General features: G+C 36.1%; 8 protein-coding genes across 15 annotated transcripts in view; 5 read left to right on the top strand and 3 right to left on the bottom strand.

Moving 5' to 3' along the window:
• LOC144444607 (ras-related protein Rab-32-like) overlaps nucleotides 1–7972 on the top strand; it is a 21378-nt gene extending 13406 nt beyond the window's left edge. For both annotated transcript variants that reach the window (XM_078134092.1, XM_078134091.1), the window contains exons 5-6: nucleotides 1025–1168; nucleotides 3052–7972. In XM_078134092.1, coding sequence (XP_077990218.1) covers nucleotides 1025–1168; nucleotides 3052–3165 — 258 coding nt within the window. In that variant the 3' untranslated portion in view covers nucleotides 3166–7972. The remainder of the gene's footprint in view (nucleotides 1–1024; nucleotides 1169–3051) is intronic.
• Nucleotides 7973–12878: 4906 nt separating this feature from the next.
• LOC144444745 (survival of motor neuron-related-splicing factor 30-like) lies at nucleotides 12879–23622 on the bottom strand. The gene is made up of 7 exons (XM_078134270.1): nucleotides 23563–23622; nucleotides 22355–22420; nucleotides 21605–21741; nucleotides 21371–21458; nucleotides 18500–18591; nucleotides 13796–13922; nucleotides 12879–13031 (listed from the first exon to the last, which is right to left on the bottom strand). Exons 1-7 carry the CDS (start codon nucleotides 23614–23616, stop codon nucleotides 12879–12881), a joined length of 717 nt encoding a protein of 238 aa, XP_077990396.1. The 5' UTR covers nucleotides 23617–23622.
• Nucleotides 23623–23677: 55 nt separating this feature from the next.
• On the top strand, nucleotides 23678–28232 carry LOC144444751 (MICOS complex subunit MIC27-like). The gene is made up of 5 exons (XM_078134276.1): nucleotides 23678–23695; nucleotides 24889–25122; nucleotides 25317–25371; nucleotides 25824–26119; nucleotides 27041–28232. The coding sequence occupies exons 1-5, from the start codon at nucleotides 23684–23686 to the stop codon at nucleotides 27152–27154; spliced, it is 711 nt and encodes a 236-aa protein (XP_077990402.1). The 5' UTR covers nucleotides 23678–23683; the 3' UTR covers nucleotides 27155–28232.
• A 6967-nt stretch (nucleotides 28233–35199) lies between these two features.
• On the bottom strand, nucleotides 35200–82002 carry LOC144444700 (protein argonaute-2-like). 7 transcript variants are annotated; one of them, XM_078134214.1, is made up of 22 exons: nucleotides 81891–82002; nucleotides 69974–70259; nucleotides 69173–69293; nucleotides 68277–68458; nucleotides 66435–66571; nucleotides 65407–65629; nucleotides 62846–62929; nucleotides 62279–62342; nucleotides 59725–59805; nucleotides 58828–58875; nucleotides 57045–57176; nucleotides 55315–55448; nucleotides 53822–54006; nucleotides 53084–53243; nucleotides 52561–52651; nucleotides 51670–51864; nucleotides 51028–51162; nucleotides 50392–50493; nucleotides 49779–49978; nucleotides 44596–44622; nucleotides 44282–44311; nucleotides 35200–41081 (listed from the first exon to the last, which is right to left on the bottom strand). In XM_078134214.1, exons 1-22 carry the CDS (start codon nucleotides 81922–81924, stop codon nucleotides 40967–40969), a joined length of 2766 nt encoding a protein of 921 aa, XP_077990340.1. In that variant the 5' UTR covers nucleotides 81925–82002; the 3' UTR covers nucleotides 35200–40966. The 7 variants fall into 7 exon arrangements, with proteins under 7 accessions (XP_077990340.1, XP_077990341.1, XP_077990342.1 ...); XM_078134215.1 differs by having other exon boundaries at nucleotides 44282–44308; XM_078134216.1 differs by having other exon boundaries at nucleotides 59734–59805.
• A 2617-nt stretch (nucleotides 82003–84619) lies between these two features.
• LOC144444425 (NADH dehydrogenase [ubiquinone] flavoprotein 1, mitochondrial-like) lies at nucleotides 84620–96267 on the top strand. Its single transcript, XM_078133836.1, has 13 exons — nucleotides 84620–84700; nucleotides 86147–86211; nucleotides 86890–86979; nucleotides 87291–87439; nucleotides 88121–88254; nucleotides 90896–90960; nucleotides 91774–91878; nucleotides 92438–92563; nucleotides 93315–93547; nucleotides 94207–94360; nucleotides 94894–94948; nucleotides 95191–95300; nucleotides 95803–96267. The coding sequence occupies exons 1-13, from the start codon at nucleotides 84655–84657 to the stop codon at nucleotides 95872–95874; spliced, it is 1404 nt and encodes a 467-aa protein (XP_077989962.1). The 5' UTR covers nucleotides 84620–84654; the 3' UTR covers nucleotides 95875–96267.
• A 1202-nt stretch (nucleotides 96268–97469) lies between these two features.
• Nucleotides 97470–113608, top strand: LOC144444634 (small ribosomal subunit protein eS25-like). The gene is made up of 5 exons (XM_078134129.1): nucleotides 97470–97485; nucleotides 110617–110697; nucleotides 111274–111357; nucleotides 112503–112686; nucleotides 113455–113608. Exons 2-5 carry the CDS (start codon nucleotides 110695–110697, stop codon nucleotides 113529–113531), a joined length of 348 nt encoding a protein of 115 aa, XP_077990255.1. The 5' UTR covers nucleotides 97470–97485; nucleotides 110617–110694; the 3' UTR covers nucleotides 113532–113608.
• Nucleotides 108330–110404, bottom strand: LOC144444258 (uncharacterized). The gene is made up of 2 exons (XM_078133671.1): nucleotides 110330–110404; nucleotides 108330–109557 (listed from the first exon to the last, which is right to left on the bottom strand). Exon 2 carries the CDS (start codon nucleotides 109536–109538, stop codon nucleotides 108330–108332), a length of 1209 nt encoding a protein of 402 aa, XP_077989797.1. The 5' UTR covers nucleotides 109539–109557; nucleotides 110330–110404.
• A 1807-nt stretch (nucleotides 113609–115415) lies between the features above and the next one.
• Nucleotides 115416–118416, top strand: LOC144444792 (uncharacterized). Its single transcript, XM_078134330.1, has 3 exons — nucleotides 115416–115651; nucleotides 116245–116402; nucleotides 117130–118416. The coding sequence occupies exons 1-3, from the start codon at nucleotides 115500–115502 to the stop codon at nucleotides 117264–117266; spliced, it is 447 nt and encodes a 148-aa protein (XP_077990456.1). The 5' UTR covers nucleotides 115416–115499; the 3' UTR covers nucleotides 117267–118416.
• Nucleotides 118417–144179: the final 25763 nt, after the last annotated feature.

Below are 144179 nucleotides of genomic sequence, written 5' to 3'. Positions count from 1 at the left end.
ATGTATGTATGTATGTATATATGTATGTATGTATGTATGTATGTATGTATGTATGTATTGTGTGTGTATTTATGTATGTATGTATGTATTGTGTGTACGTATTGTATGTATGTATGTATGTATGTCAAGGCAGATGCTAAGAATCGGCAACATCTCTGAGATATCCATTTTGGCTGATGTTATAATGCAGCAATGCTGTTAAGATTTTTGTCAAGCCAGACTAAGTTTTGTTTCAGGTTTTGTGATTTTTCATTACATGACCTGTCATACATTTAGGTTGTCCCCTTCACATAAATCAGAATTATGTGAAAGGGTGCTAGATTCTAAAGAATTTTAACAGTATATCATATCATATACAAGGGGTTGTAAGTGGTCTGGTGATCGGCTTATTTACTTCATGCATCTAGAGGTCAGAGGTCAATCCTTTTTGTTGACGAATGTGTTTGATTACATTTATCATGCCTTCAATCACTACATGACCATTTCCCTCCCTTTCATTGTTCAAACTCAAAGATTGAACCGATTTCCACATAGGGTGCACACCCCCACTGGGCAATGGATTACTCTATTCCTGCAACTTATTGGCCAATCACAGTGTTCCTTATATAAATCCATAAAACCATGACCAGTAAAACCCTTACCATTTTGGGAAAGCCATGGATTTGCTTATTTTTAATTATTGACATGCAATTATGACATATATATAAATGAATTTATTCCAAAAGTATGCATTAGAAAGATGTTGTTTCAATAGCATGGCTGACATTTAACTTCCTCTCAGCGCAAGATTCCGAATGGTGTTTGAATTGCTACAGTCTTAGATGGAGATGAGACAGAGGCATAAATATATACAAAGGATTGATTGGTAATCATTGATCTAATGAGATGAAATTTTATCTGAATTTAAGTAAATTTCCATCAGATTGGGATCCGAAGCTCTACATGTACATGTATAATAAAGATAAGAGTAATCATGGTCTTTTTCTGATGTCTCTAAACGATGAACTTTGTTTATTGTTGACAGTGTGATCAAGCCAAGGAAGGTTTAGTAAACAATGCAACTCAAATGGACGAATACTGTAAAGAGAAGGGTTTCATTGGTTGGTTTGAAACGTCAGCGAAAGAAAACATCAATATTGATGAAGCAGCCAGGTTTCTTGTTACAACGGTAAGTTCTCTTAAAATATTCTGATACAAACTGACAAGCATACAGCTCAAAATAGCCCAGAGACTTGGCCATCTAGCTGGAAAACATCATATACTATCAAGCCAGTACGTCAAGTCAGATAACCAAGTCTCTGGGTTATACTGGCAAGCCAGTATGTCAAGTCAGATAGCCGAGTTTCTGGGCTGTCAAGTCAGTATGTCAAGTCAGATAGCCAAGTCTCTGGGCTATACTGTCAAGCCAGTGTGTCAAGTCAGATAGCCAAGTCTCTAGGCTATACTGTCAAGCCAGTATGTCAAGTCAGATAGTCAAGTCTCTGGGCTATACTGTCAAGCCAGTATGTCAAGTCAGATAGCCAAGTCTCTGGGCTATACTGTCAAGCCAGTATGTCAAGTCAGATAGCCAAGTCTCTGGGCTATGCTGTCAAACCAGTATATCAAGTCAGATAGCCAAGTCTCTGGGCTATACTGTCAAGCCAGTATGTCAAGTCAGATAGCCAAGTCTGTGGGCTATACTGTCAAGTCAGTATGTCAAGTCAGATAGCCAAGTCTCTGGGCTAAACTGTCAAGCCAGTATGTCAAGTCAGATAACCAAGTCTCTGGGTTATACTGTCAAACCAGTATGTCAAGTCAGATAGCCAAGTCTCTGGGCTAAACTGTCAAGCCAGTATGTCAAGTCAGATAACCAAGTCTCTGGGTTATACTGTCAAACCAGTATGTCAAGTCAGATAGCCAAGTCTCTGGGCTAAACTGTCAAGTCAGTATGTCAAGTCAGATAGCCAAGTCTCTGGGCTATACTGTCAAGCCAGTGTGTCAAGTCAGATAACCAAGTCTCTGGGTTATACTGTCAAGTCAGTATGTCAAGTCAGATAGCCGAGTTTCTGGGCTGTCAAGCCAGTATGTCAAGTCAGATAGCCAAGTCTCTGGGCTATACTGTCAAGCCAGTATGTCAAGTCAGATAACCAAGTCTCTGGGTTATACTGTCAAGCCAGTATGTCAAGTCAGATAGCCGAGTTTCTGTACTGTCAAGCCAGTATGTCAAGTCAGATAGCCAAGTCTCTGGGCTGTACTGTCAAGCCAGTATGTCAAGTCAGATAGCCAAGTCTCTAGGCTATACTGTCAAGCCAGTATGCCAAATCAGATAGCCAAGTCAAGGCTAGGCACAACTTTCTGATTTGCTAGCCTAGAGTAAATGTTAATGCAGTGCTAGTCTGACATAGGTACATGTATTAGACCTTTCAGTTGCTACCAGCTGAAGTAGCTCTGTTGCAATGCAAGCTTGTGGTAGAAAATGATACTAGAGCTGTGCTGTACTACTGTAAATGTAATATGTAACTTCTTTACATGTATTGATGTACATTGAAATGTACCAGTATATCCAACTGTACTGTGCTGACTTTCCAAACTCTTCTTAATTTTACTGTTGAAGAAAAAATACGGAAAATGTTGGAGTCAGAGTATGATATTGCATGGGCTTATTATGATGACTTACTTCAGCTACCAAAAGAGTAAATTTTAAATTACAGATTTTATCCAATTACAATTGTTTATATGATCAATTCCAGCCAATCACATCTACTTCTGAATGGTACTGATAGCTTTTAGCCAATCACAGATGGTATTTTTAATGATCTGTTATAGCCAATCGCAATACGTCTTGTTTCTATTGACACATTTTAGCCAATCACAGATGTTGTTTTCAATGAAGGATTATAGCCAATCACATTCCTTGTTTCTATTATCAGATTTTAAGCCAATCACAGATGTTGTTTGAATTAAGGAATTACAGCCAATCACAATATTTTATATTGTCACATTTAAGCCAATCACAGACATTGTTTTTAATGACAGATTATAACCAATCACAACCTTTGTTTCTATTGACAGATTTTAGCCAACGATAGAGCAATGAACCACGATGAACCACAAGACAAAGATAAATTTGCACTTGATGGATCAGGCGTTAATGAAGAAACTGATGGCAAAGGGTCCTGTTGTTGAGTTCTGTACATGATATTGAAATCATTCACTAATTTTAAAATGCAGGCTAACGAAACACAGTCAAATTATGACTCAAAATTATTGTTACTTTCTTACTTACCACTGTTTGTCGAATCCAAGGGATGTTTCATACCACAAAATTTATAGATATATATATATTCTGTATCACCTTCACCAGTACTTTTATAGAACTGATAAGATTATCTAGTTCATCCTCTAGTATTTCCACACAAGGCATATATCTTTTGAAATATTTTTGTCACAGCAAAAATGCACCTTTCTGTTTCATTTTCATGGTATTTTCACAAAATTGCAAACACTTATCTTAGCTCGTGTTAGCTTGAAACAAGTCCTATGACACTTCAAGTCATGTGACTAGTCTAACAAATCACAAGACATCTCTTTAAATCATGTGATCTGCAAAGAAAATCATGTGACAGTTTAAGTCATGAAAACCATGTGACTCTTCAACTCATGTGATCCTCAATAAAACATAGGAAACATGTGATCATTGAAGTCACGTGACCAAGTAAAAAAAAAGCTTGAACCTATTGAATCATGTGACCTAATCTTCCAAACAAGTCATGTGACAGTTCTAGTAATGTGACCTATACTGTAAATCATGTGACTTTTGAAACTTTTATGCACACTAGTACTTCTATCACTTGTCCAAATCTAAGAAATTTTTAATCTCATGTGATGAACTTGTTTGAAGATTTCAAAAGATTTGGAAATCTCACAAAATATTACAGATTCTCTCTGTTTTTTGGTATTTTATAAGTATTACTTGTCGTACACACTTTCCTCTTGGAATTAGACAAGATATTATTCAGAATGTAATATTAATAATAATATTGAGATAATGTACGCCAAGAACGTGACTTAAGATGATAATTTGTAATTAGAGGTGAATAAATTATTATCGTTATTATTATTATTATTATATTTCAGAATATCTTATCCAGAAATTTAGTAATAACAACATTTGAAATTAATTTCACTATTTTACACTTTTCGTATATTCATCAAAGTTATGTAATGACAATCTGTACCTAACGATATTTACATGTGAAGCAATACATGTACTTGAAAATTATGTGAACCATGCCATACATGTATGTATAAACCTGATTTAGACAGAAACCTGAACAGGTACATAATCATTGTCGATGGAAAAAAACAGTAAAGTTTGTCTCACAGTACACTCTTTTCTTACTGTACGACACCATAGATTACTCCAGAAAGGCTGTGTACATTTCAAGCATCCTATTCAAGCACACTAAATATCAGCAAACCTTTTCTCACTGTATTCCTGTTGAATCTAGAAAGTCTGTGTGAAGATAGGAAGTCCAATTCAGAACCCTTCTCAGTAAGATTTTCTCTCAGGTTTAACAACATCTTTTCAACTCATCATGTTGAGTAAGTTATTGAAAGAGTTTAAGGTTATTGAAAATCAAATAAACATGAGGCCCCATTGCTTAATCTTTACCAGACACATAATATGTTCACCGTAGACAGGCAACTCTTGAAATTCCTGGCTTGGTCAAGTTTTATCATCTTGCACTATTGTAGCAACTCAATGATATATATATTTCAAGAATAATATGATCTAAATAGTCATATTATCAGACACAAATAGCCGACACACTTCCTAGCATGTTCTCAAATTGTACAAAACAGCCACAAGACCCCTTATATCCCCTTCACAATGACAACTACAGAGGGTTTCACTGCTTTCTTGTAAAAAAAAATAATATCAGAATGCTGAATGTTACAAATTTTTCCAGACATTTGTGACTCTTTGCATCAGATCTTGAAATAGCTACACACAATACAAGTATGACACAGAAACTCTTATCAAATTTGACTTTTTTTTATCATATTTGATATTTGCAAACTGTGGAAATGTCAGCTTTGAATATACATGCAATACATTATAGGACTGGCAATTAAATTCATATTTGAAAACATGCTTGTAATTGGTTGAAAATAATGACATCGTTACAGAATAATGAAGTATACTTCTAGTTGTATAATATAACTTCAAGTTGACTCTACCTCTCAACCTTAGTGTAAGTTACAATGTGGTGAGATAGAAGCAGAAAGACATTGCATGGCTTGCTTAACAGAACAATTATTTTGTGAAAAACAAAACAATTACACTTGTCTAAGTACAAATCACACGTCAGAAAGTGATCCTGGGATTGAAATATCTGTTTACTACATGTGAAAGTGAAACAACATTTGATGTTGAAGTGGTGAAAATCAACTTTAGGAACACTGCAACAGAATGTCTTGTAATGCTAATCATATGCTAATTTATGCAACATGAAAGAATGATTTGCACAGATTAGTGTGTTTACTTGCAAAAAATTAAATGTAGCATTTGGTATGCATAATATGTCATTACAATAATTGCAGATAAATCAATCACAGGTAAATCAGGGTTTCTGTTATATGCAGAACAATACATTTCTTTATGTAAATGAAATTCTAATGTATGCAAATTACCATATTAATCTACATAAACAGGTCAGTAAAAATGCATAAATTAGAACTTTATTTGCATAATATTTCAACTTTGTAGCAAACCCTACAGAAGACAATGTTGCTTACACTATAACCTATCTAGATGGGGACATTGAAAGGGTTTGTTGTGAAATACTTAGTGGTTTTGGTAGCTTGAAATCTATGTTTGTTATGAAGAAGTTACAGTTTCATAAAAAATTGTCTGGATGTGGTGTTTTCCATTGTATATTGAGTAGAATTTATCAGTTGTTATCAAGTAGACTTGTTTGTACAAGTGTGTTGTAGCCAGACTTTACCGAAAAGTGTGAATTTTTGTAATATTCTTGCATGTATAACAAAGGGCAGCTTAATCACGTAAAGTAACAATCCAACTATAATGTAGAAATATAACTGCTATACTCTTATCAACTGTTTAACTTACCGAGTTTTATTTATGCAAAATCACGAAATCTATTTGACTTACAAACACTATAAAATACAACTATTCTCTACGATTAAATGCTTATGTATTTAACAGAAACAAGTGTTTATGGAACACAGAAATTTGAAATGTGCTGTTTTGTATTTGAAAACTGACTGTAGAATTTTTTTTTTTAAATGAGTATTTGAAACTTTGCAACTTATTGTTATAGTGATTCAGAAGGAGAGGTATCATTCTACTGTAATTATGATATTCATGTAGGGTTGAATTTTGATGTGAATAGTTCTGGACTGTATTGTTGTAAATTAGTTAAGTATTGACCTCGAGAGGGCAGTATTTAGGGGTAACATTCTGATAAGATTCTCGGACTACCAGAAGAGGGTGATGTCCACTTTGAACACCATCGTCGCAAACCACGACTGTTTTATGGTACCGTTCTTAATGATCCGGCCCCCACTGGACCCTAATATTTCGAAGAAATAATAGTGCTGGTTTGCGAGAATGTTTGAACACATTCTGGGTGTGTTTGGGTGCACTGTTTTTAAGACGAGAACAGCCACTGAGGGCAGTCTTTTGATTTCTCATCTTTATCATTTGCATATATATCACCCAAATTCAGAAAAGCATTTCTTCATAATGAATTGGATCAGTCCAGAACATCTCAGTTGGTACATGTAATGTTTCTATGTTTCATGGTTGCTGACAAAGTCTTCCATTGTTCATATGAAAACCTACTAGCGCAAAGTATTAGGTCACAGAAGTGTGGTAATACTATAGTTTTGAAGTTGATACATCATCAGTTCTCTGTCCACCATCTTGCTCTCATCTACTTCTGGTGGGATGGCGAGTGTTGTGAGAAGAGGTATCAATATTCTCCAAAAGTACGGCCGAAGCATACACAAGGTTCATCAGTCTTCTTGAAGTTTGTTTTCATGTATAGAACAGAACACCCAAAAGCACCTGCTGTAATTCAAATTGAGTATACCACTAGAATCGTCCTTTGGTATAAATACTCTGATGTAGTATTGTTTACCTCCAGAGGACGATGTTCATTGGTATACTTCCATGATTGGGTATACCGCACTTCTTATCGGAATGTTCACCTGTAGAGGATGATATCTGCTGGGACCAAAGCATAAGAACATAAGATTATTTTTTGTACCTTTTGAAAATAGCAAGCTGTAAAGCATTACCACCAGACAAAAGGGGGTAAAGTCCCGCCCTCTCATCCAACTAATATTCAGTCATGTAGGAGTAAAGATCCCCTGAAGAAAATGTTTTCAAAAGTGACAGCATAGTGTTCTGTGCTTGTAATTTCTTTTCTTATGTATGTAATTACTTTGATATTAAATCTAAAGGAGAAGTAAATACACTGTACAACTTATAATTTTCAGAAAATTTGCAATGTACGTGTATTCCGTGGTTTTCAACTAATGAAAAAGACCAAATTGTAATTTATACTACAAATAAAATTTGTACCTTTTTTCCTCTCCTCAGTAAATCTTTCATATCCTGGCACACTGACCTCCTCTGTGGTTTCATGAAGCTTCATCCGCTTCGAATCCAAATTTTTAAAAAATCAGTGTTGTCATGGAAACGAGATAATCTGACAGGACTGAAGATCATATAAATTAAACTATAATAACTTAAAACTTTAAAAAAAAAAACGGTATGTTTATTATTGTTGCTATAGCAATCATGTATATGTAGAAAAGATGTGTACAAACTTGGTGTGATAATTCTATTTGCATGTGGTCTAAATAAATGGAATGAAAGACTATTGGTTGATATTTTAGTTTGTATAAACAGACTGTGTATAACTTTACAGCTAAGCATAGTACTTGATATTAAATAAATAAAAAGTGAACTATTATTATTTGGTGCTTGCGTAGTTATTTATTTGTTTATTTAGTCTAGTTCATATACAGTATCGCTCCGACCATGCATGGATGTATGTATACTTCCATGCTATGACTCACAGTATAGTCAAGGTCCTGATGAAAGGTGTTAATTATGGTTCAACCTCATAGAGAGCGAAGCACATGTCACTAGTAATGACGGGCTGTCGTCACCATTCATTAAATATTCATTTGGTACAGCTGTTTTTAAAGATGTCCAATGTCCAACCAGGACTCCACAGCCAGTCCTTTTAAACTAAATCACATGGGGACGCAACAACATAATTATGTTTATGTGAACGCTGTAGGAGGAGCACAGGAATGTGTGCTGATTGAGGACCATGATTTATTTAAACATTGCACTAGCGGTAACTGAAGCATTATTGTGTTTACAAAGAGACATTGACTAACAGTGACGCAATACTTAGACACCATACATATTAGGTACTGGTCTGTTTTAAACATAACAGTAACAGGTCAAAATCATGATTGCATTGGGTGGCTGATTTTTTGGGTGCGGACCCAAAAATAAATTTGATCGGATATATTGCACCATATTATGTGTACTGCTACACACCTTTACCCACTGGTGATTCCATACTATCCAGAGTGTACAATATTACAAGTAAGTCATTTTAACTAACAAAACAGTTTAGTTGCAGCCATAAGGACTTAATTTTGTGTTATTTTTGTTTGCATTTTTGATGAATCTATGTTGTGGTACTTACTCTAACCTGTAGGATTGATAATCTAGAGATTACACTATCGACAAATCTCACAATTCTATACTTTGTAGAGATAATGTGCACCTGATTCAAAACTGTTTTTGTACAGATATAAAACTTGCAAGGAATGATCAGTGGTGTGTAAATTGGTATTGCAGCCAATAGGGATCAAACCAATGCCCTGTAATGGTTTGGTTTATTTCTCAACAGGCTAAAACTTCAAGAAAAAGACCCTTAGGAGCAGTTGAGGTGTGAAAATCAACAGACTCCAAGCTGTTGATCATACTAGGTTATTCTCAGCATAAGCTGATACAGGCAGCAAAATATCTGCTGGTCAGATAAATTATTTTAGGTGATGAATTGTCAGCATAACGGTTTCCATTCTGCAGCTCCCTCTATCGTTAAACAGCGCCCTCATGTTCAAATAATGTCAAACCAACTATAACTATACCCATCCCCAGACTGTAAAATATGTCACAGGGGTTCATCCTTATCATCCCTTCCCCTAACTTGGAAATGCATGATAACATACATACATACATACATACATACATACCGGTACACACACACACACACACATACATACATACTTCCCCTAACTTGGAAATGCATAACATCCCAGTACATACATACATACACACACACACACACACACACACATACATATATACATACTTCCCCTAACTTGGAAATGCATGATAACATCCCAGTACATACATACATACATACATACATACATACATACATACATACATACATACATACATACATACATAAACACCAAAGTCTGAGAGCTTTTTTTAAACAGATTCAAAATTGTTTATTATTCATTGGAATCAATCATACAAGAAATACAATAAAAGAAATCAAGAAATCTACCCCATAGTAGTTTTCTTTTGTGTTGTAATTATCTCCAACGTAAGACATCTTTAAATGTACAAAATCTGGGGAAAATATCCTTTAACTTCACAAATAATGGAATAAAAATGACAAAGGCCACCTGAGATTGATAACATTTATTGATTGCGTCAATGAAAAGTATAAACATAAAGATAAAAGATACTTTTCAGATTTAGTTGTCAGTTAGTCTGTGGGGTACTACGCCATGATGAGGTGCCCTCACATATTGATATTGATCAACCCCATTGAGGAATTGAGTAGACCGGTGGGGCAGAGCAACACTGCATATCTTACAGTCTAGTTGTCAGTTAGTCAGGTATGCCGTGATGGGCACCCTTCCACATCAGTCAGCCAATTTCAGGATAGAGTAGACCAGTGGGCCAGAGCAACACCACATATCTTACAGTCTAGTTGTCAGTTAGTCAGGTATGCCGTGATGGGCACCCTTCCACATCAGTCAGCTAATTTCAGGATAGAGTAGACCAGTGGGGCAGAGCAACACCGCATATCTTACAGTCTAGTTGTCAGTTAGTCTGTGAGGTATGCCATGATGGGCACCCTTCCACATCAGTCAGCCAATTTCAGGATAGAGTAGACTGGTGGGGCAGAGCAACACCGCATATCTTACAGTCTAGTTGTCAGTTAGTCTGTGAGGTATGCCATGATGGGCACCCTTCCACATCAGTCAGCTAATTTCAGGATAGAGCAGACCAGTGGGGCAGAGCAACACCGCATATCTTACAGTCTAGTTGTCAGTTAGTCTGTGAGGTATGCCATGATGGGCACCCTTCCACATCAGTCAGCTAATTTCAGGATAGAGTAGACCGGTGGGGCAGAGCAACACCGCATATCTTACAGTCTAGTTGTCAGTTAGTCTGTGAGGTATGCCATGATGGGCACCCTTCCACATCAGTCAGCTAATTTCAGGATAGAGTAGACCAGTGGGGCAGAGCAACACCGCATATCTTACAGTCTAGTTGTCAGTTAGTCTGTGAGGTATGCCGTGATGGGCACCCTTCCACATCAGTCAGCCAATTTCAGGATAGAGTAGACCGGTGGGGCAGAGCAACACCACATATCTTACAGTCTAGTTGTCAGTTAGTCTGTGAGGTATGCCATGATGGGCACCCTTCCACATCAGTCAGCCAATTTCAGGATAGAGTAGACCGGTGAGGGCAGAGCAACACCGTGTATCTTATAGTCTAGTTGTCAGTTAGTCTGTGAGGTACGCTGTGATGGGCAACCTTCCACATCAGTCAGCTAATTTCAGGATAGAGTAGACCAGTGGGGCAGAGCAACACCGCATATCTTACAGTCTAGTTGTCAGTTAGTCTGTGAGGTACGCCGTGATGGGCACCCTTCCACATCAGTCAGCCAATTTCAGGGTAGAGTAGGCCGGTGGGGCAGAGCAACACCTCATATCTTTCAGTCTAGTTGTCAGTTAGTCTGTGAGGTACGCCGTGATGGGCACCCTTACACATCAGTCAGCCAATTTCAGGATAGAGTAGGCCGGTGGGGCAGAGCAACACCTCATATCTTTCAGTCTAGTTGTCAGTTAGTCTGTCAGGTACCCTGGGCACCCTTACACATCAGTCAACCCCTTTCAGGATAGAGTAGACTGGTGAGGGTGGAGCAACACCGTGTATCTTATAGTCTAGTTGTCAGTTAGTCAAAGTAGCTGTTTACATTGTCTAGTAGCAATGTTGTCGGTCAAGTAAATCTTGTTTCTTAGCGTTGCTGTTAACATCTACTTTTACTCAAACAGTAGAATGATGCATTTACAACAAGTTTTATCAGACATTGCTAGTATTTGTATACAAGTATATTTTATCAAGATTCCGTTCTTAAAACTGAGCATCCAGAAACAAATCTCATTGGCATACTCATATTTGCATTTGATGAAATTGACATATTTGGTGAATGAAGCAATGGCAGTGATGATAATGGTTGTCATAGTGACAGTGATTCAGGTAATTACTGCCAAACTTAAAGATAGAAGAATGAAAGTTTGTTTGTTCACTAGGGCGTACAAAAAGCTTATTAATTTACAAAGATAATGCAGCTGTAAGTGTCAATCAATACATCATAAGTTTATAGATTGGATATTTGCAGGAGATTTTCAGCCGAAAGTTTGGGAAAGAATTGTGAAGTACTGAAGTGCACTTTGAAAACTACCGTTTACTAATGTTTCATGGCAAATGTTGATGGCTTTCTTGGTTAATTCAAACACTTATGATTTTTTTTTTCATTTTTAAGATGTCAATTTTAGGAACTAATGAAGTAATTTTTGTTGAATGTTTCTCATATTGCCATACTACTGGCTGCAGTGGCATGCCGACAAAGAATTTCAATCTCCCCATGCTCATTCATCTGTGATCTGACAAAGAGCAATGCTTCTTTCAAAATTGGCTACAAAGTGGGAAACAAGACAGACATTCCTCATCACTTACTCGGTGTTGTGAGTGAGTGAGTGAGCGAGCGAGGGAGGGAGGGAGTGAGCAAGTCAGCTAGCCAGCTAGTGAGTGAGTGAGTGAGTTGGTGAGTGAGTGGGTCAGTTAGTGAGTGAGTGAGTGAGTGAGTCAAGTCAGTGAGTCCATAAAACACAATTTTTTTCTGGATAATTGAATTTAAGTGTCATAAAAAATTCTCTTACTTGTTGATGTTGCAAAATAAATTGCTGTGAAGTCTGAAAAATGTGTCTCTCTACTAAAATTTTTGTTTGGAAAATATAATATATATGTTCATGTTAATACAAATTCGTATTTGCTATATTTGAATGTTATATCTTGCTAACCATAACATATGTCATTGTATGTGTTGTACTGTATGAAATCATTGTGTACACATAATGAATTCAAAGGAGAGGGTAAAAGAAAGAAAGTGACAATAAATTAGGTTGTCCACCCCACCCCACCCTCCCCTCCCCTGGGTAGTGTCATTTCATACATGGTATAAAGCCACATATAGAAATCACAACAAATGTCTTTTCTCTTCCTCTTGTAAGATATGTAAACTTGTATATTGTTTCTGAATAGATAGTATTACCAGAGTATGTTGACTTAAAAAGGAAAAAATACACAAATGGTTACAAATCCTGCTCCTCTACATTTTCAGGAAATAGCATTACGGCGTACTTTTGACAAGGAAACAACACAAAAATTTAACACAAATAACCACCATTTCCCCTCCTCCTCCCCTTCCCTCCCCGATAAACATTTTGCTGTTGATTAGCAGCTTTCATCACTTCCTGACGACGACATGTTTAGGTTGTTCAAACTGTGTCATAGGTCTACCACCAGTACCACAAGTTCCAACACCAACCCGACCTGACACTGACTCAGGTGATGCAAAAATACTCTTCTTGACTATGCCTCTTTTAGTTTTATTAGATGCCTGGTAAAAGAAGAAAAAAAATGATGGTAAGCAAGTGTCACCTTTCTCAGAGTCTGAGCCTTACTTTTTAAAGTAAACCCTTACTTTTGAAAACAATGGTGTAGAAGTGCAGAGATAGAACTCACAATACATACCTATCAGCATTTGCTCAAAAAAATTGTGAGGTTATGCAAATGGACACTAATGTTTGATGGCCAATGACCAACATGGTCATAGAGTAGTTATTGGAATTTGGAGGTATGGTTGTCTTTTTACTTTTCACTGCTGATAGATACTTCAAATTTTCTGACCCAGTTGGGGGCTATGTCTTAATAAAAGGCTTGTTTACCATGTTGGTAATCAAATAACCATTTCATATTGTCTAGCTTCCATGTTTTCATGTCCACTTGTTGTATTTGGATATGCTTTGATTGGTCAATCATTCTAATTATTCATAGTTACCTTGGCAACTCTATCACAAATGTGCAAATCAGAGCAGAGCTCATCAATATGATTGCTTTGATTGGTAATCGCTCTAATTATTCAATTACCTTGGCAACTCTATCATGAATGTGAAAAATCAGAGCAGAGCTCATCAATATGATTGCTTTGATTGGTAAATTGCTCTAATCATTCAGTTACCATGGCAACTCTATGAAAAAAGTACAAAATCAGAGCTCGTATATCTAAATGATGATTACTTCATTACCATTGAATTCTCTGTCTCTAACTTCTAATATCGAAGTTAACCTGCAAACATCTGAAAACGTGTGAATGTTACTTACTTTACTGTTGAAGTCTTGCCACTTTGACTTTTCTTCTTCTCGTTGAGTTTCTAATTCTTTAACTCTTTGTGCTTTTTTAGCTGCTTTTTTCCTTTTATATTCTCTCTGTGCTGCTATAAGCTCTTTTCTGAAAAAAATATATGTTAGAAAAAGTTGAGAATGCATGTGAATTGAAAGCCATCAACTCACAATGAGTAGCAGTCAACCAATTTACACACATATACAACTTGTGGTACCACACTACGAAGACCTAGCCAGTAACTAGAGATGCTCAGACAAATCTCAGTCTCAAGGCAGAAATTTACATTACTTTTACTCAAAGTTAACTCTGACACCATGCAGAAAGCTACATGGCTGTCAAAATTCAGGATGAGTATAAATGACATAAAGATCATAACAGGACACATCGTATTTGTTAACAAGCAAAATACACTTAACCAGAACATGTGTATCTGAGGACTTCATGTACTTACCACTTTGATTTGGGGTGATCTGTGTTTGCCAGATGGCTATGTACTTACTTTGATTTGGGATGATTTCTGTGTTTGCCAGATGGCTATGTGCTTACTTTGATTTGGGGTGATCTGTGTTTGGTAGATGGCTATGTACTTACTTTGATTTGGGATAATCTATGTTTGGTGGATGGCTATGTACTTACTTTGATTTGGGGTGATCTGTGTTTGGTAGATGGCTATGTACTTACTTTGATTTGGGGTGATCTATGTTTGGTAGATGGCTATGTACTTACTTTGATTTGGGGTGATCTGTGTTTGGTAGATGGCTATGTACTTACTTTGATTTGGGGTGATCTGTGTTTGGTAGATGGCTATGTACTTACTTTGATTTGGGGTGATCTGTGTTTGGTAGATGGCTATGTACTTACTTTGATTTGGGGTGATCTGTGTTTGGTGGATGGCTATGTACTTACTTTGATTTGGGGTGATCTGTGTTTGGTGGATGGCTATGTACTTACTTTGATTTGGGGTGATCTGTGTCTGGTAGATGGCTATGTACTTACTTTGATTTGGGGTGATCTATGTTTGGTAGATGGCTATGTACTTACTTTGATTTGGGATGATCTGTGTTTGGTAGATGGCTATGTACTTACTTTGATTTGTGTTTGGTAGATGGCTATGTACTTACTTTGATATTGTTTGGTAGATGGCTATGTACTTACTTTGATTTGTGTTTGGTAGCTGGCTATGTACTTACTTTGATCTGTGTTTGGTAGATGGTTATGTACTTACTTTGATTTGGGGTGATCTGTGTTTGGTAGATGGCTATGTGCTCACTTTGATTTGGGGTGATCTGTGTTTGGTAGATGGCTATGTGCTTACTTTGATTTGGGATGATCTGTGTTTGGTAGATGGATATGTACTTACTTTGATCTGTGTTTGGTGGATGGCTATGTACTTACTTTGATTTGGGGTGATCTGTGTTTGGTGGATGGCTATGTACTTACTTTGATTTGGGGTGATCTGTGTTTGGTAGATGGCTAAGTACTTACATTGATTTGGGATGATCTGTGTTTGGTGGATGGCTATGTACTTACTTTGATTTGGGGTGATCTGTGTTTGGTAGATGGCTAAGTACTTACATTGATTTGGGATGATCTGTGTTTGGTAGATGGCTAAGTACTTACATTGATTTGGGATAATCTGTGTTTGGTGGATGGTTATGTACTTACTTTGATTTGGGATGATCTGTGTTTGGTAGATGGCTATGTGCTTACTTTGATTTGGGGTGATCTGTGTTTGGTAGATGGCTAAGTACTTACATTGATTTGGGATGATCTGTGTTTGGTAGATGGCTAAGTACTTACATTGATTTGGGATAATCTGTGTTTGGTGGATGGTTATGTACTTACTTTGATTTGGGATGATATGTGTTTGGTAGATGGCTATGTACTTACTTTGATTTGGGATGATCTATGTTTGGTAGATGGCTATGTGCTTACTTTGATTTGGGATGATCTGTGTTTGGTAGATGGCTATGTACTTACATTGATTTGGGGTGATCTGTGTTTGGTAGATGGCTATGTACTTACTTTGATTTGGGGTGATCTATGTTTGGTAGATGGCTATGTACTTACTTTGATTTGGGATGATCTGTGTTTGGTAGATGGCTATGTACTTACTTTGATTTGGGGTGATCTGTGTTTGGTAGATGGCTATGTACTAACATTGATTTGGGGTGATCTGTGTTTGGTAGATGGCTATGTACTTACTTTGATTTGGGATGATCTGTGTTTGGTAGATGGCTATGTACTTACATTGATTTGGGGTGATCTGTGTTTGGTAGATGGCTATGTACTTACTTTGATTTGGGATGATCTGTGTTTGGTAGATGGCTATGTACTTACATTGATTTGGGGTGATCTGTGTTTGGTAGATGGCTATGTACTTACACTGATTTGGGGTGATCTGTGTTTGGTAGATGGCTATGTACTTACTTTGATTTTGGGTGATCTATGTTTGGTAGATGGCTATGTACTTACTTTGATTTGGGGTGATCTGTGTTTGGTGGATGGCTAAGTACTTACTTTGATTTGGGATAATCTGTGTTTGGTAGATGGCTATGTGCTTACTTTGATTTGGGGTGATCTATGTTTGGTAGATGGCTATGTACTTACTTTGATTTGGGGTGATCTGTGTTTGGTAGATGGCTATGTACTTACATTGATTTGGGGTGATCTGTGTTTGGTAGATGGCTATGTACTTACTTTGATTTGGGATAATCTGTGTTTGGTGGATGGCTATGTACTTACTTTGATTTGGGATGATCTGTGTTTGGTAGATGGCTATGTACTTACTTTGATTTGGGATAATCTGTGTTTGGTGGATGGCTATGTACTTACTTTGATTTGGGATAATCTGTGTTTGGTAGATGGCTATGTACTTACTTTGATTTGGGGTGATCTGTGTTTGGTGGATGGCTATGTACTTACTTTGATTTGGGATGATCTGTGTTTGGTAGATGGCTATGTACTTACATTGATTTGGGGTGATTTGTGTTTGGTAGATGGCTATGTACTTACTTTGATTTGGGGTGATCTGTGTTTGGTAGATGGCTATGTACTTACTTTGATTTGGGATGATCTATGTTTGGTAGATGGCTATGTACTTACTTTGATTTGGGATAATCTGTGTTTGGTAGATGGCTATGTACTTACTTTGATTTGGGGTGATCTGTGTTTGGTAGCTGGCTATGTACTTACTTTGATTTGGGATGATCTGTGTTTGGTAGATGGCTATGTACTTACTTTGATTTGGGGTGATCTGTGTTTGGTAGATGGCTATGTACTTACTTTGATTTGGGATGATCTGTGTTTGGTAGATGGCTAAGTACTTACTTTGATTTGGGGTGATCTGTGTTTGGTAGATGGCTATGTACTTACTTTGATTTGGGGTGATCTGTGTTTGGTAGATGGCTATGTACTTACTTTGATTTGGGATGATCTGTGTTTGGTAGATGGCTAAGTACTTACTTTGATTTGGGGTGATCTGTGTTTGGTAGATGGCTAAGTACTTACTTTGATTTGGGGTGATCTGTGTTTGGTAGATGGCTATGTACTTACTTTGATTTGGGGTGATCTGTGTTTGGTAGATGGCTATGTACTTACTTTGATTTGGGATGATCTGTGTTTGGTAGATGGCTATGTACTTACTTTGATTTGGGGTGATCTATGTTTGGTAGATGGCTATGTACTTACTTTGATTTGTGTTTGGTAGATGGTTATGTACTTACTTTGATTTGGGGTGATCTGTGTTTGGTAGATGGCTATGTACTTACTTTGATTTGGGGTGATCTGTGTTTGGTAGATGGCTATGTACTTACTTTGATTTGGGGTGATCTGTGTTTGGTAGATGGCTATGTACTTACTTTGATTTGGGGTGATCTATGTTTGGTAGATGGCTATGTACTTACTTTGATTTGGGGTGATCTGTGTTTGGTAGATGGCTATGTACTTACTTTGATTTGGGATAATCTGTGTTTGGTAGATGGCTATGTACTTACTTTGATTTGTGTTTGGTAGATGGTTATGTACTTACTTTGATTTGGGGTGATCTGTGTTTGGTAGATGGCTATGTACTTACTTTGATTTGGGATAATCTGTGTTTGGTAGATGGGTATTGTACTTACTTTGATTTGGGGTGATCTGTGTTTGGTAGATGGCTATGTACTTACTTTGATCTGTGTTTGGTAGATGGCTATGTACTTACTTTGATTTCGGATAATCTGTGTTTGGTAGATGGCTATGTACTTACTTTGATTTGGGATGATCTGTGTTTGTTAGATGGCTATGTACTTACTTTGATTTGGGATAATCTGTGTTTGGTAGATGGCTATGTACTTACTTTGATTTGTGTTTGGTAGATGGTTATGTACTTACTTTGATTTGGGATAATCTGTGTTTGGTAGATGGCTATGTACTTACTTTGATTTGTGTTTGGTAGATGGTTATGTACTTACTTTGATTTGGGGTGATCTGTGTTTGGTAGATGGCTAAGTACTTACATTGATTTGGGATGATCTGTGTTTGGTAGATGGCTATGTACTTACTTTGATTTGGGGTGATCTGTGTTTGTTAGATGGCTATGTACTTACTTTGATTTGGGGTGATCTATGTTTGGTAGATGGTTATGTACTTACTTTGATTTGGGATGATCTGTGTTTGGTAGATGGCTATGTACCGGTACTTACTTTGATTTGGGGTGATCTGTGTCTGGTAGATGGGCCTCTGATGCTGTTCTTTTAGTACCATGACTACTATCTTCTGCTTTTAGTGTTGATATCTATAAACAAATCAAACAACACACAACACAAACAAACTGTATTTTTTATTTTCTAACAGACATTTGCCTATACTATAGGGGCAATGCAATATCTTGTGTGATAAACAACACAGCACTAGTTTTCAGTTTGAGTAACAAATCACTGATTCAAATTGCAAACTTATGCAGGAAGTGTTTTTTTCTTATTCATCAAGTTTCTTCAGTCTTTCTTTCTTGTTCTATTTAAGTTGCTATGCAAAATATAGTTCTGTGACATAAATATCATGAAATTAATCTTATCAAAAGAACTTTACATTGCCATCATCTGACTGCTTCTTTCAACAGTAAATCTGTTGCCCATACTCTCTCAAAATCCTAGCTATTTCTACAATTGTACAATGGATAAAAACTTATCCTGTGCATGCTGTGTGTAATGCACGATAAAATACTGCAACAGCATTCCATTTCATACATACAAATCTACTTTGTTAAAATATCTTAAGAGACATGATTCTTTATCGACTTGTATGCACACATAGGTTAACTGCACACAAGGCTAGCTAGTAACCACTCAATGTACATTGTATTATAGAAATGGTACAATTAGCAAGATTGTTCTTTTAATCTTACAATCAGCCCTTAAAATTTAAGATGCATGTATCATAGCAGTTGATGTATACCAATTTGTTCTCCTCTGTCTCCATGTAAATATTCATGATTTCAAGTATATCAATAGGGGAATGGATTTTACTAACTTTTAATTCAGGGAATGATAGGAATCTTGATTGCACATATTGTTCAATTTGTAATTTTTTAAATAAATTTTTAACTCAAAACGGTATCATTTTTCATACATTTTGTAAAACTTTATCTAAGTCTTTTCACTGACTCACGACCTGAGTAGCCTGTTAACGACGCTCTTATGTTATTGCACTGTCTCTTGTCTACACATGCTTAGCCCCTGTATTGCTTTCCCAGGCAATTCATTATTACGGTTGAAAATCACTCGCCCAATACGCATAGTCACAGTTAGGGAATGATTACCTACATTGTCAGAGTAAGATTTTTTAAATGAGCGATTATGTAAATGAACATGCACAAAGGTGATGCACACAGTCCAGAGTTAAAATTAGTAAAAAGTGTGATGACTTATATGTAATTTACATGTAATTACATAAATTGAACAAACTTATGCTCAGCTGGTAATGACTTTTGAAGTATGGCTGACTGCATCAGTATTTTCAAACCATATTGACTTGACGCAGATACAATCACAAGCTTCATATAAGCCTAGAATTATCAGTCATTTAGCATTCTAAAACTGGTTAATACATGTTGCCTATAACAATCATTCAATTTCACAGGGTCATTGTAATATTCGGAAAAGGAGGAGACAATGTTGTATTAAAAAAGGTGGATTGGAGACAGAAAAGAACATAGACTGGTATATGTACTACTAATATCTGGGGTGAGTGCGTTTCTGACTTTGTAATTAAGTGTTCAAGTCACTTACATTGAAAGTGATTGGTCACACATCATTCATAGGCCCTGAGTCAATGCAAGCTGACAAGGAAACAGTCAACAAAACACAAAATAAAGTCTGCTCATCATGTATACCCTGATTTCAATCACCAAATTTGGCTCAAAATAATACTCAGTATCATAATTTGAAATAAGTTGTATCAAATTTTTGAATATTTACAAAATTACCACTGAAAACATTGTCCGGTTTTGTGTGTATTGTATACTCAAAATGGTCTTTATCATATTTGAAATAAATTGTTTTACATGTATCAAATATTGGAATGGTCACAAAATTTACAACTGAAATAATTGTTCGAAATTGTCTGTATTGTATGCTTCAAATACCCTTATTATAATTTGAAATTGTTTTATCAAATTTTGGAATGTTTACAAAATTTACAACTGAAAATATTATCAGGCATTGTCTGTAATGTGTACTTGAACTTGAAGTAGTCATATCACAAGTTGAAGTTCTTCAAATAAAACTTGGGAATGTCTACAAAAAATACAACTGAACCAATGTATTTAGAAAATTAGTTTGGGTAAATATTCTCACTTTCGACTTTCGATATCGTGATTTGAAATTGTTCCCCAACCCATAACATCAAACTTGGGGATCTTTTGCAAAATATAAAATTGAACTTGAACTTGAAATTTGTTTGGAAAGTTTTTGTTTTGGTAAATATTGTTTGTTTGTGTATTGTGTGCTTGAAATACTGCATCATAATGAGAAACACACAAAATATATATTGCTGAACAAAACTGACTGAGATGTTTGAATAAATAATCTCTATCAAAAATCTTGGATGTCAATATCCAATGATGCAAAGTAGGTAGGATGGTAAGACAAGGTGCATAAGCATTAAGTATGGATCGACCCTTTCAGCAAAGTTTTGTAGTTTTGTCATTCTTTCTGGTTGCTAAATATAAACTAAAACATCAAGAAAACCAAGTAAAGGCAATTTGTACACAAACTTGTAAGATTTGTGTTATAATAATGCACTTCACTTGGGCTTTAAAAAATCAACAAAGTTGACCAAGAATTTTTAAGTTTCATTTACACCTAGACAACTTCAGTAAAAGAGTACAAACTAAACCGAAATCTTTGACTGGTTTAGCACCACTTATTTGAAAACTTCATGGACAGTATATGGTTACTTTATATATTATATAGCTACATCTATCTAACAGGACAACTAAACTATTTCCTTGAATCTTGAAATGTTCCTATAGCCCTTTATGAGGTACACACAGTATGTCATAGAAAAGACCTTACCTGAACAGTCTCTGTATTTCCATAGCTATCAAATGTTACTGTCACCGTTCCATCACTGTGAATCTCATCAATAACGGCGTGGTAATATCTGCCAAACATAAAAAAAATATCCACAATATTTTATCTGAAAGTTCATATAAAGAGTTAACTTGACAACACTTGACTCTCGTTTAATTAACTTTACTCCCTACATGCCATATATGTATATTTATACAACTTTTGTTTTATACTTACAGTCCATCTTCACTGTATACAGCCTGACACGTACTTCCTACATGCCATACAGGTCTATTTATACTGCTTTCCTCTTCAGCACTGTCTACTGTACTTGGTTTAGCTTCTAGTAAATCTTCTGTTAACTGGAGTACTTCCTGTAAAAACAATGCTCATCATGAGTCATTTTTTTCTGCTAAAAGGCATACAATACATGTACTTCAACTTCTGTCAGTCCACCAGTGGTACTGTACTAAAACTTCTAAAAAAAAGTCACAACTTTGGAAAAGTGGGCGAGGGTTAAAATTTGGTCATAGTCATTGATCGTATGGCAATGCATGAAGCTATAAACAAAATGTGTGTAAAATAACGTATAAGTTATAAATCATTTAAAAAGCACTGCAGTAGCAGTTAGACAAGTTTTAACTACTGGAAGTTGCTACTAAAACAGTACATTGAGTACAACACAGAAATGTGTGATAACGTCATATACATGTAGCTGCTGTCTTTACACTGCAATACTCAACTAATCTGGCCCTCATTTCTTGCTCCAAAATAGCTTTTGAACAGCACTCCTTGTGGCCAAACCATGAAATCTTTTATCTCAGATAACCAGAATATGGTGCATTGCATTATTATGGTCTCTAAATGCTATGTAATAAAATATATGAAATTTACAAAAATGTAAAAATGTTGCTTTGCTTGTTTTAACACCTTTACTATAATAGTTACATACACATTTTGACAGATCATACATGTACATGTACAAACCTTCAAGTCTGTTTTAAGTTTTAATAATTCTTCATTGTCAGGATCATTTGTCAAGGCAGCTTCCACCTGTAGAAAAGAGAAAGATAAAAATTTGATATTTACTTTTAACTACTTCTAATACTGTGCTAGATGTATCGTTATACTGTACTTCAATAGCAATATACAGACCATGGAAGTATATATGGGTTATACTGCCATATACAGACTGTGTCTTTGTACTTCCATGGCACAATCAAACAGAATGTCACATGTCATACCCCAGTATAGTCTTGCTGCTAGACGTTCAGGCTTTCTTCCAATACGATAAGCAAACAAAGTTCGCAGTGAGGGCTTGCCCGAAAGACCTCAGATAGCGATGTTCGGTCCGTGTATTGTAAATTGTATTGGAAGAACATCCAAGGTCTAGCAGATAGACTAACCCCAGTAGTAACTATGGACCCCACTGGAAGCAAGTCTTTGACTTTGTGGGTTATCCAAGTAATTCAACAATTTATACCACTGACTTTTTATTTGTATACCTGTACTGTTGATCTCGTTGTTTTACTGAAATAAACAATCCATATTACAGAAGCATGCAGGTAGGAAGGACCCTAACTCCATTGATAAAAAGAACAGTTTTGCTGTTCCTGGTACATTGCACACTAGTAATGCAGAAGTCCCTCTATCACTAGACTAGAGTTTAGAGGGACTGTGAGTGATCCAATGGTAAAACGTCAACTCCAGTCCAACACTCAATGTCTTACATTGGCCGGCATCCACGGCCCAGTTTTTAGTGTGTACAATTTCTAAGTGATCTACATTTGTAGGCTTGCTAATGTGAATTGTGATTATAATACTATATTACTAATACTATTAAATAGGTAAACTGTAAAGTTACACTGCACTTGTGTTAGTCCTGCTTGCATACGGAGTAAGTCGTCCCTTACGCATGCACCGTCTTCAAGCAGGACTACACTTGTGTACACACATGTACATCAACATGATCAATACTACACCGATTTGTGAGAGTTAGACGAAGAGGTAGCGTACTGAAGAATCGATGTACGTCGCGCGTTGGCCGTCGTGGAATCATTGATTCTTCAGAAGGCTAATTTTTCGTCTAACTCTCACAAATCTGATCAACCTTTTCAAACTATATCAAACCCAGTCGGGGCTTTAGAATAAAATTCTGCTCCGGCCACGACTTCAGAATGATTGTCAGTACATACCTGTTGTAATTGTGCTGCGTACGTTTGGATATTTGACGACAAGTCTTCCGCCATTTTGTCTTTTTTCCTACGTGACAAAGCTGAGACTGCGCAATGACCTTTGACTCCAATTTCCACAATCATGGCTGCCAAGGTAAGTCCGTCGGTTATATTATTTGTAAAACCCTAACAGTTCGTACAATTAAGTCGTGTCTGTCAGACATTATGTAATTTTACAAAATCTCAGACTTAAGCAGTGAGAAAGTAATTATGATTTTGTCCGTTCAAATATAGAAAGGACTTGAAATCGAATGTCCTTTACTAAACACTGTCACTGAACACAGTGCACTTGTGTATGATGAGTTTTACTTGTTGGCGGTCGTCTGCCACCTAGATGCAGTACTTTAGCGGTTTCGCTACGTAGCTCTCGGTAATAAGCTTTGTTTGGTTTGCAAAGAAAAGCAAGAGAAAAAATACAACGAAAAATGGTGAGGCACAACAACATAAAATATGAAATAGAATAAAAAGCATTGTAAACAAAAACAAAGCTATTATAAAAATATTGCAGCTACATGTATCTGCCACCCGCCAATGTGTTACATGTTAGTCAAGTTATTACGATGTATACATGAACATTGGCAAGTGAGACACATAGGGAGGATAGATGGATACATACATACATACATACATACATACATACATACATACATACATACATACATACATACACACACACACACACACACACGTACGTACGTACGTACGTACGTACGTACATACATACATACATACATACATACATACACACACACACACACTACGTACGTACGTACGTACGTACATACATACATACATACATACATACATACACACACACACACACTACGTACGTACGTACGTACGTACATACATACATACATACATACATACATACATACATACATACATACATACATACATACATACATGTAGATAGATAGATCAAAAGATGGATGGATGGATAGATATAGATAGAGAGATAGATAGATAGATAGATAGATCAAAAGATGGATAGATTGAATTATTTGTAAAGCTAGATCAAACACAGAAAGTATAGATTCTAGGGTTTTCTGCTGGTCTTTCACTCACTTCACTTGTGAATGTATGGCAGTAGAAAACACTGATAACATGCATGTAAATACTGTGTATGGGTATACCATACAAAAAAGTCATATATCATTACACTGACTTATTTTGAATATGAATCAATATGTGACTTCTATGCTTTATAATAACTAATGCTACAAAATAATCTAATAAGGCACACTATGCAATAATTATTAATATTTTTGTAATTTTCGTCACCAGATAACAAGGATTGCAAGGTACACAATACCTTCAGCAGCTGTCTTCTTGCCTGTAGTAAAAGCAAATAGTGGAGAAAGTGAATTGAGTCAATTGATGAAACCAAGACAGTTACCCATCTATGTCCAACCTACACCTAAAGTGGAGTATGAATTTGTTGTTGAAAAACCAAACGCTGTTCAGGAGACTATTACACAGGCAAGGAAACATGTATGGAAATGTACAGAGTCAATGCAGGTAAATGAATATAAAACACTCATGGTTAAACTATTGATGGTCGTAATAATTTTTTGATATTGAAATATATTGCATTCAGACAACTAAAATATAGTATAAATTTATATACGATATAAATGACCCATAGATTTATTTTGTCCAAATGTAACATATATACATGATATATCATCAAAACACATGTTTATATTTTATAGGGCACCATAGACAAGGTGAAAGAAGTCTGGCATAAAGCAGAAACTACAACAAATAGTATGTATTGTGTATCTTGTTCTGTATTATGTTTTATTTATTGTACTGAGCCACATCAGCACCCTGGACTTGCCACATTTGCTCTCATAATGGCGAGGATTGAACTAGGGTGTTTAACAGAAATGTTTCAAAAATACAATGTTTGTTAATTAAAACAAATGAAGTGGGCCCTTACTCTTGTGAGGGCACTAACACAGCTCAGTATGATAATGTTACCTTTTGTCTTATCTTGCCACTGAAATTTAGAAGCCCTTGCTATATTCCAGAAACAAATTTGAATAAGAGAAGTTCAAACGTCAGCAACTGGTAAACTGTTGTCTAGCAAACACTCAATAACTTCTGCAATGGTTGTAGTTAATTGCAGTGTTTTTGACTGTCAAATTGAGATGTTAAATCACATGAGAATTTGACCAATGGATTTAAATATCTATGTTTTATATGTTTTCCTACAGCTGTTATCAAATACACACAAACAGAAGAAGGGTTTTATCCTCGTCTGGTGGCAATCTCGATGGCAGGAATGATTGGTGTTGTTTTAGGTGCAAGAGGTGGTGTCACCAAGAAATTGATTTATTCTGGTGGCCTTATGACTGCTGCCACATCACTCTGTTACCCACATCAAGCAGTAGACATTGCACAAAATACCTACGACAAAGCAAAAGATAAAATTACTCAAGTTTATGAAGGGAGGTCGAAGAAAACTGAAACAAAACCTCAAAAAGAAACAAAAACTCCTGTTGAACCAAAGGTAAGTGTTATGTTTACATTTAAATATTCTCCTGTTGTTGATCTGTCTCAAAACATTTTACTAGGGTATTAACAGAAACTTATGTTTACCAACTATGTACACTATTATTCTGTTCAGCCACTATGTAGACATTTTCAAAGGAACCATCACAGGAGGACGATGCACATGTAAGCAATGAAGCAATTAAAAAGCCCATGATTCAATCCCAGATTCTAACATTGGTGATATCTTATCAGTGGAGTGCCATAAGGATACATATGGTCATTCTTCTTTTATTGTAGACAAACTTTTTCTATAGCGTTGCCAGATTACTCTTTTGCACCTGAATTTTAATCCTAAACCAAACAGAGCATGTAATATGCACTATTAAATGTCATTACAGTGTCTGAAGTAGTCAACAAAATTCATCTCACATAACTCTGATTGATCCTAAAATATTACATCATCAAAAAATGAAGTAACCAGAACCTTATGGAGTGGCTGAGAAAATAGTGTCCACTTCAGCTGTAAAACACATGGAAAAGACAATTTTCAGAAGACATTACAGTAATCATACAAGTAATCATACCCTCACTGTCAGTTGAAAAGCTGCTTTCAAAATATACACCTTGTGGTTAACTATCTTATATTTTTCTAAATAACCAGAATACTACGAGAGAGACACTTCCATGTATTTGTTTGTTATTGTAGCACCCTAAATATGATAGGGTGGGTAGGTCAGTTGCAAGAAAAGTACAAGTAAAAGGTCAAGTAAGGATATGGTGATGCATGGGACTTTCAATTCATAATGATACCTTTAAGACTTCAAATGCTAAGGATTAATTCAAGAAACGTTAGCAGTGGTTAAAACTTAAAAGAATACTGTGTACATGTATGTCACTTATTAAAGAAGTATGTTTATTTCTTCTCTGCTATTTTCAGACTGCAGCACCAGTAAAGCAAGAATCAGTGAAACCAAGTACTAAACCTGTACCAAAGGAAGATTTAGGACAATCTACACCTGAAGACAAAGACATGTACACAACAAGGAGCTAACTAGAAATAATTAATATTGAAAATTCTCAACCACTCATTTAGACTTTGATTTTATGTGTTGCATTTTAAATTGAAACTGTCATGCCTGGATAAAATCAGATGTATGCACTAGGACTAACAAATCTACAAAAGAATTCACAAAGAACCATACAATATAGAGCATTGGTTTGAAAAGTTATTGAACTTTTTGGGATTATGCTTGCCTCCTTTAAATTTACCATCCTACTTAGAGGAAACATTGATGCAATGGAGAAGTATTTGGTCTTTGCACATTTGGCATGGAAATAAGATTAGATTACAGTCTAATATGATGAAAATGAGTCCCTTACTGTGTGAAATACAGGAATTAACGTTAGTATTCTGAATGTTGAAAACATCTAGTTGCAAGAAGTGTTCTTTGAAGCACTGATCTCGTAAGTCCATGAGATATGATGTGTTGTGCCATACTATTGGCCAACACTCATCAATAAGATATCAGATGTGTTTTGCCATACTATTGGCCAACACTTGTTAATAAGATATGATATGTTGTTCCATACTATTGACCAACACTTGTCTGTAAGATATGTGTATTGGCCAAAACTCATCCATTAGATGTGTTGTGCCATGCTATTGGCCAAAACATATCCATCAGATATGTGTTGTGCCATACTACTATCAAACTCTTCGCCATAAGATGTGATGTGTTATGCCATACTATTGGCCAAAACTCATTCGTTAGATGTGTTGTGCCATACTATTGGCCAAAACTCATCCGTTTGATATGTATTGTGCCACTATATGGGCATACATGTCGTATCTTACAGATTATAATCATGTCATTGATATACTAACAATAAGACATAATGTATCCAGCATGTTAAAGAACACATTAATATTAGCCTAAAGTGTGAACATCTCATCATTTTGAGTCGGTCTTTTGGCCATTGATCATGTTTGCTTTCATAACTTAGTCAATAGACAGAAACGTGTTGTTCTGTGGCATGTAGTCAATTTCATTATGCAAAGACTTTCTTCATGAAATTGCATGGTATTGATCAATTCCCCTGACTTTTTGACTGACTGAAACCAAGATTAGCAAAGAATAAATGTTTAAGGAAAACAGGTATGTATGTGTGTGTGGTAGTCTTATTCAAACAAGCATGCAATGAGTGAGTGTCAGTTGTGATGTGAGAAGACGAGTGGGTCTCACAGGAGTAAGCAGAGAACAGATGGGTAAGATATTAGGGATAATATGGAATGGAGATGTTGATTTTGGTCCCAACAATCTGGGGAATGTGCCCATCTAATCTTAGGGAGTTCTGGCTTTAGCTCAGTCAAAAACACAAAGTGACATGCATGTGACTTGCATAGTTTAATACCTTTGGTTTTGTTAAAAAATCTGTCAATGCATACCAGAGATATGAGGGTGAATGCATTGATGAATGCACATATGGTTGTAGGTGTCTTTTACCTGCCACAGTATCTGTTTCACACTGGTGGCTCTTTTCCTTCCTATCCTTTACCTCACCACAGTGTCTGTTTCATACTGATGGCCTAACTATTTTCGTGGATTGTTTTACTTCACCACTGCATATGTTTCACACTGGTGGCCTCTTTCTTTCATGTCATTTACCACACCACAGTGTCTGTTTCACACTTATGGCCTATTTTCTTCATGTATGTTTTACTTCATTACTGCATAAATATCAAACTTGTGGCCCTTTTCTTTTCTGTCCTTAACCTCTCCACAGTGTATGTTTCAAACTGGGGCCTCATATTTTTTGTGCCCTCGACATTGCTACTGTGTCTGTTTCACACAGGTGGCCTCTTTTCCTTCATGTCCTTTATATCACCACTGTGTACATTTCACACTAATAGTCTTTTTTCTGCCATGTCCTTTACTTTGCCATAGTGTCTGTTTCACACTAGTGGCTCTTTTCATTTGTGTCCTTTACTTCATCATTGTCTGTTTCACACTGATGGCCTAATCATTTTTGTGTACATTTTACTTCACAACTACATACATTTCACAGTAATGGCCTCATTTCTTTCATGTCCTTTACCTTGCCACAGTGTCTGTGTCTCACTGGCGGCCTAGTACATTTTTCATGTCCCTTGTTGTACATTTGCACTGCATATGTTTCACACAAGTGGCCCATTTCATTCGTATCTTAACCACAGACAATCCGTGCCTTAACCTCACTACAATCTCTGTTTCACATTGGTGGTACATTTTTAATTTTCCTTTTACTTCACCACTGTGTACATTTCACACTGATGGCCTCTTATCTCTAATGTCCTTTACATATATAGCCACTCTGTTTCACACCAGTGGACTATTTTTTTTCATATAACTTTTACTTCACCACTGCATACCTTTCACGCTCCTGGCCTTTCTTTCATGCCCTTTACCTTGCAGCAGTGTTTGTTTTACACTTGGTGCCTTATATTTTTGTTTCCTTTACCTCACCATAGTGTCTGTTTCACACAAGTGGTCTTTTGGGTCTTTTGTGTCCTTTACCTTGCCACTCTGTCTGTTTCACACTGGTGGTCTCTTTTCCTCCATGTCCTTTATCTCTCCACAGTGTATGTTTCACACTGGGGGCCTCATATTTTCCCTGTCCTTTACCTCTCTAGTGTCTGTTCACATGGTTGGCCTCTTTTCTTTTTTGTCCTTTACCTCACCAGTGTCTGTCTCACACTGTGGCCTCATATTATTCATGCCCTTTACATTGCCACTGTGTATGTTTCACACTGGTAACCTATTTTTTTCCATATAACTTTTACTTCACTACTCCATACACTTCACACTGGTGGCCTCATGTCCTTAAACTCACCACTCTGTTTTCACACTGGTGGCCTTTTTCTGTACTTAACCTAGCCACTTTGTTTGTTTCACACTGATGGCCTACTTTTTCATGTACTGTTTACTTTGCTACTGCATACGTTGCATACCGGTGACCTCTTTTTTTGTCTCCTTTACCTCGCCACATTGTCTGTTTAACACTAGTGGCCTATCTTTTCCATGTATGTTTACTTCACAACTGCATATGGTTCACACAAACAGCCTCTTTCTTTTGTGTCCTTTACCTTGCTACAGTATCTGTTTCACACTTGTGGCCCATTCCCCCCCCCCTACTTCGCCACTGCATACATTTCACACAGGCGGCCTCTTTTCTTGTGTGTTCTTTACATCACCACTGTGTAAGTTTCACACTAGTTGTCTCTTTTCTATCATAACCTTTACCTCGCCATTGTGTCTGTTTCACACTGGTGGCCTCTTTTCTTTCATGTCCTTTACATCACCACTGTCTGGTTCACACAGGTAGCCTATATTTATGTGTGACCCCTCCTGCATGTGGGGGGGGGGGGGGCTGGTGAAGTTTGGATTGCAAGATGTGGGAGCACTACCAACAACTGCCAGTTCCCCATGTGGGTTTCTACCTGCCCTTTGTGTTGTCATATTTCTTACTCTGTATATCGGCTCACATGACTGTACGATTTTTGGTTGAGTTTGTTCTTGTGGTATGGAGGTAACTGTACCTGAGCAGGATCTCACCAGTGTTAGTCAGTCCCTAGGTATATTGTACGACCATGATACCTTGGATTGTTCTGGTGGTGATTGCCTCATTGGGCTTTAACTTCTTCTTTTACTGGTTGTAATAAACCAGCTTTACTAAGACTACATTATTAATTATTTATGAGTTAGTTCTACCGAGTACACTGTGATCCATCCTGATCGTCCCACTCACCATGAGAAAAGTCAAGGAGGGAAATTGGAGCTGATCAACACTAGATGTGTCCCGTATAATCCCTGGTTACTTATATATGCCGAATGAATATTCATATATTTACATGGGTGTGTGTTCACTGACCAGTGATTACATACAATGACACCATGTCTGCGTGTACATGTGTGTGATAGAAACCCACCGTGCACCACTTCGAAACGCATTTTAACAACATGTAAAACCATAGCATGACTAACATAATTGGTAACAGTGTGTGTTAAAATCGTATTGAGGATTTTTTTAAAACATGGAATCGTCACAGGACGATACTGTTTTTTTCTTGTCTTGAAGAAGTGACGAACAGAAACTTTACCGACATACACAGAAATGAAAATAACAAAATATGAATGGCTAGACGAAATGTCACTTTTAACTCCTGGATAACTATCTATAAAGTTTAACATGTATATATGTATTTGTCAGTGCAAAGTGCAGGTACAGGCCACATGCTGGCCAGGTTAGGTCAGCACCTGACCTGTAGCTGTGTTTTGTACTGACTGATTCCGGACTAATATACGATTCCGGTGTATTGTTCAGTACACTATGGTACGAACTTATCCCTGGGGTTATGACCAAGGTGATGAATGCATATACCTTTCCCTGATAGACTCTCAACAACAATGGTGTATCTTAACAGTTAATGGTGTTGTTTCCCCAAATGCAACAATATGGTTCGTGAATTCAAACCTCCAATGTTCTAATTCAAACAAGTCTACATACAGACAGACACAACACCCTTCCTCCATCTCCCAATATTTTATTTGCGTGACAAAAAGATGAAATGCATATATGAACTAAAAGATAAAGGTCAAAATCAAAGGGACTTGCAGAACCATCACATCTGATGAGAAAGGAAATGTCTATCAGATGTCTTATTACTCCCAAGCCAGTCCCATATAAAGAAAAGACTACAGAAATAGTGGATTTTACAACAAATCTTGCCCTTATACGATATGGAGGTAGACACTGTACCAGTCTTTATTAGTCCCCGCCGGACAAAGTCCGGGACGGGGACTTATGGATTGGGTTCCGTCTGTCCATGCGTCCGCAGCCGTTTCTTGGAGATGCCTGGACCGATTTTTTTCAAACTTGGTACAGGGGCAACATACAATGGCATACATATGCACATCAATTTGTTTCATGATACGATCCAATATGGCCGCCTAGCAGCCATTTTGTTTGCAAATTTTCCCTGTCTAAAGCCTTAACTCATACATACTTGAACAGATCTCATTCAAAGTTGGTATTAGGACAGTGTTCTATGACATACATGTGCATATCCATTTTCATCGTGATACGATCCAATATGGCCGCCTGGCAGCCATTTTGTTTGCGATTTTTCTATGTCCAAAGCCATAACTCAGACATGCTTAAACAGATCTCATTCGAAGTTGGTATTAGGACAGTGTTCTATGACATACATGTGCATATTCATTGTTGTTGTGATACGATCCAATATGGCCGCCTGGCAGCCATTTTGTTTGCGATTTTTCTATGTCCAAAGCCACAACTCAGACATGCTTGAACAGATCTCATTCAAAGTTGGTATTAGGACAGTGTTCTATGACATACATGTGCATATCCATTTTCGTCGTGATACGATCCCCCATACCCGACCCATCCTTTATCATTGTAGGCATGTTCCATGTCCAACAAGCATTTAGGTTCACAAGTGTTGTTGCGTGATCAGAGTAGTGATAATTCCTTAAAACCCAATCATAGTGGGGAATATGTCATTCTCAATGACTTGTCTCTAATAGTTCTTGAGTTATGATGTAAATCTTGATTTGTAATGGAGGTACTAAAAATACCGCCAATGGCGTTGTAGCACAACTGTAGTTTTTTAAAATGTTTATCCATATGCTAGTCTGTGCTAACAATAGGTGTTTATTTGCTGAATAACTATCCAGTTGCCTATCCAACCATGTTGCTATCTTTACGATAAATGCTATCATTTGGCTGTTGCAATGGGCGTGGTCATGTTGTTAGATATATTTGCATACATTTGTGTATGTTTTTGTTCACTTGTGTATGAATTCCTGATATTGTCTTTGCAATATACGTGATCATTTGGCTGTTGCTATGGGCGTGGTCTTGTTGCTAGGAAAATTTACATACATTTTTTGAATGTTTATTCAATTGTCTATTAAACCCTGTTGTTATCTTTGTGAAATACACCACCGTTTGGCTGTTGCTATGGGAGTGGTCATGGTTACTAGGGTATTTGCATACATTTTTTGAATGTTTATTCATCTGTCTTTCTATTCCTGTTGTTATCTTTGCAATATACGTGATTATTTGGCTGTTGTTATGGGCGTGGTCTTGTTGCTATGCAAATTTACATACATTTTTTGGATGTTTATTCAATTATCTATTAAACCCTGTTGTTATCTTTGTGAAATACACCACCGTTTGGCTGTTGCTATGGGCGTGGTCATGGTTGCTAGGGTATTTGCATACATTTTTTGAATGTCTACTCACTTGCTTACCAGATGATGTTGTTATTTGACCAAAATATACTGCCATTTGGTTGTTGCTAAAGGGCGTGGTCATGGTCGCTAGGGCCAATTTTGTCAAAATGTTTTTAAGAAAATCTGCAGAATAACAGTTTCAGAAACATCTCGCCAAGTTTCAGACTAATTGACCAAGTACTTTTTGAGATATAAGTTTTTGACCAAAAATGAACATTTTTACACCTAATTTGCATATCACTCATGGAATCATGGTATGCTTAATATTTCTTCGTCCATACATCCCTAGATACATTCCCATTAAATTTCAGCCCAATCTGCTCAGTAGTTTTAGAATTATAGATTTTTAACCAAAAAGACACATTTTTAGCCCTAATTTGCATATCACTGATGGAATCATCCCGTCATGAACAAATCTTATTTTACACCCCCTTAAGAATGTTCCCACCAAATTTCGCACCGATCTGCCCAGTAATTTCTGAGTTTAAGTTTTTTGACCAAAAATCACATTTTTTGACCCAAATCACACACCTGTGATGTGATCATTTTGATTTGAACAATTTCCCAACTAGACACCCAAAGTAATGGACCCACCAAATATCGTGGCAATCGGTTCAGCGGTTTTTGACTTTAAGTTGTTTACACACACACACACACACACACATCCACACACACAGACAGACAGACGCCGGGCGATCCCTATAGCACTACTGAACAAGTTCAGTTGTGCTAAAAATCACCCATACACTTGGGGATGACATAAAGCCATTGGAAGGTTCCCACTGATAGATTCACATTAAATGATACTTTATAGTAATTATAATCAAACAACACTTTCTGGTTTCTCATGAATCAGACCAAACTTTTCGGCTCTAGGTTATAATATATTCTCGCTTCCACATATAACATTGAAGTGTTTTACAAGGCTTATTCTGATTGGTCCGTAATCCAACACAGCATGGCATCAACTGTCTTTGTTAATAATTACAGTAGGCTTTCTAATCAGTGGGACCAATCCAACAGTTTCATTTTGACCCCTCATTTTAGCCACTCACACGTCTAGCAGGCAGGATTAGGTGTTAATATTGTAGATGTTGGTTTGGATTTGGCAGTTAACTTTTTTATACACAAGACTTGTAATTGCAGCTTGCAATCCTTGGTCGTAATGACAATCTAAGAAAGCATTTAGGTTTGATTAACCTGACTCATAATCAGGGGATGCTTTCCTTCTGCCCATAATATGGCATGTGTATTTTCCAATCATTTTCTCTGTAAATATTGCCAATGAAAATTCTGGTGAATGCAGACCACTCAAATTTGTGTAAATTTACATGCCATGTGTATTGAAAAATCATCTTCTATGTAAGTTTTCCCTATGAATGCAGCCTAATCCAAATCTATTTATATTTATGTGAGGTCTTATGTGCATTGACCAATCAGCTTCAATGGAAGTGTTCCTTACGAATAACTAATGATGCAAACCAGTTCAAATCTGTTTAGATTTACATAACACCCCCCCCCCCCATAATGTGATGTGATAAGTGCATTGGCCAATCATCTTTTATATGAGTTCCCTATGACTGCATACCATTTCAAATGTTTTAAATTATTTCATAATGCAATGTCATAAGTGCATTGACCAATCATCTTCTATGTAGGCACACCCTATGAATACCTAATGAATAACAAGGATTTTGCACTCTGGTTACAAGCTTGGTATAAAAGAGATGATTACAAATTCCACACCAATGCCTGTAGACTAGTCGGGGGGCAGGGGAATAATAACGACAAGAGACAAGTATTCGATATAGCTACTATTATTGCTAACATTGTTATTGCAATCCAACACCACAACTGACACGTCATATGGACACAAAATATCAACTACCAGTGAAAGGTGAAGGGTCTATATATTGCAGTTCAATAAGTAAATAAGATGGGGAAAAAAGTAATTACATCAGCATTATAGGACTCAAAACAGTTAACAACTTCTTTTCTCTAAAATGTATTGAATATATAAATGACATCATTTGACCTGTCAAGTTAAAGTCTTCCAGGCTGTCTCTGAATTCACTGACAAAATATTAAGAAACACCTGGCTAGCCTCGCAATAAACATTGAAATGAGTTTCTAGTTCATCAAATAAACATTAATGTTTGCTTTCTGTCACTTTTGTTATTACGATATTAAAAATCAAAATTTGCTTTCCTTGCTACTTCACTGTCCTGATACGACTGTTTAAAATTTCCCGGCACTTTCACCACTTCAAAAATACATTCAGTGGAGAGGTCACTGTTACTTGTAAAGATATATAAATGCTTTCTCGGTTCCCCTATGCATATTTCCATTTTTATAATAAAAACAGAGTAATGAATGTGTAGGAATTTTCACTAATTTTGTTTGGTCGATTTAAGACTTGCAGGCAGACATGTTTTGTCCATGTTTTGTATTTTCAGAGGTCAAATTGACAAAAGTAAATGTACTGACTTTTTTTTTCATTTTTTGTCGTATGGTGTATATACAATTTCGAACAAAATACACAACTTACAACTTTTGCCATTCTCATGCCAGAAGCAATACTAACATCTGTTATGATACATACTGTGAAACCGAGAAAATACTAACTTTTTATGAGAAAACAGCATCTGGACACGTCAGGACATTTTTTTTTTCCCAAAAAGAAGACAATTAAAAGATTATCTCTGAAACATGTATAGAGGATGTATATATTTGCATATTTTACATTCACATAACGGTGGTAAGAGCAAAGCGATAACACCGAGTTTAGAAGCATTTTTTCAAAAATTACAACAAATTTAGCCAAGTCCAAAGATTTGAATACAATTCAGAATGGAAGAAGGAAGAATACTTTATCCAAGAGATCAGGTTTGTTATTTATTGATTATTCCAAAAAAAAGAAGTCAAACTCAATAAAAATAAGGTGACTGTAGGAGAGACATCTATGCTATAAATAACACTGATAGCTTTATATAAAATATACATACTTGTTATCCAAAGAAGACACAAAATACAAACAAAAGAGACTTAATGGCAGAGGAAATAGGCTATTTTAAAACGTTGAGAAACCATGGAAACTGCCTTAATACATTATTACGATGATTTATAAATTCAAACAATCTTTCTAAAATACTACTATAATTCTGATAGTTCAACTCAGAAAGTTGATTCACAAGTACAAATACTGAATTCACAAATCAAGAAAATAAACTGAGAAAATCCCATATGTGTCTAGAAGATAAAAACGATGTAATATCACTCGAGTTTGTCTCTTTTAAGTCTGGTAATATGGTTTTTCCTTTATATAAGTGAGTCTTTGATCAAAGTGTTATATTTGCAAGTATTCCTGATAAATATAGTCTCCCCTGTTCAATATTGACCATGGGTTAGTAAGTTTAGAAGGAGTCTAAGTGCTAAATCATCTCTTTCATTCTCTTGTTGAAGATAATTTCTTATCAGCAAGTGAAATTATCTACTTTGATCATGTATTCTTGCTGGAGGAAATTAGTATATCCAATACACCAAATCTAGCGTTGCTATGTCCTGTATTATTTGTAACACTAATAGCTACGTAATACAGCGTATTTGCATGAGAATTTGTTATTTTAAATATCATAGCAATCCTTTTACACTTTCCACAAATCCAGTTACGATCCCCCCCCCAAAAAAAAAACAAACAAACAAAAAAAACCAACAAACCTAATTTATTGTCTTGTACTTTCCACCAATAAAAAAACCTTCTAATTTATTGTTTTGTTATTATTATGAAGTATTGCCAAGTACAAACTGGTCCCTTCTAATCTTATTTCGTGATATACATTATATGAAAGTCATCTGTATGTAAGCTGCCTTATGCCAATAGTAAAAGCAAACAAAACATTGAAGGGGTGCACACAAGCCGAGTTTATATGTTTTTGGGGGTGAAATTTTATCCTGTATATTTTATAAAAGGTACTCGCAGTATTCCAAAACATACTTCACCACTTGTCATTGGCTGAACTCTGACCTGTTAATAAGATATCAATCGGATGACATAATTTCTTAAAGGGTCGTGGAACTCGTTCCTTTGCAGTCAACTGTGCAAGAACAATGCAAGAAAACAATTGTAATATCATAGAAGACATACATTAACATTAACCTTATACTAGTATAGTTTAATTGCAGGTTTATGTATTATTTTCGCTTCAAAAAACCGTACAAACTCAGCTTGTGCCACTTTCAAGTTTAAAAAATGAATCTGAACAAGTACTGCATGTATGTTGATAAGTGTTTACAGGTTAGCAGAGAACTACCACTCTGCTTCAAAACTGTACACAATTCACTAACTTGCAAAAAAATAGGTATGACTCTCAAAATTACCATATTTGAGATGATGACAAGTTTATCCGTTTCATAAACAGATAATATCAAAGAGTAAAGCTTCGGATTAATTTCAGATGTTAATTTTTTCTTTAGGTAAAGCATCAATTTATTTATAATATTGCACAGATCATAAAGAAATGTAACAACATGAACTTGAACTGGGATTTTTTATCATAGTAAACGCAGGGGTGAGAGTGACTTCAGACAAAAGACTTGACTACTAGAATGCCATTTAAATTGTATAGTCACCCCCTTTAAACATCCCTGTAAATTGTTAAAACATGGTACGTTCCATTTGTGATAAACTGTGGATCAGTCTATTTCATAGATGAGTGGGAGGGTGTCACTGTCAGTTGATCAATAAGAATTTTCTGCCAAACGTTTGGAATGAGGTACGTAGATACCATTACAAAGAAACTCAAAGTCAAATGAAAACAAAAGTCCTGTAAATGTGCAGGTGATCATAAAAATCTGATTTGTCGACTGTTGGTAAGCGCATTAAGCAGGTACAAAAACTCAGAACCATTAAAGTATTTCTCCGGGGAGTAATAAAATCACTTACTTTCAAAAAATGAGCAAATAATTTCGGCACTTTAAAATAATCCTCAGAAATTTAAAATAAGTCTTTTTCATTGCTACATACATAGGTACTTTGGAGTGTAATCACAATATATGAAATGGATTTTTTGTATCTGTTTTTTTTCTTCGAGGGCACTTACAACTAATAATACTTCCACAGTAGCTGAGTTGAAACAAATACGGTTTGCATATACACGGATAATTCTCCAATATTGCATAAACATTACACAAGTTACGTGAAATTACAAGATACAAGTTTTCCAATTTGATAAGTAAACAGCTGGTCAAAGACAATATTGACAAGATTTTATTGTAGTTTGATATGTCAGTTTCTTTTTATAAATTTTTTAGTGAGTTGGCTAGGGAATCTTTTTTTTTTCTGTTTTGCACATTATTACGGCCAGCTCATATGATATGTCTTGGTATGTGAAGTGGAAGAGAGATTATTAGAAGCAAAATATCATGCAGAATGTAAGATATATTAATACATATATAAAGTTGAAATGGACAACATATGCACCAACATGCATTAGCACTGTCCACACACACATATACTACGCATATTTATATATACCAGTTAATCTTTCCTTCTCCAGTCTATTTAGCTATGCTTGCGTTTGCACCACACTGCTTGTGAATATGCCATATTGCAAAGTTACAACCTGTGTTTAATTAAGTAATTCAAATGCATTCTTATGTTATGTGATTTGACTACATTGCTAATATGCGTCGTTGAAATGGTTTCTAAACTGCTGGTTAGCTTGCAATGATTTCTTTCAGCATATACTTAACAAGAAGGATATTTATTGGTAAATGCTATATATTAAGTGGATTCATTGAAATGTCAGCTAGCTTGTTATACCCGCGAGAGGGTGCTAATGTGGCTCAGTATGGTAGTATGATGTATGCAAAGTTGTATGCCTGAGACTAGCAATGCTATGTAGCTGTACACTTAGCTAACTGCTAAATATACACAAAGTTGTAGGCAATCTAAGATAACAACGTTTTATATACCAATGCTGGCTTGCTTTGGTATGAATATAGAAGTGGACTATCAAAACTAGGGAGTTAGGGGGTTTGTTAAAATAGGAATACAGTTTGATCCCCTAACATAATCCTGATTTGTATAATTCATTACGAATAACCACTGTTCTACACAAGACCCCCATGCTTATGATTCAGTGTATAAACTGCCCTTTGGCTATTTTGCAATCTTATGCCATGTTCCAATTTGGCTATCTTGCAATCTTAAGCTTTGCTCTCCACTAGCTACCTAAAGCTGACAAGCTAAGATGATATCTTGCAAGCAATGCTGCTGTGAGCTTCTACTGATTCCTACTTCTAGACAGTATAGCTCACTTTATAGTAGTAACAATGTAGATTATGTTGAAGACTTCAGAAATAAATAAGTCTGGCTCTTAATGTTGTTGTTGTAGTTGTTGTAACTTGTGAAAGACTTTGTGGCATATTGTCAGCGTGGCGTAATATTGCCAAGAAACATGTATTCACACCTATATTATCTGACTAATGACCACGGTGACATTTTTTTGTTTATATTTTAAAGAATTCACACCTTATCTCACTGTCAAGAAAAGTCAACTCTGATAATGACCAGAAAATTTTTAATAAACTACATACAGTTCAAAATATTTTGGAGTTCTGAAATGAGGTCAAGATCAGGTCTTCGTTGGTAAATTCCTCTTTTGTAGGTCAGAAAGATGGCTCCAACCTATATATAATTCTTTTCTCTCTCAATTTTTTTCAATTTTTATTTCTACTTTATATATTTGCAGCTGAACCTTCTAATCTTTATGACAAATCACCAAACAACACTGAGAAGTCATTTGCTGCAGCACCTAAATACTACATACAGAAATTGTTACATACATAAATTTTCTCTGAAAAAAGTTTCATGTTGGCACTCAAAGTTGTCTGCGACTTTTGTTTAATAGCAGGTTTGGAACTGCAAATGGCCTACAAGAAAAATAGAGGCTCATGCCATTACATGATGAAAACACCTTATAAGAATTAACTTGCACTAAGAATTTCAAATTACACATTTTAAGGTTTTTCAATTTGCATCAATACTGCAAAAGGTAAAACAACATTATGTTGGAGAGAGCTTTCTGACCAGATTTTAAGCACTTAACCCAAATACATAGTATTGAAATCAACATTTTAAGTGACTTATTAACTATTATCAATATTTGATCCATGTCAACAATCGCAGCCATGACGTTAGCGCAAAACGCATACTCTGTAAATGTACAGCAGATAAAGAAACACAGCACACAATCATCCATTACATCATCGAGCAAAAAAAAGGTGCACACTAAAAAAAAATAGCTATTAACACTACAAATGGTCATAAGGTCATGCCATATACATTATAAAATATCTTAGAGTACCAGCACAATTTTTTAAAATTATCAAATCAATCAATCAATCAATTGATTCTTTTCATCTTGATAAATTGTACAATTTAGAAGTTTGATTGTTATCTATCCTGGCGCATTGCAGAGATTCTTCTTACACCCCCTGCATAGTAACATGTTTGTAGACGTGGCAGTAAAATCCAGCGTTGGTGATAATGGCAATGACCACGATTCTCAGGCAAAGTACATGACCTTCTGGGTGTCTTGATGAACCTGTACAGCTCTTGCCATTGCTGAATGAGTTCTCTCCCCATTTCCAGTCGATCCGGAGTGGTGACTCCCTTCCCCGCTACAAAGAAAAGAATACAATATTATCAGTAACACTTCAGGAGACATTTACAATTAAAATAATGACAAGTCATTATAGCATACTATACTTTTAGTATCGTTTACTAACTTTCATTTTAACCTACACTTGTTTACACCTGTTGCAGAACTTACTACCAAACCATAGTGACTATAGAGTTTCTTTTAGACAACACAAAGTTTTTTTTTATGTCTCACACGTTTTTTTTAGTTACAAATTACATAAAAGTGATAAACAGCAAACACATAAAATGATACATTTTATCTCACTGTGAACATAAACAAACATCACTGTTGGATGAAACAAGGAAGATTCAAACACAAAACTGTTTGTGTTCAAAATTAGATAAAAGGTAACATTTCATGTGTGTGTGTGTGTGCAATCAGTGCCTGTATTTTGTGTAATTCGTTACGAACGGGTTAACGATTATTGTGCTGCCTAACTGAAACTCTATAGTCACTCTGGTTTGGTAGTATCTCGTGTTTACTTCTTTCTGTACAAGTTTAAAAGTAAAGGCAGTGTCACCTAGTCTATAGCCCTTCACAGTACAATAAAAGTCTGTACTGATAATACTGATTTTTTAGGGTGGACAGTTGACTTGGTTAAAGAAAATGTTCAAACGTCCACTACTGTTGTCCAGATAGAAGCAAATGCCAGATATGTTCTGCAGTGGATGTAAAGATTTTTTACAAGTTGTTCACAGTGGAAATCACTGGGGATATCTGAATTAAAGCACAGAAATCTAAGTTTTAATTTTGGGAAATTCATTTTCTAAGTGACAAACTAATGTTTATGATATAGCAACGATGGAAACAAGAAAACATCAGCATACATATGTAGTAAGATGACAGTTATTTGAGCGTGAAATATATTTACATCTTATTTGTTATTTTTATGTTTTGCTATAATGGTGCCAAGATAAAAGAACAAAGATAATGTGGACAAGACACAAAGTTTATATTTAGATTTGTATCAATAATTGGTTTCACAGCAGTTTTTTGTTCATTTTACTTTTTGTTTCTTTGTTTGTATGTATGTATGTATGTATGTATGTATGTATGTATGTATGTATGTATGTATGTATGTATGTATGTATGTATATCGGTATGTATGTATGTATGTATGTATGTATTTATGTCATTCTTCAGCTGAAAGTGACGTCAATTCAATACTTGAATTGGATGATTTGTTCACTAAGAAAACAAAGCTGGTGAACAATGCAATAGATAGTTGAATTATTTGTGATTGTTGTTAGCAATAATGTCACCGTTTAACCTTACACATGAAAGTAGAAATAGCCTACAATGACACCATTGCGTTTAATGTTGTAGATATGTGTGAGTGCAAAGAACAGAACAGTAGACAAGACACAAGGTGTAACTAACATCTACTTTCTTTTAGTAAGAGCAGGAGCTGAGAGCACAGCGTTACATTATTAGCAGCACAAATCAAGGAAGAGTTCAGCTTAATTATGGGATTTCTATACAACGCAAGGCAACCAATAATAATATTCAACACCACTAATTCTTAGTCTTCAACCTGTTATGAGTAAATGATACCAGCCCAGATACCTACAATTCATATTCATAATCATACACCATAGATAGTTGAACTTAACTCTTTCAAGTTAGACTTGAAACTATTGAAATTTTGATGTACAAGCTACAACATGTCTTGTGATAAAACAAGATTTAGTGTCATTACACAAACATTTTTTGTGCTTTTGTGATGAGCGGGCAGGTGTAAGTTTTTAAATCTGTCTCAGCCAATCAAACTGTAGATGACTGCAGATAGTAAATACATATAACTATATTATATATGACTATATATATATATATATCATATATATAGTGGAATACTTTATTTTCCTCTGCATTTCTTTCTTACTTCACTTGTGTCACTTACCTGCTTTGATTGAATTTGGCATGATGTGCACAGAGTGTACAAAAGACGCATTATTTTATTCAAGCTAGGGAGTTAGAGTTAGGCAAGTGATCAGGTTTACACCTCCTAATCCAACTTTTCTACAAATTGCCAAAACCTTTCACCAAGGCTTTCTTTACATTTCAACTTAACCCAGTTTAAATAATATCCAAAAAAAACTTTTCATTAAAACAGAAAATCTTTGATAAATAAAGTATTCCAAAACTTATTTCCTTCTTTATTTTAATAGTGTTATATTACCTCACAACAGTTTGTGTCGCATTTATTTTATTATCCAATCAAATTACTGGTAAGGGGTCAGCTGACAACACTTCACATGTACTTTACACTCTTATCCAATCAAATTACTTTGTTAGATCAGATAACAACAGATTATGTATGTTGCATCTTCTTATCCAATCAAAATACTCTGTAGTGAGTTGCCAGCTGAATAATTAGCATATTTCATTCATTACCCAATCAAATTACAGCCTGGAGTCAGCTGACACTAACCTACCAGTAATGCTCTTCTGAATAATCAAATAAAAAATGCAAACAAAATGTCTTTTTATACTTTTCACCACATACAATTTACCGAGTGCTATCAGTTTGTTGAATTTTTTTTTTTGCTGGATGATTTTCCTTACAAGGGAAGAAAAAAATTCAGGACTTTGTAGTCCTTTAAATGTATGTGAAAATATAATCCCAGTACAAGGGTAGAACATGCTTTCATTCCATGGTATTGGTTTGCCTGCACTATAGCTTAAGGAGATCACTGTACTATAAAAAGCAAGTTCTTTTTATTTTTTGGTTGCATCAATGTTAGAAAGATATTTAGAATGTGTATTTCAGTGAGCATTTTTTGTCATTGGTGTATGTTTTGAATTATTTGTCCACAGAAACCACTTGCTCATAACGCAAGGAAAGAATTGAAATTGTGGGGCCTAGGCTGGTGTCTTGAATTGCACAGGTTTTTTTTTGGTTTTTTTGTTTATGAATAATGATGAAAAAAGAAGAGATAAGATACAGAACACACACTAGATAAAGACATCAAACGTCTAAATATAGCGAAGTGTATACTATGCACTATATCACATTAGCATTTGTTTGCAGTTGTAAATATGCCGGTGACTGCGTCACATAACAAAAATTTCAACAACAACAAAACAAACGCAAATATAAGAACAAAGAGACTGTTTTTTTTTTTTCAGAGTGGGTTGAAAACCAAGACTTGTAGATAGTAAATAACAGCCACTCACTTGCTGTTGTTCCCTGAAAGATGTCCACTGCTATAATGGAAAGCAAACACAACCCAAGGAAAAAAAGACAAAAAAAAAAGCACATTACATCCAACATGCGTACATGTGAGTTGCTAGGCAACACATAAAGCATTTTTTTTTAATTTCCCATTCATTGGGCATAACAAGGCCTTACTTAAACTTATGCAGACGTTTCTTCTTATAGTTTAAACAAACAGGTAAATACTGCGCACAAGGCTTGGCGGCGGCTCACCAAATTATAACAAAAAAAAATAACTTAAATCCAAATATGTTGTAGAGATGTAATAACTCACTTGTTAGTTGTTGACTGATGCCCAGTGCTATATATAGAAAAAGAAGAAACGTGGTACCAGTGTACCAACATAAAAATAGGTTATGTCAGAAAAGAACTACAAAATCAAGCTCCAAACTTTCGAGTTTTGGATTCGCTTAGTAAAACGACCTGAGAGAGAGATAATGAGAGGCACACGGTGTATTCTTGAGGTTGAGTCAATACAGGGTTGCTATTGGCATTTGAAACTGGTGAAATGCTAACTTTACCGAACCCTTCGAAAAAAAGGTCTGTTTTTTTTCTCTCCTTTCATTCCATTTCATTTATTTGTGTATTCTGAATGCAGATATTCTGTTTTTAAAGTGGAAAGTACGGTAGGTTGTATAGAAATGTTTGGTTTGGTTTGGTTTGGTTTGGTTTGGTTTGGTTTGGTTGATTTGAATGAGCTATGCCAATGATGGTAGGGTTTTGTCTGCACAGTGGTACGTATGTACATCAGTGGAAGAAAGTTCTGCATAAGTTGTCATTGCATACCAGCTTTCATGCAAATAGCTAGAAACTAAAACATTTACATGGACGGACTTGATGGCAAGACACAGGCTACTAACATGTGCAAGGAACGAGAAGATTTCAGAGAGAGACATGAAATCCATTCAATCAATGGTACCTTCCCCCTTACACCACTCTATAATGGGTACATCACATATTCCTGTACAGCTTTCATTACTCCCTAGCACGTTTTGATTACTTATTCCTTAGTCTCATATTTGGATTCACATTACAGCCATCGACTCACATTAAAGAGGAACGCCACTTCAGGAAATAAATGTATTTTCATATATTTTTTTTCGGTTCTGGAGAGCTATTTCATGATTTCACATTACATAAATTTTGCTCGATTGCCAAAAAAAAATCGAAACTTCTTTTTCACTGATCCACCATTGCCTCATGGGACTAAGCAGACAAGTATATGCATTAGATGCACACTGAATATCAGAATGAGAACAACGGAGGTGAAATGGAGTTTCAATTTGGTGTTTCCACGCAAATTTATCTCATGTGAAACCATGAAATGACTCGAGAGAATATAAAGTTTATGAAAATATATCTATTTCTTGGAATGGTGTTCCTTTTATGGGAACATTGGCTAACTTGCGACAATATGTAAAGGTTAGAGTTTGATAAGACAGATCTTGATGGATAAGATTGGGTTGAGACAAACTTTCCCACTAAGATCTCACTTATCAAACTTTAACCGACTTCGAAGTCAACCATTGGTTCATTTGATTATTGACAGTCAGGTGGGGCACAATCTGATTAAATTCTGATGTAGCAAACTTGGCATGATTTCTTTATTTACCTCTGTTTCTTACTTTTAATGTCCTTTTTTTGTTCTGAGTAAGTACCTAGTCTGTAAAGTACGCTCACTCAGAACAACAATAAAAAGTAGGAAACAAAGGTAAATAAAACAATTGCACCATGTTCACAACATCAGATTTTAACCAGATTGGGTGGGGGCAAAGCCATTGGTCAACTGCTCTCAGTAAGGTGTTTTCATCATGAAATAGAAAACTGCAGCAAATGACCTGGGAAGCTTTCTATGGGTTGATGAGATGTCGGGGTCAATAGAGATAGATTTCTATTGGTTGATGAGATGTCGGGGTCAATAGAGATAGATTTCTATTGGTTGATGAGATGTCGGGGTCAATAGAGATAGATTTCTATTGGTTGATGAGATGTCGGGGTCAATAGAGATAAATTTCTATTGGTTGATGAGATGTATGGGTCAATGGAGATAGATTTCTAACTTGTTCTAAATATGAAATATTCAATACACTCATAATACTGTTGATTTATGCCTTGACAGTGTGTATTTCATGTGTATTTTTTTAGTACTCACTATATCCAAGATTACAGTTATCATAACAGAGATTAATACATGTCACACATGTATTTTTTCTATGATCATTATATCTGAGATTAGTACATGTATATTTTTTTCTATTCATTACATCTGAGACACATTATTGGGTATTCAGTTTGCCTAACTATAATACTACATATCTCATGGTGACTACAGAAGTTTACACCACTTATTTCCGAGGCATATTTCACATCAAAAATCAAAAGTGGTACGAGCCACCCAATACTTGAAGGCTTATTCATGGGATTTTGAAACAATTTGGTAATTCACCATCCTGCCTACAAGGAAGCCAATCATTTACAATGAAATTCAAATGACCAGCCTGAAAGGAATAGACACAACTGTGATTTTCAAGATAAACTGAAATGATAAGACCCCTGTATACAAACAATTACATGCTTTGGAAAGTTCAATGCAAACAATCGACACCATGTGCAATATCTGATTACAGGAGGTGACATCTATTTATGGTGTTGATTGTTTCAATAGGACTTTCCTAAGCTAATTGTTTCTATACAGGGGTCTTAACAATTGTGTTTATCTTGAAAATCACAGTTGTGTCTATTCCTTGCATGCTGGTCATTTGAATATGCTGACAAATCAGAAGTAATTAATTCTTAGACCATTTGATCCTGTTTCAAAATATTCCATGGTGACCCTTATTTGATGTCAACTAAGAGTGGATTGGAGTTTTCTTTCAGAAAGTAACAGCAAAAGCTGAAGTCTTATATTTCTGAGGCACATGCTACCTTAGCTAGGGGTTACCAACCAAACAACTGAACACACACAATCCTGTGCGATGACAGTTTTCATGAAGCAGTTCTTAGTAAGAATAATCTACAAGTGAGTACATCCTACCAAGTCCTGATGAAATTGAAGATTGGAAACGTAGGAAACAACGATTTTTGCCAGATTTTCCCCAATTTTGAGCATTAGGGTAGTAAACTTTAGCTAAAAATCATAGATTTTATTAAGGTTGATATCCAATCATTTCAATGATATAGGCATCCTTTTACAACATCCAAAGTTTGAAGTGTTTCAGTACTAGCATTAGCATTGATTTATTCATTTTGTTCAGTACAATCAGTAAGGAATAGGGGCTTTCATGCAGTAGCCTGTGCATTGTGCCAACGATACTTAGACCGGGACAGGGACAGGGACAGACAGAGACACTAGTAAAGAGACAATCTTTACAACATGCAAGACAATATGGTTAATCAATGAGAATGGTGTGTGTGTGTGTGTGTATGTATGTATGTATGTATGTATGTATGTATGTATGTATGTATGTATGTATGTATGTATGTGTATGATAATGTGTGTGTGTGTGTGTGTGTGTATATGTATGTATGTATGTATGTATGTATGTATGTATGTATGTATGCATGCTGGTGGGTTGGTACAATGAAGGTAGGTAGGTGATAGTATGACCGGGTACAATGTACAATACATTCACAAACACAGGTTGAACTGGAAACAAAATACAGACTCAAATATAGAGACAGAGACTCAGAGGGAGCAAGACAGAAATACTGAGAAACAAGAATGACAAAAGAGGTGGACTGTAAGGTAGAGAACTATGGACACACAGAGAAGTAGAGATGCATGCATACAGACTTCACTCTCTAGGACTTATTCTGTTGTTGTGGCAAAGCAGACAGGTCATAATTGACATTATCGAAACAGAAAAATTGTAATAAATATTGTTTGCAAAACAAATAAAAGCCGCTGTGCAAAATATATATTGGAAAAGTAACTTGACATCAGCAACTTTTTAAAGTAAATTCACAGTGAACTTGCTATATCAGGTGCCTACTAATATTGCTAAAACAATTACAGTCAATATATGTGCATCAGGTTGGTAACATGCCAGGCAACGATTCACAATGTAGCACCCTTTAGTCGTGAGTATGCACACAATCATGCGAGGATGACTATACTGCCCTCTGGTGATGAATTATTTCAGTGAGTTGGTGCACCTATTTGTCATGTCGTCATGATCAAGCTACACAGACCTCTCAAGAATACAGCGCCCTCTAGAGGAAAGTACAATTTTCAGTTTTACTTGCTATTACAGATAGACTTGACAATGCACAGTCAAATAGTGTAAAGATTGAATTCTCAATTGGTGGAGAGATTATGCCTTTTACAACTAAAACCAACATATTTATTGTATATTTTTGATAGCAGGACGATAATTATTAGCTGTACATGTAAACTGATAAAAAAAAAAATTTGCCAACTACCTCAAACCATACTCTACCACTAGAAGGCGCCACTGTGCAAATCACCTTTTTTTCAGTTTTTTTTTTTTACTCTTTTTGCAGAGAGAAATCCTGTACACACTTATGACTGTTTTACCTTATTGTAGAGTGTCTGTAAGACTGCTCATAATCAGTTGACAGCGTTAATAATAGTTGCATCAATATCAATATGTATGCACTTTAGTTGTCGATGGTACTGCAGAACATTTACTCCATGTTTTGAGTACATCACTTCTCAAGTCTTCTCATTCAGAAATATGTCTTGTTGGCCAATTTGGCAAGTCGTCGGCAGTCGTGTCTACTTCAAAATTTTCAATTTTTCGGGCAGGGTTGTTTATATGTTAAACTAATTCCTGGTTTTATAAGATATTCTTTACATTAACAAAAACAATTTTGGCTGTTCTGTCTCTTCGACTAAACCTTATAAACTGACTTTTCCGAACATTTTCACCAATTTCTAATTTTGATTTTTGAGATGCACAAGTTTCCTAAAGGTCCCAGACAACCAATAAAATGCAATATACTTCAGAGTTTTGAATAATCTATCTTCTATTATTCTGGAATGAATCATTTTTAATGATGTCGAATAAATTGGAAGCTCTGAATTTGAATGGTGTGAATTTTGAACTATGAGAAAATTTACTTTTTAGTGTGTGAACAATAACTTAGTTCATTGAATCATACGATTTCAAGACATGTCGACAGAAGGGCATTTCTGGAAATATTAGAAATTTGAAAATTTGGTCGTTTTTGTCATTATATCTGAAACTCTTTTGGAGCACTAACTGCATCAAATTCAAAACAACTTTCCCATGTTACAGTAACAATGTTAAACAATCTTTTGTTCTTTCTTGTACTGTTTTTGGTATGTTGATTACACTAACAAATAGTACGCAAATTTGACAATCTGTTCTTTTTGTTTTCTCGGAGTACTTTGGTATGTTGATTGTGACCATACTGCTTTGCCAACGTGACATGTTCCCATAAGAGAACATGTGGGAAATGAAACGATCTTACCTGTCATGTTCCTTCTCTACCAGGTGATAACGGGCACGGAACGCAACCAGATGTGCATAGTATGCAGGTGCTGGAATGGACACACTACGAGTACATCTGACATAGGTATGGCACAGTTGATATGTCAAACATTGCAAGTCATCAGCAGTAAAATGATTATCGTCCCATAACACATGGTAATGAGATGGCCGACTTGTGCCCTGTTAAAAAAACACACAACAAATTCTATCATTGTTTTATTCGCCTCCTGTAAAATCACTCTTTTAAAATTTCACTTGTACTTCTAGTCACGTGAAAACATCAATCTGCCTCGTCATCCATCATTGTGCTGTGGCAATAGCATGTAGCTAATCTCTGTACTATTTCAGCATGACTACTCAGAAATCAAAATCTGTGATAGCCTGACTACAGTGTCCACCATACTAACCTGTATTCCAGACAGTCTTCAAACTCATGTGACAGTATGACTGCAGTGTCCATCATACTACCTGTATTCCAGATATAGAAATCAAACTGTTTGACAGTCTGACTGCAGTGTCCACTGTACTAACCTGTCTTCCAGACAAAGAATCAAACTGTGTGATAGTCTGACTGCAGTGTCCACCATACTAACCTGTATTCCAGCATGACTGCATAGATAGAAATCAAACTCTGTTGGATGTGTTATACCAGTATCCACAGTAGTACCAGCAGGTATGTTACCACTCTTGCCAATCTGCAAAGTCAAACAAATCCAGATATTAAAATACCCTGATTTTTAGATAGATATCTGTACTATGTATACCATTAATGATGTGACCTAACTGGTTAACAATGCCAGCTATAGATACCAATACTTTCACAAGAGCTCCCCGTCATTGAATGCCAGTGTGGTATACTTGGGGTATATGTACAAGTACTTACGGTATTCTTTGTGGCTGTACTTTAATGAGTGTCATACTATGACAGAACTCCATGATACATGAATACTAGTGAGGTATACTTGGGATAAAGTACTTGCAGTATTCTTTGTGGCAGTACTTTTACATGCATAGCAAGTGAAAGTGTAGCAAAAGACACAGCAGGCAAAAGTACAAATAACATTAGAACCCATACTTAAAATCCTGAATCATAAGAGTTCCATTGTTATATGTGCTTATCCAAAACATATTTTGTAAAAGTATAACTGTGCAATCACATGATTTTGCAGACATAATGGAACACTTGCGAGTTCATTTGCAACAAAATCCACAATCTCTGTACACTTTACCTGTTCTTTCTTGTCAGAACAGAATAGTCTTGTGTGATGTCTCTTCTGTACAACAACAAATGTTATACCAGGTTGATAACCAACTTCTAACTTCATACAAGCTTCTCGAATTGCACGTAGTTCATGTGTCAGTACCTATACAAAATACGGTAACGTTAGAATAGATTTCACATGGAATAATCTTAAAAATTCCCATTGAAGTGATACCTTGAGTACATCTAGTACTTAAAATTAACCTTTAGTAGTCTCAAACGGCTGCCACTTTCCAAAAATGGTAGCCAACGGATGACGACCAGTAATCCCATACAGGAATTCCTGAACTTAAAACAGAAGTCCCAGTGGAAAATATGTGCATTACCAAAATACTTTCACGTTTCTGTTAATGCTAAATTGTCACGCAATCAACGGTAGCATGAGAGGACTACAAGCTACAAATAATGGTAGTCCCATGACAAGAATTGGTAGTCTGTGGATGTGGGACTGCCATTACTTTCAAACCCTGACCCTCTGAAACCACTGTAATGTTACACTACATCTCATTTGATATGAACAGTCCCCATAATTCCCCTCAATACTCAACTGTACCAACATTATACATGTAAATTTTGAAGACCAACATTGAATCTTGGGAAAGGGTCATACCTGTGCAAACTGTCCCTCACTGACACCATCTCTGTACATGATAATACGGGTAGGTTTAAATCTTGTAGATTTGTAGAACTGCATGAGTAACTCTCTAACCATGGTTGATAAATCTTCTATCAGTTCTTGGCGGTGACTTTGAACTCTTACAGAGGCAGCATACCGACTGGGATGGGCATCCATGCTACCAACAACCTATAATTGGATATCATAATATTACAACTTACTCCACAGAAATTCTGCCAATGGCATGGCAGCATACCTGCATAGTTGGGCTGTGATGCCATTGGATACTTACAGGGGCAGCATATTTACTAGGATGGGCAATCTGTACTACAAACCACTTACGAAATTCAAAGCCACTCTTAATTCTTAATATTACAACTCTCAACACACACCCCCCCCCACACACACAATTCAAAGTCACAAATGAAGATGCCCTTAGTAATACAAATACAACAGTATGCAGCTCAGCATTTCTTTTTTGCGTCAAGTGGTTCACACACAAACACACACACACACACACACACACTTACAAACAGATCACAATGTGTAAAGTTTGAATGTTCAAACAAGTAAAGACAGCTTCAGTCAATACTAGTGCGTCCTGCAATTCAATTTGACATGCCACTGAGACACAGCAGATTCTTGTGATGCACCAAAATTTGGATTTCCGCTATGCCTCTTTCTACAAGGAAACTCAGACTTTTTATCATTTGACTCACAACATTCATTAGAGGATTCATGGACAAGTCATTTTTCTTAATAACATCCACACACAAAAGACACACATGATGAAGCAGAGACTGCCGACTATGCATCGATTTACAATCATTGAAACTATTGAAATTACAAGGATAGAGGAGAAATGACAAAGATAGATAGTCTTACAGCAGCTATAGATGGTTTCTTTGTATCACCAGCTGGTGGATGAGTCACATCTGCTCCTATGAAGATCACTGGTTGTAAGAAAATGGTGGGTCTGTTGAGACAAGAAAAGAATTGTCAGATTAGAAGACATCATACATTAATGCATGAACACTTCCAATGTATAAAAAGATAGACGCATTAATTTAAATATATCACAGTGTTATAATTTGCATGCAGTAAACAGTGGACAGGGCCATAATTTGTATACAGTAAACAGTAGCCAGGGCCATAATTTGTACAGTATACAGTAGACAGGGCCATAATTATAATACAGTACACAGTAGACAGGGATATAATTTGTATACAGTAAACAGTAGACAGGGCCATAATTTGTATACAGTATACAGTAGACAGGGCCATAATTGTAATACATCATACAGAAGATAGGGCCACAAGACACCAAAGGGTCTGTATAAAACAGATATTGAGTGTTCAAAAGTACATGGAAACGTATGAGATTTATACAGGTTTAGAGTGTTCTTACCTAAGACTGGGTACTAAAATACTATTGACACCACCCAACTTGACATTGATCTTGAGACAAAGGTTCGATAATGTCTGTGGTGATGTTTTGTTGACATTCTTGACTTGCACACACTGAGTAGCTATTCCTAATAGTGTGTCTCCTACCCTCTTAACTTCAGCTGAAAAACACAACAAAGTAAGAATGCAAAGAGATTAGTTTAGTTGTTGCTAATAGCCTCACTGAAAAGTCTGACACACTGATTGACAGTTCAGATTATGCGACAGCAGAATCAAACTGGTTCAATCTAGACTGCACTGGTTCAATCTGGATCAATCTGAATCATACTGGATCATATTATTTAATTTTGGATGAAACTGGTTCACTCTGGATCAAACAGGTTTACGTTGGGTCATACTGAATCAGTCAATAATGTCCCCATTTGTTTTTAACTAGTTGAAAAGTCCTTGGGCAAGATTTGGACCACCTACAGTAGTACATGTGCTGGTCAAACCAGCTGCATAAACTGGGACCTGGTAGGACAGAGGCAGTAATGTTGATGATAAAGGTGTTGATGTTGATTTCATTGAAAACAAGACTCTTTATTTCCTTCATTATTACAAAAGGACCAGGCAGATGCTTTCATGAAACACGGTTTGGAGACTTTTTAGGAACTTTTGAGTTCAGGAAATTTGATCCCCAAGACACATTCTACTGTAAGTGAATAAACAGATAACACAAGGAAGTGACTACACGTACCATAAACTGGTGTCTTTCCTGGAAGGACAACAACTATCAGCTGCAGACCTTGAAAAGTATTCTTTAAATAACGAAACATAGGCTCCACTTGATCAGCTCCAGTGGCATATTTACAGAAACATGGCTGACCAAGAATGGGCATTCCGGCATCATTGGAGATCTTTTGTAACTGTACTGTGAAATTCCTATCAGGATACAGACAACAGGGTATAATTACATATTAATTACATGTCTGTATTTTTTACACCAGTTTCAAACATATACATTCATTTGACACACAGCAATTTGCAGTGACATCATAAAAGAAAGATAACTCACTTGACACTAGTCAATAGGAAAGTAATACTTCTCCTTTTCAAAGCTTTTACAATCTTACAGACAAAAGCAAATTTAATTTTTTATGGAAGGACTTTCCAGTAGTTTTGAGAAGCCTATCTCTAATACTACTGTTGATGCCTTCTGAATGCATGGCAAATATGGACTGATGGAAATACAGAACTAAAATGTGTATTTACTACACCTACGCATACAACACAGAAGTGAAACTAAGATGACGATTAATGTTTTGCGTAGCTTCGTTTGTGAACATAACCCTGAACTGTGGTTTTGACATCAGCATATTTAGAAGTACTGTATACCATATGAGAAGTGAAACTAAAGAGGATAAAAGTTTACATTTAGCTAACTGTGATTAAGGGTATCTACTATTTACTTTGACTATCAAAGGTTGCAACTTAGATACGGATACATATATAGTTACAAATAACTGGCACATTGAGGAATTATCTAATGTTGACATGTTAGGCACACCTGAATGTTTGTCTCAATCATAAACTACCGTAGTTGATACTTTTAAAAGTTGTTATGCATGAAGGTGCAAATGCTATCAACTTTATGAATTTAAATTTGCAAGGCTATCATCTTCTTGTACTGGTTTTTAAGCTGTCTGTGTATGCAAACTATTTTTCCAGGGTTTCCAACATCAGTAATTATGGTATAATTTAGATTATACCATGTACGTGCCAAGTTGAACAAAAAATATGGAATATATACGCTGGTCCTTCTATGTCATGACAATGTGCATTTAAGTCACGATAATGCGTGTCTACATCACCGGTTATGCTGTGTTCAAAATATGAGTCAAAACGTTCACAATTGCCATTACTTTCCCGCTTTTTCTTTGCTATTACTGGCGCTGGTATAATTATGTTATTCTCCAATATTTTTCTCCATTCAGTCAGAAAATATTCGTGACCTAAGGGTTGTCAATGCTAGATTCGGAGTGACAAGGGCCCATTACGTCACTCGTATTTTCCTTGGCTGAACAAAGAAAAACATCGCAGAATAATGTCTAATTGTATACAAGTCTATGAAAAGTTTTCTCAGATGATCTAAAGTGGTTATCAAAATAACGCACACGTGCAACATCATTTTTCCCCTTCAAAATCGGCATCAAAGTGCATAACCAATTTGTCAATGGTCTTAGCTCTTACCTTAAAGCATCTTCACGGCAAGATCGTTGTGGCGCAAAGCAAGCTATGGCCCATACACGGATTTCAATTCCAGTATGGAACTGTTTGCCTCGCATATCCCACACTCCTTGGTTAGGGACAGCAGTTGCCTTACTCTGAAAAACAAAGACATTGGATTCACATTTGAACTCTTTCATATTTACATTTAACTTCTTACACGTACATCAATCACTTTGAATTGGTGCGAGAGTTGTTGTTTTTGTATGTGAATCATTATATCATATGACATCATATGATGTACAATATGCCGATAGTTGGAAATTCTCCCTTCTTAAATGTGATTCCTGTACACACACTAAACAACCATTGGCAATCCTTCAGAAATAACTGGTGAGAGTTCACTATACATGTACTTCAAACTGAATGGAATCAATACTAAGATTTCTTAGCACTTTGTCTTGTATTTGTTTCACATATGACCCTACCTATATATGTGACACTCAGTACAGATACAGATACAGATACAGATAGATACAGATACAGATACAGATACGGATACAGACACAGATACAGATAGGGATAGGGATAGGGATAGGGATAGGAATACGGATACAGATTCAGATACAGATAGATAGATGTACATACAGATTGATAGATGTACATACAGATTGATATAAATACAGATAAATACAGTGACAACTACAGATGTTCTGTAACTGTAACTTGATGAAATATCAAATTACTTAGCTTCACTCACACTCATTTATGACACAAATCATTTACTATGCATGTTTCCATAGAAACAGATATCACATTTTGAAATTCAAGTATGCCTTGTTATGCTCTGAAAATAAAACTTTTTTTTTTACTCAACAGCAAGTGTAAATAAATATTGTACCATTGTTGATGTCACACACAAGGGTGAAAAAACATGTCTCTGCTAAAATTAATCTACCCAAAATGACATGAACTGACGGTATAGCCAACATAACTCAATATATAGAATATAGAAGTATAAAAAACCACACTGTGATGTGGGATGAAACTGTTGCCGGGATGGTTATCAAAGTCAAATACTGCTTAGCACAGTGGGTAAACAACTGTTTATTTATGAATATTCATACACTCCAAATTATTGAATAAGTGTAAGGTCAGATTCCAGTAGCAAAATGGTTCTATCAACAAGGCAAACATGGAAATTCCAGCAGCTGCATATTTTATACATTGTATCTTTTTCAAAAATTTAGCAGAATTGCAATTTGGGATGTGCAGAGTTTGCAAACTCTATGTACATTTATTTACTACAACAGTGCTAAGTACTTGTAATTTCCTGAAGCAAAAAAAACACTAACAGATGTTTGCAATATGTTAAATCTTTTCTCTCCTTGAAAGAAACAAGTCGCAATGAAATGATAATTTAGTACATTGTAACCTTCCAATAATATATTAAGCAAATCAATTATTCCAGTGAAGGGTCAGAAAGAGACAAACATAAAAAAACAACTTATGTGAATTAAGTCAACAGCGGCCATTTTGTCTTGCATATTATATTTTCAATACTGTGTTACTTTGAAACTGACAATGGTTATTTTGTCTAGTACACTTGTATTTTCAGAACTTACTCTGCACATCATCAAACTATTCATATTTGACATTTTGGTATCTAACCTTGACACTATTCTCCTACCATAGCAGTGTTAGGCTTAAGTTAACCATCCCAATAATTGGCAGTTTGACCATTTCATACTTACAAGACTTACTCTTCCACCATACTGAAGTTTTGGGGCAGGTAAGACGCGGCCTTGGATTTCGGTCATCTGGTTACTGATGGATATACCAAACTCTTGAACAAATGGATCACTGTTGAAGTTGGCCTTGTTTATCTATTACCACACAGAAAGATGATACAATACACACACAAAAAAAAAACAGAAATGAAAGAAGAATATTTGTTAGCAAACATTCACATTTATAGTAACTATACATTACAAATATCAAATGCAAAGAAGAAATGTCTGATAAAAATGTTACAGGAGATAAAATGTACAATTATGTTATATTTTACACAGAATGTATGTATGTACATGTATGTATGTATGTATGTATGTATGTATGTATGTATGTATGTATGTAGTATGTAGTATGTAGGTAGGTAGGTATGTATGCACTGAACATGAATTTAGTTTAGGGTACATGCGTCAATATACATCTCAGCAAGTTTGGGTCATGGTATGGTTTATGCAATGGTTGAACAATGAATATTCATGACCACATAGAGCAGATTACCTTCAGTGGAAACGTTATGAATATTCATTGTTCAACCATTGCATAAACATTTCTGATGACTCCAATAATGCAATTTGACCCAAAGGAAAGATCCTCAAATAGGGGACAACTTCACTTTGATGTTTCTCTGAAGTTGCATGTAATGTAGCTGATGTAAAACCATGACATGATTCTCCAAACCAAAAGTTGACAAAAATGCCTTTTATTTCCTGGAGTGGCATTCCCCTTTAACCTAGTATTCGGCGGCCATATTGGATTCTAAAATGGTTTAAATTTGACAGCATTTAGACTTCTATTTCAAAAATGTGAAAAATTACCCCTTATTTTTTACTTAACAACAAAAGTTTAATAAATTTATTTCCAAGGCACCTTCTATGTTAAAAGAAGATAATAACCGTTTTTTGAGGTAACTTTGATGGTGAAATAACTGTTGAGCAAAATTATAATAGGATGGTAGAACTGTTAAAGCAGGTAACTTTGATAGTAAAGCAACTGAAAATATTGACAATAGGAAAGCTGGTGAAATTGGTGATTTTACAGAAGAATGACTGAAATACAGCAATCCTGGTAGTAGAAGTTGATGAACTTTTCAACAGAAATTTTGAATGGAGTAAATATAACTTAACAGGAATTATGTAGAATAGTTTCGTAGAAATGTAGAAATGTTAATGCTAGAACTAGCCACAGAAACTTTGAATATCGTACAAAACTGTTAAATATAGTCTAGTTAGTAGAAATGATGGATACAGCAGTTTTGAAGGTGGAACAACAGACAACAGCAATTACATTGCTGATAGGCTAGTCCTATACCTGTTGACATTTTCTATGATCACTATCCTCTCCATGTAGTCAAACTGACAAATTTCATCGAAAGAATCTGCCTGCTAGCTGCTGGGGCATGAGTGAACACCGCATGCCAGTAATAATCCATCACAAACTGATAGGCAGCTGGAATTGGTTACAATCACACAATTGCTCATTAATATTCAATTAGTACAACTATTTTAACGTTTATGTCAATGCCCCGATACCATTAAACTATCGCTGTCCTGGGTAAGCACAGAATACTGTGCTAGAGTAACCAGTTTGACTACATGGTAGAGATGATCACAGTGATCGTAACACGCATAGGAAACTAGCCTACACTGATGATGAAGGTTGAGTTAAATGTAATCTTGTGAAGTGAATGATAGAATGATACATGTTTGTGTGTAACTGTCATCACAAAAAAAAAAGACCAAAACTTACCAGACTATTAATTTCTCGTTCTCTATCTGGAGCTGATCTTGCAGTGGCCTGGAGGTTAAAGTAGAGTTTCAGCACATAGTCCATATCTCACAGTGTTAGTAAGTCATGGCAAAGCAATTTATATAGCAATATATACACACTAAGAACAGCAAGCAGAGCAGTTAAAAAAACATTTTTTTCTCTTCACAAAGAATTTTTTTGAAGAAATAAATAAAAAAAATAACTTTATTTAAGCAAACAAATATTTCATGCAGTTAAAGGTAAAAAAAGAATTCTCAGATTCATGCCAAGATTAATAAAAATATTTTTGAAATATAAAATTAAAGGTGTTAGTGGAAAAATATTAACAGCACAATTTTGAGAATTTATTTTAATTTATATTTGATTTTCACACAGACTCAAGTAAGATATGTCTATATACAGCATCTCTATGAGGCTAGGAGATTTTGTCTGGATACATTGACATTTCTTTTTTAGTAAAATAGTCAATCATTGAGTAAAACAAGCCAAAGTAGTCATTCAATATATTATAGTGCTGTTAAAAATATCAAAGACTATGTCACCAGAGATCAGAAAGAGAAGTGGTCATTGCATGTTATTGTGCCAGAGTCTGTATGTACACATGCAGAATCTATGACGTCTATAACATAACCTTATACATACTGTTGTCATGACAACAAAAACATTAGTTGCAATTCTCAATGTGAGTGCTGAGATGCGAGGCAAGCAATTGGAAAGGGGGGAACGGTACATAGCTTGTTTCACTAGTTCTGACGAATTGTCCCCCAAAATATATACTGACGAAACAGAAAGTTCAAAACTTTTTGAACAGTTTTTGAGTCCAAATTTGTGGTGATAACAGCCTCATGTAGATGCAATATATAGACAATAACTTATTTGAGAAACCTTGATCATGGTGGAGGTTTGCATATCGGTTAGTTTCTTTATGCAGCGCTGCCCAGCCACAATGTTGCACACCTGTAGTGAAAAAAGAAAGAAAAACAAAGAAAGAAAACAAAAACAAAATAAAAACATTTTGAATATTTCAATTCACATCTTACAGAGCAAATTAAGTGCTTTTTTTGGTGATGTCAGCAGAGGCAATAGGGCTAGACCAGCATGCACTGCGGTTTAGTTGCCCTTTACATTCTTCAAGTCTAAGATCGCATTGACCTCATGAGATGACCTCTGACCTCATTTTCTAGGTCATCCGAAGTAGTGCAAAGTTGTTGTCAAAGTTGTCCAAAAAAATACAAAAAAAAAATTGAAAAAAAATCACATTTCACATTACGGGGGAGATAAATACAATCTATACGACCGGCAGAATTAGGGAGGAAGGTGCAGCAAAGCATGATGGTCTAGCCATATTTCTACCTGTGTCATTTCCTACATAAGTAGTACACATTAGCAGAGAGGTCTACATAGAAGATTTGCAGTGCTAAATTAATCAATTCATATATCTCATACCGGTAATGATGCTATCTTCACTGTATGATAATAACATGGAAAAGTGTCAATTGAATGAAACAATCAAAGAACATTGGGATAATAAAAGGTGTACAGTTAGAAAAAAGTACATGATATAAGGTATAGTACAACTGTAGAACACTGGGCACAGCTTTAGGAGTTAACAATATCTCATTAGATGAATCCCAATGCAATCATTTCACACAAAGAGAGAACACAAAGGTTCTCAAAATGTTACCCATTTCCATTTTGTTTTTGGGTGCAAACCCAGCTCGGGTTCCGGACTCACGCACTGGGCCCAGTGTTCTTCAGTTTCTGCCACTGATGATACAGTACATTATCACAGAACCACACTCAAAGTAATAATGTTAGACACATATCAAGTCATACTAGCTGTATAAGTATATTAGCATATTTTTTCTTCAATATTATGCGACTCATTTTTGTTCATCAACTGTGGTATATCCACATTCAAATTCAAGTCACAAATAATCAAATTCTGCATAAAGCCTACAACTTGCTACATATAAACTGTGGCCAATGTGTTGAAAACGGATTCTGTAATACAAATACAACTTCTGAACATATTTAGCAAAGGATTTTTTGGGGGTATATTTTTCAGCAATACAACAATTTTTCAGTTCAACTTCTGTGGCTGATAGTCTCTCCACATAATCTATTTATATTTATATAGTACACGGTTATCTTTCAAGACACTAGTACAGCCTACAGGGTTATCTTTCTTGGCACCACACCCACAACTGTTTGACGTCCATAAACAGCTTTTGTTGTGTCCTGTTACATGTACATGGCTTTAATTGACCTTTATTTTCAAGGATTTGATTAATTGGATATTTCACAGATTAGAGAGATTGATTGATTAATTTGTTTAAGTTGTGGATGGATGGATAATGAGACAATGATTAGGTCATAAGTGTGACTGATATTATAAGTATCAAATATTAAGCTACTGGTATTGTAACAATAATACATGACAGTGACTTGTATGATCTATTAAAACTAAACCAATTATCACATGCAGACAAAGTAAAGTTGTAAAGTATTGTGTGTTAGCATTACACAGAGGCTCACAGTTTGAGTACTGTACACTTTCTAATTGAAGCTACATCCTCAAATGAATCAACATTTTACTATCATTCTAATTTCCATTTTCATGTTCAGTTTCATGGCAATCTTTTTACGACTAGAGCAGCAGTTCATAGTTGGTAGAAGTTGAAGTCTTGTGTAAACTTTACAAGTTAAATTTTCATTTATCTATGAGTACTAGCTTCAATTAGGAAATGTACAGTGGTGTATATTGAATACCAAGTTTGTAGGTTGTAAACATCATGAAAACAGATCTATTCAACGCGTACATGTACGTACATACGTACATATGAACAAGACTGATTTTCAATGAGAACAATAGAACCCATCACCCACAACATAGCGACAACTTACACTTAACTTCTGTATCTGCCTATGATTTTTTTCGAGACAGTAATTATGTAGACCTTATCCATACATTTTACTGGGGTCCCCTCATCAAAATTATGGTAAAGCGCATTGAAATCTCCACAAATTTATAAGCCTGTTACCAGCAGTGTTTTTGTTAAAGACTGTCAGAAAGGAGGTACAAATCAATCTGTATTCCATACGTGTTTTGCCAACTTTCCAACTAATGTATTCTACTGGGGTTCCCCCATCAAAATTTGGTATGAAGTATGAAAATTTACCATATCATCCCCCTCTGTTGCCTGAGTTCCAAAACCTTAGCAAAAACTCTGTTCACAGTATCTCCTCATTGAAAAGTACTTCTACTATCTGCCTCACTTTATTTCCTCGTTGACAAGCTTGAAACAAATCCACATAACACTGAATCAAAATATCTTTTCTAGAATCAAAATTAAACTAATTTTCCTAATAAGTACATGTAAGATGATAAAGCTGTGAGCCTCTTGAATAGAAATAATATAAATCTAACCTCCAGTGGAAGGTAAGTATGTTTTTGTTCTTGTCCAACTTGTAAACATGGCAGATATGGATACCTATAATCAAAACAAACAAAACATGGTGAGAAACTTTGATTATGTGTTTTGGCTATTTTGTGTGAAACACAACAGACACAACAACACAACACTACTTAACTGAGTAATGTCCACTGTGATTTTTTTACTTAACCTTAAAGGGAAAAGACAACTTGTGAATTCACTTCGTTAAATAAAACATTGGATAGCATTGGATGCTAATCATGATAAAATGTGTTGGTTTTTAGTCACTTTCACTGATCTGTATAGAGCCATTCTTGCAAGCCAGAGCACATATATGAAATACATACTTTTGGCAGTGCATCTTGGATGGTGCCGCAAAAGAGGCTGTGGTTTACGATGATGTATAGAGCTGGCATTGATCTGAACTTAGGTGGAAGTGATGTATGGGTCACTTTTGTTAAATGTGCTGTTGACTGCTTTAATTGTTACCATAATTGTACAACAAAAAGCAGCAGATAGTAATACACAAAACCAGAATATTTGAGATGTGATGCACTTACTGTAAATTTAACTTGTGACGATCTTTGAAGTATTTTGCCACAGTACATTCAACTGTCTGGCCTGATTCTAACTGCAATGGAAACCTGCAATCAAAAAAAAAGAATGATATATGTGAGGAAAAAAATTTATAACAGGTAATAGAAATGTACACACATTGGTACACTAAAGTATAGAACAGTGGTCACTCATTGTTGGTAAGGTCAATCATGATTATGCTAGGGAGTCTAGCCCACCCTCTATCTTTATCGAAACTCCCTAGGTTGCATACAAATATATGTATTCTTTGTACAGCCAGTCTAATTTCTTGTCTACAAGTTTGAAGAATCAATTGATAAAATATAATATTGTAATATTTTATATTTCAGGTAAAGAGAAAGTATATAATGCATTTCTGTGAAAATACTGTCCAGATGTCAATTTTGCCTGGAGTTGTGAATTGTAACTGACCTCTTTTAAAATATAAATGCGACGACAACATCTGGTCTATGTTTTAAATTTTGTCAATTTATTGCAAGTAAGGTGTTATTTCTTGCTCTGAATGAATGATACATCAGTCACAAAGTTACATTCGACCGTTTCCCAGCTCTATTATGTTTGATTTTTGCTATTATGACGATGTGTATTACCTGTTATGCAAATTTGTTTTGTATGTTAAACAAATATATGATTCTAGTATTATAAATAATATAATTATTCCGCCTTGTTTTTCTATTTTCAAAAAGTTCAGATAATTTTTTTGTTTCTAAACTCCATGTAATTTCTGATTGCATAAGGTAGATATAAATTATTTTCACCTAGTATGCAACTTTTAAGAATACAATATTACAAGTCCACAACATTCCCATGTTGCCATTTTCCTAACATTCACATGATGACGCTATTCCCTACATTTCCGTGTTCCTGTTTTTCCAACATTTCCTTGCTAATGTTTTTCCCAACATTTTCTTGCTCCTGTTTTGCCAACATTTCTATGTTGTCGTTTTGCCAACATTTCTATGTTGTCGTTTTCCCAACATTTCTATGTTGTCATTTTCCCAACATTTCTATGTTGTTGTTTTCCCAAAATTTTCTTGTTCCTGTTTTCCCAACATTCCTATGTTGTCATTTTCCCAACATTTTCTTGTTCCTGCTTTCCCAACATTTCCTTGCTCCTGTTTTTCCAACATTTCCTTGTTCTTGTTTTCCCTGACATTTCCATGTTGATATTTTCCCAACATTTCCATATTGCTGATATTAAATGTTTGTAACTAATAATTTAAACTCTGACATGTTTGAAATTATGCAAAACCAATTATGTAACCATCATGTCATATGAAATCTATTACTTCAACCTCAACATTTTAAATTATTGTTACTGATAAAGGACATATGCCTGTACCATACTGCAATCAGCAACGACATCATTTATGCACGGTAATTTAACGTAACTGTTTTCAATTCTATGACCTAAATAACTGTTTTGCTTGAGGCAACTTCTTAAAACTGAATACCATAGTTAGTCTTCTATCATTTTGCATTTAAAACTTGGCAGATTTTAATGTTTTTTGTTGTTGTTTTTTATCAAACACAGCCTTGAAATTTTAATATCTTATATTATAGCCTCTCAATGTTTTACTTATCTTGTTGTCGCTTGTTTGGTTTCTTTTTATACATAAGGTTTAATATATTTTACCCACGACAGAAAACGACATTTTCTGTTTTACTTTGAGCACAAATTATGAATGAAACATAGGACGACTAGCAGCAATTATGTGATAGTACTGTAGTGATATCAATCCTGATTTTAAGGAAGTCACTTTTCGATAAGTAGAGTTTTTCACCGAGATAGTGAGATTGTGAAATGAATACATTATAATTATGATAATGTATTCAAGGACAATTTGTTTTCTGTGCCTTGGAGGTATTGAGACATTACGTATTGTTTCATGTATGGTGGCAAATTTTATGTTTTTTCAGACCTTCAAAACACATATTTCAACTCATAAAATCTACTTTGACAAAGATAGTAACGTGCCAGTTTTAGCCACATCAATGTTTTGACAATTTACAACTAAATGTGGCAACTCCTGTACATTCATTATACATAACATATACACATATACGTATATATGTACATAAATACATACATACATACACACACATACATACACACATACATACATACACATACATACATACATACATACATACATACATACATACATACCTACATACATATGTATGTACACACACATACATACATACACATACAATGTACATACATACATACACACATACACACACATGTACGTACGTACGTATACACATACACACATACATACATACATCCATACATACATAGTGATACACACACATACATACATACATACATTACATACATACATACATACACACAAAGACACACACATCCATACATCCATCCACTCACCCATCCATCCATCCATCCATCCATCCATCCATCCATACTTACATACATACATACATACATACATACATACATACATACATACATACATACATACATACATACATACATAAAACCTCTTAGTAATGTACTTACGTCTGTGTTTGTGCTGGCCGCCTTGTAACATTGCACACTCTGTATTTCCTCCTCATACTACCACAATGTGTAATTTCTACTTTGAGCCCTTTAATCTCTTTGGTAAATTTGACTCGTTGGGAATCAGTGAGAGGTCTACGTTGTTCATTAATATCACGAAAGTCCAGCACCTCACATAGGAATTCTATAACAGACTGTGACTTGTAAAAAGCAGTGGCAGACACTGAAAATGAAGAGAAGGTGATACTAGCTGAGTATAAGTCAAAGACTGTCAGACATGATTGTTGTCTTGTGATAATACAAGCTGAATGAAGTTGGAAATGGAGAAGGGGGTTGAGTGGGGAGTAGGGGTTACATTTGGGTTGGAATCTGAACTGGGATGGGAAGGGGGTTACATTTGGGTTGGAATCTGAACTGGGATGGGAAGGGGTTACATTTGGGTTGGAAATTGGGATGTACAATGTAAGATTTGAGATGATTTCTCTAAATTTCTTCCCAAGTCAATGCAATTGTGAGTACCAATTTCCTCAGTCCATATGCATTCAGATTACACATTCATCATTTTGTAAAGTTTGTACTTTATTTTCTACCTGCCGTAATATAATATATCAATTTACTTCATTAGTATAATGTCTCGTCCTTTCTGCAATATCAATATCATATCTTAATTGGATATAGATATTCTACATCAAGCAATCATGTGTCGTTCTTCTTCATGGGACATATTTATATTGTATAGATAGTCTATATCCCAATATAAAAGCTAGGACATGAGTATCATTTTCACTCATTAACAAATAAAAGAACTAGTTCAAAGAGAACATTAGGAATCCTTGAATACAAATATATTAGCTATTTTAGGAAAATTTCAGTTCACTTTTACAAGTTTCAGGACACTTTTATGAATTTCACAAGGTCCACAGACCTGCCTCAATTTGATAAAGAAGTTTTTTTGTAGCCCAGTTTATAATTTTCTTCTTTTTAGAAACTGATTGTTACAACTATTGAAGGAATAATATGTGACCTACCATCAATATTTAGCATCATTTTCCACATGGAAGGGCGTACACTTTGATGGAAGCCAAACCACACTTCACGTCCTCCACCTAGTGGATGGTAGTAACCCTCTGGAGCTGAGAAGAAGGAACGTCCTACAGGAGTGTAACTGAAAAAGAATAGGTAATTAAACCATGGTTATTCTACAAGGTTATACCAGGGTCTGGATGAACTAAAAATGAAATAGGAGTCAAAATGCTCAAAATTACCACTATTTTCCCTGATTTTTTTTATATTACTGGCAATGGCATAATTACTAGTACATGTTATTATTCCCTAATATATTTCTTCATTCAGCCAGAAATTACTTGTGACCTAAGGGGCCTTGTCACTACTTGTCTAGCAACTCATAGTGACAAGGGTCATTCATATTTTCCTTTGCCAAACAAAGAAAAATATTGGGGAATAATATCTAACTACCTCCCTTCAATAATCTCAAAATCTTAACATGACAAAATGATATGAAATTTGGTCCTCAGATTCTGAATACACATAAACTGAATGTGACCTTTATGATTGTATCCTGAAGACAATCTCTTCTCTGTGTTCATCAAATGAAAGGTGTCATGTTACAAATAGGTCACAAACTGCTTGCAAGTATGCCACTAAACCCATCTACTACAAACATACGACTGCTACCTATAATCCCTAGTGTGCCCTGTTTTCAGGATCAATGTGAAATACTCTAAATTTTTCATGAAGTTGAAAACGTACTGTTCACTGTAAAGGTTGCATATTTTATTGTGACACAGAAAGAAACCAGTGTGTTCATTACTGCTTATAGTATAAAGAGTTATCCTGAACTGATACACTTGGGTTAAATTTTGCAAAACCTTCCAGGTATTTTTCAGTAACTCCCCCAGTGTTTAAGGTCATTTTCGTAAGAAAATGTTTTCAGTACATTTACACTATACATCTCACTAGCAGTGTGTTCCTTGAGTTATTACCAAATGTTAACAAATGAGTACCACATTGTAAAAGCTTACTTTCAATAAATTTGGGGATTATTGAAATAAAATTTTCCAGGACTTTAAAAGTGTGATTTAAATTTCTGTGTTGCATCTTTTTGATGCATTTTTATGCATACCTCACCGACAGACTCAGTCCTGCCTTAATTTACTGAGATCAAAACTTTAACAACTTGTTTAATCATAATTTTTCTACATTTTATTAATATAACAATAACATATCTTTTCAAAAATGTCAACTTTTTTTTTTTTTTTGGGGGGGGGGGGGGGGCATAATTGGAATTTTTCACCATTGTTGTTTATGAAACAGAGAATCGCTGTAACAATTGATACAAGGGATAAAACTGATTAGTTATCAAGAAGATATCTAATCAGCCACATGTTCATCACATGTGGACTTCCCTATACTGTTACCGTTCCATTTCATGTACTCATGGACAGATGTAGCCCTGACCTCAGTATCTATAGACACATTAAGCCCTTAATCTGATGTACAAGATAAAGAAGTTATAGATAATGTGTGTCACTGTTATGTTATAGGGGATCAAAATAACTGATTATTACTTACATTGTTATTGTAACATCATGATCAACTCCCCCCCCCCCCCTACCTGTTATAGGGGATCTAAATAACTGATTATTACTTACATTGTTATTGTTACATCATGATCACCCCCAACCCCGTTACAGGTGATCTAAATAACTGATTATTACTTACATTGTTATGCCATGATCACTTCCCCCCCTCCCCATCTGTTACAGGGTTCTAGGTATAAGATAACCTCTGTCATGATCACCCCCTCCCCTTCTTGTTACAGAGGTTCTAGATAACAGATAATCACTTACGTCATGGAAGGTAAATGCCTCATCACCACATCTAAGGCTTGTATAGTTTCAAATGGTATTGTTTGTATTCTGCCTTCTAACGCCTGTTCCAGTGCAAACAGACTGACTTTGGCCACCCATTTGATGGTTACTTTAAAAACACGGTCTTTGCCTTCACCTGGAAGTGTCACCTCCAACTCCACCTACAATATACAAATTGTAAAATTAAATCAGAATGAATGTCTGAAAAGTATCTGGACCATTTAGTTTTATGACCAAATGACATTCCAACTCCCAACTTAAATCTACATGTACCCTTGATCCACTACTTTTCTCCTTACAAACAAATGGTCCACAACCCTAGAAAGATTACACTCAATTCTAGCTAGCAGAAAAAGCATGTCAAATCCATATTTTCTTTCTTTTCCTTTTTTTTTCTCGACATTACATAATATGTAATATAGATAATTTATGTAAAATAGATATACATCGTGAAACAACACCTGGAAAATATCAGATGTGGACTTCAAATAATCATTTCATTTGTACCAGTTATTATTTGTATATCTGTTGTCGGTTTTGTTGTTCTAAACTAAACTTGTAAGTTGTAACATTACAAGTGTAATGTACAGAGACAGTAAAACACATGTATGGCCTCAAACACATTCAATAACATAGTAGTAGAATGTATACTAAATGGTTCTTAGTTTTTTCACAGGTAGTGTCTTCCCCCTCTGTTCCATATACTTGTATTCACATGATGATCAGTACTGCCTTGATAACCAATATACAATGTATATCACTCTCTCAAATCATACTATTTCTCTGTGAGACGTTCTACCTGTACAGTATTGCGAGAAAATTATTCGTAGGCCTATCATCTATCAACATGATGTATGTTACAGTGGTTGTCTTACCTTCTCCCGACCGATAGGTAATGGATCTCGGCTGTATAAGTTCTTTCTTCCGTCAAATACTGGTTTAGCATTGTTGAAGATCTTTGTGGAATATGATTTTACCATAGTATCAATGATTTCCCTGCAACAGATGGACATACAATTGTAAATACATTTTTTCATTTGCGCTACATCAAATCAGGAGCTTTCTAAAATTATTATGTAGATGTAGCATATTCTGTTTAGTGTGTTGTGCATCATTTCCATCCAATCTACACAGCACATCATGTTGCTATAACTGTTACAAGACTTCTTCGTAGTGTTTCATTAAGATTGGATTTACAGGTTGTATCTTGCATACATGATATTACATGTACACTTGTTGTAATTAATTTTGATGAGTGAGGAAGTTGGCAAGTCCACCAGAATTCTATTGAGTGATTTTTCTAAAGTTTGAATGTACGATGGAAGTGAATCAACACACATTTTATTAGTATTTCACTCTAGAATACACTAACTCACAACTCTTAATTAGACACACCTGCTGGCTTAATAATAACTGTACTTTGCTGAATTGTAAATATTGATTTCTCGTGTTGACACGCTTACATTTGTGTTCTTATGTAAGTATTAGCAAAACAGTTACAGTATATGGCTTCATCTTCCATCATCTTTCTCTATGCAGGAACCTCCTTACTGTAACTGGCGCCATGGACGATATTACTATTCATTAGATAATTAATATCAATGAAATAATTAGCATACATAAATAAATAAATAAATAAATAAATAAATAGTAATGAAGAGAAACAAATGACTGACCTGTTAACCCGCCTTGGGCATTTATCTGGCTGTATGGAAACATCATAGTGATGTAAGTCACCTCTTGGCATTCGTATTTGGAAGTGATTTGCTCGCAGTAGTATAGGCCTCCCTTCAACTCCATGATTGGGACGACGAGGGCACATAAACTGTTGTCTGGCTACTAAAGCTGACGGCTGTGTGGTGGAGCCTGGACCTGTTGGTCCTGGAGGTCCCGGTGGTCCTTGGCCTGCACTACCAGTACTAGGTGTGCCTGGAGTCACACTCTTGGGTGTTGTGGCAGGCACTGGAAAAAATGATGATAAAAAATAACAGATTGTTAGATCATACAATGTACAACACTTCAACTTGTATTTGGCAGAGAAATACAAAAGTTTGAAAGTAGTAATGTGTGTAAGCTTGAGAAAAACCAAAGAACTTGTCTCTGGAACTGAAGAACTAACAGAAAGCCCCATTTTGTCTTGTTTATGATGTGTCCCCAGAGACACATACATGTACATCCAAAAAAAAGCATCCCCAGTGTTAAATACACACACACAAATAACATGTTAAAGTGCTAACAAGTAAACAAATGAAAAAGTTCTACAAATCATGTGAAAACTTGAATCCGTGTTTACTTGTTTACGATACAAATGATACATTTTATACCATATAAGATTTCTAGCTTCTATAAATTCTAGTTTCAAACACGAGATGCTAGATTCTGTGTTATCAGAAGAGAGCCTCACGTACACACTATACATCTATGTCATATAACCATACATGTATACCTTACAGCTATGGGCGTTTCCTGAATTCTATTCCTGTCATTATTTGAATTGATATCAGCAAAACTCCTACTTAGTCTGTTCAATTTTCATGTGCATGTATACACCCATACAATTGTACAGTTTATACAGCGATACCTAAATTGAACTTCTCCACACATTTAACTGGGTAACTCCCCCACCCACCCCTACCCCACACACACCCTCAAAATAAACCAAGATTCTACACCACTGACCAGATACATGTATTCTCGATTCTGTGCTGGGTTCTAAAACATACACAGGAGAGCTATAATTTTCCTATATAGACACAAAACATGTTTCAATATATCCTAGCGGCTAAACTGATACACTGTAGTACTTTCTTTCCATGATTAGAAACACTTGATTGCTTCCTCAGGAACTACATGTACCCACATATACATGACAATCCCTTTTTAAAAAATGAGACTGCAGTAATTCCCCCAAGTATTTAACACACAAATGTAGTACACCCAAATGAATATAATAAGTCGGAAATATTTAGTTTAAATTACAAGTAAAACCACAGTAAATAGAGTGACATTAAAAATGTAGTTTGGGAACATCTCTAGTCTAGAGGCTATGCGTACAAATGTAGCTTCGAATCTCTTCTCACAAGAGATCTCTTGAGATTCAAAAGCCATGGATAGCCTCAAGATGAGCACATCTTATTAAGAAAAAATTTATGCCTAGATTTGTATCTTCCTTTGCTCTTTAATGACAATATGATATGCATATCCATTTTTCAAATATTCTAGCAAATACTTATATCCAATTTTCCGAGTGTCTTTGCTAAGGGTTTGGAACCCTGGAAACGGAAAGAGGTACATTTGTAAATCCGGTACAACTGGCATAGTTTCCCTTACATGTACATTATATCACAATATTGATGAGGAACCCTGGTAAAATGCTGGGGTAACTGAGGTAGATTTTACCTACTTACCGCCCTCAACAAAAAATACTGTTTTCCTATCATATCAGTCTTAAAATTGTCAATATATATAAATGATACACAAGACACATATGATCATATATAAAAAATGTAATGATTAAATGCAGCCATTAAGTTCAGACGACTAGGGGGCAATAACCTTTAGTGTATTTGTTTGTTAGAATATCTTTTGCATGTACATGTATGTACAAGCATAATGTATGCAACCTATATTTCTGTAAACATGGAAATTTTCACTCAACTTACTTTTGCTTATTTTGCTGGAAAACAAAAATACAATTTTTAAAAATAAGTAGAGACTAAACCGCCTTCTTGTACATGAACACAATGCACCAGTCTAATAATTTGTGAAATTAGTCTTTGAGAACTGATTGAAAACCAGAAAAATCGCAAAATGTATCATCTACCTCAGTTTTCAAGATTTTTAACTAAATGTATTATTACACTGAGTAAATCTAACAGACCCCCACCATCTCTTTCTTGTTACCAGGGTTCTGAAACCTTAGCAGAAATGCTGGTGGTGATATTAACATGGGTTCACAATGACACAGATGCCGGTTTGGCACAAAAATACATGTATGTTGTTAGCTATAACTGAGTTAGTACAAAGCCTTGATAACATCCATTGTAGGCATACATGTAGATCCAATGACTAAATAAGAGACAACCATCTAACATAGCAAGGACGATTTTGTTGATGTGTAAAATAACTGAAGTGACTTCTCTTCATTAACACCACCTGTAATCTCCATCGTTCTCCCTACTTTGCAACTATTCACATATTGTACATGTATTGTGTGGTGGTTGGGAGACCATATGCCTTCTTCCCAGACACTGCAACCGTATGTTTTCTTCCCAGACACGGCTTATGTTGTGCCATTCATACATACAATACAATCATGTAGGGATTATCCTCATCTATCCAGAATTTTTGTTTCCATGACAACAGATAGATCTCATTACATTGTATCTGTGATTCCAATGTATATTTCAGGCGGTATAGTAAACCTAGATATTTTCGCCCCTAAAAAACATTTGCAATTTTACAGCCTTTAGCTAATTCTCAAAGACTAATTTTAACTAATTAACCAGACTGGTACATTGTGTTCAAGACACTGGGGATATTTTTAGTCACTACTTATTTTGTGTCAGTGTTTTCTTTTCCAACAAAATAAGTCTTTAGCAAAATTTTCCAGGTTTTAAAGTATGAGACAAACTTTGCCATCAGATGTGTAAAATGTTTCTGGCATACTTCTTGTATAATCAAATTAGATACAATCATTCAATTTATGTAAAATTTAAAAATAAACAAGTATAGTATGATATGGCATGTCACATAAGTTCAATAATTTTGTTCTAACTTGAAAAAATAAATATACTGTGACACTGTATTTTGGGTGAAGGTCAGTTTACTATGACAATTCATTAATTTCCGAATACAAAAAACATAAGAGAGAGCATTTGGGAAATGAGACCCTTAATTGATTGGGTAGAAAAAAAAAACGCCAATGGCGTTGTAGCACAACTGTAGTTTTTAAAAATGTTTATCCATATGCTAGTCTATGCTAACAATAGGTGTTTATTTGCTGAATAACTATCCAGATGCCTATCCAACCATGTTGCTATCTTTACGATAAATGCTATCATTTGGCTGTTGCTATGGGCGTGGTCATGTTGTTAGATATATTTGCATACATTTGTGTATGTTTTTGTTCACTTGTGTATGAATTCCTGATATTGTCTTTGCAATATACGTGATCATTTGGCTGTTGCTATGGGCGTGGTCTTGTTGCTAGGAAAATTTACATACATTTTTTGAATGTTTATTCAATTGTCTATTAAACCCTGTTGTTATCTTTGTGAAATACACCACCGTTTGGCTGTTGCTATGGGCGTGGTCATGGTTACTAGGGTATTTGCATACATTTTTTGAATGTTTATTCATCTGTCTTTCTATTCCTGTTGTTATCTTTGCAATATACGTGATTATTTGGCTGTTGTTATGGGCGTGGTCTTGTTGCTATGCAAATTTACATACATTTTTTGGATGTTTATTCAATTATCTATTAAACCCTATTGTTATCTTTGTGAAATACACCACCGTTTGGCTGTTGCTATGGGCGTGGTCATGGTTGCTAGGGTATTTGCATACATTTTTTGAATGTTTACTCACTTGCTTACCAGATGATGTTGTTATTTGACCAAAATATACTGTCATTTGGTTGTTGCTAAAGGGTGTGGTCATGGTTGCTAGGGCCAATTTTGTCAAAATGTTTTTAAGAAAATCTGCAGAATAACAGTTTCAGAAACATCTTGCCAAGTTTCAGACTAATTGACCAAGTACTTTTTGAGATATAAGTTTTTGACCAAAAATGAACATTTTTACACCTAATTTGCATATCACTCATGGAATCATGGTATGCTTAATATTTCTTCGTCCATACATCCCTAGATACATTCCCATTAAATTTCAGCCCAATCTGCTCAGTAGTTTTAGAATTATAGATTTTTAACCAAAAAGACACATTTTTAGCCCTAATTTGCATATCACTGATGGAATCATCCCGTCATGAACAAATCTTACTTTACACACCCCTTAAGAATGTTCCCACCAAATTTCGCACCAATCTGCCCAGTAGTTTCTGAGTTTAAGTTTTTTGACCAAAAATCACATTTTTGGACCCAAATCACACACCTGTGATGCGATCATTTTGATTTGAACAATTTCCCAACTAGACACCCAAAGTAATGGACCCACCAAATATCGTGGCAATCGGTTCAGCGGTTTTTGACTTTAAGTTGTTTACACACACACACACACACACACACACACATCCACACACACACACACACAGACAGACAGACGCCGGGCGATCCCTATAGCACTACTGAACAAGTTCAGTTGTGCTAATAAAAATTGAAGCAGACATGAACATACAGAATTTTTTGCCATTAATTTTGCAGATTTGTACATAATTTGACAATTACACTGACAGAATTCAAAGCTTCGGTTAAATCAGGGTATATTTTTTGACAACGCTTTGAATGATATTCTGTAATTTCTTTGCAGTGTGTGGTATCTTTTACATCTTTAGAACATGATACATGTACCGATGATGTCTACTACTCAATATCAGCAAATCTTATCTTCAACATCTGTCTAGCTATAACTGGCAAAAAAAAATGTCGCCAAATTTTCTTATATTTGACTTGCAGTATTAGTACCATACATGCTCATGTACATACAATGTATATTGAACTTGCATTTGGCATGTATCATCACTTCACTGTAAAGGTCAATGTCAGATCAGAATTGAAAAAACAATTGTTTGGCAAACCTATTGAATCAGTAGTCAGGATGCCACCGTCAAAGCTTTACCATGCTATACCAGATGGGGATTGTGACTGAATACACGCACTGTATGCTATATATATAATGTACATATATACAAACATGGCCTAAGGTCGTGAAAACCATACAACATATGCACTGCTATATTCTTAAAAGCAAATTAAAGATATACATGTACATCCATTACAGTATGGGATCTAAACCTACATTCTATGAGTGAGTGGGAAATGTATACATGATATATTATCAATGAATCAAATTGCTAGCTTATCTATACATGGGTACTACATTCTCAAATCACGTTGTTTTTAATTACTTTATTTTAAATAAAACACTATAAAAGCAAGATGCATAGAATTCATAAATTGGCAGACTTTATAGTAGATATATAGATATATAGATAGATATAGTAGATACATAGATAGATTGAGACAGATTGATAGCTATAGATAAATTGAGATAGAGATATAGATTGAGATAGATATAGACAGATTGAGATAGATAGATAGATAGTTCGATAGATATAGACAGATTCAGATAGATAGATAGATTGATAGATAGTTCGATACTATGATACATGTAGATAGATACTGATAGATAAAATGTAGATACCCATCTACAACTATGTACCTACCTATTTCTTACTACATGTATCTCTATATCTAGATAGTTATTTATCTATCTTTTCTGACATTGGCATCCAGACTACTGTTTCAATGGCTTTGCCAAACAATTGTTTTTTCACACCCACATTTTAATCCTGCTCTTGACCTTTACATTGAACTTACAGTGATACATAATTGCTTTGCAAGTTCAATATCTCTACCTACCTACCTACCTACCTACCTACCTACCAATCTCTTACTGTCTATTTCTCTCTTATCATGGTAGACTTTTATTTTCCGTTCTCTCTGACTCTGCTGTTGTGTACATGCAATTACTGTCTGTAACTACATGCATTTACTATTAAGTGTCTGCACTTTTGTGGCTTCATCTCATTTTGCCATTATTGAAATAGGGCCGGCAATCAGAAAACAGTCTCCAATAACCAAATATAAAGTCATGAAAACTGTGACAGTGTACATTAATATCATCAGTTCATCATTCAATATTAAAAAGTAAACATTGTAGGTAGTCATGGTACTTGAAAATTATACTGAGGATTCTATAAACCGAATGATAGTAACCTAAATCTACTTGTATCCTACCTACTCAGTTATCTATCTATCTATCTATCTATCTATCTATCTATCTATCTTTATCTATTCTTCAGTTATCTATCCATCTGTCCATTCATCTAACCCCTCTCCCCTCCCTATCTCTGTGAGTGTCTATTTCTCTCTCTATCTTGTACACGAAACGACACAACGTCGAGTAAAAGTAATCAGAAGTAACAATTTTGATTTTATGAAAATTAGTCCCCCATAACCAGTGACATATTGAAGGAAATGCAGAGGTCGCGTTAACGCGTTATTTGTGCGTATTTGACGCACTATTTGACACTTGGGACGCCTTTTTTGGATGTATGCATCACTGGGGACGCGTCATAAACACGGGACAAATGGGGCTTACTGTTGGCAAACGTACGGTTATCATCTTTGAAGTGAAACACTACCTCCATTTATTACTAAAAAGCATTTGAGTGTTTGTACACATGTACCGGTACTTGTAATATCAAAGACTTAAAGTCTTAATTGTATGCATCGATTTAGTTTGGTTATATTTCATGTGTTAAGACAGTTATTTCAGATTCATCTACTTGAAAACTTCACATGAAAGTGGTACTTGGAGGTGAATTGTACAAGTAATGTGTGTTCATGTATTTGTTTTGATCTCAAGGCACTCCATACGTTCCATTTTGAAAATGCAATTTATATGACAACAGCCACAATTCATGAACCCATTGTACATTTTGTTCACTGAATGTACACAGTACTGTCACAGACAAGATGAAATTTGCTTCTTATTTCAAAAATATGAAGTTTTGAACATACAGATATGTTCTGCGCAGCATTATGGCTACATGCACACCCCAAAAAATGCTTTGGAATCACAGTTCAAAGTATATCCCGAGTTTGGAATTAGTGGAAGTTTCAAGTGGTTTGAGAAACTGTGATACCAGGAAGTCAGCATAAAGGTTCAAAGTCAATCACTTTGTTTGGTCAATGAAAATCTTCCACTAAAGTGCTAACACAACCTTTGTTCCACAGTAACAAGACAAAACTATTGAAAAGAGTATAATTGGAGTTACAATTACCAATTCACTGACTTTAATATTAGAGTGTAGACACCATTGCATGCATGCACATGTAGCACATGGTATACATGAACAATACAATGCAGTGTTCTTGAAGATAATACTCTGTTGTGTGATATTTGCATGCCAAAAGAAACCATTGTACTGGAAGTTTTAGTACCTTTGTTTTCATGAAATGGCTCTCACAGCACCACTAACAGTTCTCAATTTGAACTGCTTTGCAGATACAGTGTATAACTAATATGCAAAGAGGGGAATTCTGTTGGGAGTTTATACATACACCATTAATATGTACATACTGTTATATGCCTCGTTTACTTGAACTTTCTGCCACAATACAAGTTAACACATCAAGACTAAAAGTGTGTGTAATATATAACAACCCCATGAGACATGAGTGCAAGTGTGCTTTACTCACTGTATTTGCATGTGTGCTTGTGGTGTTCTCTGTGGTCATACTTTCACGACCACAGCAAATTGAAATTCAGCAAAAACACCTCAAGATTGAAGGCAAATACCCATAGTGCCCACACTGGCACTCAAGCATCATGGGGTTCTGTTATTATTTATTACCTGTTATTTGAAACACCAAAATGGTGTAAAAATCAAACTCATGTACATGTACCAAGAACAAACACACTCTCATTTGCATAAAAGTATGCAATCATGTTTTCAGTAATTCACTGAAATGCAAATACACAGTAGTATGCATCCATGTGTACCAGTGGAAGTAATCATTGGTACACATGTAATACTAATATACGTAATATGAATAACCTATACATACATGTGTGTGTGTGGTGGTGGTGGTGGTGGTGGTGGTGGGGGGGGGGGGGTGGGGTGGTGGGCTCTTATCCAAATTGAGGGGTGATGTTAGTCATATTATTCCTTAATCAACATAACAATGCATTCTCTTATTATGTTAATTCCCTATGAATGCATCATTATTTTCAGAGAACAGTGCAATAACCCAATATGCAGATTACATCTGATCAAAGAAACCATATCCATGCATTTCCCATGTACATTATTGTAATTGCATATGTCTGTCAGTAGCAGCCACAGACAACTGTCTTCGAATTATTTATCTTAATTGTACTGATTATGAAATATCTTTCCTCTTGTCCAGATTTTCTTCTTTTTTTTTTAATTTGAGCAAGATGCTGAATATTTTATGCTCAGTAATATCAAATTAATTGAAGATCTATTTAAACGGATAATGATGACATACTACATGATCTATTTTATTAGAGTTTGTGGTTTCAAATTTCACAAGCTGGGAAGGTCAAATTTACCTGACTAAGAAGAGCCCACATTATATTTTCTGTACAGCAGAATCCTTGACATTAACCTTGAGGCTACACACACACGCACACATGTACATTTACTCAAGTGACATTTGCAAAATGTCTTAATTTGCATATCAAGGTCACAGCAGTTCATAGACAGTAAAATCCATGAAAGTACATGTAGCATCAAATCAAATAGATATATATGAACATAATCTCAACCAAGATTTTTGCGTCCTATGTCCGGGATTCGACAAAAATAATTTGAAGATTTTTGTGCTGCAACGCTGACTAAAATTAATTAAATCTGGAAGGTGCAACTTGACATGTGAAAATTATGATTTTACAAAACGTACATTAGTATGGAATGAGGCAATTTCAAATGACCTACCAATCCATGTTTTCTCAACTTTCAGCTTTCTACGCAGGTTGTTCTCACAAAACTTAAATGAAAGGAACAGTCCAAACAGTATTTATGTGATTTCAACCACACCAACACTCCTCATCATCAATGTTGTTACACAGTTCACAAATAATGTGTCCTCAGTTTACCATGACCCTAGTGACCCCCGTATGAAATTCGCATAACAAAGATATATTGTAATGTGAATGAATATCTAATATTGAAGAAATCATAGCATAGAAGCAGATGATAAGGGGAGAGATTGTACTCCCTACCCCAAAATGGGGTAATAAAAGTGTGACTCCTACTCTTAGTCTCATCAACGTTTAACTGCCATTAGTGTGGCCCTAAGTGTCTTGGAGTCTTCTTCTTTTGTAGTATAATACACAGAATTCATTATATTTCATGGAATCCAACCAGATTTTTTACATGTGCTGGTCTCTTTAGGTAGATAAGTAGAAATGATAACACCAATGATAGGAAGATGACGAAACAACACATATATATATCTAGACAAACTGTCATCCATTGCTGAAATTTAGAAACTTCTGTACAGCAATGGTTCAGATTATTTGACTTTTAATTGTCACTGCTACCATGTGTAGTATGAACATCACTGCTACATGTATCATGTGTGTGTGTATAATTGTGTGCATTTATGTATATGTATAATTGTGTGTGTGTATGTCTGTCTGTCTGTATGTACGTATGTATGTATAATTGTGTGTATGTCTCTCTGTCTGAATGTATGTATGTATGTATAATTGTGTGTATGCTGTATGTACATGACTATTGTTTGTGTGTATATGGACGTTTACAAATACATGTACATACAGTATATATATATTATGTATGTACATGTACTGAGGATGTGCCCTCCAGCTATCATCTACGTCACCTCTACACTGCCTTGTGTTACATAATAAGCAAAGAAAAAGTACTATATTTTCTATTTCTAACAACTCTACATTATTTGGCACAAAATATTTTTGCCATGAAGTGAAAGTTTTATAGATTTAATCTATATTCCGGTGGGACCACTGCCCTATAAGGTATTCAAATGAATACATGTTATATGACTCAAGAAGGCCTGGGTAGAAGCTTTAGACTAATATCATCTACAGTTGACTATGTGTATGTTTACTAGTATTTGAAAACATTGACTTTCCTGGTAAACACAGCGCTTAGAGTATTATTAAATATGTACCAGAGATTGCATGCACAGGTGCATGCACATACAGTGTTTTATTTAAGGGCGGTAAGTAGGTAAAATCTACCGGTGTTCCCACATCATTTTACCGGGGTTCCCCACCTAAACTATGATACATTGCATGGGAAGCACTACCAGTTTTACCTCTTTCCCCCTTTCTGTTACCGGGGTTCCCAAACCTTAGCAAAAACACTGACATATTACTAGTGGTATTGTGCTCCAGTGCAATAATGAAAACATTGTTGCGTACCGACATGCAAATTTGTTATTCATGAAAGTGTGTGATCACATAGTGTCATTTTTACGGAAATTTGTTGTTTCGGATAAACTTAACATATGTAACAATAATAGAAACCCATGCCACATGAGTGCCAGTGTGGGTACTAATGGTTTTTTTTGCACTCGTGTTTGCAGTGTTTTCTGCTGCACTTTCACTAGCTACCATATGTGGCTCATACATGAAAGTACTGCCACAGTGAACACAAACATTCATACAAATAATCTGAGTATGCCACATTGTGCAACATAAACTTAAATGTAACTGTCCTAATAAAATGCAGAAGACAGCGTTTCTCTTTCAAATATTAATTTTTGAGAGTCATGCACAGGTGATCATCGTCAAAGGACATATCTTAAATACTGCTAAAATAAATTCTGTACTACAGTGAAAAGTTTGTGATTGAGATCTTCAAATGACCCTGCAAGAAGGTCATAAAGGGTAATATTCAAGGAAGATGAAATATAAAATTGTATGTTTTCTCTCTCATTTTCAATAATCCTCTTTTAAACAGTTGTCAATGAACTCGAAAATGAGTCACTTTACATTTAAAATGTTCATATACGAATGAGTCACTTACCATACTTTTATATAAATAGCACCGTAATTCCTGTGATTGTGAATGCGTGATGACTGGTTTCACATATGTGACCTTACCAACAACCACAAGTCAACATGTTTACAACGACTTAATACGTACATCCAAATGTTTTTTTTCGATAATACATTTCAAAATATGAAATTTAAAACTATGTGGAGGCAAAAACTAGAGCAGTGTGGTTAAATTTGTTTTACTTCGTCTCGATCTAGCTCCTTACATACGTACAATTTCAAATCGTCATCCAACTAATAATAAACTGACACCAAACTGGCCAAGAATTATTCGGTAAAAAAGAAATATTCCTGTCCGCAGAGCAGGTGAAATTTAGTCGACGTGAATAGCTTTAGTGGAATAGACAAAGTTTTACTTTCAAATTTGGCCACTGAATCGAACAATCGCTATCGGCACACACCGACGGTCGAAAATAATGACAAAGGCTAACGAGTAACGGCGAGTGTGTAGAGTAGAGTAGCGCTTGTGGATTGTTAACGGACCATGACTAAAATTAGTGAAACCCGGTACATAACACATACCACGGTCAGAGTACCGATATGGTAATAATACTTACACATAGCATTTCTACATTAAACTGAAATAAATGTATTGTTGAGCAGGCACAGTTCACAAAAGGTAGTGTACGAAAATCAACTCGTAATCGAGACTGTCCTTTACAAAAATTTGATCGTGTTTTGGCTTGACCACAAGACTCGCTGAAAAGCGCTACGTTATTTCAACATTTTAGGCGAATCTAACCAAATTCAAGGGTCGAAATATATACAGTGACTTACCTATGGGAATAGATTGCATAGGCTGTTGATACATAGTGGCATATTTTAGCTGTACTTCATGAAATTTGATAAAACCGATTACAAACTGGAAAAATCCGACAGACGCACAGACGCAGTATGATAGGATATGCTAATGTAGCGCCCTCGTCGCGCCAAACGTAATCTCGTGCAACACGAGATTTCAAACTTCGGTGACCTCGGGCCGGGATAACGATCCTGGACATGCATTGGGGACCCGGCCGTGAGCTGGAGACGCATCCCATATGCGTGATATGTGTATGCCATCCACGTCATGATCATACTGTTTTATTGCTAACTATCGTGCAGTTCCGAGTCAAATCAGGGGGGGGGGGGGGGGGATTCCCAATATACTGGAGTGTGTGGCCCAAATTGAACACATACACCGGACCACAGTCGAGTCGATCCTCTGTGCATCTATATTATTATTAAACAGAGTTTTTCAACACGTCACATCAAATCCACCTCAAATTTTGAATACATACAACTTTATGTTTGAGATGTACTCTCTTATTTTCTTCTTTTTTATATCTATTTTAATCTACGTTCTATTATTAGTGAGTAGTTTTTCTTTGTAGTATAGATTAATTAATTCATGACCATTTTATATTTGTTCTTTGTATATGTGTATATATTATGAGTACTAAATAAAAATAAAAAAACAATATGACAAGCCTAAGATAGAACCATTATTAGGGATTTCCAGTCAAAAACAGACCAATAGTAAAAGTACAAGCTTATAAAAGGAAAACATTCCCAGTTCCGACTAATCAGCAGGAAATCACTGAGATGCGGTAATTATGACCACTTCAATTATCTACAGAAATGACTTGAATTGAAAACCTTCAGCATGGCATATAAGCACGTCTCCCAGCCCGCTCTCGATTTAATACCAATCTAGTAATAACTATATCTAATTATTCAAAATGAGGGAAGCTAAACTGCTAAAGTACATGTATAAGTATCATGTAAAAAAAATGAGGACAAACCGTATTCTTAGCAACCAAGACCACACCCATAGCGACAGTTAAACGGCATTTTCTACTGATTCGGAGATAATTAAGTACAGTGACCCTCTCTCTCAGTACATGGTTCGCTTTGTCTCAGTGTAAACCTTTGCAAACGTTAATAGGTGAGAGTACATGTACATGTACCTCTGGGGAATTTTACACTAACTTGTAGATAGTCTGCATGCTCTTTCAGCTAGGGCTGGAGTCAGAATTTACGGCAGGAGGGGGCTGGGGAGAAATGTGGGAGGCATGAAAAAAAATGAGGGTTCAAAGTGGGGCCATGAAAATTCTGATAGTCTGAAAGGGGGGGGGATATTTTGCCCATGATTTGAACCAAATTAAACTTCAGGAGGGGACGTTTACCGATCGAGTAAATTAACAAATTTGCCGAAGGGGGCTGCGAAATGTGTTTTTAACAAAATAATTTCTCCTCCTCCCCCCTCTCTCAGCACATGTTTCGCTTTGTCTCAGTGTAAACCTTTGCAAAAGTTTTAGGTGAGAGAGTATATGTACATATGTACCTCTGGGGAATTTTACACTTGTAGATATAGTCTGCATGCTCTTTCAGCTAGGGCTGGAGTCAGAATTTACGGCAGGGGGAGGGGGCTATCAATACCTTCTAAAACATATATGCAGTGATGAGTTGGGTGACGGCCATGCGAATGTATTTTAATATACTTTGAGATACTTAGTCAGCAGGTTTTTACCCTGTGAGACCCTTTTCGCAGAGCCCACATAAATTTGTAAAGAAATCTCTCATTGTTATTATGGACGCTAAAGTTGATTTCCACTGTTATACTGCACCATATAATACTGTACAACTCTGAAGTGGAGCGGGGGTGGGGGCTACGAAAATTCTTGGGTTCATTTCGATGGGGGGGGGGCATTAAATTTTTTGAGAACGCGAAGGGGGCTGCGAAATGTGTTTTTAACAAAATAATTTCTCTCTCTCTCTCTCTCTCTCTCTCTCTCTCTCTCTCTCTCTCTCTCTCTCTCTCTCTCTCTCTCTCTCTCTCTCTCTGTCAGCACATGCTTCGCTTTTTCTCAGTGTAAACCTTTGCAAATGTTTTAGGTGAGAGAGTATATGTACATATGTACCTGGGGAATTTTACACTAGTAGATAGTCTGCATGCTCTTTCAGCTAGGGCTGGAGTCAGAATTTACGGCAGGGGGAGGGGACTGGAGGGAAATGTGGGTTCAAAGTGGGGCAATGAAAATTCTGAAAGTCTGAAAGGCGGGGGGGGGGGGTATTTTGCCCATGATTTGAACCAAATTAAACCTCAGGAGGGGACGTTTACCGATCGAGTAAATTAACAAATTTGCCGAAGGGGCTGCGAAATGTGTTTTTAACAAAATAATTTCTCCCCCCCCCCCCTCTCGGCATGACGTATCTTACAGTCTAACTTTCAGCAAGATCATTTTTCACACCCTCGAAGCAATTTTTTCTGTTTCGAGTTGGTCAGCAAATATTTCCGCTTTTGGCCGGCGACAATTTACTTCTTTCGAAAAACGACCCCCCCCCCCCTATCGTAATCGTAATTTCTTTTCGTTCCCCAAAGTGTGTGGGGAGCGGGGTGGATGGGTGGATGGGTCACAGTGACCGGGGGGGGGGGGGGGGGTGTTAGATCTCGACAGGAAGAAAAAAGAAGCAGGTTATCGCGCACAGCATAATGGGAAACGATCGGCATGGGCATGCGCAGTGCTGCCGTTGTGTAATTTGCAGAAAGCCATCCAAAATGGCGAGTGTTGCGAGGGTTTCCAGCGTTATTCGTGGAAATTTAGGTAAGTAACGGTTAGTTTGAGGTCACAGTGAAGTGAGATGCTTTCTTCAGAATATAAATGCATTCAAAAAACGTATGTTGCAAGCGATTTGGAAACCAGGATTGAAAAGTTAGCATACTACATCTGTGACACTTTGTTGACCATCGATCGTGAACTTTCAAGTTTCATAACCTCCTCGTAGCTTTGAACATCCAGCTATTACGCAAAAGTTTAGACTTGACAGTATAAAATATAAACTAGTAAAATGAGCAGGTATTGGTAAGACTGGTACCTGAGTTAGGATGTGAGCTTTGGAAAGTCAGACACGAATTTATATCTGCACTGCTCGTTCCAGTTCCCCGGCCATCATATTTTGTATTCAATCTGTGGACACGTCTTCAAAAAATAACATAACATCATACACGTAACATGAAATCTTCCATCTATATTGAACTAGCTGTCTTTTTTACAGTCACGACGACCAACAGTCAACTGCATGTGAACACGATACCTTCTGTGTACGCAATTAATATAATATAACTGGTACACAAAGGAAGTATCACCTACTGTGTGATACTTCCATGCACAAACTAAAGTGTATCTACCAGTTCAAAAAAACAGTGGAACCGTTTGCAATTTAGTGAAAGTTGTAGTAAAAACTTTATATCCACTGCCACATTGCAAGAATACATACATATATGTTTCATGTGTCTGGCTTTAGCTGTGACGTTAACATTGCTGGATTCATGACAATACTAACACTATCCATGACAGCTGGACAAAATGATAGTGTAGTCTCACATCCAAGAAGCTGGATGGAAACTGGACATTGGGAGCCCGCATCAATTGGACCCGCCACCAAAAACTGTCTCAACACAGCTCGACAACCATCGCCCTGTTATAAGCAACATGTTTTTCATGTTTTGTTATTACTAACAAATATCGGGGCAATTATTAGTCAGATCGCAGTATTGACAAGGCAAAGTGCGACCTCGCATGCAATGCAATACACTGGCGAGTCAGTGTTGTAATGATTAATGTTGATCAGCATCTAAGTATGGTAATCAACTACAGCCGGATTTGCAATATATATATTATATGCATTAAATCCAGTCAGTTTCAACTGATTTTCCGTGACTTTGTCAACCAAGTATAAGATCAAAAAGTTAAAGTTGATCAAGTTGCTTGCATAAAGTTATATTGAGCCAGGGTCTATTTGACGTGGGTCCAAATTAGGTCCAATTGACTAGAAAGCATGTCATAGACCAGTTAGGCACCATGAAGTCAAACAATTTACTTCTAAGAGGTATCGCAATACTAGGAGTCCATCTACCTCAATGCAATATATGTTAGAAAATATAACCGTTATGTAATAATAACGAATAATACATGTACCATATATGTTGATATATATATATTATCTGTTCTAGCTGCTCATTTCAAGAAATCTATTTGTTAATTTTGCAGTGAGGTGTGCTAACAGCAGTACAGGCTGTGTGACTGTATTTGTCAGACACCAGTCCACAGAAAAGGTCAGTATTATAATCAATTATCCCCTCAAATCCAGAGACTTGTGTTATACCCTAGGGCTCAAAATTAACAGTAGTCCTGTGTGTAGACTACAAATTCTTGTCGTGGGGCTACCATAATTTGCAGCTGGTAGCCCACTGAGGGTACCACTCATTATGTGATGACCTAAAGAATGCTGAATGGAAGGTTTACAGACATAAAGTACTTTAATAAACATACATATTTCCAATAGATGAAGTCTGTTTTCAGTTCAGGAATATAAGGCTATTGGTCACCATCCTTAGACTACCAGTTTCTGAAATTGGTAGCCCACTAGGACGACCCAAAAGCTGTATACCCTTGCATCTCACAAAGACATGATCACATCAGGTAGTTTTGGTGTTCAGGGTCAGTGACAATGACATTGACTGTTGAAATTGTAGTGCAAAGGTAAAGCAAGAAAATTGTGATACATATCTTTCCACACACATTGACCCATATTTGTTAGTATAGCTCCATCATAGCAGTAGCATGCACCAACACCTGGCGATAACATTGAGTCCACTGAAGAAGTCATTCAAGTCTCGATGAAATATTTAGACGAGGTAACATTTCCTGCTTGTGATAAAATAACCTGTATACTCTACCTGGTAGAGAGAGGATTACCAAGTTTAAAGTAAGGTCAATTTTCTATTTTACAGACCAAATATGGACCACTAAGTGATGAAGACAGAATCTTTACCAACCTGTATGGAAGACATGACTACAAACTACAGGGCGCCCTCAAGAGGGTAAGAACTTATGAATTCAAACGAATTGTCACATTGCTTCATTTTTGTACTTTTATTATTTTAAGGACTATATATTTTATACCAGTTCATACATTTGCTTTCCCCTGTTGTGGATTTGTTGCATTTCTTATTTGTAGTGTGTGCACTGAATAATCAATGTAAATTCTGGTCACAAATATTTTTATGTGCGTGGCAGTTTATTTTATACATATTGTTTCTCACTGAAAAATATAGAAACCTGATGTAGATGCAAATTTATTGATAAACTGAAGTGTAATCTGATATATGATGTGATGCGATTTATCTGACAGGGTGATTATTACAAAACCAAAGAAATCTTACTGAAAGGACCTGAATGGATACTGAAAGAGATCACAAAGTCTGGACTGAGAGGTCGTGGTGGTGCTGGTTTCCCTACCGGTATGAAGTGGGGATTCATGAATAAACCATCTGATGGCAGGTATGGCGCCCTCTAGTGTCTGCTAGTGTTGATGATTGACATGTGGGTTATTGAATTAAGCATTTATACAGATTTTGTATGTGTAATAGTAATGAAGTAGCAACATCCAGATTTCCGTTCCTTTGGTTACATAATTTGTGCACCCCACCTAGGTAAATATAGTAGTACCATATACACCAGATATCAAGAGTCATCTAAACCCTAATTGATCTTGGATAACGATATTACATGATTTGTTATGGGGAACACATGTGAGGCTGATTTTTTGGCCCATGAGTCTGATAGGAGACTACAGACTGATGACACAAGCCATTGTAACAGCCTCGTTCTGACTTTCAAACAATAATGACGGCTTTCAGTACACAGAGATCACAACTAGTTCAAAACTGTGTGCGCAAAGGGACAGCTGTTGACTTGAATGCTCAAATTAATCAGTAATTTTACTTTGCTGGGAAAAAATCACACTAGTTGCCCTAAAACCACTGCTGAGTCAATGTATCATATGACTATTGAAAGGGAAATCTCATTAACATATGCAAATCTGGTAACTATGACTTAAACTACATTATTCTAATCAAATGCATGATCAGTTGGTCCAGTGTTTGCAGTTGTACCAAGTTTTGACATTGTTGCTTTGCAAATCCAATGATGTGGGAACTGAAATGTTTCTATCATTAACAGGCCACGTTATCTTGTTGTAAATGCTGATGAAGGAGAGCCAGGTACTTGTAAAGACAGAGAAATTATGCGACATGACCCTCACAAACTGGTAGAAGGATGTCTAGTGGCTGGTAGAGCTATGGGTGCTAGAGCTGGTAGGTGTATAAATTGATCAGTTTACAGTATTTACAGTTCTTAGTACCCAATGGGCACTGCTGGGAGGGGACTTATGCATTGAGTTACATGCATGCGTGCTTGCACGCATTCACCCTCATATTATCTCTGCCAGACTCTGGCCTGCACCAATTAATTTCAACCAAACCTGGCATAAAGATAACATAATAATAATAATAATAATATTTATTTCTTTAAAAACGCTTTACATGTAAAACAAAACATCTCAAAGCGCTTCACACAACTTTGTAAAAAGAATTAAAAAACCATCAATAAAATACTTTCATTCAATAAAAAGGTGTGTCTTAAGATTTGATTTAAAAACATCAATATTTACACTAAGACGGAGTGAGACTGGTAGCCGATTCCAGAGACGCGGAGCACACACCGAAAAGGCCCTGTCTCCATAAAAAACCGTGTTGGCAATTGGCTGGCGAAGTGTATGAGCACCTTCGGTAGAGGAACGAAGGGTACGACCAGAAGAACGGATTTCTAACAGTTCTCTGAGATAAACAGGGGACATGTTACTTAAAACCTTGTATGTTAAACATAGAATTTTGAATTTTATCCGTTTTTGTATGGGCAGCCAATGTAAATTATGAAGTACTGGTGTAATATGATCTGTTCTGGGTGTTTTCATGACTAGGCGTGCAGCAGCATTCTGAATTGACTGGAGCTTATGGATTTGATAATCTGGCAGGCCATAAAGTAGAGAATTACAGTAGTCAAGTCGAGATGTAACGAACGCATGCACTAATTTTTCTGTGGACTGTTGATCTAAAAGATTACGGATTTTTCCTATTTTCCAAAGAGCAAAGGACGCTGACTTACATATAATAGTAATGTGAGATGTCATTGTCATTGATGCATCAAGTGTGACACCAAGGTCTCGAACAATCGAAGAAGAATGAACTATGGCACTCCCAACTTGTATGTCGCACTCCCGTGGCCCGTCCCCATTTCCAAACTTCGAGGAGAATTTTATTACCTCTGTCTTGCCATCATTAAGTGCAAGCATGTTGCTAGCCATCCACTGACGAATTTCGTAAATACATCCCTCAATTTGTTCACTTGGGACGCAACCACCGGGGCACACGACATACAGTTGGGAGTCATCAGCATAGAACATACTTTCTAAACAGTGTTTACTGATGATGTCCTCCAGGGGCGCTGTATAAAGACTAAATAATACTGGTCCAAGGACAGAACCCTGGGGGACCCCACAATCAAGTGACTGTGCTTCCGACACCACCGAACCAATACGTACTTTCATTGTTCTGTTCTGTAAATATGAGGTTATCCAGTCTAATACTGTACTTTGAATGCCAAACCTATGGCGGAGTCTGTGTATCAGAATGTTATGGTCGATGGTGTCGAAAGCAGCCGATAGGTCAAGTAGAATCAAAATAACGTCCTCCCGCCGATCGAGGGCTCGCAGCACATCATTTTGGACACGAATGAGTGCAGTTTCGGTGCTGTGGCCCTCTCGGTAGGCGGACTGACTTTTTGCATACAAATTATTGCTGCACAGATACGAATTAATTTGAATTAAAACTGATTTTTCAATCAACTTTGAGATGAAAGGTAAATTGGAAACTGGTCTATAGTTTTTATAGACATTTTTGTCAAGTCCAGGCTTTTTCAGCAAAGGGCGTACAATTGCAGATTTACATGATTGTGGAAATTCACCTGACATTAATGAAGTATTGATGATATGTGTAATTGCTGGGGATATTTGATGTAACAATTGCTTTACAAGTACTGTTGGTATCGGATCTTGACTTGCGGATTTAGCAGGTAACGACCGTATGAGCTTCTCAACAAATTCGATAGATACTGTCTCAAAAGAGAACAAACTGAAACTAACGTTTAAAGAAGAGCTAACTGGAGGAACAAATGACATCGCCTCGCGAATCTTTTCGATCTTAGAAATGAAGAACTTGGCGAAGATGTCTGGTAATTCATTTGAGTCCACGTCTGGTCTAGTTGAAGCAAGTTCACCCTTATTGCCCGTGATGTCGTCAATTATACGAAACAGGGATTTAGTATCAGCAGCAGTAATACGATTGCGATGATAGGATGAATGTGCATCGCACAACTTTGCCGTGTACAGATTTCGTGCAGATTTAAATATTTGCTCATGGACAACAAGACCAGTTTTTTTCCATTGCCTTTCCAATTGACGCAGATTTCGGCGGGCCGACAAAAATTCTTCCGTGAACCACGGAGCACGGACTTTATCCAAAACATACTATGTTAGACCTACATGTATGCACACGTCACTTTTGTTTTAAGACAGAATCAAATATGGCGATTGACGGCCCTACATGTACATGTAATTGTTGTTAAATTTCACAATATGCATTATACAACTTTGGGGGTATAATACATAGTGAAACCATTCATCAGAAAGACCCTTCTAATGAAGAAAATTTAAAACAGGGTTTATTGAAATACTTCTACTTCATTGAAATGATGTTGTGTCGCTAGAAATTGTGTGCATCAGTGGCCTGTCAAATTGGCTTAGTGGGTACGCTGGTGTATACGTTATAATCAGTCTGGTAAATGTCTTCAAAAACACAAGGATGAAGAGTTATTTTTATGTTTATGTGTTATTTTCAGCATACATCTATATCCGTGGTGAGTTCTATAACGAGGCATCCAACATGCAAGTTGCAATCAATGAGGTAAGTATTGATAGGTATTAGCTTGAACCACGGACGGAGTATCTCGAACACATAAACTAATGTCTGGCTTTGTGATCCAAAATTTACAGTTTTGGAGGATGTATACACTATCAGTATCATGGCATGCTTTGGCCTTGCAAATCTTTTCAATATTATTCAAACTTGGCAAATTCTAGTGTCTCTGTGATCACCATTTACATATTAGATTTGTAAAATCCCAACTATGCATTATGTAATTACTAATTACAAGTATCGGTCTATTTTAAAAAAAAAGATACTTGAAAGGATGAAGTGTACTTTGTCCAGTAAAGTCTAGTAAAGCTTATGTTTTGTGATTAGCCTCTCAAAGGTGCTACCATATGCCCTCACACTTCTGAAGATGTGCATTACACTTTGTCACACCATATTCCGGTTATAATAGGAAAGACAACAGATTTCATGGTTTGGCCACTTGGAGTGCTATCACAAGCCATTTAGGGACAGAAAATAAGGGTTAGAATAGTAGAGTATTGTAACATAAAGACAGCAGACACAAAATTACCACTCATTCTCGGTTTTTCCACAATACTATTTTATTAGTGACTACCAGTTATCAAAACATGCCTACTCTCTAGTGTAAAACTCTTTCAAGAACACAGAGTTTCTTTCACACACATTTCATTCACTGCTTCAACCAACCATTGGCCAGGACAAAAATTGTAGCCCTCACTTTACCAACCTGATGCGCCCTCTAGTGGCACTTACCTGAGAAATGGCTTGAGTTCAGTAACCAGAATATTGTGTATTTATAGTATGTTTTCATGTTTTGTGCAGGCCTATCAAAATGGTTTGATTGGTAAGGATGCATGTGGTTCTGGGTATGACTTTGATGTCTTTATGCATCGTGGTGCTGGTGCCTACATCTGTGGAGAAGAAACTGTAAGTATCAATTGTGTTTGTATTGCTATGTATATGTTACTAAAATAATCATTGAATAGGAACATGATGTTTACTGCTGAAAAAGTGCTATGATTTGAGCTGTACAACAAGTTTGACAACTGCGTACAGCCTTCCTAATTCAAATGTTGATTCACCTCACAATTTTCAGTACCAGCAAAGGCTTTTTACCTCATGCTAGAGGGTAATATAACAAGGGGAGCAACTTATTCTCACATGCACCTATAGAAATGCATATGTAGCGCTTCGAGCGGAAGTCGTGGAGTTGACCAAAAAGTCAAAGGATAGTTATTTGTTAACTTCTGTTTCACGTAACAAGAATTAGATATCATTCCCCAAATATTTTTCTTCATTCTGAGCTGAGGAAAATACAGATGACCTAAGGTTGCTGTTACATGTAATTTCAATCAAAGAAAAGAAGTAACAAAACCCTTAGGTCATGAGTTTTAATTTCCAGCTATTAAAAGTTAGATCTACAATCACTGCATGGTGATGCATCACAGTGATTTGCTAAGAATTTCAACATGTGTTTCTATTGCAGGCATTGATAGAGAGTCTAGAAGGCAAACAAGGCAAACCCAGACTCAAGCCTCCATTCCCTGCTGACATTGGTGTGTTTGGTTGTCCTACAACAGTAGCTAATGTAGAAACAGTTGCAGTAGCACCAGTAAGTCTTCATATCTGTATTAAATGATTGGCATGATACAAGGACCTTACATATATAGTGGATGTGATAGTTATGAAATCTGTAGATTTGGTGTCAGTGTCTACAATTTACAGTTTGATACTTCAGTAGTAATACAGTACAGTACAAAAACAGGTTAAGTCTTTGACTAATTTTACATACAAATGGGCTTTTTTCCAGGAGTTTGAACTAGATTTAATGGGATCATAAAGATGATTGAAAGCAATGATGAAGTAATCGCAGGTCAATAAGCCGTTTTTTGCCTCGCTGCAGATCTCACGAGATCCCGCATGAGCCATTGCATCCATAGCAACCACTAGGGGTGGTCAAGCTGAAAGTGTCAAATGCTAAATAACACTATTGTTCTCAACATCATTGCACATGGCCACAGCAAAAGCTTGACCAAGATCACATATTTGACAACTATTGTTGCTAGGTATACTTGCATATCTCCCGAGATCTGCAACGTGATGTAAAATCCCTTATTACAAGTAGAGCATATATATACATGAATAGATTATACACTGTAGATTGAGAAGAAGATATAAAAAAGGGGAAAATGGATAAACTAACTAGTACAAAGCATATAACTAAATCTTCACTAAGAAAAAGTATGGTACAATATTTGGTATTTGACTATTATACCTACCAATCAACAAATGTAGTCAGGTGTGTGATGTTACCATATAGACCTTCATCGTTTACTCACATTCATTATCTTACTCTCACATAGGCTATTTGTCGGCGTGGAGGTGACTGGTTTGCCTCATTTGGCCGTGAAAGGAATCGTGGAACCAAGTTGTTCAATGTTTCAGGCCATGTCAACAACCCATGTACAGTGGAGGAAGAGATGTCAATACCACTAAAAGAGTTGATAGAACTACATGCAGGTGGTGTGACTGGTGGATGGGACAATCTATTGGCTATCATACCAGGTGGTTCCTCCGTACCACTCATACCAAAAAGGTAACAGCTGTCATATGCAATCTTTCCACTGTGTAATATTGGAACATCCCCCCAGTGACCCTGTCGCCAGGTACCTCCCCATACGATGTCATGTGTTTTGTACATGTTGAGAGTTGTGTACACACCACTTGGTGGGGGTTGGGTGGTCATCACCCTGATAGTACTCTAGACTTATGTGTAAAAACTGTGTCTGTCAGTGATGGTTGTTGGCCTCTCTTCTTCAAAATAACTCGCAGTTATAGAGGTCAGCAATATCTTTTGTCATGTAAATAATGACAAAAATGTAATTTCACTGTATAGACAAGGTAATTAAAAGTAGTCATATTAGTGACATTGTCTCATGCCATGCAGCTTGACACTGGAAAATCAACTATACTTGTTGAACAGGTGTAGCTTTTTGTAACATTCCCCAATATGTAATACATGCGATTTTTAGGGACATCTGGGCTAGTTGCTGTGCATGTGAAGTATGTATAACATACCTCAATATTCATCTTTGATCTTTGGTGTTGATCCAGGAACATATATCTGGGATGCCTTACAAATTGTTGAAGCTAATAACTGCATTATGCACAAATTTCTGTATATCTGTTGAAGACCTTTCCCTGGGCCATGGAGGTGTTGAAAATCTCTCAATTGACTTGTTTTGTATTTTTCAGTGTTTGCGACGATGTTATGATGGACTTTGATGCATTAGTTGATGTTCATTCTGGACTGGGCACAGCTGCAGTCATTGTTATGAACAAACAAGCTGATGTTGTCAAGTGTATTGCCAGACTTATGGAATTCTACAAACATGAAAGTTGTGGACAGGTATGTAAAAATGAAAGTACAAACTACAAACTTTAGTGTATGTAAGTTTTGGCATACATTGCAGCACTCAAAATTAACAGCAGTCCCATGTCCACAGACTACCAATTCTTGTCATGGGGCTACCATAATTTGCAGCTGGTAGCCCACTCAGGCTACCACTGATTATGTGATGTAGCCCACTCAGGCTACTACTGATTATGTGGAGATTGAAAGGATGGAAGATTTAGGAACATGAAAGTATTTTTAATAACAAACATAATTCCAATATGGGAACTCTGTTTTTAGTTCAGGAATATGGGACTAATGTCACCATCCTTGGGATACCAATCTTGGAAAGTGGAAGTCCACTGGAACTGCCAAAAGAAAAACGTTAATTTTGAGCCCAGCATTGAGACATTGGCACATTCAAAGATTGTTAGTGAATGTTGTATTATTGACACGATGAGATATGCGAGTGGTAGGCTTCTCACCTTCTCAACCATAGCATTCTGATGCTGACTTAACTTTGTTTTATTTTTTTTGTTTCTCCACAGTGTACACCATGTAGAGAAGGTGTTGGCTGGATGAACAAAATCTTGTGGAGGTTTGGTAAGTTTTGCCTTGTAGTTAGATTCACATTCACACATCTATCCTATAGCTTGATATATACACAGGTTGAAGTTGTTGAATCTGTGTTTTCCTAGACTAGAATGACAAAATGAAATGTTCTTGAGTTTACATGGATAATAGAATGCCAATTTGTCAAGTGGATCGATTTCTATTGCACAGACACCTAGATAGCATCACAGCTAATACTCACAGGAACATATCTTCTCTATTTATTGGTACAGTGGAAGGTAATGCCAAAGCAGATGAAATTGATATGTTATGGGAACTTAGTAAACAGATTGAAGGACACACAATCTGTGCACTTGGGGATGGAGCAGCTTGGCCAGCACAGGTAAGATACTCCAAGCTGTTATATAGGTATATAGGAAATGTATTGTTAGTGGTATTGAATGAAAAATAATTTGTTGGAATGAAATATTAGCTTAAATACATCACATACCATTATGTCTACCTTGATATGTTAATGTTATGCATTCATGAAGTATATTCTAAGGGAATTCAGGTGTATGCCCCAGGTCATCTGTATTGGTTCCTCCAAATGAGTGATCAGATTGTAGATAGTTACCTATCATGGTTTTGCTGGGTTCTCTCTCTCACAAGAGGGCACAGTGACAAGCAACATGTGTAGTTGCCAGTAATGGAAGAAAAAAAGTAAGTTGTGGTGGCTGTTTTGATGTTATCAGGACTGCATTCCGAACTTACAAGAGGTCATGTCACCCTTTTCTAGGTGACTGTGCTCAATGCTAGTACATGTATGTTCACAACAATGTGAATTTTTCTTTACTAGGCAAATGATCAACACTTTCATGTTGTCATTCTGTGTATTTTTCCAGGGATTGATTCGTCATTTCAGACCAGAATTAGAAGCAAGAATGAAGAAATACCAGGAAGCACATGCACATTAAAATGTCAACAATCGGATGTTTTGCCTGTATTGTAGTCGTACTATATTGGGAAAGTTTTGGAGCTGAAATTTGATGGAATCTACCTACATCATTGCGTGGTTCTGTCACTATGAGAGGGACTTGACTTCAAGAACATTTCAGTGTGTTGTTCATTTGGGATCGACTGTAAGCAGTGAACTGTGTATAAAGAAACCTGTGGATAATGATATTCATCAAATACTGATCATACTTAAACACAGTTCACAGAAAGGACTCATTGCACCACACTTATAAAGTTGGCCACCTTCTGAATGCTAGACAAAAAACAGACTATTTTGTGAATTTGTTCTTTTTTTTTTCATTTCATGATTAGTCACTTGTAATATACGTTTTAGGATTTGAATAAATGCTATGGTAACAAGTTTATATCTGATAGTGACAATGTGTTGAGTAAATACATGGTAACACGTTTGTATCTGATAGTAGTTAGGTTATCATTACAAGAATCACTAGTTGATAATCTTACAGCAGAAGTTAGTGGTACCAGAATGCTATGGTTCAGCTTAGATATCACTGTACATGGCCACGGTGAAAGCTTGACCATGGTCACATTTGACAACCATTGTTGCTAGGCATATTTCATTATTTGCATATCTTGCAAGATTTGCGACAAGACATAAAATTCATTATTGTTGGATATTCATAGTGTAATAATGGTGCTTCTGTTGTGCAGATAAAAAATACCCTGTACCACGACCAATAATCAAGATAGTGTACACAAATCGCCAAACATTATACTTCAAGATCACAGATGTCATCAGAAATGCCACCCTCCTAGGAATACATTTAAAACCAAAATCCATTCAATAGCTTTTATTAATATGTCACAACAATAGTTTCAGTTCTGTGTTTATCTTGGTAAACTGAGACCTTGATTGCCAGCGTAGTAAAAGCTTAGTATGGGTCTATATCTATGAAATGGTGTGTACAACGAGTAGTGGGATGCATGATGCAATGTGTCTTCAGTGTGATCACCTGCATCATAATACATAAAACAGATGAATATATGAGAATTACAGAATTTCCGTGATTGTCATAAATTAATAGGATATGACATGGTGGCATTTAAAAGGTAGTTTCTAAATTTGATGGATGCAGACTAAGCCTGTAGTACTTGGTTTGGAAAACAAAAAACATTCCTGCACTGGTCCTATATAATTTAAACCATTGAGAAAGTAGTTGGATTAGTATACATGTATATGCATTCCCCTCAGTGGTGAGATGTGACTGACAAGTGCTGTAGAAGTACTGCCATCTAGAGGTAAGGTAGATCTGACATGCCATGTATGAACACTGCATGCAAAGGTGTTTGGTTTTTCTGAAAGTGGCAGCCATGTTACCTCTCAAACAATATCGTTCAACTTTTTTTCTTAAATAACAATGGTGTTAGGAATACAACTTCTACAATCCTCAAATGTATTGTGTTATAACAAAGCAGTACTACAATACCACGGTTGCCTGGTTTCAAGGTGTCACACTCGCACCTGAGGGCAGATGTCAGTAACTTGCCTCATATACAAATACATGTCTACACATGTCCCACTACACATTGATGATCTACAACACAATCTTGTATGTCAAGCCTTTTTTCTTATTGATTTGTACTCCACATTGTTAACATAAATTTCTTGTTGTGCAACATTTCAGTATCCGAGAGTCATAAACTGTACAGTTTATTGTGAATATTAACAACAGTAGTGGCTGCAGATCTACAGATGATGTGTTTTGGCATCATTACCGTGGACACCATATTTTGTCTATTTTTGACATGATCTTAAGTGCTTTGAAAACTGGCCAACGTAATGAAATTATCATATGCTTGTAGTAATCTGCCAACTTCATGGGTACCTCATGATAATTTTGGCATTTCCAATTTAAAGTACTGATTCTAAATTATATATCTTGTATATTTTCACAATGTGATAAACAATCAAAAATGCATGTTCTCAAGGAATCATAAACCATGTACCAGGGCCAGATATTCCAGAGTGGGGCTCTAAATCTCATAAATGTCCAAATATTTACCTTCTCTAAATGATCTAATCGAATACAATTGGAAGCGTGCCGTGTCAATTGTCGTCATGAAATAACTGGCGGCCTGAATTATTGCCTACCTAAACGCATGCGTACAAAAGCATATTATCATGCGATGATGTCATGACACGCGATGTATGTCGTGGGTGTGACGAAGCTTGCGACACGTCACCATTTCTTCTACGGACTGTGGGAAGAACTTCTAGTGCTAAAGGTAGGTTTGATTTTGTAAATTACAGCTATGAATTACATGTACTGACAGGCAAAGTTTGCATTCCGCTATTTGGTATTTTGCCAACCCCTATAAATGCTGTACTTGAAACACAAGCCGATATTTAAACCTCAATAAATATGACAAAATGGCGTAGTATCCAACCATGTTTTGCTGTATATTCTCTAGTTTGTATCACACATAAAACAATTCTTAAGTTAACAAGATCAGACCATTCAGTATTTTGTGGTGACTGTAGTAAGGCTAGTATTTCTCAAATATAATGTTTATTTTCCAAACTTGGGTTAAACATCAAAATATTTTAGAAAATTCAGTTATTAAAATTTACCACTTTATCATGTACATGGTAGACTGTAAGATCCATATTGTTCAGCACTATCAGGATCTAAACCATGACTCTACTAATCTACCCAATTTCCCACATCAGCAACCAGACTTGGTTGCAATAAAATATTGTCATGTTCTGATAGGTGTTAGCCTTTCAAGGCTGATTTATGAGACCAGCCACCTATTCAACAATAATAAGTTTCCAAGCCAAAGTCTAGTATTTCATCAAGTCCAAACAATTTAACAAGTACCATCATAACAACAATTGTTCTAAGCATCAGAAGCAGAAACTATTATGTCTATTTGATTTTTAGCACAACTGAGGTCCAGTAGTGCTACAGGCATCACCCGGCATCTGTCTGTCTGTATGTCTGTCTCTCTATCTGTGTGGGTGTGTGTGTGTGTGTGTGTGTGTGTGTGTGTGTGTGTGTGTGTGTGTGTGCGCGCGCGTGCGTGCGTGCGTGCGTGTGTGTGTGTGTGTGTGTGACCTCTGTTTGAACTTCTAATCACAAGTTCAAGGAGTGGCCTAAATCCTTCGATCTAGCAGGCACAGTCTCATAGAATAGTACAGACAATGAGTGCTGGCTGATAGCATCACATGAGATTATATTTTGAAATAACAATAACTTGGATATGAATAATTACCAAAATAAATAATTAAAGTGGCCACATGGATGTGGATTGGGTATTTATTTTTGATACAAGTGTCATCACATAGTGTCATTTTATGGAAGTTTGTTGTTTCGGATAAATATGTAATAATAACAGAATCCAATTCTGCGTGAGTGCTGGTGCAGGTACTCAGGTGTATTTACACTCACGCTTGCAGTGTTTTCTGCTACACTTTCACTCGCTACTTTCGCAGAAAACACTGCAAGCACTCATGCAAATACCCCAAGTACATCACATTTGCACTTACAGTAATGGAGTTCTATCATATAATTGTATGGATATAGCTATACTATCTATCTTGACCAAACATAAATATTTACACGATTAGAATTGAATACAAATATTGACAATTATTACATATGTACCTGAGATGACTTGCACCAGTGGATACGCATACTAGTAGAATTTGCACTAGTGATAATATACCAAAAATATTATTGTATACCTGCATGCAAATTATATGCAAAGAAGGGCACAATCATTCATTGTACACAAAAGTACATGATCACATACTGTCAGTTTACAGAAATCTGCTGTATCAGATTAAAACATAATGTAATAATAACGGAACCGCATTCCACATGAGTTTCATTGTGGGTATACGCAGGAGTAATTAAACTCATGCTTGCAGTGTTTTCTGCTGCACTTTCCCTTGCTATGCGCATGAAAGTACTGCTGCAGAGAACACAGCAAGCACTCATGCAAATACCATGAATACACCACACTTGTACTCATGGTCATGGAGTTCTGTTGCAATACAAGTGGCTGTATTGATTATTTCTTGCAGAAAGGATGAAAACATCTGCTGAAACAGTGCTTGTCGGAGCTTGTGTACTCCTGTTGGTTTTCATCATTTTCATATTCAAATGGTGCATTCAATCCTGCACTCCCAATCCATGTATGGAAGCCCTTCCATCACCCAGAAATAATCTGGAAGAGGAAGATGCCAGTCTTCTGGACACAGAAAGTGGCTAGTAATATCTGTGAGTATTCCAAATGTACATGTGACCATTTTTATGGCAATACAATGCTGAAACAAAGTGTTATTCAATAAAGAGAAAAATAAATTGCACACCAATATAAACTATAATTTGATAATTTAAGCACAGTTATGGGAAGCCGTTCAGGCCAAAAGTATTTTTTATTTTAGCTGTAGTATTTTGTATTTTTCGTACTTACAAACTAATTTTAACAGTTTAACAGTTAAGGATTATACATAATTGAACGTCAAAATATATATTTTGTTAAAGTTTTTTATTTTATTTTTTAAATTTAAAAAAAAAAAAAAAAATTCAACTTTTTTTTTTCTTCTCAACTTTTTTTTTTGGCCGAGTCTGCTGACAGGCACCGGTGCAGAGCACGTCGTGCTCGTACCCGGCGCCTGTCACGAGTACGAGGCGTGACCTTTGACATCCATTACGACGCATTTCGGCGACGAGTGTGAAGCTACCATCATATTCATATTCATCTTCACGTTCAAAAGTTGACCTATACGCTCAATGTGAATATGATGATAGCTTCACACGTTCATCATCAGATTTGAAGTCTCCCAAATGGGTATGAACACGCGTTCGGCGAATCACATATCCTTCATTGACAGGTTGAAATCATGTGATTGTAATTAATTTTCAATTTTGACTTGTGTGGATTTGCATGCTTTCTTTTTATTTTTGCCAGAGTATCCAATTTGCACCTTGAATTATTGTTGTCATGGACCATATTTTTTACAATCAATTGCATTGCCCCTCCCCTATCAAGGGAACTACATACATTGTGATAATTGTGGTCTTGACAACAGTATTTTGACAATTTGTGAAAATTGTTAAGTAGGTTTGAAAGATAGTGGCACTGCAGGAAATCAAAACAATCCATGACACTAAGTGGCCAAGTGATATCACCTTGTCACTTGATGTCACGGATTCAAAACACACCCAGCCAGGCCGTATTTTATTACATTACTCATATAGGTGTTTTGTACACCCATATGATATACTGATATTTCATTTTCAAAGATATGGGAAAGGTATACTAAACATCCAAATTAGTTTTTTATATGACAACAATACTTTGATACTCTGGCAAAAATGAAAATAGAGCATAAAAATCCACGCAAATCAAGGGAAAGTAATTACAATCAAACGATTTCAACATGTCGATTAAGGATATGTGATTCACCGAACGCGTGTTCGTACCCATTCGGAAGACTTCAAATCTTACTGATGATGAATGTGTGAAGCTATCGTCATATATTCACATTGAGCGTGGAGGTCAACTTTTGAAAGTGAAGATGAATATGAATATGATGATAGCTTCACACTCGTGTTTTGGCATCAAATACACATTCTTATTACCTTCGAAATTGATAGCTCAAACATTACATCAGATCTCAAAACTTAATTTACGTGTGATAGTATCTGTTTTTTCCAACAACCGCGACTTCAGCCACGTACGATCCATGTGCAATGGGTAAAGGTATTTCCAATGGGTCAGTCAGGTACTTCTAGTACGAGCGCACATGTTGACGTCGACCTGCTGTGTTACATATGTAGACGTGTTGTTCTCAACTTTTCATGATACATGCATGTGTACTCAGAACACCAAGAGAATGTATACTACAATGTACGATGAAGTAAACTGAATCTTTACTACTACAACAACAACGACGACGACGACGACGACGACGACGATGATGATGATAATAACGTAACAAGGCGATAAAAGCTGGTTTAGGTTGATATGTAATACAGCAGGTCGACGTCAACATGTGTGCGCTCGTACTAGAAGTAGTACCTGACTGACCCATTGGAAATACACGTTCGCTTTTCCTCACGTTTTTGTTCCTAAAGCTGTTTTGCTTACACTCACAGTATATAGTGTACCATCTTATTTCAATTCTGGTCAATTTCACAATAATGAATGTAATTGTTATTGATGCAACAAACTTTAGTTGTTTTAGATTAACTACTTTACCCGTTGCACATGGATCGTGTCCTACGTACTACATCATGTAATACATCATACATGCGGTCATAACCTTAACGTGACGGTGTACACGTGTGTACGCGGCTGAAGTCGCGGTTGTTGGAAAAAACAGATACTATCACACGTAAATTAACAGTTTTGAGATCTGATATAATGTTTGAGCGACCAATTTCGAAGGTAATGAGAAGGTGTATTTGACGCCGAAACACGTCGTAATGGATGTCGAAGGACGTGACAGGCGCTGGTCAGCAGACTCGGCCAAAAAAAAAAGTTGAGAAGAAAAAAAAAAGTTGAAAAAAAAAACAATTTAAAAATTTAAAAAATAAAATAAAAAACTTTAACAAAAAATATATTTTGACTTTCAATTATATATAATCCTTTAAAAAATTCTGGTTTGACGAAAAATAAAACAATATTCTCAAATAAATGAAAACTTATTTCAATTAAAATAATGTAACCATGGAATAAAAGTACATAAACAGTTAAAATTAGTTTGTAAGTACGAAAAATATAAAATACTATAGTTAAAATAAAAAAATACTTTTGGCCTGAACGGCTTCCCATACACAGTAGTACCAAACAAACAAGATTGTAAATAAATTAAAGGTTAATATTGATGTCATGATTATTCTATTTTTTAAGGTATTTATTTTCTTATGATTTCAGTTTTAACTTCTTCTCCACAAGAATTTGATCTAATTCTTGACAAAAGAGAATGATTGGTTTTGTAAAAATTACTCATTTACATGGTCAATTAAATGCTTATGATTCTGTTTCCAAATGCATAAGTTTACTGATATTACTGAAGAAAAATTATCCAAAATGGTATTTTTTTTCCCTTTATTTACAGATTGGCCTTTGAAAGGTATGCTATGCTGCATTCTATTTAGCCGTAGCCCTTAGACTGCTGACAACTTTTTGGTAAGCTTCTTTAAGACAGCACAGAACATTGATCAGTGCAACTTTTGATAATTACATGCTGAACCACTGTATCAAGAACACATGCAAATCTATCACCGAGTCATCTTTGTCACATCAGATCTACCAAGAAATATGAAGACAAGAACAGAGTGGTTTCATTTTAGCTCAAGCACTGCCCCCATACATGAAGTAGTTTACACTTGAACAAAGAAATGAACAGAACGGTTTCGTTTTAGCTCAAGCACTGCCCCCATATATGAAGTAGTTTACATTTTACCCCAAAAATGACCAGAGTGGTTTCATTTTAGCCCAAGTGCTGCCCATATATGAAGTAGTTCACATTTTACCCAAAAAATGAACAGATTGATTTCATTTTAGCTCAGGTGCTGCCCATATATGAAGTAGTTTACATTTTACCCAAAAATGACCAGAGTGGTTTCATTTTAGCTCAACTGCTGCCCATATATGAAGTAGTTTACATTTTACCCAAAAAATGACCAGAGTGGTTTCATTTTAGCTCAAGTGCTGCCCATATATGAAGTAGTTTACATTTTACCCAAAAAATGACCAGATTGATTTCATTTTAGCTCAGGTGCTGCCCATACATGAAGTAGTTTACATTTTACCCAAAAAATGACCAGATTGATTTCATTTTAGCTCAACTGCTGCCCATATATGAAGTAGTTTACATTTTACCCAAAAAATGACCAGAGTGGTTTCATTTTAGCTCAAGTGCTGCCCATATATGAAGTAGTTTAAATTTTACCCAAAAAATGACCAGAGTGGTTTCATTTTAGCTCAACTGCTGCCCATATATGAAGTAGTTTACATTTTACCCAAAAAATGACCAGAGTGGTTTCATTTTAGCTCAAGTGCTGCCCATATATGAAGTAGTTTAAATTTTACCCAAAAAATGACCAGAGTGGTTTCATTTTAGCTCAACTGCTGCCCATATATGAAGTAGTTTACATTTTACCCAAAAAATGACCAGAGTGGTTTCATTTTAGCTCAAGTGCTGCCCATATATGAAGTAGTTTACATTTTACCCAAAAAATGACCAGATTGATTTCATTTTAGCTCAAGTGCTGCCCATATATGAAGTAGTTTACATTTTACCCAAAAAATGACCAGATTGATTTCATTTTAGCTCAGGTGCTGCCCATACATGAAGTAGTTTACATTTTACCCAAAAAATGACCAGAGTGGTTTCATTTTAGCTCAAGTGCTGCCCATATATGAAGTAGTTTACATTTTACCCAAAAAATGACCAGAGTGGTTTCATTTTAGCTCAAGTGCTGCCCATATATGAAGTAGTTTAAATTTTACCCAAAAAATGACCAGAGTGGTTTCATTTTAGCTCAACTGCTGCCCATATATGAAGTAGTTTACATTTTACCCAAAAAATGACCAGAGTGGTTTCATTTTAGCTCAAGTGCTGCCCATATATGAAGTAGTTTACATTTTACCCAAAAAATGACCAGATTGATTTCATTTTAGCTCAAGTGCTGCCCATATATGAAGTAGTTTACATTTTACCCAAAAAATGACCAGATTGATTTCATTTTAGCTCAGGTGCTGCCCATACATGAAGTAGTTTACATTTTACCCAAAAAATGACCAGAGTGGTTTCATTTTAGCTCAAGTGCTGCCCATATATGAAGTAGTTTACATTTTACCCAAAAAATGACCAGATTGATTTCATTTTAGCTCAAGTGCTGCCCATATATGAAGTAGTTTACATTTTACCCAAAAAATGACCAGAGTGGTTTCATTTTAGCTCAAGTGCTGCCCATATATGAAGTAGTTCACATTTTACCCAAAAAATGACCAGAGTGGTTTCATTTTAGCTCAAGTGCTGCCCATATATGAAGTAGTTTACATTTTACCCAAAAAATGACCAGATTGATTTCATTTTAGCTCAAGTGCTGCCCATATATGAAGTAGTTTACATTTTACCCAAAAAATGACCAGATTGATTTCATTTTAGCTCAGGTGCTGCCCATACATGAAGTAGTTTACATTTTACCCAAAAAATGACCAGAGTGGTTTCATTTTAGCTCAAGTGCTGCCCATATATGAAGTAGTTCACATTTTACCCAAAAAATGACCAGAGTGGTTTTATTTTAGCTCAAGTGCTGCCCATATATGAAGTAGTTTACATTTTACCCAAAAAATGACCAGAGTGGTTTCATTTTAGCCCAAGTGCTGCCCATATATGAAGTAGTTTACATTTTACCCAAAAAATGACCAGAGTGGTTTCATTTTAGCTCAAGTGCTGCCCATATATGAAGTAGTTCACATTTTACCCAAAAAATGACCAGAGTGGTTTCATTTTAGCTCAAGTGCTGCCCATATATGAAGTAGTTTACATTTTACCCAAAAAATGACCAGAGTGGTTTCATTTTAGCCCAAGTGCTGCCCATATATGAAGTAGTTTACATTTTACCCAAAAAATGACCAGAGTGGTTTCATTTTAGCTCAAGTGCTGCCCATACATGAAGTAGTTTAAATTTGAGTGAATTTAAGAACAGAATGGTAAAATATATGAGTTGTATATGTCCTTGGTGTTTTATCAGCTCAACATGGTGAAACAGAAACTGATGTGGAATTATTCAGAGATACTCAGACTTGTACACACTATTGAGATAGAATTGCAATGTGGAATAGATTATGGAATCATTGTTTTGATAAGTTAGGCAAAAATAAAATAAAAAATTTTGTTTCCGATAACACGACTTCATTAAATATGGTAGGTAGGTAGGTAGGTAGGAAGTTTATTTTATTTTGCATTTTTTTAAAATCTATTTCAACCCAATGACATGATACTCGTTGGTCACATGCTTCTATAACAGTTGATGAATTGTAAAAGAAGTAAATGAAGACAATTATGTGATTCAGAAGTAGACAAACACAATATGTAGACTGTGCTGTTATAGTCTTAAAAGACATCGTTTCTCTCTGGAATGTGATTTTTTTAAAAAGTAACCAAAGATACTTTGGCAAGAACTGGGAAATAGAAGTCAATTACAATTGATATAGTTTTACCTTTTCTTATGCATGTAAAAAATGTTTAGGATCAGTGGTTTAAACTAGGGTCAGTCGGGTTATCAGAAACACACTATTTTCTTTATCAGACCTTATATTTGTATGTACACAAGTAAAAGAGAGAAAGAGTACCAGCATGCAGTAGACTTTTATCATAATTATGTCAGTAAGAAATGCTTGAAGATGCAAAATAAATAGACATGGAAGCTACTGAAGCCAAGTCTTGATGTTCTTCTGATATGAGTGCATGCATGGACAGTGTATACAGATTGCTATAACTAAGACATCACCCATATGTCTCATTTCCTGTAGGGAATCCCCCAACCCCCCCAACCCCAACAGAGTTAAATGATACACGTACTTATAATGCCTTATGGAAATGGATTGTGCTATGGTGGCTCAGGCTCACAGAGAAACAGACATATGATGTTGCTTGAGAGAGACCAGTCACCATGTGTTTCGTAGTTCTATTTCCTGCATCTACGCCTACCTGTGTACAAATTGTCCAAAAACAAATGTGCAGTTCTATAGGGTTCTACACACTAAATGTGTACTAGTGAAGGTTGGCCCTAAAGCAATATGGGAGCTCAAGTCCCATCCCAGTCTTCCCATTGGTAATCAGTCATGACTACCAAAATAGCCTCAAATTACTTTTCATATTTTTCTGATATGTGACAAATATAGTCTGAAAGAGCCAGGCACTGTTAAGTTTATATAATACACTCCAGGGGTGAACGAATCATTTTGTGAACTGGTGGTCCCCAGACCAGTGCCTTAAAAAATCCAGTGGTCCTGCTGAAAGAATTAGTGGTCCAAGGTCCCACTAATGTGAAACATTAAATCTTACATATGAACCTGTATATTCAGACAACTTTATATCATAGTTATTAACAGTAAGGTACTGGTCCAACAGACCAAACAAGGTAAAATTTGTGTGGTCCGCCCCCAAAAAATCGCTAGTCCCAGACCCAGGACCAGTGGATTTGTTCACCCCTGCACTCAACCCTGGGTAGACCTTTCAGACTACATGTGTATGACAAATATAGTTTAGTTTACAGTCCTCATCACATACATACATGTAGTAAAATGCTTTCCTGTTCTTAATTTGACTTAATCATCAGTAAACCATTTCATTTATGCAAAAACTGACATCACAACAGTCACCTGACCCCTGATACACCATTCTCATCTACAATAAGCAATTACAGAATGCGCTACCGTTCCTTTAGTAATAAAAGTTCTAGAGGGAACACTGACTATAGATACCTAGCTGGCCTACTTTATAGTATACCATGAACAAGTGAAGTTAATGTCTTTGAACAAAAAATATGGTTGATATTCCCTGGTAGTTCCACGCCATGACAACCATGTCTACATTTGTATAACGCACTGGTTCTGAGGAGCTCACAACATTCCAAATCGCTATTATGTTTTCCAAATTGCTCATAAACTATGCTTGATGAGGTATATCATTGCCCCAAGTAATCCACCACTCAGCTGCAAAACACTCATGGCACTGATTTTTCTAGTAGGAAGCCATGATGAAATTGTTTTATAACTTAAAAATCCAAAAGAAATACCCAATCCTCATCCCTACGGCCACTTTAACTATTAACAAGTTATCCTTGTATATTAGAAAAACAGAATCTAGTCAGTATAAATCACATAGTTTTATTGCATACTTTATCTCCATACATTGAAGTATTTGCAGATACATGTATACTTGCTAGATACTTGCCTGAAACATGATGATGGAAAAGTTACAACTGCTGACATCAGAATGTGGACAAACGAAACCTGTTACAAATAGGGAAAGTAAACAAATGAATTGGATTAATAACACTTGGCACATCAGGTTGGAACAGCAGAGACTTGTATTACATTCCATGGTTTGATACGAACAGTTTTATGGCCTCTACGTTTATGTGAAATGCCTGGGAAACTTCAAACTTGTTTGTGAACGTGAACTATTACATGTACATGTATGAGAGGAGGCCATATACATGTATTCCTATCAAATGATAAAATAAGTCTCTGTAATTCCAATATGCTGTACCATGTGTTATTAATCCAATTCAGTTGTTTATATTCCCTGTTTGTAACAGGTTTTGTTCGTCCATGGTCTGATGTCAGCAGTTGTATTTGTCTGTATTTGCCTTTGCTCTGTTTAACTGAAGCAGGTTCACTTTTACTAAATATTCATTCACTTGACATTAGATCGATCTCCATCATCATCATCATCATCATCATCATCATCATCATCATCATCATCATCATCATCATCATCGCTATCATCATCATCGCTATCATCATCATCAACATCATCATGCCTGCCACTATCATCAAGACTATCTTCTTTCTTTAAACTCTTGACAAACATTTCATAATCCTCAACGGTCGACTTGGCAACAGTTTTAGCAAACCGCTGTGATGGAAAGTCAATGATGGCTCTGAGAGATGGATTACGAGTCCTGGTCTGTCCATTCTTATCAGGTTTCTCGTACAACCCCAACCGTTCAAGAAAAATATGCCGTCTCCTTACGTGATAGATATTGTGTTTAAATAATCTGGCATTCACAATTTGATCCAGATTTTTCAGATTCATATCAAAATAGACATAATGTAACTTCTTCACGATCTTCTCTGGGTCTTCTTTCAACACAGAGGGAGACGACTGCACAATTTTTTTGACGTGCTCACTGGTAAAAGTACACCTGTCTTTCAAAGTCAGAATGACTAAGTTAAATTGTTTGACTGACAACAACAGACACTCGGGACATGAAGCAATCATTTTCTGCAGTCTCCCTTCTTGTACACCTAACTTTCTGAACTGTTTGATACGACTGTTCAGTCGGTTTACATCTGTTTTCAGAATATCGGGCTCTAGTGATAAAATCCTGTACAAGTCATTGGGTTCAAAGTTGAGATCAAACAAGAATGTCAGACTATCTTCTAGTTTCTGCTTTGAAATTTTAAGAATGTTAGGACTATCCGAGATTAGTCGATGTACCTGTCTTTTATCTAGACCGAGTTGAAGTAATCTTTGTGGTAAGAAATGTTCAAGCTGTCCCTTAGCATCATCAGCTGTTACACAATCAACTTTCATGCTCATTCCTTGGAGGCGGTGATCCTGCGTTGGTTGGTTATGTTTCTGTTTGTTGTCTCTGAATGTTGATGACATAAGACACGGAGAGATGTTGACTGATTTACAACCTGCTGGCATCTTCCATGTTCTCTGTTCTTTGAAGCAACAACTGAATCGACCACAGCTTCTTATTTCATGCCTTATCCATACATATCTGTGGATGGCTGCCAAGGAGACTGTAGAATGCTTTCTCTGCGGACTTGATACCGACACCCTTGCAGTCAGTCTTAGAATGTGAGGTAAGTACGGTGAGATTTGTCCAAACATTTTGAACAATGTGTGAACTCTGTAATGATGAACAATGGAAAAAACTTAGTATCGCATCAAATCGCTGGTCACAGTGAAATATATACAATGGTGGTTAACAATATTGTATTTCTATGTGACACTGCTTTTATCACAAAATTCACATATACACATACCTCATACAGGTTGATATCTGTTATAATGTGTGCCTTGAAATGGATGATGTGACAGAACCTTGTGACATGAATGCTAGTGTGGTGTACTTGGGGCAATCTATGATCAAACTCATGAACATATTGCATGTGAAAGTGCATCAGAAAACCCTACTTGGATGAATTATAGATCTATCTCAATAATAGATCCATGGATGAATCGATGAATGCAAATACCCAAAGTACTGTACCCTGCACACTAGCATCAGTGTTCTGTTATACTGTACATGTATTAATATTATTACATTAATACATATATTCATCAAAACTACAAATTTTATAGAAATACAAATGCACATTCGGTTGATTTTGTAATGCAGTGTTAACACCAACAATATGCACATGAATGAATGCGATGTAATCCAACCGTGCATTTGTATTTGTATGAAATTTGCATGATCCATAATTTATCACATTACTTGTCAAAGATGTCATTGCATGGAACTTTGAAGTTTGTGTCCATCGTAAAGATGTTCATGTTTGCTTAAAAAGTTAAGCAAGGCACTTTTCATTTCAGCGTGTTAGTTACGGTAAGACGTCCCCCATTAACACAGAGGATATAATACAAAATCAACACAGTTTCCATGCATACACACATACCTCCTCACAGAGTTACACCGGCAGTTTCGTGCAGTTCAAAATATGTACAACGTAAATATGTAAACAGCGCCATGCTGAACACACGTCCCCTTTAAACTTTGACCTAGCAGGTCATATCAATTTCAGGCGAAAATATATCAATTCTTAGATCTTGTATTTAATTATATATATATAATTTAATAACTTGTTTGAAAATATATTTAAAATCTGCTTCGAAAGGTATGATAGTATTCTTAAAATGATTTATATTTAAATATTGGTTCGAATTAGTTTTTAAAATATTTCAGGTGAACGAGCCTGCTACAGGGTTTCATACTTTGAACTACAGCGTGTCTCCCTTTCGATCGGGGACTTGCACAAGCAACATGGTGAGTGAAGAGACGCCATTGAAATAACGTTATTTCGTATGAATGATAATGAAATACCAAATCGTGTGTCGTGGTCTGTCTTCCTTGTTATATATATAAACTACGGTCATTATCAGAATGAGTAAAATTCAATAAAAATGTTTTAAACTGCTGTAACTTCACGGCGCCCGTTCACACGTTTTTTACAAGATGGCCGTCACCCCATGCATGTCCTACACACTCGTGTTATTGAATGACAGTCATGTTTGTTGCATAACTTTAGAAGAAGTCCCACTGGGTTTATTTGACAAGAGTGTCACCATTATTACCATGTATTAATCAAGTCTTTCAGTCAAAGCTATAGAAATACAAACGAAATGAGAGCCTGAATGTGATCAGTCCTGTGCTTAGCCCTGTGTTGTTGTGAATAATCTCAGAATATGACATGCGGTCATCAAAGAAATGTTGCTTATCACCTAGATTTTTTCATGATTTTGGAAATCCTGTTTAAAGTGTTTGTAAAATACAGGTAGATTTTACCTGTTTATCACCCATCACAAAAAACACTAATTGTACAAAATTGTATCTTTTTTTCAGCCTCCAAAACAGCAACAAAAACAGCAGCAATCTAAAAAGAAGACTGATAAGCCAAAGTCACAAGGTGGCAAGGCTAAAAAGAAGGTAAGACCTCAAAGTTTAGGTAATCAAGATGATGATGATGATGATGATGATGATGATGCTGGAATACTACAGTTGTGTTTGGAATTGTGAGATTAGAAAATTACAGTTTCGATAACTGGTCGTTTGGGCACCTGACTTGCAGCCTAGACTACCCTAAACGTTTCAGCATTGTACCAGAGTGTGTTAGGGTTAGTTTATGAAAGAAGGACCACAGCATTTAATTAGCAGTGCGATTTGTCATGGGGAGTGGTGCCAAAACATCTTGGGTAATGGTGTTGAAATGTCCAAAGTAGTGCTGAAATTGGTCAGGTGCGGAAGTGTTACAGTTTCTACATTTTATACACAAACGCTATAACACTAGTGATTGTTATCGTAGGCAATTAGTCTAGCTGCCAGACCCTCAAGCAATACTGCTAACTTTAAAAGCCACAACTGATTACATAGCACCAAAAGGTAGTGACAACAGCTTGAGGTACTATCCTCATTGGCTTTTGTTTGACAACCTTCCGATGACAGATGTGGCTCTTACTACATGAGTAAACAACTATCAGAAAATATTAAAAATAAACCGAGAATTCTCACTATTAGTAACTGATATTTCAGGGTCTTGTCAGAGAGTTGATTAGGCTGCAAGGTGTGTTTTTGCAACTCTTGGAACAGTTTTTGTATCACTTATAACAACTTCATACTCTGATCCACACTCGCACTTACAACTTGACACTTTCTTGATATGAATGCTAATCAATATTACTGCTAGTTATACCCACCCCACCACTAGTAGTGTGTCCTTGAGGGTAATATGTGTCTCTGACACACACACCAATCTCTTGTGACCCTCCAAAATTGTTGATGTTCCCCTATCCCTTACTGTGTGGTGACTCACAAGAAAACATGGCGTTTATCAATTTGACCCACAACAAAATTTATGATGGATTACTACTGACATATGCTGTTCACCATTGCCCCCAGCAGGCAGATTAATCAGATTTTCGGTGAAATTTGTCACTTTGACTATATGTGGAGAGGATAGTGATGATAGAAAACATTGCCAGGTACATGAATAGGACTAGCCTGCCTTCACTAGTATACCCAGTATTGTTTTTAGTGAAAATTAATCAAACATACACACTACTTGTTTGTTTCAGAAATGGTCCAAAGGCAAAGTACGTGACAAGTTGAATAACTTGGTGTTGTTTGACAAAGCTACATATGATAAAATGATGAAGGAAGTTCCTAGTTACAAATTGATTACACCATCTGTAGTGTCTGAAAGGTTAAAGGTCAGGGGATCTCTTGCAAGAGCTGCCCTCAAAGAGCTTCTCAGGAAAGGTAACTACATGTCATTTCCTTCTGTTCAGATTTATGTTTGAAAGACCTAGCCTGTTCATGGCAGTGTATTGTGTAACCTTAGCCTTGTCCTAAAAAACAAGGACAGAGATATTTTGGACAGAATAGAATAGATGTACTTTTACACATGTGTATAGTTTTTGAGAATTGGACACCGAAGTGATATCACTTTGAGCCTCTCTGTTATTACTAACAGGACTGTCTTGATTCAGTTGTCAGTGAAGGTTAAGAAATTATTATTTAGGCTTTGTGTGTCTGTAACCATGTGCAGTGAGAACTCTGATTGTTATGAATGGAGATAGCATTGAACATTCAACATATGCAGTTTCTGTCCAACTCGGCACTCCAATTTTTGACATTCTGTGGAATGTGCCTAAACCAACAACGATGCAACTTGTGGTGTGTAGATATTTCATAGACATGTATAGCATTAGCCTTCCATAGTAATTAATATGTACAAGTGTACTGTGCGGAAGTGGTTGCTCATCTATTTTATACACTATGTAGCTGAACCAACATTACTTGGTACAGAATTGTACTACCTAGACGTGTCATATAAATAACAATCTATCAATTTCTTGGTTTTGACCATCACTTAAATTCCACATGCTCCACAATACCATGGGCATACATGCAAATAAATTGACCTTCAAATTCTATTTTGACAGTCTAGCATAACGTAAAGAAAGTACTTTTACAGTGAATTTCAATGATAGTAATCATATCTTTTTTCTTCATATTTCATAACAGGGCTGATCAAAGAGGTCGTGAAGCACCATTCACAGGTCATCTACACAAGAAACCCAGTCAAGGAGGCAGACAGTTAGATTTGGACTTTGTGCAAGTGATATGTAATTTTACAAACGCCTACAAAATAATTAAAAAACTCACCTTTTGACTGAAATTGTTAGAATGTGTGCTGTTTTCACTCATCTTCAAGACTGTCAGACAGTCATTGGTGGTGCTTTGCTAGTTTCTGTTCCATGGAAGTGGAGATGAACGAAGCGCCACCAACAACTTGTACTGTCTGACTCCCTCACCCTCACCTCTCTGGAAAAGTATGTGATACTGGTAAAGAGTTTGCCTGTAATTGTTGTATAAAATGAAATCATGTTGAAATCTAATTTTTCACAAGATTTTTACTAGACAAGAAATTTTGAAATATCTATAAACGAGAGAAAATTTTGGTATGACGGCTTGAAATTAATGGTAGTCCTGTGTCCACAGACTACCAATTTTGTCTAGTCCTCGTGGGCTACCATAATTTGCAGCTGAAAGCCCACTCAGGCTACCACTGATTGTGCGATGATTTAATGTTTTCAAAATGCACCTATTTCCAATAGAGAAACTCTTTTCAGTTCATACACATGAGACTACTGGTCACCATTCTTGGGCTACCAATTTCTGAAGTGGGTAGCCCACTTTTTCCTTTGGTAGTCTGAAAGGAAATGGTCAATTGTGAGCTATGTATGATCAGGAATGATTGGTTATCATGTATAAAGTTAGAAGCCAGTACAAGATTAAGATGCCTTGCAATAAAATACATCATGTATACATTCTGCATATGATAGCATAGGACATCTGTGATCTGTGCAGTGAAACACTGAGGTTCACTGATGTGTCCCCTTTATGGATCATTACAAACTAGATCTCATAACAGAGACCTCATCTCTAGCTATAAAGTAATGGGGAAGGGCAATAAAGTGGTAATGAGAGGGACATGACGTAGCTCGCAGACTTGACTGGCAAACATTTTCAAGTCTCGGGGTTAGACCCTTCTTATTTTTCTGCTCATTTATATGCAATAATTCAAGGGATCTGGCAAATGTTACCTTTCCACAGACTAACTTCCCATCGTAACCCACAGTATGACACCTTGATGTGTCAAGGACTACAGAACACAATGGTGACTGGTATGTTGGATTTCACACAATTTCCTTGAAGTCAATATATATTCAAATTTATTACACCAACATTCTTATACAAGCTTTCTTTGGTCAGATTTGAATCACATGATCTTTAAATAGTCTACTGCCTGCCCAGTGATATTGCTCACACATGCAGACTATTGCCCGCTGAAGTTATTTCGACCATTGTGCATCTATTTTGTGCATGTTTCCCAGTGTTGTGACTACAGTGAGACACACTAATTACAAATGAGCTGTGGGGACACTCGGGCTCCTATCAATAATACCATGTCTGCATTTTATGGTTATCTGGTTTGGAAATGCACCATGAAAGGGAAAACTTTTTTACTGATGATGAATGGTGATGAACATTGAGTAGACAGTGTAATAAAATTGACAACACATGCAATCCGGCAATATCACAATTTAATTCCTGCCCTGGGGCATTCTTTACCAACATTTTGATGATGCCTTTGCTCGGATTAGGATTAAAATTTAAGTGTGAAAAAAAACATTTTTTGGGCAGAGCTATAGAAAAAGTTGGTCCAGCTCATGGCTCTACTGATGTGACAACACAAATCAGAGAACTTCGGATTGAAATTGGGCCAACTTCTGACACTATTTTCAAGTGAATATATACACACATATACGTCATATACTCGTATCTGTTAATTTGTGTCTTGAAAATCTCTGTAAGGAGATCAGCTGGTATTACAGATAGATAGAAAAGAAATAATGAGAAGAGTATTTTTCCAAAGAGCGCCACCTACGATGGAGAGAAGTTGACCTTGCTTGACCTAACCTTCCTATCCTAGGCAAAGTACGTTCGTGTTGTACGTGTACATGTTCGCATGTTCTCTACCGGTTTATACTTGGAGATAGAGCAAAATGGAAAATAAGGACAGTTCACCCTCACTAGACACGATATTCAACGAAGCTGGAAAGCTATCAGAGTCAGGAAAGATCTGTGAATCAGAGAAACTTTATTCTCGATTCATTGAACAATTAACTTCCGGGTCTGATACAAACCGACCAGAAATGTAAGTAAATGATACTGAAAACCATAGTTTATTGATTGTATTTAAGAAAACGTCGGTAAGTGTAATTAGATATTACTAGGCACGAAGTGTAGCTACAATGACCATATTACTATCACATCTAAAATCCCGGTCTTCGTCTGTCTTTACCTTATTTTGCATTAATGGGTGATGATCGATGGTTATAAGTCACTGACCTCTGAAAGAAAGAAACCCGATTTGTTCTACTCCTTTGATACATCAATACATACTTTGATATGTCAGTGGGGAGATCTTAGACAAACTTGTATGACTTACCGAAGTGCTATTTTATAACCCAAGTCATGTATAAGACGATAGCTGTAATCAATACAAGTGTACTAAAACGAACAAACAAGACTGACTCAGTCACTGGGATTTGGTTAACACACTATCGTGTCCCTCATATACATCCATGGGTCAATCGAATTTGCTAAAGGCAGACAGAGTCTCAGGTGACTGAGATTTTCCCTCAAGTTGATAGCACGCTATAACTGTAATCAATACAAATATATTGAAGGTAGAAATAACCTCAGGTGAATGGACTTTGCTTTTAAGTCTTTTGTATTTTCTTTCAGAGCTTCCAAGTTGGCATTGGCATATAACAACAGAGGACAACAGAAGTATCTACAAGTAGAATTCAAACGTGCCATTGCAGACTATACACAAGCCATTGAACTTCAAAGTGACCTTGCTATAGCTTTCTACAACAGAGGTCAAATTCACTACAGACTAAGTAAGTTATTGTAAACAGTAAAGACCACTAGATGTAAATGTGATTGGGTAAAGGATCCTGTTGTGTTTATTGTGTCTCTTATTGTTAGCCTAGGGTTCAAATATGTCTATCTTTATGTCATAAACTGTAATATCCCATGAGTAAAACACCAAGCCAACATCATTTGTATCAGTGAAATCATAAGGATTACACGGTATTATTCTTTTGTTCTGGACCAGCCTTTTCTGTATTTCTGCCAGACATCTATTTTTCACTTCTAAATTTGAAGTGGGCCTTTAAAACAAGTAGATGTCATATATTATTTAACTAAATGACCCATTGAGATAATTATTAAGTAACTACACATACTTATTGTTGCCACACTGGGGCACACACACACACTCACACACACACACACACACACACACACACACACACACACACACACACACACATTTACACATATATATAAACATATATATATAAATATATAATATATATATATATATATATATATATATATATATATATATATATATATATATATATATATATATATATATATATATATATATATATATATATATATATATATATATATATATATATATATGTTCATATGTAATGTAATGTATGTACATATTGCAATTTACATGTGTGTGTGTGTGTGTGTGTATGCGTGTGAGGGCAAAAATGTGGAAATGACAATTTTCAGGAAATATAATTTTAATTTTTTCTTTTTTGGTAGGTCGATTTGATGAAGCCATTACAGATTTTCATCACACTTTAAAACTAGAGCCTGGTTTTGAAGAAGTCCAAATTGCTTTGAATGCTGCAATTCAGGATAAAGATGCTTATCTAAAGAGACAACAAGAGAGATCATGATTGGTGTTGGTGAACGACGACGATGACGACGACGACGGCGACGGCGACGACGACGACGACGACGACGACGACGACGACGACGACGATGACGACTGATGACAGCAACAAATGACAATGACCATCTGCTACATTGATTATATCATAAATGAATTGGTAAATCAGGTGAATTATGAAAGAATGGTGCAATAATATGTGTCATCCAATGTGTTCTAAAACAAACTAAAATATGACATGTACAGAATGTCTGGCTGAACATTTTCTTCCGAAATTCCTAGGGGTCTGGTAATATAACTGTGATTGAAATTGTTATTTTAAAGGGAAAAAACATGCTAATTGCCTCAAACACATTGTATTTCAATGTTGATATCTTTAATTATAACTGTTGTCAACACCTTTTATAATTTTTGTAACCCAATATGTTCGTTTCCATGGTAATAAGCCATGTTCACACTCTCACATGGAAAAGTCTGTCTCACTCAACTGAGAGTCTAATGGGATTGTGTTTGTGTAAGGTGACTTTTTGTCTAGTCTCGCTGTCAGACTTCATGACTTTCTTCTCTGTAAGGCACACAAAGTGTGCCCAAGTGACGGATCGTGAGGATTGAGCGACTTGTCACAAAAAGTCACTTCCTGCGGCATCACTGCTCGTGAGGATTGAGTGGCTTGTCACAACAAGTCACTGCACTTCGATGCACCTTACAGAGAGATGAGTGTCACGCAACAATTTACCAGAACATGTCATTGGAGCAGAAACTGTTAAAGACTTTAAAATTGTCTTGGACCAGTATTGGAACACTACAGGGATTATATAGGCTTTTAAGGCTTTTCTCCCTTACTTGCCATGGATGGATGTTACTATGGCAATCATATTAAATCAAATTAAATCATATTAAATCAAATCAAGTCTGGCAGTGAGACTAACCTTTGTCCTGGTCCTGTCACATAACTTTATTGTATAAGTTTTCTTGTTGTGAAGAAGCGTAACGTTATTTGGATAAGGATTGAAATGACAACAATCGTTTAGCAAATATTTGTCCCTCGCTGAAAAAATACAGCTTGTTGTCTTTTGAAAGTTGCCATAGAAATTTATGATTTGTAAATATATATACAACTGAACATCTTTTGGTTCATTTTTTTTTGTTATCCATAATCTCACCATCAAAGATTTTACTTTATGTTTTGTCTTAAAATGTACAAACTTTCAAATGTTTTATCAATAAAATAAAGAATTTTTATTAACTTTGCCATGGCAACAATCTTTGAAATTGTGTGTGCCTACTGTCTGCATGGAAGTTTGCGGCACAGCACAGCCAGCTGTGAAAATGGAACATGTAATTCATAGAGGGCGCCCTACTATTGGCGATCTTAAACTCTACCTTGGGAAATTGGTGATGACGTAGAGGAAAAAAACATCCCCCCCCCCCTAATTTTGATGGATGTTTTATCTACGAATAAATGACTAGTTCCACTTTAAAGATGGTGTATTTATTTGGTCGTTCCTATGGACATAGTAGTGAATACCGGTATTGGGATGATAGATATGGCTCGGATATTGAAGGTCTTTCTTTTCACGATTTTCTAGCAGAGAGAATTGTCGTTGACTTTCTAGCTTCCATATGTCACTAGATTAGAAATCAAACGACATGTCTCTATATGAGTTACTAAGGCATTGTTATGTGTATCTAGATACTTTAGACACACTGCTAGTCCATCAGTGGGCCATCATATTCGAGTTCGGTCACACAGCCTGTGACTCACAAATGTCCGTGCTTCTCTAACACTTGTCTTTGAGAGAAATGACACAGGGAAGATGTAAATGATAAGGGGTTGTAGAAGATAAAACTTAGTACTAGTATATCGCAGTCTGACATCTCCAACTTGGAATACATCATTACATGTATATATGACAGTGTGCAGTTTATTTACATTTAGCTGGACCAGGTGTATATTGAATTAAACCATGCAAGAGGTGTCGAATGGTTATCGATTTTTTTCTGGCATCAGAGAGTCTGTGTACACGACAGTACTAAGTACCTGGTCTAGCCATTTGTCATATGGATGAGAAAAGGGTACTTAGAAAACGTATTTACTGAGTCTAGACAGAATAACGGAGGTTGGTGAATAGGGAAATGTCGGGGTGGGGGGGGGGGGGCTCTATATAACCTAGCCTGAGGCTGTGACGTGCTTTTTCTTAATTTTTTTGATAACCAGAAAATTGTGTCATGTCATTTACATAATTATTACATCCTGATTTCTGATGTGAGATTTATCAGTTACTAGACAGGATTGAATAAGTTATAGTGGTTATAGCAGTTTGAACGACACAAAAATGTTTCAACAGAGAGGTTAACGTTTACACGTTAGAACGCGTACGACTAAGGGAGCATTATCGTACAGGCGTACACGTTATACATTTGTGTTTAGTTACGCGTAGCACAAACGTGAAAAACATTCTAATGTGCAAATGCGCGTAAACATCATCCTCTGTCCAGAAGGCCAAACACATGACTTTGTTTTCTAATTTTGTCGGTATTTTTTGCCACTTTTCCTGCAACTACCCAAATTTACGGAAAACCGAACAATTAGTTTAAAGTTATGCTTCCGAACTTTGATATAAAAATACAAAAAAATGACACAAACTTAAGACGTATTTACAGTTCCGTGTAGACCTCCATTTTGACGTAACATCGTTTGATACAGAACGCCTGGGTTGCTTCGACTACGACGCTAGGCGTATAGAACACACGTAAATACGTAACGCGCATTTAAACCTCTCTAATAAGAAATGAAGGTAACCTCCAAACTGCATAAAGTTATTGACTCCAAAGCAACCCAATGTCCTCCTCTCACACAACTTAAGTCAACAAATATATGCAAGGTAGTACAGGTTAAGTGATCTACATGGTTTACCTTATGATTTATATAAGTTAGGTATCAATATAAGCGGATTTGTTTGTACATCTAATGCGACATATGGTTCGTTGCCCAGGCAACCAGGTGTCGTGGGCACGTTAAAGCTTCAAGAACGTGAAAAAGTGGAAAGTGTCTAGACAAGTAACGTCGTGAAAAATGTGTTGATTTATGTATAGAACAGTTGGTTGCTTGACACTTCCTTTAATGTGTAGAAGTAGTGATGTCGGGCAAGGACGTGGTGTAAAAACGTGCCGGTGTGGGTCAGTGCAAAGCATAGAAATAGGTTCTGAAGTACTAACCGTAATATTGAATGTAACTGAGTGAGCTATTAGTATTACTACTACTGCCTAGAAACCAGCTTGTGTGTGACGTCAATCGAAATTTGATTATTTTAATACCCCCTAGCATACGAAGATTATACAAATTTTAGCCACTTATAATATGGTTAAAACCTTGTGAAGAAACAGCGTATCCAACCGATTCCCCGGGCGTGTTTAGGATTATCCCTTAAATAAAATCAGGCCTTACAGGATGCATTTTCATGATCGACTTGTTTGAGATTTCCGGTATTTTGTTACCAAAAAAAGTGTTTTGTTACCAAGGACAAGGACGCATACGCGATGATCATGTGTTCATTCTGTTTCAAATTTCTGGACTCCTATTAGACGTGTGTTGTCGTGACGTATAATGGCCTGGGTATAAATCCTATATTTTCCGTCCGAACCCTTTCAACTTTGCTTGTGCTTGGTATACGATATAGGTAATTTTTGAAATCTTGCGACAGTAATACTAAGGGTCAAGAAAATCAAAAGAGATTTTGACTCGAAAAGAATGTTATGTCTAAAAATTGTCAAGAAGAAGTACATACACCCTAAAAGATTATATAGTTTGGCTCAATCGATGAAAGTACAAAACACTGTAATAGAAAGAATTCAAATGTTATTGTTACAGGACATGTTAAGACAATAGAATATTACCTCGCTGTAAGCTGAAAGTCAAAATAACCGTTTCCCGTTATGATAAGTAAAGGTCACACAAAGGTCACGAAAGCAATCCGTTTTGAATTACTCATCGATCAATAATTCGAATATTTGATTGGACGGTCAATGTTACAATCATTGTCTTTTGAGTTAGTCTTGGCCATCATGGCATATTGACCTTGGATCTGTTGTTACGTCATAGGTAAATCATAACGATTTATGAAACCAGTTTAATTAAAGTGGCCATATGGATGAGAATTTGGTATTTATTTTGGATTTTTATATGATAAAACAACTTCACTGTGTTTTTATACTTGAAAAAATAATGTGAAATAATATATACCAAGTCCATGTTCGCAACTCAATACATTGCAAAAAGGTGGAAAAAGTGTAAAAAGTTTGTTATTGTACGTACGATAACAAACATTTTATGCATTGTTTAATGTTTTGCAGGTTATTGAGTTATGAACATAGACTTAGTATATGTTATTTCACATTATTTTTTCAAGTAGAAAAACATAGTGAAGCTGTTTTATCAAATACAAATCCAAAATAAATACCAAATTCTCATCCATATGGCCACTTTAATACAGTTTTAATGAAATAAACTCCTAGCACAGAGAGGATAGTATTTAGGTCGTGAGAGCTTCATCAAACATAATGACGTTTCTTTTAATATAAGACAGATTAAGCTAACATTACAAATGGGACAGTAAAGTTTAATATATCATTTTCTAATAGGATTTCGTCATTGGGTATTATTGTGTAATCGGATTGAATCTTCTATCCCTTAACATATAGATGTTTCCTAGTTCTGACTGCATACATTATGTGTGTTACTACTTGTTTTTAAACTTGTCCAAACGAAATCTAAAGAGAGATAGAAAAATATGTATCAGTGTACACGACTACGATAGTCTACGATCTACCTCGTAAAAAGTCCTCCTTCTCATCGTCTTCAAGCCCCCACCCCCACCCACCACCACCACAAACATCACCACCACCACCACCACCACCACCACCACCAGCACCTCCTCCCCCTTATCCTCCTCTGCCTCCACCGCCACTGCCACCGCCCTCGTCGTCGTCGTCGTCGTCGTCGTCGTCACCACCATCATCATCATCATCATCATCATCATCATCATCATCATCATCCTCTTCCTCCTCCCCTCCTCCTCCTCCTCCTCCTCCTCATCATCATCATCATCATCATCATCATCATCATCATCATCATCCTCGTCGTTATTATCATTAGATCCCCCCCACACACACACACGCACACACAAATCAGATTAAACAGCAAACTGTGATGACTCCTGTCTATCGAATCACGAAAGCAATTATACTGGTAAATTGGTAAAACAACACTTCGTAATACTTGCGTTATTTCACTATCATAACAAGGAAAATGATATACAGTTTGTGTATAACCAATCTATGATAACATCATTAACAAAACTGATGAGAAGATATTGAGACATTCCTGTCATAGGACACCATTTTAGACATAGTTTCATAGTTTCTATTAAACGAAACTGAATCATTCAATAGATGGGACACTGGAGTTGGGGGGGGGGGGTCCTGTATCTGTCATAAAGATCAACATGTCGGTTATTGAGATAATAACTTATTGAATTTAAATAACAGACAGACAGACTGGCTGACAGACAGACAGACAGACAGACGGACGGACGGACGTACGGACGGACGGACAGACGGACAAACACAGACAGACAGACAGACAGACAGACAGACAGACAGACAGACAGACAGACAGACAGACAGACAGGCAGGCAGGCAGGCAGGCAGGCAGGCAGGCAGGCAAGCGGACGGACGGACGGACGGACAGACAGACAGACAGACAGACAGACAGACAGACAGACAGACAGACAGACAGACAGACAGGCCTACTTAGAGAAGACGACAGAATGTAGCTTATAGATCCCTATACTTTGATACATACAACTTTAAAGGCCAAATAGGTAGGCGTTTCAGTTCCAGTAAGTACAAATCACGCAGACACAATATATATCCCAAGAGATAGAGTTATTGCATTGCAACTAACCCTTCAATTATTTCAGTAATGTATATAGTTCACCGTGGTTTTCAATTACAAACATGGAAAGTTTTTATTTCCTAATTATAGAATGTGGTACGAGGGTTGCAGCTGCTTCCGTCTCAATCAAAATTTAATATGGTATCTTATAGACTATATCATCGTGTGCGTAGCTCTTCGAATTCATCTTCATTACATTTTTATAATCATGGAATTTTCCGACTTTGATCTTATCATTCACAATCATTAGTAAAACAAATTGTAATTTATATTACATCATCTGGTGAGAACATTACATACAGAGATAAAAGTTGAATATTTTGACTTAGGCCTACTGCTGTGGAAACCAAGCTATAGGCAAACGAAAGACATACACACTTTAAAAATGACACGCAGCAGACTACACAAGCGATAGTCCCGCTTGCAGACCGTGCATGGTACTAGAATACTGACATGACCCTCAACACAGAAAGAGAAGGGAGGGACAATAGGGAACTTGCAAACCCGCCATGTTGAATGTTGCATCATGGGAAATGTGATAATAAACACTAATCAATTAGTATCGTAAACAATAATGTTACAATGTTTGTAACCACAAATAATCAATTCATGGTTACCCTGACAATTGTGGGAGGTTTATTTTATCAGTAGCTCCAGATTAAGTATTACAATAACCACAGATAATCCCACAGTCCTTCGCGTCTGAGCATGCTTAGTCTGGATTGCAAGTTCCCTATTGTCAAAATCGAGACCTGAATTACTCCGTCTGCACGCAGGACTACACAAGTGAATGACAGTGCATTTTCGCAAACCAGAGCAATTATTTCTTCTGGAACACTTCGAAATAACATACCTCTTGACGATGCGTTTTGGACGTAAAAGAGGCTGTGGTTTTGGACGGTACCGTAAAGAGGTCTGTAGGCTGCGTCGAGGGTTTTTACATATATGTGCCGAGGTTTAAAAGCAAACAAATAGTTTTTTTTAAACACGGGTCTTTGTTGTTGTTTTTTTTGCACACACAACTTTTGTCTTTATCAACCATCACCAGCTAGTGAAGCGACGACTAGAGCCGGATCCATTAGCAGAATGAAAACTTTGCATAATACATCATATATAAACGATTCGGTGATATAAATTTAGTATATATATGTGTACAAACAGATTGGGGGAAACCAATACTATGCTATCAATTTTACTAATAACGTCAGAAGATTCAACGGAAATACGCGTGCCAACACTAATTTTACACTAGAATAGCTTATGTAGATGTTATATAAGTATGTTCTTACAAAAAAAAAGAACAGCTAATGCCATTTTACAGTAGAAGTCCTCTTACAATTGACCACAATATTGACACAATTTCAAGATTATAACACGGAATTTAGGTCAGCCTATACATTCAAGTGGCCCAAGCTGAGTTAATAAACTTAGTACTCAAGTGACATAAAAACCATCGATCAAACTTTTGTTGTCGAATGTTAATGTCGTCGTCAATGCCTGCTTTTGCTAGTGTCGTCTGGCATTATTAGAACAGTTGAATTTGGGATTTACTCAACATTTTTATGCGTAAGAAAAATTACGTCATCAGTTCAGTCAGTTGCAAGTGATGTAAAAGTATGCTTTAGTAAGTAAAATGCTATGAGTAACTTTTGAATATGTAACAAAAATGCACACCGAAACTCAGATTGTACGTAAGTACGAATCGAATAGAACATATGTGGGGGAACTGATTTGTTTACAACAATTTTGGAGGCAACATATCGGCCACATTTTCTGATATAAAAGCGTTACAAAGGAAGTTATCACTTTACGTTTTGGTTTGATCGACATTTAACTGACTTAAAAAAGAAAAACGATTTGTGAATCGATATAATACGACTACTTTCAAATTGTTAACTTTGTTTACTTTAATACATTCATGTGACACCCCGGGCATGCAACAATTACAATAAGCACTGAATTATCTCTTCCGAATGAGTTTTCTGATGTTTACACGGAATAACATAGATGACCCCCGGGAGACTATTAAATTATACCTAATAGCCTAGCTAATGGTCGTCTTGTAGGTCCTTAGGGCTTCCTTAGATAACAGTTCGGAGAAGCGAATGGTTAGTGCTGAGGAAACAGACACTTGACCAGAATTACACAAATTACAACGTTGTAGAAATCGACACCAAAGAACGCTAAAAATCGAATTAACTTCACCGACTTCGGAAACACATAAAAGTGGATCTGATATATTCCTTCGCAAACACTCACTCTTAGAGTGTAGTAGTCTACTTGAACACAGAACCGATCGATTCGTTAATTATCTCGACCTTGTTGTACTAATAGAAAGATATAGACGTGGCGTACTCGAAGTATCTTTTGTAGCTCCCTAGTCCTGATATAGCGCCATGCATGATACGTGTAAAGACATCGGGAATAGACTGATCCATGCACATCTTTCGACCTTAAGCCATACAAGAAAGTCGCATAATATGAACAGATCTAGAACCCACTATCACATAAAGTTATTTGTAAATGGCGTATTACAGTAGAATGAACCCTGGCCTTGGGGACCAATTCCCCTGAAGATGAAAGTTCGTTGAAACTGGAAAGGTTTTGTTATTCAAGTTTATTCCTGGTTGTACAAATATTTACCAGTCTGTCGTCTTGTTTTCAAGGAAATTGGCAACATTTAGTTTCCCATACAGACAATATTCAGTGACCATGTTGGATTTTAAAACATGACTGCTTGAGAATGAAGTAAAGTGAGCTTTTTTCTTAATAAATGAACAGTAAACTATCAGATTCTTATTTGAAGGACACATACAAATTGACAGATGTATTTTTACTGGCAAATATTAAAACGAAAACCATGTAATTTAAACAGAAACTCATCTGGTTTGACAAGGGTTAGGCCCAAAGAGAGAGAAAGAATTGTTTCAACGCACGCATCACTTAAATACCCTCGCGTCGGTCTTTTTTTTTCGTGTTTGTCCAGCCCATCCAAACTCCAGATCCGGGGGAGAAACACAAAAATAGCCCTCCATACTTCAGTGAAGACAACTGCAGAGCCAATCATGAACAAGCAAATGACGTCTGCCCCACATACACACTTGCTCTAAAGTACTAAATAAAAAGAACAGTAACTGCCATAAATAGTAGATTGAGTGTGACGGGTTTGTTGAGAATAAAAAAAAATGCGTCGTCGCACCATTTAGACAACCTGTCCTGACCAGAAACACTTTTTTTTTGTCTTATACTATCATTGCAATATTTCATTGCGGAAATCTTACAATATTGCTATATTCTATAGTCTGGCTTGACGTTTCTATAACTTTTTCTACATTTTTTGAGTGAACTACCATTACGTCATCAGGCAGTTTCCAAATCGGTGTAACATGATGGTCTCACATATATAGAAAATGTAGCAATGTTGGTAAAGTGTTTGTCCAGTTTGATTAAAAAAATGTAACAATGTTAGTAAGTACAATGTCAAGCTAGGATACAAAGTAGCAAAATGTAATACATGTATACTGTCGAGCGAGACGTTTGAAAATAGCATTATCAGTAGAATTATTTGTTGTTGAGCCAGACCTAGACTGTCAACAGTCGTCTTGACTTTTTTTGTAATTTATATTTAATACCATTTTTGTTGATGAAATATAATTAAAACATGATATGCGATGTATAGATTCGATGAAATCAAGATTACATTTATGTGTGCCAATGCTCAGTGAGTAGCTCGCGTTCTATATAGAATGTGCACTGTACATGCTGATTATTATATCGCATGTTATAGGTTATGAATACACATAATTAGTAATAAATAAATAAATATTTCAGATTTTTTAAATGAATACCACAAACTTTAATCTGTGTCTGAATACAGACTAAACCAGACCATGAAAGGTAACAATGTTAGTAAGGTGTTTCTAGTGCGAGACGTAAAAGAAACATCGTGTCGCGACATTTAAACTCGACGGTCTCTCTAATTTGGTAGTATATCGTAATAGCGCAAAACATTCATTTTCATTTCCAAAAGAAAATTACATTAGTGCGATAGTAGCGCACACATATATACACCTAAGAAACACTTTAGAAGGATCAGTATAAACTAATAGGGTATTGCAAAATAGATTAAAAGTTATTTATGGATGAAAATCATGACACTTTTACTAGCGGCAATTTGATTATAAGAAAAGTTGTGATCAATTCATTTGAGGATGCCTGTAAAACCTTATTAGTGGTTATTGTGTGTTTGCATATTATATTTATGATGGCAAATTTATATTAGTTGTACACTATCACCTACTTTGCTTTTATGTGAAACATAACAAACGGAAAATCGTATATAACGGATAGCCTGACAAACAGGACAACAGCATGCGTATTAAGTTTTAGCTCTTAAATACTTCAAAGGGGAAACAAGGGTATCTGGGCTGGTTTAATTTTAGCTGCATTTCTTTATACTAAGGGGGACAACGAAAAGTCATTTTCAGCAATTATTCATGACAAGACCTCTCTTAGACTTAAAATATGGCTTGAACGAGGCTCGCTACTGGTGGGGGGGGGGGGGCAGGCATTAGGGGATATAAACAAAGTTAAGAGTTTCATGCCCAGAGAACTCTTGCCTCGACAGTGCAGTGCTGAAGCAATCGTTTCGTTATAAAATATGGCTTGAACGAGGCTCGCCACAACATTAGGGGTAGCTTTATGCCCACAGAACTCCGGCAATCGTTTCAAGGAGTGTGAACTGCCTAACTTTACTCTCACATCCCATGCTGACGCCTCACTACAGTCAACTGCAGAGCTCTGCTAAGTCAGGTTATACCCAACTTTTTACAGACTCGCGCAATGCAGGATTGTTGAAAACGTGTTTATGAAAATAAGACTTACTTGCAGACAGTCCTGTAAAAACCAGAATCTTTAATATCCCCTGGTTATGATGCCATTTAGTTAGATAAGTAACAGTGACAGATTAGTTGTCATGGGAACAGTGGGGTATCTATAGCAACCATCACATTCTTCCGTTTACAGAGTTGAGCTATTTCTGATTGATGTAGGATTATTTTTCAGTTGAACGACAACCACTTTTGACAGAAAATTATATATCCGTTGTAATAGTTATGCAAATAGTAGTTGTCTCCATTAAATTGTTACAGTAAGCTTTACTAGTTATCATTCTGGAAAAAAATCATGACTTTTTTTCTGTGAGTACAAAATTCCTGTCACACTGCGTTGTTTTTAATCATTTTTTGTCTAAAATAAACAATCGTCTTAAAACCCTTGACCTCTCTACGACATTCGCTCGTATTATTTTGCGTTCGGACAGCGAAAAAATGTGCTTTACATTGCGATAATGAAAACCAACAACAACATATCAACACATTAATGGTCTGGATTTGGTGCCATAACCAGATAACAACTTGATGACAGATAGTATCTTGAGTACAGATGAAAACAATTAGATAGCAGAACATATTTTCCATTTTTCATTTCAGTCATTGGTTTTATTTATGCGGAAAGGGTTTTTAAAATAGCCTGTATTTGCCTTCAGCAGTACTTGATTGGTACTAGTGAGGCTTTGAGACTAATGTACGGGTCAACATGACACGTAGTGATTGTAATGTGTCTACAGGGGTATAATCTATCCAGTGCTACAATGTGAACAACACAACTAAGAAAATAATGGATAGACGTGAATACTTTAAGAAAGGAAAGGATATTTAGATTCTTAATAGCCTTAAGTATGTTGAGGCCCTCAATACATCTTAAATAGGTTTTACATATCATCAGTTTAAGTACATGCTCAGAGAGATGAGAAAATCCTCCTCGCACAACCACACAATACATGCATGCATACATACATACATACATACATACATACATACATACATACATACATACATACATACATACATACACACACACACATACATACATACATACATACATACATACATACACACACACACACATACATACATACATACATACATACATACATACATACATACATACATACACACATATGTAGTCATAATATGTATTCAACACTACAGGACAGAAGTCATGTCCACTACAGTAGCCATCTACGTCTTACGATTGTTTATTTCAAATTCTGAGAATTGGTTATATTACATACTGTGCACACAAATAGAAGAGCGGAAATTTATCAATGCTAACTTACAAAGGGAGAATAGCAACATGATAGTGTTTGTTTTGTATGTTTGTTCATTCCATGATATTTTTGTGTGCAAAATATGTGTTTATTACTTTATCCGAGCTCAAGTGTAATTGCTTCCGTAGTCTGTATACCGAGATCATTATCATATATATTGGAAGCAGGAAATAAGTGATGTTTTCTATTGACACCAATTCCTTAGTATTTGTCTTTAGTCAGTCACAAGTTACAGATTAAAAAAAGATAGTTGATTTACTTTCTTCTTTCACCCTTCAACGCGTATTCACATTTTTATTTCACGACATGAAACTTTGAAAGGAAACTCTGTCTTTTTCTTTTAGTACCTTGTTTAATCTCTATATCCATATATAACATTTTACTGTATCATGAGCCGATGGCCTTGAAGTATTGAATTCATAGATCCACGTTGCTCGTCATAGTGGGAAGGAGTTACAGAGGTTGTCTTGTCTCTTCGAGTCGATAACGAGAACAAAATATATATAGTTATTCCTGTGCAAGCATGTTTTTACTCTGTGTGTGTGTGTATGTGTATGTGTGTCTGTGTGTCTGTCTCTGTCTGTGTGTGTGTGAGTGTGTGTGTGTGTGTCTGTGTGTGTGTCTGTCTGTCTGTCTGTCTGTCTGTCTGTCTGTCTGTGTGCCTGTGTGTATGTATGTATGTATGTATGTATGTATGTATGTATGTATGTATGTATGTATATATGTGTCTGTGTCTGTGTCCGTGTCCGTGTCCGTGTCCGTGTCCGTGTGTGTGTGTGTGTGTGTGTGTGTGTGTGTGTGTGTGTGTGTGTGTGTGTGTGTGTGTAACCATTTCAAAAGAACACAGTTGTGTTTCATAAAGATTCTTTTTATTCAAATAAAGAATTTTTAAAAAAAAAACCTTGGCGATGACCTTAAACGCGATAGCGTACCTGTAGACTTGTGAACGGCTATCGCTACACTATTCCGCTATCCACAGTGACATTTTTTATGTTTTAATTTGGGCTAGGCTATAAATGCGAACCAAACTATGTGTTTTAAAAGTATGAAAATTAATGGCGACTATGGATAGTTGTTCATGTTCTTTTTTAGAACTGTATAACCAATGACATAGTGCGTGTTGTCGTGATGTAGAACGACCAGGAAATAAATACAGTATATTTTGTTCGAACGGTGTGTACTCGTTACCTCATGGATTTTTTATTCTTTTTTGGGTGACTATTTCTTATGTTGTGGATTGGTAACGCTACAAATATATAAACACCCTTTCAAAAGTTTAGTACATTGTAAAAAGTGAGACCGATATTACTTGTTTTTTCTTAACGCAAGACTTTTTCTCTAAACAAGTGATACACGTAAATGTTTTATAGCTCACCACTTTCTTAAATCACATTTCGTGTTTTTGTATTCCGATCACGTGATCAGGTGTTGTTTAGTCGATAATCTGTCGTAGGTTGTTAAATTTTCATGTACAGCCACAGCTGGTAATTACATACACGAGATACTGGGGGGTTTCGTGACTCACTATGAATACAGATTGTTTAGCTAGAACAGATACACTCACAGTATTCCTTTAAATAGTCGAGTCGACAAACATGTTTACAAGTACTCAACTCAACTCAAGTGGCAAGGGTTATCGAAAAGTGAAAAAAAATACTTCTAATCAACAAACTGTAGCTACGTCAAAGCGTAGTCATCCTGTAAGAATTTCTCTTTAACTTTGATTAGTTTAAAAATGAATCTAATTTTGAGCTAATGTTGTAATAGTTGTCCCTTCTATCAACAGAAAAACAAGAATACAGTTAACTAAAGAATGTTGCTACACTTAACGATGGCCTTATTCATCTCGCAATCGACCCTGTATTTTTTTAATCTAAAAAAAGAGATTTTTAATTTTAAAATGACGCCCTCTATGTCGAGATTAGTAAAAACACAATGTCAATAAGACTTAACAACCTTTAAAAGACCCTAACATCAACTGGTGCCATACTCTCTGTTTGTCAACACCCTGCACGATAGTTAACATGTTTTATCAAAACAGCAACTGCAGAATTAACAACAACTTCATACTGACAAATAATAATGAAAATGTACGTGAAAAAACATGCACGTGATTCAGCAAACCAAATTTCACACATAATCTGTTAACCTCTCGTAAAAAATAATATAATATTAGTTTAGACTTTTGTAATCATCGTAGATTGTTACTAGGAATATTTCTGTCCATTTTTTTGTCTGTCTGTCTGTCTGTCTGTCTGTCTGTCTGTCTGTCTGTCTGTCCTTCCAACTTACCTTCTTTTCATCTACACGTTAACAGTTTAAAGATGTGGCCTTTTATGACGTCAGAAGGCACTCATGCATACGCAAATTAATTCACCTGTCGCCAGATATCAGTGGAGTTGACCGAACGTGAAATATATTTTCGCTACTATTTAGGGCAATGCGCAGAAAATTCAATGTTAAGAATGTATTTTGCTTGGAGTTTTTGATATAACGAATTCATTTAGGGAGAGTAATAATAACAAAATGTTCACTAATACCGTAGATGAGCTGTATGTTTGAAGATGTAATTAATACGCGTTGCACATTTTCTTATCCTGTTCAGATGAGAAAAATGCAGAGCGTATGAAAATTACAATGTTGAGGTCCTGACAACGTCAACCTAACCTATACTGGGGTGATAGAGTACACAATATTTAATCAAATTTCGATAATGTACTATAGTTGTTCATATTTTAAGGGTATGAGGATATGATCTGTGCACAAACCGAGGTATATGAATATTTATTGCGGTAAACTACATACCTCTTTACGGCATCGTCCGAGACGCTCCGCGGAGAGGTATCATTTGACGTTGCCTCGGCTGAAAAGTATGCTCTAGCTTTGCAAGAATAGTGACTATACGTATGTAAAAATGGTTATATGTTAAATTTACATACAACGATAATAGCTTTTGACCTAATTAACATTTATGAATACTAATCAAAATTGGATCATGTAATATATGATAAGATGAGCACAGACCCACTATAAAATTACAAAAGCTTCTTTGGTAGATTGGTAAAGCCATGATTTTGATTGATTGATTGATTGATTGATTGATTGATTGATTGATTGATTGATTGATTGATTGATTGATTGATTGATTGATTGATTGATTGATTGATTGATTGATTGATTGATTGATTGATTGATTGATTGATTGATTGATCGATTGATTTGTGGTTTTTTAATTGATTTGCAAATAAAAATACTGAATTCTCGCGTGACTGCGAAATCTCGCGACAATACCAGTCTACTTACCGAGAAGTAACATTAATACTATTATGCGATACAGCCGGAGATGTTATTATTTTCTGTTAACCTTCAGTGAAGTTTAATAGATGTTTACAAATCTTACAAGAAAAATGTTACCGAATCAATATCTATGCGGAATATTCGTCGTAAATCACTAGAGCACATCAATCCACCCTGCGGACTAAACGCACTGTCAAAAGGGCATATGAAAATGGATGAAAATGGCGGCAAAATTTGACAAGACGGCAGACTTCAAAAAAATTCAGTTTTGAAATGTATAGTTGAGTACACCCTCAGTGCACTCGAAGTTTAATTAAAGATAACACCCAATCACTTGCAACGTCACCGTGTCATATCTTTACCGTCCTTCTAGTCTAAGAATTGTAAATGTGATCACAATAACACGGGATAACCATGGCAACAGTTTTTGTGATTCGTCATCAGTACGTCTTGAATGAGTAACACTGAAGGCAATATTAGTTTCGTCCACGGATTGTCGATCATAAAATCAAATTCAAGTTAATATATACCTTTTTATACATTGGGACATGTCTCTGGGTGGTATTCTAAGAAGCAACTCTGATATATTCTCGCGTTGTCTAATAATGTTTTTCTCTGTGAATTTAACTTGAAGTGAGACACGTACTCTTGATATATTCTGAGCTTGTATTTGAATAATTAGCTTTTCACTTCTTCTACATTTTAGTTAATGATTTCCATGGAAACAATCGCTAGATTGATTACTCGTCATACATTTAAAGGAAGTTACTTTTGTTCAAGTTAACTGTTAACTTAAAATAACACTCGACAAGTTCAATGTCAAATGAATGTCACTGTAAATGTAATATGTTAGACGTCCTGCGATCACGACAAGTCACTGCTCATAATCAGAACACCGTTTCGTCTTTAATAAAACGATTTTTTTTATAACTCACAACAGTCACATATCCCTTATTTTGTGGTGACGATGACATGAGGTTGTGTTTTTTTTCAGGGGGATGCAATTTGGAAAATAAAATCCAGTCAACTGAAATAACACTTGACCTGACACTCCGGGTCAAATTTATCAATAATACATGCCATACGTCATCATAATATACAGCGTACAATACCATCAAGTGTTGCCACGTGTACTTACTTAGGATTATTTTTTTGGATATTCATTTTCTCTATTATGCAAATCGGTTTTCGTTAGCTTTCTTGTTTCTCGTTTTACAATACTTCACTAATGTGTTCAAGTTAAATTCGTCGAAATAAACCTTCCACTTCAAAGTGAACAGGAGATAACTATAGACATCTCTGACAACAAACAAACAGACAACCAACATAAATTTTGTGTTGGTTGTCTGAGCAGGTTGTCTGGCGATGCAACTGTGGTGTTGAAATCATGTAACCAAGGAAAGGAAAACAACTTGAAGTAAATTTACATTTTAGTATCAAGGCATCCAATTTTTGCAGCCTAAGTAATTGGCATACCTTTATTTTTCACTAACTTATCTCATCATAATTTGTGTTGTTCACAATACATGAAAAAGTAGGTGATTTTTGTCTGTGCTGTACATCATATTCTCAGGATTCACTTTACTTCCCTCGCCCGTTTCTCCTGCCGCTTTGAGAACATATACGATGTGTCCTTTATCTACGTCATGAACCATCTAAGTATTCCCCTGCGTTGTGCTTTTACAGAATTTAAAAAACAAAACAAACAAACAAACAAACAAACCTCGCATTGGTAGCTTTAGATCAAAACTTTGAAGATTTTAACTCTCTTTTTTTAAATGTAGAATGTAATACGTATACTATACCATAGACCCTACTTTCGTGTAATTGTCTATATACCTGGTAGAAGACACCTTATATATACTCACAGGGAATTGAATGTTGTAAGCGGAGTTTCTTTCTCTATGGTTGTTGGTGGCTATAGTGGAAATAAGATCTGTTTGAATGTCTAACATGTAGGCAAGATTCATTGCATAATAACCCCTTTCAAAAGTACACACATAGAGGTAAATGACAGAAAATCGACGAAAACGTACCATTCTTATTCTGTTCACATTATAAGATAAGTATAAGATAAGATAAGGTAAGCACGACCTTTGGGTAATGATTCTTGAGCATTAGTGTCTGCATACAAGACACGTATAGGAGATAATGCATGATTTGTGTAATTCTCGGAACACGACAACGCTTCCTTACACAATTACATTCCAAATGCAATAACTTATTTTTGAGTTTGTATCTCCTGAAGCAATATCGATTTCATACCGTACTTTACGTCCCTCTTTTGTGTCTACAATAGGCCTTGCTCGACTTACGATTAAACTTACATGAGTGAAGTACAATTATCTGGAAGAGCTAGGGATAAAGATTGTCAAGAATAAAGTATATAATCTTCATGGCACTACTCATAAGATAACACTAATGCGAGAACGTGGGATTGAAAACCTGGCCTTTAACTTCGAACGGACAAACATTTCTCTTTACATTGGTATCTCGTCTGGCTAGTACGAAAAGCTCAATATCGCTGCTAAATTTAAGACCTATACAATATCTGATTCGACATTAAGAAGGTATATACGTTGTAAGGATTCTGTTGTATTTTGCGATCTGCTAAGATAAAGATAGCTAACACAAAAATGTAGCAATTATGGTAAGATTTTTGACTTCCGTACTATGAAATGTAGCAATATTACTACGGTGAGATATTTGTCGGGTCAGACAACGTTCTGTTTCGTGATAGTTGTCTACTATTGTATATTGAGTAGTGGTCCATCTTTTCCAGTTTTCGACAAACATACAAAGCAGGAGTTAAACAAAAAGTACATTAAGAGTGAAAAGATGATGAACAAAAATTCAGATTGAAATCCGATTGTGTGTGTGTGTGTGTGTGTGTGTGTGTGTGTGTGTGTGTGTGTGTGTCTGTGTGTGTGTCTGTCTGTCTGTCTGCGTGTGTGTATGTATTTGTGTTTGTGATGAGCGCGCGTGCGTGCGTGTGTCTGTGTCTGTGTCTGTGTCTGTGTTTGTTTGTCTGTCTGTCTGTCTGTCTGTCTGTCTGTCTGTCTGTCTGTCTGTCTGTCTGTCTGTCTGTCTGTCTGTCTGTCTGTCTGTCTGTTCATTTCATGATGACACAACCGCTTATAGTGTATGTTACGAAACCACACAAGCCTTACATAGTACACTAACGTCTGTTATTTACAAGTGTTTATGGCCACACAAACAGTTTTCCTCAATGTGTTTTTTAGAATTCATACAAGTCTCCATTCGTACGTGACTGGCAGTGAACAACATCACAACTGCAGCTGTAAAGCTGTAAAAAGACCAGCCTTCGAACGATTAGGGAAATCACAAAGAATTTCTTCCTGATCTTTGACAAAATTGAAAAACCCACACACCTTCGGCATGATAACTGAATCAGAGTAATGCAATGTGCTCATCGTCGTCGATTGTCTGTCAACGAAATTGATTTTAATGATTGATAAATTGATATATCTTGCTCACACTCTCATCAATATGTAATGTTAACAGTTATTAATTTAGTGTGTTTATGCCTGTGGGGATGGCGTACATTGAATTTATCGAGTATTTTTCTTAAATCTTGATACATGATGATTTAGGTCAGCGTTAATAAGGAAATGAACCTAAATAGTCCAATGAAACCATGGCAACGCAAAAACATTACGTCATAGTTACAATTAAACAAAGACAAAATACAAAAAAGCTGGTACAAAAATATACACATACATAGATACATACATACATACATACATACATACATACATACATACATACATACATACATACATACATACATACATACATACATACATACATACATACATACATACATACATACATAATATAAGAAGTGAGTGTATCGGAGGAAGAAGATTGACTATGGATATAAACACTAAAACATATATTTGAAATACACGCATTTAAAAGTATTCTTTGAAGATGCAAAAAACAATATGATATTTCACGAGGACAAGAAAATGTTCTTCGGTTGAATTCAAAAGTCATCAAATGCGCAAAGTGAAATCAAGATGTTAGGTTTCTGGTTAGCAATCAACACCACGATACTGTTATCGTCGAAACACATTTGATTGTTATACATCTCTGAAATAACAACTTTCAATTGATGGCAAGGATGTTGACACTGCCCTCAGGCCAGATAAAATCACAATCGGATGATTCCCTGTCCTTGCCCTGCCAATCACTTCTATCCTCTTCGATTTTTCACACACAGTTCTCGCTGTGAATATTAATGTGATGATAATAGTAATAATACTAATGTTGGTTATCATATAACGCTTTCCAACTTTGTGCTCAAAGTGCTTTACAATTATTACCCCATCTATAATGGCACAACGGCCTTTTATATTTCCTCAACTCCCTGGGGAGCATACAATCCATTGCAGCCTTTATATTAAAGTGCATAGGATAAAAGCATTCATACTACAGCCTCTATCCTACCAGGTCCCCAATTATACAGTTTGGCTGACTGAGTCAAAATCGTGGTTCAAATCTTGCCCAAGGACTTTAGCCATCCAGAAATTTAACAAATGGCAGCGATGGGGCTCGAACTTGCAACCTACAGATTCCAACCCAGCCACGCTAAACATTTGTCCATCATGATGACTCCAAGCATACGAAATGATGAAATAATGATTATATAAAAATAAAATAGAGATAATTAATGGAAATGAGGTAAGTTAGAATTGGCAGGTGCAGCATTTTGAAGAAGTTGGGCATTTTAAATAAAACTCCAACTACATCTAATTAGACTAATGTGAGTGTATGGATGAATTCTGCCATAGTATAAAACACTATTTATGATGTAGTTGTTCGCAGACACGGTTTTTTCCATTCAATGCTTCGATGTATAACACGCTTCTTGAGGCGAGCTATTTGTGAAAATTTTCCACTTTCAAATCTGACTCCTGATCGTGTCGTTGTGAATTCACGTTTGCTGCCTGAAGCATCGTTCTTATCAGGTCTACGGAGTAGTGTGTTACTATGACAACTAACAGTCTGTGACGCGTAATTGAAATCATATTATATAATAGCAGAAGTATAATGTGAGCAAGAGAACGGACATCTTTAGTGCTTTAACGTTTTAATGTATTTCAAACCCTGTGCAAAATCTACCACACAAACATGGCTGTTTCGAAATCATGCCACAGGACTAACTATATCTTCCAATGAAATTCAAATGACCAACATGAAAGGAATAGACACAACTGTGATTTTCAAGATAAAGTCAATTGATGAGACCCCTGTGTATAAAGAAAGTCCAATTCAAACAATCAACGCAACACCAAGTGTTGTATCTGATGACAGGAGGTCGTAAAATAGATGTCTTGAGTTCATTCTCAGTCTAAGGTCCAATCCATTGAACGGCAAAAGATTGTCTATAAAAATAGTGTTTCTAGTAAGGTCAATTTCACTCAGTCTAGATTATAGAATCGTTGTATTTATTGTAGCTATGCTACGTCTGCTCACAGTATCATTCTGTGATTAAAGGGACACAGTCTGAAACTTTACAGTCTTTGTCGTCTACATTTTGCTTCGATTTGAGATATTTTCCTGTTTTCCGAACAACCAAATAATGTTCAATCATGTGTAGAAACAAGTCAGCCACATTTTCACGGAATTGTCTAGTTACCAATATCATAAAGTCCAAAAAAGATGGGTTTTGCTTTCTAAGCCATTGTGTACAGAACTTAACCATCTATATCACCACGTGATGATTGGGACTTACTAATGAATTATTGTCATTTTATTCATTTATTTGCTTGCCTATCTATCTATCTATCTATCTATCTATCTATCTATCTATCTATCTATCTATCTATCTATCTATCTATCTATCTATCTATCTATCTATCTATCTATCTATCTATCTATATATCTATCTGTCTGTCTGTCTGTCTGTCTGTCTGTCTGTCTGTCTGTCTGTCTGTCTGACTGTCTGTCTGTCTGGCTGTCTGGCTGTCCGTCCGTCCGTCCGTCCGTCCGCACACCCACCCACCCAAAACCCACCCACCCATCCATCCATCCGTCCGTCCGTCCGTCCGTCCGTCCATCTCTCTCTCTCTCTCTCTCTCTCTCTCTCTCTCTCTCTCTCTCTCTCTCTCTCTCTCTCTCTCTCTCTCTCTCTCTCTCTCTCTCTCTCTCTCTCTCTCTCTCTCTCTCTGCATTATTTAGTTGTGAAATCAGTTAAGAAGCTTGCACGAACTTTGACACTGTTATCCTGATCATGAATGACGCTGAATAGGAAATATATCCATTGTTCACTTAACACATTGCTTATAACCACAGGGGGGAAGCATGGCAAAGGTCTAACACGATAATTAATATTTCAGTTCGTTTAATGCAATCTCTAGTGAAGTCCTCTTTGATTTCCACCCACTGCATTAATACATTAATGGTATTTTGCTGCAGCTTCAAGGCAAACTTTAAATATCATTTATGATTTGTATACAGCAAAGCTACGAATGAACCTTGCTGCCTTCGAATAAGTGAACAACCCATGGCCATGTATAAACGAAAGCACACACAAATGCACACACAGACACAGACACAGACACAGACACACAAACATACACACACATGTATGTATATATATATATATATATATATATATATATATATATATATATATATATATATATATATATATACATACATATACATACATACATATACATACATATATATATTATGTATTGCTCTCCAAGCTGATTGAGCACTGTACTTGGCGAAAGAAGAATGAAACTCTATGTATATATATGTGTGTGTGTCTGTGTGTCTGTGTGTGTCTGTGTGTGTCTGTGTCTGTGTCTGTGTCTGTCTGTGTGTGTGTCTGTATCTGTGCGTCTGTGTCTGTGTGTGTGTCTGTCTGTCTGTCTGTATGTATGTATGTATGTATGTATGTATGTATGTATGTATGTATGTATGTATGTATGTATGTATGTATGTATGCATGTTTGTGTTTGTGTATGTGTGTTATTCCTTAATATTTTTCTTTGTTAAACCAAGGAAAATACGAGTGACCTAAGGGGCCTTTGTCACTACGAGTCGCTAGACGAGTAGTGACAACCCTTGGATCACAAGTATTTTTCGGCTGAATGAAGAAAACTATTGGAGAAAAGCATGATTATATCGGCGTCAATAAAGTCAAAGCAAAACCTTGGAAAGTAATGACAATTTTGAACGTTTTTGCTCAGATTTTGTACACAGTAGAACAGTGACGTAGACAATCGTTTTCGTGACATAGACACACGTTGTCGTGACGTAGAACGACCAGAGTATATATTCCATAAAATGTCTTATTCAAAACGGCTCATGCATGATATTATAAAGATGTATTTGCCAACGTTGTCAAGGTCAAAGGTGAAGCTATTTTCTTAATGAATGCCACTGTATATTTACTTGAGTACTTCATTCCTAAGGATACCAAATGATGTGTTTTTCGCTCTTCGAAGAAAAAAGATCTAGGGTTACACCCAATTGCCTTGATGCTAATGGCACTGGCAGCTAGACCTTCTTAAGTCCAAGGGCCCTTTTAAATACAAGGTATTATTTTTTGTTGAACAGTTACCTGGGTGAGTGATTACGAACAGTCGGGTGTATATCTAGGCCCATACACGTGTATCACTGAATGGGTCGAGTCACACGAGTGTCATGGTATGAGTTATGGATGGGATAAGATTTTGTTATATCTTTACAGGACGTATAATGCAGTTTATTTTGCATTTCAGTGGTTTTGTTATATCCTTCCTTGAACTTGAAGGTCACAAATAGCCGTTCTTGTTTTTCAGCAACGCGCAAACAATGTGTGAGGTCGATTGAACGATTCGGACATCGTCAGAACAGAATTAATTTTTAATTTACAAGAGTATATGTCAACTTACAATGGAGCTTGTTTACTCTCATACTTGCTTTGTTTGCGAGCACGTTTTCCACCACAATTTCTTTGTCATATATACTCAACCGCAATAAGGTTTACCACGGTAGAACGTCAATAGCTTGTGGCCATGTAGTAGCTATTAAATTGTTGAAGAAACCCATTTACGATGATCCGAATAAAGGAAATTTGTTTGGTAAAAAACGTACGTTTTTTATGCTTGGCTGTTGCAAAATCTCGGATAAATCACGGATCTGATTTGATATGTATAGTTATGTTATTAAATTCATCTTTGTTTTGCAGACAAAAAATGCCGCTAGCTGCTAATGCATCGAATGTATTAAAAAACTCAGACGAATGAACGTGATCTAAATGTTGGTATCAAGAACATATCTGAACACCATCACTTAGCAAACAAAATATAACCAAAACAAAGAAATAACCAACCAACCAACCAACCAACCAACCAGCCAACCAACCAACCAACCAACAACCAGCCAACCAACCAAACAAACAAACAAACAAACAAACAGACAGACAGACAGACAGACAGACAGACAGACAGACAGACAAACAAATAAATGAATAAATAAACATACATACATACATACATACAAACAAACAAACACACACACACACACACACACACACGCACACACACACACGCACACACACACACACACACACACACACAAACAACCAATACTTGCATATGTACCGAAATGTATTTTAAAAAGCCCTAAATTTCGAATAAACGTGTTATAATTATCGAATGATGACATGAAGAATTTCGAACACTATAACTTTGCAAAACAAAACAAAAACAGCAACAGAAACAAAACAAAAACAAACAAAAATCAATAGCTTCAAATGTACTAATATGTATCTAAAACCTCCTAGACGAATGGAAGTGCTACTGTATGATTACACCGTGAAGAATCATGAACAACCCGACCGGCCCTAGTTTAAGCCTCGATCCGACCCTAAACATTTTTTGAAATATATAAAACAAAAAAATAAAAAAATTCTTTGTCTTTTTGACCTTCATGCATGTCTGTTTTCTTTCCTCAGCAATTTATGTATATGGGTATTCTGACCGACATTTTGTTTGGTTTGCAATTTTTTTCAAAAATAAAAACAAAGAAAAAGAAATTAAAATGAAATAAAATGAAATAAAATTAAGTATCCCGATCTACCCTATTTTCTGAGGCAATGTCATCGAAAACACACAGTAATTTTGTTATCCGCCTTGCTGTAAATGTACTATTAAATATAAAACCCCTGGATAAAAAAGTGTAAACTTTAACATTACGGAGAACCCAATTAAGGTATGAGATCGGAACATTGATTGAATCGTGAGTACCCATTATAATCACACCCACACGATAATACTGTTATCTCGACCACGACGACCCAAAGTCGTGAGTGAATTAAAAAGGGTCAAATGTCACATCCTGGTATTATCAAACACCGTTGAGTAGAATCTGAAAGTGTATTTGCGAATTAAAGCCTTGAGAAATGCGAAAGCAAACACTGATCGCTTGGTGCTAATTATGTTCTAATAAGACATGTTTGAGTTACACAATAATGAAGAGAAAGACGTAATATATAGGTGTAAACACAGCAACAGAGAAAGGGATATAACTCTACATTTATTCGAAGAAATTCGCAATGTACTGAATATATTTTGTGTTGTTATGTAAAAGGCTTTGTTAGATTTTGATACAGGGTTTCCTAGAAGTAGAGATTTTAAAATTATCAGTATGTGAAATGTCAGTCACGTCTGTAGATATGAATGTTGAATGTTGTGGGATTCCTTGCAGTAAATCAAAATGACGTCAACTGAATTGTGAACTTATTGAAATCGGTTCATAATTTAGAAAAAAGACGATGTTTGATGATGATGATGATGATGATGATGATGATGATGATGATGATGATGATGATGATGATGATGATGATGATGGTAATGGCGGTGGTGGTGGTGGTGATGATGATGGTGATCGTGGTGGTGGTGGTGGTGGTGGTGGTGATGATGATAATGATGATGATGATGATGATGATGATGATGATGATGATGATGATGATGATGATGACGACGACGATGCTACCGAGACGGGGAAGGATGGTCGTCGTAAACGTGATAATGTTGATTGTATACAGATATTATCCTATTAACGGAAATATATGTGTGAGTGTTTCTATGGCAACAGAAAATTGCTTTATATGATGACAGCGAAAGTACTTCATCGGGCGAGGTATAAAGACTGTATTTTGACGTTGCGTTCAGTTTTCAAGTCTTGAAGATCACAGTCGAGAGGAATAAACGTTCACGAAGTGAAGTAGTCAGTTGGACACCTTGTACGTAAGCAAGGATGTTCTACTTGACAGGCTGACGTCACCGGCACAGCTCATATGCCCATTTCCGGTGTTGTTTGTGAGAGAGCGACAGGTAAGCCGGGAAACGAACAAGAGTCAATATCAACAGAGCACGCTGAGCTGCAGCTGTCCAACTGACGTGTACCTCGCTCCGTTCCGAAGAAAGTATTCGATACAAAACGCGTAATGATGATGCATTCGTCTTTTGATTTCCAGTATAACAGTTCACACACAAGAGCAGTTTAGTCGCTACATTTGCAGGTAGGTACAGTTGTGCTTTTTTAGTCTCAAATGTTCCGTCCATATATAGTTCACTAACATAAAAGTGACAGAAACCATTAACGTGCAATGAAAATATGATCTAGCGATACTGTTACAGTAATGATCTTTCTATTATGAAAGACGCCGCATAGTGCATTTGTACAATGAAAATGGTAAAAGAGTGGGGAAACATCGACAGAGATATAAACGCAAAGTCGCCGCAATAAATCCTGAACATTTGCAATATAAAATTTATTGCAGCACGGAGGCTATTTTTATTTTTTTTAATATTGAATATCCAGTATGAGATTAAATTTACCAGAAGTCTTTGTTATAAATTTATATCAGTAAAATGAAAATCGATCGCACAATAATCCTTATATATATATATATATATATATATATATATATATATATATATATATATATATATATATATATATATATATATATATATATATGTATTTCAACTTGACATCCCGTCTATGAATAGGGTGTGGTCACTATTAGTATACAGGGGAGGGGAACAGGTGTATACTTGATGTCTCCCACTATTTCAATGAATAGATCCTATTACGTCTTATGCACCGAATGTGTAACATGACTTGAGGAGTCTGTTCAAATCTAGCTTTAATAGCTGCAACTGGAACGTTTTTTAAAAACCTGTTTTGTTAGATATAGATATATGCTCATAATATTGTACACCTTACTCTGTATTGAATCACATATGGTTAAGCATATTGTATGTATCAATACACTTTGTATGATACCATAATTATCCAGTCAAATTTATTTTTTAGATCCGAACCCCAAAAACATCAGAGTCTGGATGAATCATGATTACTATAATACTGTAGAAAAAAAATATACCTATAATTGACATATACTTTGTCTGATTATTGGTATTTTTAATATATTTGTTGGTTGTCAAATCGAGAAAATAGTACCT

The sequence above is a fragment of the Glandiceps talaboti genome, chromosome 13 (assembly GCF_964340395.1).
Source record: "Glandiceps talaboti chromosome 13, keGlaTala1.1, whole genome shotgun sequence".
NCBI lineage: Eukaryota > Metazoa > Hemichordata > Enteropneusta > Spengelidae > Glandiceps > Glandiceps talaboti.
The sequence above is the reverse complement of the archived record's forward strand: the minus strand, read 5'-3'. Positions and strand labels throughout refer to the sequence as shown.

Bases quoted from the DNA above. Each gene is read 5' to 3' on its own strand.
- LOC144444745 (XM_078134270.1), bottom strand. From the start codon at position 23,616: ATGGCGGAAGACTTGTCGTCAAATATCCAAACGTACGCAGCACAATTA. The intron at 21,459-21,604 runs GTAAGTATAAAA...TATGTTTGGCAG, and splicing joins GTATACAGTGAAGATGGACT to ATATTACCACGCCGTTATTG. The intron at 13,032-13,795 runs GTAAGTAACATT...TTCTTTTACCAG, and splicing joins GGCAAGACTTCAACAGTAAA to GCATCTAATAAAACTAAAAG.
- LOC144444751 (XM_078134276.1), top strand. The intron at 25,123-25,316 runs GTAAATGAATAT...TATATTTTATAG, and splicing joins AATGTACAGAGTCAATGCAG to GGCACCATAGACAAGGTGAA. The intron at 25,372-25,823 runs GTATGTATTGTG...GTTTTCCTACAG, and splicing joins AGCAGAAACTACAACAAATA to CTGTTATCAAATACACACAA.
- LOC144444700 (XM_078134214.1), bottom strand. From the start codon at position 81,924: ATGTATCAACAGCCTATGCAATCTATTCCCATAG. The intron at 65,630-66,434 runs GTAGGTCACATA...CTTCATTTTCAG, and splicing joins AATGATGCTAAATATTGATG to TGTCTGCCACTGCTTTTTAC. The intron at 53,244-53,821 runs GTACGTGTAGTC...TGTGTTTTTCAG, and splicing joins AGGAAAGACACCAGTTTATG to CTGAAGTTAAGAGGGTAGGA.
- LOC144444425 (XM_078133836.1), top strand. From the start codon at position 84,655: ATGGCGAGTGTTGCGAGGGTTTCCAGCGTTATTCGTGGAAATTTAG. The intron at 87,440-88,120 runs GTATGGCGCCCT...TATCATTAACAG, and splicing joins AATAAACCATCTGATGGCAG to GCCACGTTATCTTGTTGTAA. The intron at 91,879-92,437 runs GTAAGTATCAAT...TTTCTATTGCAG, and splicing joins ACATCTGTGGAGAAGAAACT to GCATTGATAGAGAGTCTAGA.
- LOC144444258 (XM_078133671.1), bottom strand. From the start codon at position 109,538: ATGTTTGGACAAATCTCACCGTACTTACCTCACATTCTAAGACTGACT.
- LOC144444634 (XM_078134129.1), top strand. The intron at 111,358-112,502 runs GTAAGACCTCAA...TGTTTGTTTCAG, and splicing joins GTGGCAAGGCTAAAAAGAAG to AAATGGTCCAAAGGCAAAGT. The intron at 112,687-113,454 runs GTAACTACATGT...ATTTCATAACAG, and splicing joins CAAAGAGCTTCTCAGGAAAG to GGCTGATCAAAGAGGTCGTG.
- LOC144444792 (XM_078134330.1), top strand. From the start codon at position 115,500: ATGGAAAATAAGGACAGTTCACCCTCACTAGACACGATATTCAACGAA. The intron at 115,652-116,244 runs GTAAGTAAATGA...ATTTTCTTTCAG, and splicing joins GATACAAACCGACCAGAAAT to AGCTTCCAAGTTGGCATTGG. The intron at 116,403-117,129 runs GTAAGTTATTGT...CTTTTTTGGTAG, and splicing joins TCAAATTCACTACAGACTAA to GTCGATTTGATGAAGCCATT.